The sequence below is a fragment of the Bactrocera dorsalis genome, chromosome 2 (genome assembly GCF_023373825.1).
Source record: "Bactrocera dorsalis isolate Fly_Bdor chromosome 2, ASM2337382v1, whole genome shotgun sequence".
NCBI classification, from domain to species: Eukaryota; Metazoa; Arthropoda; class Insecta; order Diptera; family Tephritidae; genus Bactrocera; species Bactrocera dorsalis.
Window position 1 is genome coordinate 22,967,020 of NC_064304.1, and position 108,432 is coordinate 23,075,451.

At 37.8% G+C, this 108,432-nt stretch overlaps 9 protein-coding genes across 12 annotated transcripts; 4 read left to right on the forward strand and 5 right to left on the reverse strand.

Moving 5' to 3' along the window:
- Positions 1-6,841: 6,841 nt before the first annotated feature.
- Positions 6,842-10,476, forward strand: LOC105230993 (probable ATP-dependent RNA helicase CG8611). The gene is made up of 8 exons (XM_011212057.4): positions 6,842-6,994; positions 7,057-7,870; positions 7,933-8,887; positions 8,947-9,031; positions 9,095-9,285; positions 9,344-9,495; positions 9,851-10,040; positions 10,126-10,476. The coding sequence occupies exons 1-8, from the start codon at positions 6,941-6,943 to the stop codon at positions 10,316-10,318; spliced, it is 2,634 nt and encodes an 877-aa protein (XP_011210359.2). The 5' UTR covers positions 6,842-6,940; the 3' UTR covers positions 10,319-10,476.
- Positions 10,477-41,595: 31,119 nt separating this feature from the next.
- Positions 41,596-43,182, reverse strand: LOC105230994 (THO complex subunit 3). Its single transcript, XM_011212059.4, has 5 exons — positions 42,839-43,182; positions 42,653-42,748; positions 42,296-42,580; positions 42,078-42,231; positions 41,596-42,015 (listed from the first exon to the last, which is right to left on the reverse strand). The coding sequence occupies exons 1-5, from the start codon at positions 42,926-42,928 to the stop codon at positions 41,675-41,677; spliced, it is 966 nt and encodes a 321-aa protein (XP_011210361.1). The 5' UTR covers positions 42,929-43,182; the 3' UTR covers positions 41,596-41,674.
- A 299-nt stretch (positions 43,183-43,481) lies between these two features.
- LOC105230996 (vesicle transport protein SEC20) lies at positions 43,482-44,965 on the reverse strand. The gene is made up of 2 exons (XM_011212063.4): positions 44,680-44,965; positions 43,482-44,624 (listed from the first exon to the last, which is right to left on the reverse strand). Exons 1-2 carry the CDS (start codon positions 44,758-44,760, stop codon positions 44,019-44,021), a joined length of 687 nt encoding a protein of 228 aa, XP_011210365.2. The 5' UTR covers positions 44,761-44,965; the 3' UTR covers positions 43,482-44,018.
- Positions 44,966-46,235: 1,270 nt separating this feature from the next.
- LOC105230995 (N-acetyl-D-glucosamine kinase) lies at positions 46,236-57,069 on the forward strand. Its single transcript, XM_011212060.4, has 5 exons — positions 46,236-46,416; positions 47,765-47,854; positions 54,653-54,863; positions 55,115-55,340; positions 56,251-57,069. Exons 2-5 carry the CDS (start codon positions 47,829-47,831, stop codon positions 56,868-56,870), a joined length of 1,083 nt encoding a protein of 360 aa, XP_011210362.2. The 5' UTR covers positions 46,236-46,416; positions 47,765-47,828; the 3' UTR covers positions 56,871-57,069.
- Positions 57,070-62,274: 5,205 nt separating this feature from the next.
- On the reverse strand, positions 62,275-68,631 carry LOC105230997 (cytoplasmic FMR1-interacting protein). Its single transcript, XM_011212064.4, has 13 exons — positions 68,552-68,631; positions 68,049-68,273; positions 67,797-67,976; positions 66,751-67,734; positions 66,014-66,681; positions 65,781-65,954; positions 65,607-65,725; positions 65,092-65,204; positions 64,812-65,011; positions 63,685-64,220; positions 63,525-63,619; positions 63,072-63,458; positions 62,275-63,000 (listed from the first exon to the last, which is right to left on the reverse strand). The coding sequence occupies exons 2-13, from the start codon at positions 68,253-68,255 to the stop codon at positions 62,791-62,793; spliced, it is 3,873 nt and encodes a 1,290-aa protein (XP_011210366.1). The 5' UTR covers positions 68,256-68,273; positions 68,552-68,631; the 3' UTR covers positions 62,275-62,790.
- A 345-nt stretch (positions 68,632-68,976) lies between these two features.
- Positions 68,977-71,599, forward strand: LOC105230998 (programmed cell death protein 2-like). Its single transcript, XM_011212065.4, has 3 exons — positions 68,977-69,324; positions 69,570-70,711; positions 70,770-71,599. The coding sequence occupies exons 1-3, from the start codon at positions 69,217-69,219 to the stop codon at positions 71,023-71,025; spliced, it is 1,506 nt and encodes a 501-aa protein (XP_011210367.2). The 5' UTR covers positions 68,977-69,216; the 3' UTR covers positions 71,026-71,599.
- A 963-nt stretch (positions 71,600-72,562) lies between these two features.
- LOC105230999 (ubiquitin-like domain-containing CTD phosphatase 1) lies at positions 72,563-74,502 on the reverse strand. The gene is made up of 2 exons (XM_011212066.4): positions 73,969-74,502; positions 72,563-73,884 (listed from the first exon to the last, which is right to left on the reverse strand). The coding sequence occupies exons 1-2, from the start codon at positions 74,270-74,272 to the stop codon at positions 73,082-73,084; spliced, it is 1,107 nt and encodes a 368-aa protein (XP_011210368.2). The 5' UTR covers positions 74,273-74,502; the 3' UTR covers positions 72,563-73,081.
- Positions 74,503-74,606: 104 nt separating this feature from the next.
- Positions 74,607-77,183, forward strand: LOC105231001 (F-box only protein 9). The gene is made up of 3 exons (XM_011212067.4): positions 74,607-75,479; positions 75,541-76,314; positions 76,370-77,183. The coding sequence occupies exons 2-3, from the start codon at positions 75,554-75,556 to the stop codon at positions 77,061-77,063; spliced, it is 1,455 nt and encodes a 484-aa protein (XP_011210369.2). The 5' UTR covers positions 74,607-75,479; positions 75,541-75,553; the 3' UTR covers positions 77,064-77,183.
- Positions 77,184-78,086: 903 nt separating this feature from the next.
- On the reverse strand, positions 78,087-97,281 carry LOC105231002 (uncharacterized). Of its 4 annotated transcripts, none has more exons than XM_049450633.1 (10): positions 97,151-97,281; positions 93,060-93,340; positions 88,299-88,697; positions 87,980-88,169; positions 83,266-83,554; positions 81,104-81,284; positions 80,818-81,031; positions 80,466-80,672; positions 78,455-79,254; positions 78,087-78,380 (listed from the first exon to the last, which is right to left on the reverse strand). In XM_049450633.1, exons 2-10 carry the CDS (start codon positions 93,265-93,267, stop codon positions 78,154-78,156), a joined length of 2,715 nt encoding a protein of 904 aa, XP_049306590.1. In that variant the 5' UTR covers positions 93,268-93,340; positions 97,151-97,281; the 3' UTR covers positions 78,087-78,153. The 4 variants fall into 4 exon arrangements, with proteins under 4 accessions (XP_049306590.1, XP_049306587.1, XP_049306589.1 ...); XM_049450630.1 differs by having other exon boundaries at positions 97,023-97,233; XM_049450632.1 differs by having other exon boundaries at positions 93,060-93,390; positions 97,023-97,233.
- Positions 97,282-108,432: the final 11,151 nt, after the last annotated feature.

Consider the following 108,432-nt stretch of genomic DNA (forward strand, 5'->3'; position numbering starts at 1 on the left):
AGGTTCTAACATTGATTCGGACCACTATCTTGTTGCAGTCAAGATAAGCACCCGCCTCTGTGCAGCAAAAAACGCACGTCAACAAACACAAGGAAGTTTCGACGTCGAGAAGCTGCAATCACAATAGACAGCCGAACGATTTTCTACTCGACACATGCGGGATGGGACAGATACCGAGAGTTGAAAAAGAAAGCGGGACGTAAGTATATGCAGACAGAAAAAAAGAGAGGCCGAAATGCGAGAGTATGAAGAGCTCAACAAGCTGGTTCACAGGAGTAATGCTCGAAAATTCTACAAAAAAATGCAACGACTAACAGAAGGTTTCAAGACCTATTGTAGAACCCCCAGAGGTGATCTAGCGACCGATGCCCTGAGCATACTAAAATTATAAAGGGAACACTTTTTCAATCTGCTGAATGGCAGTGAAAGCATAACGCCAGGAGAATGTGAACCCGATTCCTCTATCGATGACGATGGAGCAGTCGTTCCACTGTCCGACCAGGAAGAAGTTCAAATGGCAATTAGCCGTCTGAAGAACAACAAAGCCCTCGTCGGCCGATGGATTTCCGGCCGAGCTATTCAAACACGGCGACGAAGGACTGATAAGGAGCATGCATCAGCTTCTTTGTAAAATTTGAGTGTGCCCTGCCCAATCCACAAAATGGGAAACCCCACAATCTGCGCCAACGTGGTTCTAGCCTATTGTGTGAAAGATTAAAGCCTACCGTCAACAAACTGATTGGAACTTTTGGGTGTAGCTTTAGGCCTAGAATATAAACAACTGGCCAAATATTCACCATGCGCCAAATCTTGAAAATGTCTAAATTTGGAATCCCGCGAAACTAATACGGCTGTGTAAACTGACGTTGAGCAATTTCAAAAGCCCCGTCAGGATCGGGAAGGATGTATCCGAACCGTTCGATACTAAACGAGGTTTCAGACAAGATGACTCATTACCGTGCGACTTCTTCAATCCGCTATTGGAGAAAATAATTCGAGCTGCAGAACTTAATCGAGCAGGTACAATTTTCTACAGGAGTGTACAAATGTTTCAAATCCGCAATTTGCTGAATTTAAAATTCATTATTCTATCAAAAATTTATAAACCCAATAAATGTATTGAAAAGAGTTTGCTGCTTCGTAAGTCCACTCCGGCGCTACAATCTTTACAGATTTACATTTGCCAAGTTTCTAAATCAGTCCGACACATTACAAATCGTTCGCCCTTTTTAGGTTTATTTCAATTCAATTTAATTCTAGACAAATTGTCAAACAATTTACTTTGGCCCTTGTACATGACCCAAGCCCAGCGAACCCATACCACAGCGAGCCACAACTACTACTCGTTCTTCGTTAGCCAAAGCAATCAGTCCAATAATGACAACAGCTGGCTGCGGCACATTGCAAATAGCTTGCCCCAGCCGCTAAACACGAAAACATACAGACAGACACACACATAGCAACACATTTATTTACTTAAACTTTTTGCTTTGCGCTACGCCAACGGGATACTATTTGCTCAGCCATTTGCTGTGCAAACTTGCGTGCCTTGTGTTTTTGCGCCTTTTCGCTTCCGCTTGTATTCCTTAGCCAACAGCAACAACATCAACAAGCGCCTTTTAGCTGCAAACACAATGAGACCGTGTTGCGCGACTGGCGGCTGGCGGTAAGCGAAAGTATTTGTCATTGTCGCAGCCATTTTACTATTTCTGCTCAGGCATTCGGAGGTTCGCAAGTTCGAAGCTTAATTGAGGGCGGCCACGACGCACCGCTTTCATGCTGTGCCGTGCCAGCTGAGCTGCGCAGAACTTAAAAAGTGCAAGTAGAGGGAAATACAAAAAAAAAGTGCCAAATCATTGCGCCAATTTCAGCATTGTTTTATCTAACTTTTTGTTAACTTTGCTGAATGCCATGTTGACTGCCATAGAATGACCCTATCGGTTAAAGGCCGCAATAAAGACAAAACTAAAGTAATACCGCGAGCGCACAACAGTTGAAACATTCCGCAGACAAACAGACGAATCGCTTTATAAACAGACAGACCCACGGCCGCGAAACGAAAGCTAAGATGCAAATAAATTCTACGAATGCCGACGAAGTGTCTGACTGCAAAACCGACATAGCGACTGAAAAACTGTTGACGCGACTGCCCGTTCACCCGCCAGCTTGTCCAACTGTATGCTTGTCTGTTTGACGCGCGCCAAAAGGATTCGTGCCAAAATCTGTCAACTGCCACCACCCGCCACCTTGCCGGCCATAAGCCAAGGCATTAGACAAATACGTTGTCATTTTGGAGATTTCAGGCTTTTGATTTACGCAGTTCCACAACAAATGAGACAAATAAAAGGCGTTCCATGAATAAACAATGGTCACAGGAAAAAGCGCAACACAGTGGAATAGTGTTCGACATGATTCTGTACACCTGTTTTTAGTTAGTTGAGCTGCTGAATTTTAATGACTTTCAATGGTGACAAGCAGTTCACGACCAACGGTAGTCGAATTGGAAGTGTGTTTATATTTTAGGAACTGTTAATGGGAAGATTTTTTTTGGCCGACAATTCTGTGTTGAATTCCGGCTCTCTGGTTGACTTTTTGCACATCAACTCAGTATACGAGTATTACATTTAGTTGAGTTTCGGTTGAGTTTGCATTACATTTAAGGATGATTTTGGTGTAATTTTTGCTAACGCGAAGTAAAATATAACAACAAAACTAAGTGGGTTTATGACTTTCAATATAAGTCTAGAAGATTTGATTATACTTTATCCACGCTTTCGTTGAAAATGAATAAAGTTTTGTCAACACCTGAAGGTATTTCCCAGGGTTTGATTGTGGTAAGTTGCAAGAGTATAAAATATTCGGTTACATCCGACCCTAATCTTTTCTTACTTGTTTTATTACTGGCTTAAGGGTGATCCTTCGTTACCAGTTTTTTCTATTCTGGTTTAGAAAAGAGCAGACTGAAGAAATGTTCACTTTATAAACGGAGTTATGTCAAAGACAATGTCTCATCAGTAGCTCTTTTTCTCAGAGATCCTTTCCAGATCACAATGTAATCAAGTTTCAATCACTGATGGAAATTACAAGCTTAAGAGGATCATATTCAGGAACTGGACGAAGAAGGACAGACAGGATCTTAAGATTTTAGGTGCTACACTTGGCAGCTTGTGTTTCTTCACTCCCCACAAACAAGACCTGAATTCGCTAGTCGGCAGTACCTGGGGAAAGGTTTAAGAAAAGTTGCTGTGACAACATACAAGGCATTTGGCTGTCCAGTCATTAACTACGCTACACCCTATGGTCGCCTGGATGTAGTGAATTACAGACGAAGAAGACACAGACGTGTCAGCACACTGCGCTCCGAGCTATTACTCTTCTGTTTTCCTGTCCTCTGTTGAACTCGTACATAGTGAAGTCTACATGATTCGGGTTAAGAAACACAATCCGCTCCAAGCAATTTCTGCTGGAATGTTTTCGCAGGAACTTTGTTCTTTATACTGTAACAGGTTAAACTCTTACTTATCGAAAATTATATGAGGAATTAGGCTCCGCATGACTCAACCACTTCTTTGAATCCCATTCATCTAACAATCGTCTCTTTGAACAGGCTTGATCGAGCGGATTCCGCTCCCACATTCATAAAGAGCATTATAACTGCCAATGAGACATGGGTTTATGAGTTTGACAAGGCAACAATCATCAGATGGAGGGGAAAACACGAGTCGAAACTAAAAAAAAAGCAACGTTGTTTGGTGCACCATGAATTTGTTCCGGAGGAACAGACGGTACATAAGGAGTTCTATTTGGCCGTATTGAGGTGTTTGGTTGAGAACATCCATTGAAAACATCCGGAATTGTGGAAGAACTATTCAAGGATTTTACACCACGTTAATGCAGCATCACATCGAGCCACGATTGTGACCAAATTTGAAGTCAAAAACGTAAGGAATACCATCGATCAACAACCGAGTTCACCTGATTTGGCTCTATGTGATTTTTTCTTGCTCCCTAAACTGAAAATGCCGCTCCGTGGAACCCGTTTTCAGTAGATTCAAACAAAATTCGCTGAAGAAACTGAAGGTCATCCCAAAAAGTGATTATGAAAAGTATTTCGTAAACTGGAAAATTGTTGGTATAAGTCTATTACATCTGTAGGGTATTACTTTGAAGGCGACAAAATAAATATTGATGAATAGTTGAATATTTTGCGTTTTATTTGCAATTTCCGGGTACTTTTTATTGTCACAATGTATTTTAGTATTATTATTTTATATTTTAAGGACATTTTACCATTTTCGATTAATTGTTGGCCAGTTAATCAATGTAAATATTTGTTTTTTTTTTTTCATTCCCAGCCATTACATGACTTTTTAAATAATAAATAAGTTAATCCTTTTCGATCCTTCGCGCTCAAAGCGTTAAAATCAATCGGTTTCAATGTCGCATATTCAATTTGATTTACGTGCTCAAATGGTTTTTCGAAATATTTGCTTTAAGTGCAAATCGAAACCTTTGTCAGCGGAAAGCGGAAAACGGAAAGCAAATAAGAAGGTCATAAAATCACTTTCTGCTTCAACAGTACAAATACAGCAATAAAGCAGCGCCACATGCTCAAGTGCCAATAGCGCAACAAAAACAACAAAAAGCCAAAGAAGACAGAAATGTTATAAGCCATTTTAACTGGCATGACATTGCAACAAATGACTATTAACTGCACAAGCGCACACAATCAACTGACTTCCATTTGAATGACAAAAGCCATGAAACAATGAGAAAATATACATACATATTTCTCCTTTTTAGTTATATACAAGTATGTATGTACTATAGAAGGGATTATAAATTACAGAATGATTGATTTCAAACGGGTTGTAGTAATTGAATTGAATGGCATAATTATGTATGTGTGGCCACAGTATATACGGAAGTGATGCCCAACACAGTGACCGTAAGAAATGCTTACTTCTCAATTGTTCATATATGGTTATAATTGAATACGCTACAATATGTATTTTCTATAAAGATATCTAGCGTCAACCTTGCTTAAAGTTTGATTAGTCTTGGACTTATAAGATATCAAGGAAAAGAATGGACTCAAATGAAAATAGATCCGAATGTCCGAGTACCGGGTATTGCCAAAGCATAAAGCGTGGAAACATTCGCAGAAAGTGCTGTTAGTTTTATATTCTTGCAACATGTTGCTATACAGCATTATAACGGGTGATCCAAGTAGAGCAACTTTTTTTAATAGTCTTTTTTTGACAAATCATGCGTGAGTCGTATTATGTTGTTTATGTTTAGTATTACTTGTCATTTCACCATGGAAAGAAAGACTTACGCCAAAGCAATCTTTACAAATCGTTAACTACGAAAAATCACGTTCTGTAAATCTTAATCGGCCGACACCTCTCTTGAGACCCAGCATTCATTATTGGATAATATTCAACCGAATAGACTACTAAAGTTGCTCGACTTTTCCAAAGAGCTGTTGAAAAATTCCAAGAAGGTCCTACGTGTTCGACTCAATTTTGGTCAACGATGAGGTCCATTTCTGGCTCAATGGGTATGTAAACAAGCAGTGGGTATGTAACAAGCCGCATTTGGGACGAAAAGTAACTTGAAGAGATTCAAGAACTGCCAATTTATCCAGAAAAACAACGGTTTGTGGGCCGTTTCAATAATCGGTCCATCTTTAAAAATAATGCCAGTGATAACGTAACCGTCGTTTTGAACAAGACCAACACATCACTTCAATTAATGAATTTATTGAGAAAACACTTTGTTGAGCGATATGTCCTATTTGGGTCGGTCGATTGGCCACCAAGCCACCGTTTTACAGATTAAAAGAAATCACTATAGAAAAAGTTTTTAAAAAGCATAACAAAAAAATCTACGCAAAAACTTCAAAAGCCGGAAAAATGCTATTCCAAGGGAACCCACAGAAATTTTGGAGCTTTAAAAAGGCTTCAAGCAGAGACTTCAATACCAATACAGAAGACTTCGATGGTATATGAGTATACAAAAACAACATGGCGCCCGTTGCGTTACCTACGAAACCAATCAGGTATTAAGTGAAGAGGAGACCAGTTTTTTTTAAGATAACTTTTTCTATTATGAATTTAATACGAAAAAGATCAATTAAATATTGCAATATCGGCAAATAATAAATAGGCATGCACTGTACCTGATGAATAATGATGAAGAATACATACTTACTAACCTGCAAATATTGGCGTCATAATGCGCAGACATTTTGTGATAACGTTTTAGACTTTCATTGAACCACTGAAAAAGATCCATTACTTCTATTGTACATTGTATATACAAAGCTTCAAAAATGAAGTATTTTTGATGGATATAAATATGTTTCCTGTTTAACGCTTCCTTCCGCTGAAGAGTTAGCAAAATTTATCTTCCAGTCAATGTTTGTCGCGTTAACTTATTTCTTAACACATTTATTTTTATTTTTGCACTGAACCCGCTTAATTTCATCATTCGTTAATATAAATAATGTTAAAGAAACACAAAGTCCCGAAAGTATATTCTATAAAAGTACATATATTCTATTAAATAAAATTTTCAAAGCACAAATTAAAAAACCAATCCGCGATAATTGGATTGTTAAAATCAACTATTGTGAATGTTGTGACAGGGTTGCACTCATAACATTTTTTTACAATCTGGAATATGTATTTTTTTTGCATTCCACACATAGTTGTCGCCTTTTATATAAACCAAAATAATTTTTCAAATTTGTTATTATAAAATCTAATACTTTTACATTAAATTACATGCAATTCATAAAAACATAAGCGATGTTATCGACTTCTTTTATTCACCATTGTGAATGATTGAAGAATATGGCGAACAAAACAAAACAGCGTGAACACATGCTTGCAACAGGCCGTATTCAAGTAAGCTAATAATCCAACACGCTAGCATGGATATTTCATTAAATATAGCAACTGGACCACCTAATGCACGAAATAAATCTGTAAGTTACCACCGACTGATATTGAAATCGAAAATTAGTAATAATAAGCTTATATACCTAAGGTTCCTGCAAAAAAGAAGACCTCTGCAGGTGCGACATCACGCAGTGATGGTGGTTTTGCGTTTTCATTCGGCGGAGCTCAGCATAAAGTAAAAGCAATTGTAGCACGTAAGCGTCCAGTTAAAAAGCCTCCAACAACTGATGATGGCAAAAAAACTGCAGAAAGCCCTTTCGTACAACTTTCTGATAGTAAAAACTCGGAAAAGAAAAGTGTCACTACAAGCACAAATATTGTCGAATCGTCAAACACACAAAATGCATTAGGTAAAATTGAAAGCCCCAAGTCGTCCACCAATTCCATGGATAATGGGCTCATACTTAATATTGCCACGAATTCCGTACCGAGTGCGCGACCCAAACCAAAGCAAAAGCTTAGTCAAGCTGAGCGTTTGCGAAACATGGCCAAACAGAAAAGTGAACAGACAAAAAATAATCTTACAAAGAAACCATTTGATAAAAATGCAAAGAAATCTTTCAACCAACGCAACAATTTTAAGCAGAAAACTCCACAAAATGAGGAAAGTAGTGCCGATGCCGAAGAAAATAGTGTGAATTTAGCAGCACGTAAAGCAAATGCATTCCGTGTTGTTAGACCCGAGGACAAATCAGTTAAGAAAGTTGGTCTCTTTGCTAAAAGCCCTAATACACCTGTTATGGGCCAGCGTTTTGTTAAACCAATAGCGGAACGACTTTTTGATGGCACAAAAATTGATTCACTCGACATTCACCCACATGCGGTGAAGAATTTAGCAGACGTGCTGAGTATTGTTGAACTAACTACTGTGCAGAAGAAAACAATTCCCCTGGCTCTAGAAGGTAAATACTTATTAAATTAAAAATAATAATAATCAAATGATGATTATAATATTATATTATAGGCAAAGACTTGCTCGTACGTTCACAGACTGGCTCAGGTAAAACGTTAGCTTACGCTTTGCCCGTGGTCGAAAAGCTGCAGGCGGTGCGTCCAAAGATAACACGTGATTCAGGCGTATTGGCTGTAGTCATTGTGCCCACTCGCGAATTGGCCGTGCAAACGTATGAACTTTTTCAAAAGCTAGTCAAACCATTTACGTGGATCGTACCCGGTGTGCTCATGGGCGGCGAGCGTCGCAAGGCAGAGAAGGCGCGCATACGTAAAGGCATTAACATATTAGTTGGCACGCCTGGACGCGTGTTGGATCATTTGCTGCACACTGAGACTTTTAAAGTACACAAAACTAAATTTTTAGTGCTAGACGAAGCAGATCGCCTATTGGAAATGGGTTATGAACGTGATGTGAAACAAATTGTAGAAGCAATCGATACACAACGTTCCAAACCAGCTGAAGATGGTACTGTTACCGAAGAACGCCTACAACGTTTATTATTATCAGCTACGCTCACTGCCAATGTGCAACGACTGGCTGGTCTCACATTGAAAGAACCCGTTTTCGTTGACAACAGCGATGAAGACGCCTCGAGTATACCTAAAACTAATAGCTATACTAAGAGCGACATTGAAGCTCTAACAGCGGACGCACTGGATGACGAAGAAGAGAATGGAATAATGACCATACCAGATAATTTGAAATTGCATTTTACAGTTGTGCCACCAAAACTGCGCTTAGTTACTTTGTGTGCCATATTAGCGCATGAGTTCAGCGATAAACAGCGCTTAAAGGCCATTGTCTTTATGAGCACAATGGAAATGGTAAATTTCCATCATGATTTACTAAATGAATTGCTGACACAAAAAGTGCTCGACGAAGATGACGAGGAAGTAATTAAGGAGGAGGACGAAAGTGAAGATGATGATGAAACACCGTTACTTAAGGGCTTACGATTTTTTAAGTAAGTTTTAAATGGTGAACATTTTTGAAAAACATTTTATGATTTCATAAATTGATTAGGTTGCATGGCTCTATGACACAAACCGAACGTCAAGGTGTGTTCAATGGTTTTCGCGAGTGCAAATCTGGTGTGCTGCTCACAACGGTAAAATACATTCTCATATTTAACAGGATATATTTTTATTATTATGTCATGTTTCGATTGCAGGATGTGGCGGGTCGTGGCATTGATGTGCCTGAAGTTGATTTGGTTGTGCAGTATTCCCCACCGCAAAAGATTGCAGATTTCGTGCATCGAGTTGGACGCACAGCACGCGCCGGTCACAGCGGTAAAGCACTTTTGATGCTCACACCCTCCGAGGCACAGTTTGTACGTTTTCTGGAGGATAAGCGCATAAGGTTCGCCTTACGAATTTAATTACGAAATAACTTTTTCACTTACTCCACATTTATGCAGAATATCACAAGTTGATATGGATGATTATTTAAAGGCACTCACTGAGCATGACGATGAAGCGAACACAATGCAAGAAGCGGCGTCAAATCTGCAACACAAATGTCAAGAACTCATATCTGATGATAAAGAAATGCATAGCAAAGCGTGTAAAGGTAGGTGACAATAATTTATTGCTAGAAGCTGTCAGTGTTGTTTTTTTTTTTTGTTGGTGTGTTGATTAAGGCATTCCAATTGATAACGATATGAAAATTTAAAAAAAGTGTGTGCTGAAATAACGAAAAATTGTTATATTTATTCGAAAAATATTAATTTTGAATGTATCCAATGCATGACTAACCACAAGTTTTTATTGTGAGTATGTTTACTTTGATGAAATGTTGTATGCTGCTTAATATTTTTGTTGTGTGAGTTTTTATTTTGGTGTGTCGTGATTTGTGTTGTATGTGTTAAAAAGAAAACTTTCTAGAAAAAAATTCTACATAACACTTTAAATCCATCTGCCGTTAGCCTTCGTATCTTGGACGAAATTCTATGCCGCCTTTCCGAAAGAGCTTAAACCGATATTTAATATCAAAAACGCTCATATGGGTCACTTTGCAAAAAGTTTCGGTCTGAAGGATCAACCAAAAACATTTACGAAGAAGCATTCGGAACCAAAACCGGCGCCACCTACAAACCGCTTGACTTACACAGAAAGGTAAAGATACAAATAAATAATATTAATCTTAAGCCTGCACTTAATTAAACTTGCCTTTAATATAACATTCCTTTCTTATTTGTAGGGATCCCGAAAAAATTAAACAGGAAAAACGTGCCAAAAAGCGTATGTTCTCCACCACAGTGACCAACGAAGTACGCAATCCCAATCGGCAGCAAAGCAATAAGCTGGTGAAAATGTTGCCAGCCTCCCGAGCACTCACCACATCAGAGTTCGACAGTGGCTTGCCTTCGCTTAAAAAACGGAAAAAAGCTTAACATCACTGTTTAAGATTCTTAGATGTTGATAATTTTTTATGTTTGTTTTTTAATCCAAACTAATATGTGTAATTTTTGAATATTCGATATACTAAATGAAAATTTTGGTATTGAAATGACAAAAAATGTAAAATAAAAGATGTTTTATTATGTTTAATAATATCCGTACTTTTTTCAAAAGAACTTAGTCATCTTAGCGGCCTAGAACGATCCAATCCAAATTTTATGACCATTTTATGATGTCAACCGTGTTCCAGCGAGGTCGTTCTGCATCGACCGCAACAATTGGTAATGGTGGTCTGAGCTATAAAACAAGTGAGGCAAAACTTGCCTTGCAACATGAGGCCGAGCATTGTTATAATAAAAAAGTGGGATATTCGCTTATTTTCGGACTGGAATATAAGAATTTAATATTACCTACCAAATATGGTCGATATCGATTCTGAGATATAAATTTTCACCTAAAAGGGGCAGTGCAACGCCCATCGACAAATTTTGACACCAGCTCGCCGTACCATCTCTGGTGCAATGTCTCTTTTACATATTTATTAATCGCGTCTTTCGTAGTTTTTAACAAAGCCGTTATATGGGGAGTGGGAGGGGTTGTCATCCGATTTCATCCATTTTTACAGTGTCGGTACAGGTGCTTAAGGGATTTGTGCTGTGTGAATTTGGAATATTGGTCGAATGGACAGACAGACAGTCACCCGGAATTCAAATCGTCTCGTCTTCCTGAGCATTTATATATGTACATATCTATATATATAAAAATCAATGCCACTTTCTTTGTAATTTCATCACTCATAAACGGCTGAACCGATTTGGCTGATTTTTTTTTTGTTGTATTTGTTATTATTAGGAGAAGGTTCTTATGTAAGAAAAAATTACGAAAGTTGCCGGAAACCCCTAAAAACAGCCCTTTTCTTTTTCCCATACAAACGTTTTATTTTGTATATACATACATACATACATATGTATGTAAGTAAAAATGATTGTTCGTTTGTTAGTAACGCTAACGCTCGAGAACGGCGGAACCAATCTTCATGAAATCAGAAGTTGTTCGCTGTGGATCTGGAAAGGGTTATATATAAAAAAACCATATACTTTTCATAAGGAAAAGTCGAAAAATTGGAAATTTCCAAAAAATGACTTTTCATACACTTCTTTTTTGTTTTGTTTTTCAATATTCAAAATATTGAAAATATTGAAAATTTGTAAATTATTTGAATCGTTCAATTTCGGTCGCTTACTTTTTTATTCCGGAAAAATTATTGAAAATTATTCAGTGAAAACTTTATGTGTGTTTCAAACGAAGTGATCAATTACAGATTGAAATTTGTTACGAAGCAACGAAGACATCGCGCTAATATCGGTCGGCGTTCTTTTTGCCATCAACGTATGGCAGCTCAAGACACAAGAACTTCATGAGACTCCCACGATGCGATGACATATGTGTGGAATTATGGATCGCTGTCAATCAGCAAGCGATCATCACGATAATACAGCAAGACTTTTCAAACAACAGCTACGCTGTTTGATGAACTTTATCTTGAAGCAACGTATGTATATACAAGTATGGTGCAGTCAGATGCTGGATGTACTCTGTTGAGTTGCAAAAAAGAGGTTTGCCCCAGGCACACATTATTCTTTGAATGGTGGATGGTAGTTACACCAGATCAAATTGATGAAATCATTTCTGCCGAAATTCCTCATGCAGAGAAAGATCCATTATTCTACGAGGCGATGAAAACCAATATGGTGCATGGACCTTGCAGACATCCCACTTGCAATAAATGCACGAAACACTATCCACGTGCTTTTCTTTCGGAAACGCAAACTGGAAATGATGGATATCCACTCTATCGTCGTAGCTCATCAGACGACAATGGCAGGACATTTACCATACAACTTAGAGTAGTGAATATCGAAGTTGAGAACATATTGATCGTACTATATTCTCCACTGTTGTCTAATTCACATTCAAAACTCATATCAATGTTTAGTATTGCAGTTTGGTGTAATCTATAAAATACGTTTGTAAGTACGTCATCAAAGGAACCAATATGGCAGTTATTGGTCTTGAACGATACGGTCGATACGTGAACTGCAATAAGGCGCTTTGTAGGGTATTTACTTTTGCAATTCATGAACGTTTTTTGACTGTTGTGCGTCTCGCAGTTTATTTGAAGAATGGCTAAAGAGTGTTTTTCAACCCAGAGAATACAGTACAGCCAGCAGAAACACTTCCAATAACATTGACAATTTCCATAATACAATTGCTAAGTATTTGGAATAGAAGAAAAGAACTTCAACCAAATACGCCGTGAAATAGATTATAAATGGTTCAGTAATCAGTCGTTGAGTATGTATTATACCACGTGCATCCCTAAAGACTGATGTCACAACCTTTCCAGCCGCCTTTTTCGTTTTTCCACGCCTGAAAACCATCACCACCAACTTCATCATGTGCAGTCCACTAGAATGACTGTCGATTGGACTCCAGCGGGAAATGATGGAGCTATATTTCTTTATTTATTGCTATTAGAGAGTACTTAAACACTTCTCAGAATTAGTTGTTTTTGTTGGATTATGAACTTGCGAGCACCTACTTTGCAACTCAACGGTGGATTTCCCTGAGCCCAAATTCAACAGTATTTTTCACAAAAAAACAATGCTTTATTGACACATGAAATGCTTTATGATCGATTTTTTTAAACTAACACAAGTTGCTTCAGAAAAATGCTATATCTCATTAACTAATAGTTATAATCCAACTAATATAAATCATATAGATGGTAGTAGTAGTATTATCTATGTATCAGCCACAGTGAAGCGTGGACGGGTCCTCTAGTATGTATATATAAAACCCTATATCTATCTCGATAAGTTTGAGGTGATGAAACAACCGTTAGGTGAACAAAACTATTATACTCCGTAGCAAAATGTATATGAGTATAAAAATCAAAACCTGGTATGAACAACATATGCTCCTACTTAACTTCAAAAGCAGATTTCTAGCCACATATTCTTCAATTTGATTGGAATGGACTATATGAGTAGATACTCCACAAGTTTATTAAATTCCAGGCTTGAGTTTAGTCACCTTACAATATTTGCAATACTGATACCAACAAGCTCAAATATCTAATCCATCAACCAATATCAGTTTGAAGTTAAAAATCTCTGTTTAGTATTTAACCAACCGCTTCGCCTGCTGTCGTGTCGTAATCGTCCTTGTTGTGAGAAGTGTGCTAAAAATTACATGCTTACTTTGCGGTCAGATTCATTTACGGTCACCGACACAGTGATGAGTCCCCAAATGTCATATCGTTAGCTGGTCGGCAATTTTAAGGTGTCTGCGTTGTAAAAGCGTTTTGGTTTCTACTTGCTTGAGCACAATAACGACGTTTACCCATATATAACTAAGAACTGGTGGTGGCTGGTTGTACTTGTATATGTAAAGGACTCTGTAGAAAAATTTAATAACTACGTTCGAGGTTACTAACCTCAAGGAAAAAGACAATGATAATATTGTAAAATTAAATTTACTTTTTTTTTATTAAGTACAAAGGCTGCTCCAATGTTTAATGACCCAACTATCATAAATCAATTTCCATGAAATACGAAGTCCATTTACCCAAAATCTACTTATATTTTGTACGGCCTTCGTACTCTTATTATGCTCGTCGTGGGTTATTTGAGTCTTAGTTGATGCCTTATATCAGCTCTGTTTGAAAAAAGCGTCTCCCTTCTCTCTCGCATCAACAGCGCTTCAACAAAACCTATTTATGCTAAGAGAAACACTCAAAAGGATACGTCCGAGACCTTATAAGAGATATATAGAAATGATCATTGTGACGACCTGAGTTGATTTAATTTGCCGTCTGTCTGAATATGCGCCAAGTAGTCCCTTCGTTTTAGAGATATTGTTTTGAAATTTTTTAAACCAAAAAGCTGCTAATCGCAACCGGCGATATCAGACCACAATGGCTTAAATACAAATTAACTGATCTTCATTAAATTTAGCACAGATTGTTATCCAGATCTGACCACTATATTTATACTATACTTTTTTGGGATTTCTGAGGAAGCACTGAGTGCGTAAACGGAAGGGCATTACTTGAGCTCAGTATGTGGCTCTTGGAATGTTAAATATTAAAGACCTTTGCTCTTCACACAGAAATGCAGATAACTAGAAAATAAGGCTCTATGCGAATAATTTTTGCTTATATTATCTCGATCGGTCGAACAGGACTGTTATTTTTTCTAATAACTGTCGACCCTAAGCAAGAAATACTGGACCTTCTAGAGAAATTTCCTTTGTAGCATTACTATGAACAAAAAATATTGTAGTATAGGGTGGGCCATATAAAATTTTAAATTTCGAAGATAGGGCGTAAAAGATTGAGTGTAGCGTTTGCTGTATGGCACGTAGCGCCGTCCTGCTGAAACCAAATGTTGTCCAAGTCTTCCTTTTCACTTTGCTTGAAGAAAAAATCGGTTAACATTGCGAGATATCGCTCACCATTGATGGTTACGGCGGTTCCTTCTTCATTTTCGAAAAAAAATGGGCCGATGATTCACCAGACCAAAATCAGCACCATACAGTGATTCGTGCTGGGTGCATTGGCTTATCGACGATTACGTGCGGGTTTTCTGTGCCCCACATGCGACGTTTTCTGCTTGTTAACGTAACCATCGAGGTGGAAATGAGCCTCGTTCGAAAAGACGATTTTTCGGTAAAATTGACCATCCTCAGTCAAACGATCTCCTGCCCAATCTGCGAACTGTAGAATAGTTAATAGCGACCCATTTCGTATACTTTAGACTTTTTATTGAATATTTGTCACTTTCCGAATGGTATTTGACGTTTTCAATGTCGAAATATAGATAATTCAAATTTAAAACGTTAGATGGCCCACCCTTTACCATCCATAATCTATGTCGTCCCCCTCAAAGTAATCCCCTTGGCCCAATACACTTGTGTCAACGTTTACCCAATCCTCGAAAGAGTTCTTAAAATCAACTTCCGGAATAGCCTTCAATGCGTGTAGCGATTCACGCTTAATGGCTTCAATTGACTCAAAACGGTTTCCTGCTTGTTTGAGTTTGCTGAATAGTCAGAAGTCAGTCCTGGTGTAAAAATCAAGAGTTGTCGGTCCATAATTCCTGCCTTTTAACAACACTTGACACTAAAATATTATTTCTTTCTGACAGTTTGACCGGTCGGCTTCGGCTCACCTTTGCCACGATATTCGGATCAGTCGGAAAGCATTGTTTCACAGACTTTTTAAAATCATTTTGAACGTTTCGGCTCCAGAAATTTGATTCCACACAACAAATTTTATGGAACTTCTTTCTTGAATAATTTCACTCCTCGTAAAAATCGCCGAATTCACTCTATGTACTTCTGAAAAATGTGATATTTGACACAGAACCATGGCGCTAGTCAATCGCAATACCAGACAATGTTCCGCTTATAAAACTTTTGCTGGAGAGGAATAACCGGTAAGCAGATTTTGAAATTTTGAAATGATCTCTAAGCCAAACTGGTGGCTATACAGCATACAAAACTATAAAGTAGGACTTAATGTAATTCCTCTTAATCCCATACTGACTGCTTACGAATTTCGTCTGCCATTACACTAAAATGCTATTATTACCTACTGGAACGCCGAGTAGATTGCTTCGCAACAAAAACTAATTGGATTGCAAAGTCAACCTATGGCTAATTGTCACATGGCGATGAGCAACCCGACAGCCATAGACAATTATGGCGTATAAACGCTATCGCTGACAGCTCTTCCTCGAATCATTTGAAGGCAACTACGGCTATTCAAGGTCTCGTCAGTTTACGAGTGCGGCTTAGGCAACAATGCAAAGCCAAAAGAACACACACAGCAAAACAACAAAGGCTATCGCCACATTGGCTGCCTGTCGACTCGCTGCTGCTCAGTTCGCAAAGAGCTTACGCCTCACATTTGCTGAGATGAATGCTCCGGCTGGTTGTTCATAAACTTTTAACTTGTTTAGAAACTTATTAAGGAACTTTAGTGTTGCTACCAGCACAAGCACACTTGTAAGCTATGAAAGAAAGCAGCTATGAAATCCCCTCATTTCAACCGCATTTGGCGCGTGTTTGTTTTAAGAAGACCGTAATGAGACAATGAAAGCCTTGCAGACGCGGCAGGTGCATTCGACGTTACGTTCTTCATAAAAAAAGTGGTTTACAGCACTCAGCGCCAGAGTGATTTTCTTTCTGCAGTATCATCTTCTCCAATTTTGTGTGTGTGTAAGTAGTTGTAAGTGATAGAGTTTTCTCCTTAATATGTCGACTTGAAAGCCGCAGCCGTCAGCTGCATTACATTGCCTCCGAAACTAGGACAAATTTATAGTTTGCTCGGTTTGTTTCGTACTTGAAAATTTAGTAAGCTGTTTGTAGCATGTGCGGTGGCTATCACTACTGACAAGAATTCTCGTAAAAATCATGACAATATATCCTCTTTATTGGCGTAGACTTCGATTACGCGGTTATAGCCGAGTTAAGAACAGCATACAAGTCGTTTCTCCTTTTTGCCATGTGGCGCCAATTGGAGATTCCATACAAAACCAGGTTCTTCTCCAACCGGTCTTTTCTACGAAGTGTAGGTCTTCGTCTTGCTCTGCTTCCCCCGGCGGTTATTGCGTCGAATACTCTCAGAGCTAGAGTGTTTTCATCCATTCTTAGTACGTTTGCAGTGGTCGCCATCAAAAGGGGGATCTCTCATCCGAGGCTGTTTGCTTCCTTCCATTGGAGATGTTTTTTACGTGGCGGGTCCTAAACCCAGCGCACAACCCTTGGAAGGGATCTTTCGCCTTCTCACTTCAGATCGACTTCAATCGGGTGATTTTTGATTTCCCAGAGTAAACTTGGTCTAAGACCGGAAGTGGTGAGCTAGTTACTCATTTAGTAAAATGGTTGACGGCAAGTCTTTCGCTTACAATAGGTATAAATCTATGATTGGCCCGCAAATTTCTGAACATTGACCATAATATAAAGCAGGCCGATTTATTAGGAAGTCTGTTTGGTTTAATCGACCAGGGTTCCATGAACCTTTATTCCTAGAGCTGGGACTGTTCACAAATGGATTACATTTGGCACATTCACTTACAATAAAATTTGTGAATTTATAGGGAGAACTACTCGGTAATCGACATCTCGAAGGCGGAATCCACCTGCAACTCATTCGCCTCAACAACCACGCGGTAAGGTCTGCTTTCTCCGGACTGGATAAGGTACCGAATCAAATGGGTCTGGCAGAGAACGATGGCAAGAAGAAATATCTCCTATCAAAGTCGTAGATAATTTCGTCTAATTTCGTTCTGGAATCATATCATATTAGAATGATGAATACAATAATGAGATTAATGGTACTTTGGATGCCACTGCATTAGAAATTTTACATAATCAAGACTAACAGGCGTTTCAACAATAAGTACCGGCGTCAACTCCGCTGATAAAATTATTTCAGCACTTCCTTGTGAAATTTTTCTCTCTGCCTTTACAATATTATCTGGCAGCCCTATTTGGCTTGTTAGTCCCTTCCAAGCGCGAACGGGAATTGTGCTGCATGCTAAGGTATAAAAGAAATGTAAATAATGGTGATGCCAAACAATGCGAGCTTACAACCACAAGTGCATGCACACACACACATATCCACTTTTGGCCAAGTGACATGCGGGCGCACGCATTTTTGCGGTAGCAATGAAAAAATCTAAAAACTAGCTAACGAAGCGACAAAGCAGCCGCGACATAAGTAAATAGTACGAGCAAACATAAAGGACGAGAGGTGCTAAGTTAGAAGAAAGTCTGCTGGTGAAGAAGTGCGTAACAAATGCGAAAATGCAAATAATTTTACATGAAATACAAACGAGAGCTGCTGGATAAGTCAATGGCTTTTAAAATAACAAAATACGAAGAAAGGTTTGAACAATTTAAGGTGGTATGAACGAGACTAACTATTCCGTTTCACACTAGCCCAGAAGGATCTCGCAGTCGCATAGGAGTTAGTTGTCACCAACGCCCACTAAGCTCATACAAAGTCCACAACCGAATCTGGACAACCTAGACTCAACACTGTTCTCATTCCGATTTGAATGAGACAAAAGTGTCTTCTCATGTGATCTCACTGAGTTTCGACTCACCCGCGCCTCTTCTCCACCGTCTTCGCCACATTCACATATCCCACATTGGTAGGTAAGCAGAAAAAGCTATCAACCGTAGACTTGGCGCAGTAGTGATCTTAATTTTCAGGGATACAGTCGAAGAAGAAGTGAATTTCAGATGTCCCAGCGTGGACTCTTTCAAATTGAACGTCAATACGCAAGCAGTAGCTTGAGTCCAAATTGGGATGTCTCAATAAAATCTAATATATAACACTACAACCTTACTTTTTTCAGTTGTCGTAATCCAAAAAAATCACGGTCTTATCAAACTGCTGCCATTTTATATGTAAATACATACGCCACCACTTCTCGTCCCCGAAATGAAAGCGAAGACTTTCCTTCTTCCTTGCAACAGTTTTTTACTTAATTTGCAACTTCGCATACACATATGTAACATATTCCTTAAAGGATCTATTTTTGGAGGTATATTATTTGGTGGAACGAAAGCTGTCAAAGTAAACACAGATTAACACATAAACAATGATTAGAAATCGGGGAAATTTGAGTTGAGAGACTTTTTGACTTAAAAGAGTACGCAGACAAGTCAAAATACCGTATTTGGAGTCCGAACTATTTCGAATGGACTCTTTAAGTCCCTTTTGAGAAGCGTTATTGTCCCATATTATATTAAACTAATGATGGAGCCGACCTTACTGTCAATGATGAATGATACAGGTAAGTCATTTGAGCGTTTTTGATTCCTCGGGTCAATATCGATACTCGAAACTTTCAACCTAGTAAAACAAACTAATGAATAGACCAGCTAGGTCAAGCCATTGTTCCATGATGATAAGCAAGCATTTTCCATTTTAAACTAATGTTCGGTAAGTTACTGGCAAGATAGCCTATGTTGAAAACATTTTACAAAATTGGTTCGTCAAGATGATTTTCATAGTACGTATGTATAAAGACTTATTCGTGGACGTCATATGGTTGAAATTCGGTTAAATTCACGGCTAGGGAATCATTGGTATTTTGGGGAGTCTACTTATCACGAATACAATTATTTCAGTGGTAGAAAGCATTCGTAGAAGGTCGTGAAATCATCGAAAACTCGCCACATGCGAATCGTCCATCCACCTCTGTTAATGCTGATAACATCGAAAAAGTTATGGAAAAAGTGCTAGAAAATTGTCGCGTTTGCATCAGAGAAACAGCAAAGGAACTCAGCATCTCTTACGGATCGACTCAGCACATTTTGGTTAATGTTTTAGAAATGAAGCGTGTCAATCTGAGACTCGTAATAAAATATCTTAATGCGCCATTTTATTTTAGCACGATTTCAACTGACTTTTTGGCCAAACACGAAAACAGAGTCATTACTAAGCCACCACTTTCGTCTGATTTGGCTCCCTGTGACTTTTTTCCGTTTTTTGAAAGTGATCTTCGTCCCAAATGCTGCAAATTTGCACGTTTACATACCCATTGAGGCATAAGTCGGTCTCATCGCTGAACAAAATTTGGCTCGAAAGCGTTGGAACTTTTCAAGCGACCATAGAGTGAAGCGATGTCGTTTGGGAAGATCGAGCGGCTTAAGTTCTTGAACGGCGCTAAATCGTCTCTCCACGGTCTTCGAGTACACTCTCAGCTATGGCTGCTATAATTTCTTCACAGCGTGCTCGAATATTAGCACGTCATCTGTCAAAAAAAAGCTATTGAAAAAAGTACTTCTACTTGGATCACCCGTTATTATGCCTTGTAGCAACATTTTTCAAGGGTATAAAAATACGTTTACGAGTCATTATATAACAATCGTCAAACAAACTTTTGACCTACCAATCCGAAAATTTTTTATCGCGTCTGTTCGGACCAGTCCGATTCAATTTCGATTAGATAGCATATAAAAAAGAACGTGCTTAACAACTAAAAAATCACCTTGTATACATATACCGTTGGAATAAATTGTATATTAATTGTAGCACACCCCTCTCCCCATTCAATCCTATTTGTATATGAACAAAGAAACTTTACCCTGCTTGCTACACCCTTTCCAAACACAAACGAGTGAGAAAAAATTTAAATGAAACAAAGAGAAAAATTAACAAAAACGGTTTTGCCGCACAAAAAAATGCTCAAATGCAAAGTAAGCAAAGGAACAATGGGAGTATAAGGAGTTCAAAGTGAAGTGCGCACTTGTGTATGTGTGTGGGTGTGTGTGTGTGTCAAAGGGAAAAAGGTGTTAATGTGAAATGTCGCAAGGTACTCGCACTTGCAAATTACAATATTTAAAATGCATTCACATTTGCATACCAGCACGCTAGCCAAGTCGCTGGCAGCAACGACGGCAGGCCACCAAAGCGACTACTAAGCGACCCCACACACTTAACGGGAACATTGTAACAAAAGCGCCATCAACCAGATAAATTGTGTGCGCGTGTGTGTGTGTGGCGACTTGTATTACAAAATAGTTGCCGACAGCGGCGGCGTCGCATTTTAAAGGAATAAAGGAAAATGTGGCACACAAAGGTTGCAACAACGCTTACATAGTGGCACATTTTCAAAGAAAGTAGCAAAGTAAAACAAAATACATAAAAGCGAAAATTAACAACAATAAAAAGCATACTTTGATGACCGGCATATTTGTCAGATTAATTAAAGCGAAAAGAACTCGTGCTTGCTGCCCAGTTCGTTCGCTCGCTCGCTGGCTTGTTGACATGCAAACTTGCCAAGTAGCGCTGAGGCTATTGCCGTTAACATTTGCGCTATTAACGTTTAGGTTTCAGCAACTTGGCCAGTTGAGGCACATTTGTTTAAATCTATACTCAAGCGTTTAGTTCACACCAGTGTTTTTCAGCTTTACTCGATATCATGTTAACGAAAGATTACTCATGCGCCACGAAGCACCAATATTCAAATAGGCGCAAAATGCGCTAAAATATGTTCGCATTATTATGATGTATGGTGTTAGTGCGGTTTAGTAATCTGGATTAATTGTGAGTTTTTTTGGCTCAAAAATTTAGGTGTTAACTGGTGTGGTTCCATTCGCTGAGCATATTTTTGATATTAAAATATATTAATGTCTAGTTAAAAGGCTTAGTAAAAAGAAAGTATTATTTTTTTTTATTAAATTGAAGGTTTCATTTAGCATAGCTAGAGTGAACTGATTAGGTCAAATATTCACCGTTTTACTCGATAACTTTTTGCCATTTAGGCGGCAATTTTATAATGCCACACTCATGGGAACCTTTGTGCCTATTGGCAAAAAACCTTTACAGTCTTTCTTCACCAGCCAATTCATTGGCCATAACTAGGAACAGGTAGTCATACTTGGTACTAGGTCCGGACTATTAGGTGGATGCATAATAACTTCCCAATCAAGCTACCGGAACTTCCAGCGAGCCACTACCGATGTGTTCCTCTCCGATTGACCACAACTGGCCACTTCTGGATAATTGTTTCCTTCAGACGGTCTAATTTTTGACGGTACAGGATGCGAATTAAGAGTTCGACCGATGCGAGACAGCTCATAGTAAACGATTTCGTGCCTATCTCTCCAAATACTTAACATAACCTTCTTGACTCACAATCTTGGCTTGACCACCGTTTGCGCCGACTCACCGCGATTCAACCTAGACCATTTTCTTCAAAGCTGAATTAGGTTTCTATACTCGTCATAAAAAGTGGGGTCTTTCTTGCGAGGCTGTTGGTTAACGGGTCCCAAACTCAGGCGAGTAGTATAAAGTTGATGCAACTCTGATGAACAGACGCTGCAGTTAGACTTCAGCGAACCCTTAAACCGAACACAGCCGTCTTTTTATAATGTGCTTATACTTTCTCGGAATCATTGAGTTAGAACAATTATAACATATATCTCCCATACAATTGGTTATTCAGATTTTTGTGTGACGAGCTGAGCCCGTTTAGCCATGACTGTCTGTCTACGCGAACTAGGCCTTCAGTGTTTAAAATATCGCTATAAAATTTTGCAGTACATACCAAAATTGCTAAAAAGTATTCAGAATGAATATTTGCATCAATATAAGACACTCGACCTGCAAAATTTCTGTTATCTCAATTTCTCCGCTCATTATTGCCTTACACTTGAACGAATGACGTTTCCACGAATAAATTGACTTTTCCAAGCAACAATCAATTCCATAAAATTGCATGAACATTTCCGATTCAACAGGTTGACTGCAAAAAAATTATGCAAAATAAGTATGCGAAAGAGAGCCGGTCGAATTACGTTCGTGGCATTTGCAATTCACATTTGATTGGGCAAGTGAAAGTATCATTCGCACTCGTGATGTTGACATAAGTGTCATATTGAATTACAGACATCATCGGCTTGATCCGCCTCGTCATAATCAACGCCACGTCACAATCAGTGAGCTTTTCAACAGCGAAGGGAAGTAAATACTGCAAAGTGCACTCAAGCGGCGGTAAGTGGTTGAGTTCGTGTTGCAACAACAATGCGCGCTGCTTGATGAGACACAGCTAAATGATGTCATCATTAAAACTGATGTGTTATCCTCATCCTCAGCAGCTACGGTCAACAACCAAGTTGCCAAGCGGTTATAAGAAAAAACCAGAACGACTTTGTTGTGCTCATGTGAATAATCTGAGAGCTCATTGTGGTTTGTCGATGACAATGAAAGTGGTTAACATGTGTGCATGAGGCTGATGATGTAGCTGTCCATATGTATGGGCAACCCAATAAACAGTTTTAACTTCAAGTGAGGATCTTCCTGGGAATTTTCCTGTAGTCGATAATAACGACTCAGAATGGAAAACTTTCGCCTAATTTTGAGTATAATTTCATAACTAATAAGCTTGAAAAGCTGATTTAGAATGAGAGATTGTATTATAAAATCATTTAGCTGCCGATTCAGTAATCAGAAATTAACAAGGGTATCCGCCTTCGAAGCTTGACTACATAAACGAATAGTTCGCATTGTTTTTGGTGTTGATACTGGTTCCAAGATAGACGAAATTATCTACGACTTCAAAGTTATGACTGCCAACATCCACATTGCCAATTGGTACTGAAGATGCCTAGCATGAATGATTGAAGAAGTCGCACGATAAGGAGTCGCCTTGTCTGAAACCTTGTTTGGTATCGAACGGCTTCCCAATCCTAACGGACGTTTTGGTATTGCTCAACGTCAGTTAACACAGCCATATTAGTTTGCGGGGATACCAAATTCAGACATCGCGGCATAAAGGCAGCTCCTTTTCATGCTGTCAAAAGCAGCTTTGAAATCGACGAAGAGTTGGTGTGTCTCGATTCTCTTTTCACGGGTCTTTTTCAAGAGTTGGCGCATGGAGAATATCTGGTCAGTTGTTGATTTTCCAAGTCTAAAGCCCCATTGATAAGTTCCAATCGGCGCAGATTATGGGGTCTCCCTTTTTCTGGATTGAGCAGAGCACACTTAAATACTAATCGTTGGGCATACTTTCGTCCGATCATATTATACAAAGGAGCTGATGCATGCTCCTTATCAGTTCTTCGCCGCCGTATTTGAAAAGCTCGGCCGGCAATCCATCGGCCCCCGCCGGCTTGTTGTTCTTCAGACGGTTAATTGCTATTCGAACTTCTTCATGGTCGGGCAATGAAACATCTGCTCCATCGTCATCGATTGGGGAATCGGGTTCACCATCTCCTGGTGTTATGCTTTCACTGCCATTCAGCAGGCTGGAGAAGTGTTCCCTCCATAATTTTAGTATGCTCTGGGTATCAGTCACTAGATCACCTCTGGCGGTTCTATAAGTATGCTCTGGTATTGAAACCTTCTGTTAGTCGCCGCATTACGGCAACATCAACTGAAAATAGTCTAGCTGTCCCAAATGGAAGTCAGACCATGATTGGCGGTAGAGAATTGGAGGATTTTGCTATGTGCTTGGTGGGATTGGCAGCGAATCATCTACTATGAACTGCTGCTCTTCGGCCAAACTCTTAGTTCGGACCTGTACTGCCAACAATTGGATCGTCTGAAGGAAGTAATCGCCCAGAAGCGGGCAGAATATTTAAAACTACTATAAATTCCATAATAATGGCGGCCTCAACTTCTGATTGAATGCTAATTTTCAGTTGCGTTTTTCCAAATTTGAACCTGAATGAAACCTGTACCCTACCGAAGAAGGTCACTCTATCCTTCAAAGTAGTCCATATCATTACGGAAGCATTTCCCGCCAACACTTGTCTCTGTTGGTTCGGTGTTTGGGCATTCCTGCTTACTTAGCAGCTCACAGTATATCATGTGTGCATATATACAGTTATCCTTAAAAAATCCGACAACGCAATCAACCAGTTGCTATAACGGTAAATGCGTTAGTGTACATACTTATGAACATAGACGGACATTCAATCAATTGGCGTGTAAATGGCAACAGGTTATTTTTTTGTAGCTTTCGTTTTTATTTTTGTAGCTGACAGTGCGTTTGTGGCATGTGCATTGATATGCTGCATCAACTTTTCAGTATTTCTGTAGTCTCTACTGTATTTCTGTTTTAAAAATGTTCAATTTTTTTGCCTCGCAGTTTCCCATTTACCGGCTTTAATTTGCCAGTTATTTCTGCACTCAATACTCGACATTTCTTCTTCACTTATCTTTTTTCTGCGTTTCTCTCAATTGTCTCCTTATTCGTAGTGGAAATTGTGATTTCATTACGTTGCAGTGTTACGATGAATTTTGCAACTGCACTTAAAAGACAGACAGACAGACAGACCGACAGAGCTTTCAAGGCATCTCACATTTGCACATCTCTCGAGAATAGTTCCTATTTTTTCTTGTGCCTTCTCCATATTTTGTTTTTCGGCATGACGATATGAAAATTGGTTTTACTTTGCACTTTTTATTTCACCGTTTCTCTTCAACACTCTTTTTGGATCACTTTCTAAGAAAGTTTTAATTTCATGTAGTTTAAGTTCATGTAGACTTGAAAGATAGTTAGACACTACGGTTGTGTTATACTTAAATGAATTGAACTTTTTTATTTTTCATTTTTTCTATATTTCAAAATAGATCGCCGTTCCACTTTCTTCAAGGGCTATCTGCCTCTTGAAAGTTATTGTTGCTATTTTTTTTAACGACAGACGATCATTCTTCACGTTAGCCAAAAACTAACTGGGTATAAAGAAATCATAGTTAGTAGAGTTCTTCTACGAGCCTGAAACGGGAACTAAAACAAACCTCCGAGATAGTGTTGTGATTACTAGATTCAGAATTGTTTGAACACTGCGTCAAAGATAGCCACCAGCAAAGAGAAAATACGCCATATTTTACAGTTTTCCTTTGTTAATGGCAATTTTTGGTAGTCGGCCGTTTCCGTTCCGGTCTTTTTGAAGTTACGCTCTGGAAGAACAATTGTCCAAACTATCAGTGAGATAGTGGAAATCTTCGAGTCTGAAGTGATTACTACTTGATAAGCTTATGAAAATCGATTGTCCCAGTTTTTTGTTAATAATGACAAGGATTTCTATGAGAGTGACAACGGTGCACTCGAGCCGGATTGTTGTATGTGTTTGTTTGTTTGTGCTTTCGTTCATTACCGAGGTGCTTGCGTGAACCTCCTCTTTTGTTTTGTCCTATTTAATTTCGCCTAATTTGTCTCTCCAAGATACTTTTTGTTCTTCTGCTTTCTTCGACTTGTCATCAACTACCATTGGAAAATTTTTATACTAAAACTAGAGGACCCGCCCAAGTTTTACTGTGGCTGTTACATAGGTAGTACTACTAATACCATCTATATGATTTCTATTAGTTAGATTATAAATATTATTTAAGGAATAATCGCATTTTTGGTGAAGCAACTTGTGTTAGTTTACAAAAAAAATGAATCATAAAGAATTTCGTGCGTTGAGAAAGAATTGGTTTTTGGGGTAAAAATACTATTGAATTTGGGCTGTGCATCAGTGAAATCAATCGAGTCCAATCGATTGTCAGCCTAGTGGGCTGCATATTAAGAAACGGTTCTCAAGCGTGAAAAGACAAAAAAATCGGCTGGCAAGGTTATGGCATCAGTCTTTTGGGATGCCCGTGGTATATTATTCATCGAATGATAAATGAGCCAGTTTTAATTCATTGCATTGTGTGTTTGATTGCAGTTCTATTCTACCATTCCTAATATTTAGCAATTTTAATATTTTTATATTGCATTGCTCTGTGCAATGCTTCGAAAAGATTTCTGTATATCTCAAATTTTAATAGGCCTTTTTATCAACACTTCAGTTATGCCACTATTTTTTATGCCAGACCTTTTGAAATTGTAAATTGCCTGTCAAGATACCCCCTCCAATAGTTAGCAGGTATGAAAAAAATATTATAGTTACCCATAGATGTATTGAATGACCCAATTTATTACTTAAGAATGAACAACTCTGTCCACAATATGAAAACTTGATCTACAGATGTCGCCTCTTAACTTTGGCATCGTTGTGTTTAATGCACGTTTACGCCAATTTAAGGTTTGAATATTGAATACTGCGATGGTAGCGCCATCCATCGGTCAAACATTTAAAATTAGCAATTAATTACAAATGAAAAATTAATTTAAAAAAACATTTTCCAGTGGACCAAATTGGAAATCTAAACCATTATTGAATCTCCTTGAACATACACACAAAATTTCATCAAAATCGGTCTATCCATTTAGGAGCAGTTCAAATGCAAACACACGGTCAGAAGATTTATATATATAAAGATAAAGATAGAACTTTTTTCACATAAGTATCATGAAGTAAATCGTGGAGTGTATAAATAAATTTTTTCGGAAGTTTTTGATAACATCTGTCGAGGAAATGGCTGGGTGAATGAGATGCGTTTTTTCACGATTTCTCATGTTTGGATCATCTGAAACACAAAAACCCAATTTATTCTTAAAAAGTACGTGAATGGTTATCGTCCCTACTAGAATCATGAAAAAATGTTGATAAATAAAAAGTAATTAATTTTTTTTTTTTAATTTTTCCCCATATTTTTTTTACATAAATTTTTTCATAACATTGTCTGTAAATTATATATCTAATAAGGACGACAGGTTGAGTGTGTTTTGAGAAAATCGCGTTTAAAGTTTGAGGTGTGCACACCGAGCGCTCCGAACATCGAGTGGTATTATTATTTTTGCGCCTTTTTCGAAACCTTCCAATGGTAAAGTGGGTTTCCACATTAATGCTAAGGGTATAAAGGAACAGAAAATGCAAAAAAAAAATTGAAAAAAGATTACCCTGCTGACCCCTTAAATTAAATTACAATGAAACAATTTATTTTAAGAAATACGTAATTGATACTTTTCTTTAAAACACATAATCTAAAGACTGTCTTGATGTCTTTAAATTATTATTTACACCAGCGCCTTTAAGCTCAGGCATCCAGTAGCTAACCGCAACAGCTCTATAAACTTTCCTCTCTCCTCTGGCATTACCAATATTTTGCAAAATCTCATCGTCACCACTATAACGACCTGCCCTCCACACACACACACACAAACAGTCTAATGCTGTCAAAAAATTCTCATTGTTTACATTGTCACAATTAATGGTTTCGCCTCTATGAATTCAAAGTCACAAGAAAAGAAAGCAAAGCTAAAATGTAATGAAATGAAATTGTATGCAGGACTAAGGAGGGGGTTAGGGTGAAAGAAATGAAATGGAATAGTTAAACAAAGAGGCACTTTTTGTGACTACCGCAATAAAAACAACAGCAACAGTAACAGGAAAAAAGTTTCAGCCGAAAAATGGCGAATTTATTTGGCAACCGTATAAAAGGCCAAGCAACTTCTATAGCGTTTGTTGTGGTTGTTGTTGTAATTGTTATACGAATGAAAACGGTTTGTTGCTATTCGATGTGATGCAGCTGCTTTGAATACACTTCTGCTCAAGAGAACTTTTCCAACTTTTATATCCTCTTTGCATTTGTTCCTACTTTGCCTATTCACTTGATTTAATTCTGAGACAAGCAAAATCCTAAAGTGGTTGCTGGTGGAAGAAGAAGAAGAAGACGAAGAAGGAGAGGAAGCATAAAAGTAATGGCAGTGAATTCCGTCGCATATGCAAATTTTAGATTTGTTGCATATCTTCCGCCCACCCCTGCTCGTTCCTCGATATTGAATGCAATTTAAAATATGTCGAAGATGCGTCTTTAATTTGAGGAATTGAGTGGTGTGCAAAGTAAACAGGATTAAAGATAGGCAGGAATCTTTCAGTGCTTAGCAGTGCAGTTTGACGTTGTTTTGAGAAATTGTCTTGCCTCAGCTACAATCTGCAGGTTTATTAATTAATTTTTGAGGTTGCCCTATTTAAACGAATTCATAATGGACCTTCGGATTTGTGTAGAATCTAAATTCGAAATCTCAATTTTGTTAAGTAAATATTTCACAGTAATCCCTTCGAAAACACTACTCATAAAGATACAGGGAGGAGTCCTCTCTTGTATATTTTGAACATCCTGCAACCACCAGAGGAAATTTCATCACCTCATTCGCAGATTTTATTGACACAGGTAATGGATTTGATGCCAAGTGTTCGAAGGTAAATAGCTATATCACCGATCTTCTCTGCTAGTAGCCTGACACTTTCTCCTCTGAATCCACAGTACCATATTCACGAACTGAATGAAGAGTACAGACTGGATCTGAATATCACCGCGATTATTGTCAACGTACAGCAACAAAATCCTCAAGTCGCTGGCCGGCAATTTGTGGAGAAAGGGCAAAGAAAAGTTGTTGGAGACATACAAAACTATCGGGCTGCAGGTCATTAACTATGCTGCAAAGATATGGCCCTTGGATGAAGTGAAACACAGACGTGGGAACTTTTGACTTATCAGCGTACTGCACTCCGGACTATTAAGGGTTGCCTCTTGATATCTGCCATTGAGCACCTACAAGTGAAGCCTGCATGGTTCCAGTTAAGGTACACAATCTACTCCTCTCCAAGGAGTTTTTGCTGGGATGTTTCCGCAGAAGCATGTAAGTATTTCCCTTATTGCGATGATGATATTGAACAGTACTTAGGTCAGATTACGAATGCAACAATCTTTAGATCGCCATACACAGTGGAGTCATTAAAATCTTCACCGAGTTCTTCCCAGCGAATGTCGTGCTTGGAGTTAAGCCAACACCTATGTAAAGTATCCAGCAAATTTTCATCAACAGATGTTTCATCATCGTCTCTACTTCAGAATAAAGCAGGGACAATCATACATTACGGCCAATAAAAGTAGGTATACCCCAAGGGAATGTCTTGGGACCACTCATACATTTTGTTTACTAGTGATATGCCTACGCTAAACCGCACAATCGCCACATTTTCAGATGATACCTGCACCATTACGACCGGCAAAAATGAAGCAGAGTCGTCGAAGAGAATGTAGTCTTCAATCAAGCAAATTGTAGAATGGACACAGAAATGGAAGTCACAGAGTTGAAGTCTATCCATATAAACTTCACTAACAAAAGTATATCTGCTTACATATTGGAAATGAAGTAATTCCGTACTCCTCTTCTTCTTTACTTGCTAGACACCGCTTACGCGGTTATGGCCACGTTTACAACAGCGCGCAAGTCGTTCTTCCTTTTCGCTGTTTGGCACCAATTGGAGATTCCAAGTTTAGCTAGGTCCTTTTCAACCTGATCTTTCCAACGGAGGAGAAGTTTTCCTTTTCCTCTGTTTCCATTCGAAAGATATGATCTAACCAGCGTAGCCGCTGTCACTTAATTCGCTGAACTATGTCAATGTCGTCATATAACTCGTACAAGTCATCGTTCCATCAAATGGGATATTCGCCGTTACCAATGCGCAGAGAACCAGAAATCTTCCACAGAACATTTCTCTTGAAAACTCGTTACGTCGACTCTTCAGATGTTGTCATATTACATGCCTCTGCTCCATATAGCAAAACGGAAATAATAAGTGACTTATAGAGTTTGATATTTGTTCCTCTAGAGAGAACTTTACTTCTCATTTGCCTACTCAGTCCAAAGAAGCACCTGGATTTCGAAACGAAACACACTAAATACGTTCAGATTTCCGCTAGAGATAAAAGAAGGACTGAAGTATTGTGCAGCAGACATAGTTTTGGTTAGAGCGGTTGGAAGAGCAGGAAGCATTTATACCAACAAAGGTGTCTTCACAATCAGAAGAGCAAGAAGTTGTACACCACTACAAGTGTCTTCACAGTTGGAAGAGCAGAAAACGTGTATACGAGTGCAAGAGTCTTTACAATCAGAGGAATAAGAAGCATGTCTACTAGTACAAGAGTCCTCAGAGTCGATGGAGCAAAATAAATGAAGTGGTTGAGCCTTTGCAAGAAGTTCCAGATTTGCAAGGTGTAATGCGTGAAATGGAGGTGAGCAAATTTTCTGAGTTAATTGCAGCTAAAGGGTGTCGGCCGATAAGGGTCTTAATGATGCGTTTGATGAATGAGGAGTCATGGCCAGATGAACCAGTACAATTCGGTTACGCTGTTTAAGTGGATTGGCGTGAGGATAGATGGTTCATTTTACACCAATAAATTAGGAAAGAGACATGTTGTGGTAGTCAAGGAACATTACAGCGAATTGCCACAAGTGTACCCAATTCCTAATCAACAGGCTGAGCCAGTAGTGGAAATATTCATCAACAAATGGGTGACGAGATATGGTGTACCAATGAAATTACGCTGTGACCAAAATAGGAGTGTTGAAACAGCGTTAATTCAGGAGATATTTGCTGGGTATCCGGAAAACGGATAGAATTATCTCCAATAAGAAAAGAACGGCTAAGGAAGTTAACAGCATGCTCGAAAACGAGATGAGAGACATAAATGTTTTATGCAAAGTGTTTCGTACTGCAAATACGTCTAATCGGGATGATCAGACTTAGGTGGAAGGCAGTGTGACGAAAACCGATGCGAGAAAAAAATAGATTCGACGATAAATTGACAGTATTGACTAGGCAGCGATATTCCTAGTTGCCAGAATGTTTGAGTGGCAAAGTTTTGTTAATGATCTACTAACTATATAAGGGCTCCCGGATTGTGCAGCAGACATAGTTCTAGTGAGAGTGCTACTGTGACGAGAGCAAATAAGATATAAGTAAGAAGTTGATAATCCGGTTAATAAGTAGTGAAACTTAAAGTTTTTGGAATTAGAAATAAAGATAGCTGTATAGTCATTAAATTGTAAAAATGAATTAATGCATTCTTCGTAGTTAAGGTAGTTTAAATCAAATATTAACATTCGAAGAACCCACACCTCATAACACAAAGAAAAACAAAACAAAATTATTAAAAGTGCCAGCGAATTAAAAAGAAAACGTGATTGAATTCAATGAAGTAATTCAATTACTAGTTTCCCCCACCTTTGTACGCAATAATTTATAATTAACAGCGAATTCTCACTAAAAAAAATGGGTCAACACTGCATGGGAAGCGCATAAGCAAAAAACGCATAATAATCAGACAAACTGCTCAAACCGATTGGCTGCTTTCTTTCTTCTTATAAATATTCATTAAATTACGGCTATATGAAGCAGTAAAAAGGTGCAGACGCCCACATATCGCATGCGGTAAAAATATAAACTATCAAGAATCAAACATGAGCCTCTGCTATATTTTCTACGCACTACACAGAGTCCTTTTTGTCCAGCTTTTCTTTATTCTCAGTGCGCGCTCTCAGTTTACTCACTAATTTTCTAGATGCGCTGAATTTGTTTACTGCTCCCTTTCGTGCAGCTCTCACTGCTATACTGTTTGTTTGCAGCGCAAGTGTTTATCTCAACATAGATTGAGGTAGTTCCAGGACTGTTGACTGTTATTTTGGTTTTTTGCAGAATTCTTTGGGAGACAACATTTAGGGACATAGCAAAGTCTGCATGTGCGTACGCTCCTGTTTACATTCATGTGGTCATACACACATGGTATGAAGATATGTATGTCTATATGTTCTTCCCAAGTGTTGTTGGTTTTTGAACTTGGATGAGCGGATAGTACATCCGTATCCTTTTTACACTATAATTTACTTTGGTACTTTCGCTGCCATCACGTATTACAGTAGAAAAACATTTCTTTTACGGATTAAACAGAAATGTAGTTGGTTACCTAAGCTAATCCTTTTGTTTGATGTTTTCTTAATTAACTTAAATACTCGTAGATATAAAAAGATAATATGTGCACACATCATGACCTTCTTCGAACCGACGCATATGCGGGTATATTTTAAAACCAAGAGTTTGAGCAGCCAGTGACATAAATAGTATCTGCTCAGCTCAAAAAGTTCAGTCTAGTTGTCCTAATTTTGTTATTTTTGGCCTATAGTAATTTTCTGGAAGTTTCTAAAAATACAGTTGTTTGTCTGCCTTCGTAGGATTCATTCATGTTTTGGTTACTGAATTGTCGGGAAAGGATGCGTACGTCATACTTTTGGCATATAACGTTTGGTTGTAACGCCACAAAATATTTAATCCTCAAGTTAATTGCATTACGGTTTGAGCTTAAAAATGTTTGTCATTTGATGAGTTCACTCCACAAACTAAAATCTCTTTCCTTATTTTAGAGCACTAACCTAACGTAGAATACTGTCATGACAAAGCATCCAAACATTCTCAAGTTATTGGTATCTCTGAACGGTAACTCTGAAGCTTCACACAATTGAACTGATACCGAAATGTTAGACCGCCGTTTGAACAAATATGTATATATTTTAACCGTTTAACCCAGCGAATGAAAAATGAAAAGACAGCGGCTATGCCGGCTTGTTCTTGACTCCTCAAAATAGACTCCTCACAGTTTCTCGTCGCCCATTTTTTCTTTGATAAAAATCTTGAGACAAAGCTGTCGAACACGCTGTTGTCATATTTAAACTACTTTAACTACTTTTGTCCGAACTATCCAATCGTGAGTTGAGTCTGCGATGAGACTATTTTCGAAGAAGTCTTTCTACAAGCTACCGGTTGCTTATGGTTGATAGGAATTTCAGCAGAAGTTTCATTGATTTATAGAAAAACTTGAACAAGGGTTTAAGCTCATATTACAGCATTGAAGACCCCTTATTGGAAATCCATTTCTTATATTATGAGACGAACTCCTCTATGAGAAGCATTGATCGAAATCGGTCAGTCGGGTTCCGAGATATGTACACATGTGATTTCAACAGTGCTACGCCCATCGTCAAATTTCCACACCGGCTCCTATGAAGCCCTCTCATACCATATTGCTGGTAAAATTTAGTGCGTGTGGCCTCCTAATATTTTTTGGACAAAGAAAGCAGCTTGAAAAATTAATTGTTACTTACATTTTAACTTTGACAGGAATTGCATCGCGTGATATTTTTGTAAACAGCGAAGGTTGCTTTATCTTGCCGATACTAGTCCATGTTCTGAAACGGAACCCGATGGCAATGAAAGATGGTCAATGCGGTCATCTTTACGACATAAATGAATAGAACATAAACAAATGTAAATAAATAATAAATAAACAAATTAAAATAAACATCTTTTGTTATAAATAAATATAAAATTCAAAATAAATTCATTAAAAGACGAAACTGCAAAATTTAGCTGCGAACATATGAACTCCGGAATAGAGAGAAAATCTACATAATTGGCCACAACCGCAATGCAACTACAACGAGAAGCAATAACAAGGCAACATGACAACAACCATTTAAGCTTTCAAACACAAACCACAATGCAGCAATTACAACAATGCAACACAACATTATGTATAACAACAACAAAAACAAGGGATACAACTTTACCGCAAGACAGACATTGTGCTAATTGACTGCAAAATATTCCTAGAGTAACCGAATGATACTAACAAGAGAGAGGGAGAGTTTCTTTGTGTACATGGATGTCGGAGCAGTTTGTGCATGGAGTTCGTTTGAGCAAAATGATATCATCGATATGTAATTGTATTATTCTCATGTCCTTGCTAATATCATATAATAGATTTTGTTGTTTCTTAATCATACTGTCAACATTTTCGAAATGTCATTTTAACAATTTTAGTATATAACTGTTACTTACAATACACTTATAGAAAAAGTTCCAATACTTTTCATTGTGGATTGCGACTAATACCACAGTTTCTTCCTATTCCCTAACAATCCTCGAAATAAAAATTCTCCTTTTTCTTTCCAACGGGGTGGAGGCCTTCTTGTACATCTGCTTGCCCCGACTGGTACTGGAATGCTCTCTTCCATCCGGACACCATGACCTAGCCAGCATAGCCATTGTCTCTTGATTCGTTGAACCATGTAAATGTCGCCGTATATTTCGTATCGTAGGAAGTCTACTTATCTAAAACATCGCTTGTTATCGAACGGCTCGGGAAGGTCCTTCCCGATCCTGTCGGAGCTTATACAGCCGTATTAACTTTGCGAGGATACCTTAACGCATTGTGAATATCTGGTCAGTTGTTGATTTTCCAGACCTAAAGCTCTGAATAATTGGCGCAGATTGTGGAGTCCCCCTTTTTGTAGGTTGGTCAGAACACACTTAAATTCGAATTGTCAGATATACTTTAATCCAACCATATCTTACAAAGAAGCTAACGCTTGTACCTTATCAGTTCTTCGCCGCCGAATTTGAATAGCTCCGCCGGTAATCCATCGGCTCTTGCCACTTTGTTGTTCTGCTGGCGGGTAATTGCTATTCGAACTTCATCATAGTCGGGCAACGGAATAATTATTCCATCGTCAGCGATAAACTTATATACGTAGAAAAAATTTGTAGAAGTTGAACGCTTACATTCGAATATTTAGTAGACAGTGAACGGTTAACAACTTACGACTATCCGGATACTGCTAACCGAATATTAGTATTCGAAAAATGCCCTATGCGGTTAGTTGAATACAAAGAGCTCAACTTAAAAGGCTTTCAGACGCTTTTGAATAATCGTCTTCGAGGTATGTCTCGATTGCCCGGCTCTTGATCAGAAACTTTTAGGCGAAAAGTCTAACTATTACTTTACATTGTTCATTCACATTTTAGAAACTCTTGCTGAATTTATAATCTTTATACCAAATAAGTCCATCCCGGTCACATAATTCCTTAAAATTAATTTTTTTGTCTCCAGCCATTAAATATTCAGCTCGGTTTCCGCTATTTGCTTTTGAGGAATTACATAAATTGAATTGAAATCGGAAAAACTTTGTTACAGTAAAGTGGCAGATACATAGTTACATATATGATTATATATTCTAAAAGCTCTACTAAAGATGACATTATTGACAAACAAGATTCTGATGTAATAAGGAACTTCTGTATATTTATTAAATCTCAATTCACAGATGTAACGAGTGGTTTCCACAAGCGAAAAAATACCTTTTAGGAAGAAAATTATAAAAACGTTCTTCCACATTTAAACTTTGCATGAAAGTTCAACTTTTAGTGCCACAAGGCATAATTTGCAGGCTTGTACTAACTGTAAAATTTTTGTAGCGATTTTCGTCGTTTTGAGTTTTGGCTCCTAATACTTCAATTGCAACAAGAATATGTAAAGGATAGCACAAAAATGTGAGACATAAAAAATGAAGTATGATCACGAGCACGAAACTTTTGTAGAAAACATTTTACAATTCGCCGTTTACTTACAGTTTATGCAAGGGTAGTTAAATAAGTTGGTAAGTTAAATAAAACATTAAATACAATTTTGTCGCCAAATCAATTTGCTTCTTGCAGTATAATCTATGACAGAGAATGTATACACAGTCATCTTGATATCAACTCGACTCGTCACCCTGATCATTTATACATATATGTATTTTTTTTTTTCATAGGGGTGATCTTCAAAGATACCGACATTTTTCCGGACGATATGTACAATTCGTATTGGTCGCTAAAGATACAACACCTTTGGGACGCCCAAGAGTGACTTGCGGCACAGTAGGCCTACGTACTAAACCCTGACCTCCGTCGTAATTGCTTGTATTCGACCCACGAAACTGCCGTTAAACATTGTATGTGACCTGGTCTACGAAAAGGGAGCTAACGTGCGAAAACAAGTTTTCTGGAAACGGCTGTTAAAAAAAAAGCATCTCATCTTCCATCCGAATCAACTAAAAAGTGAAAATTGATTTTTGACACCTAAGCCCCCTTTCCGTAGACCAGGTCACATATGGTGGGGCCAAGCTTAGTCATTCTGCTCTTCAGCCACGCATTTTCGCCCTAAGTTCGGTTAGTCCTTCTGTTTTTGCTGCGTTGCTACTCTTTTCTCCTTAGCTCTTACATAGCTATAGCTGCCTAAACTCTCACTCTGTCTCAGACCACCTTTGGTTGGATCACGATATTTTCCGGCGTCACTTGACCCCTGATTAGGTCGCTCAACTAATGAGCGACTTTCTTCTTCTTCTTAATTGGCGTAGACACCGCTTATGCGATTATAGCCGAGTTAATAACCGCGCGCCAGTCGTTTCTTCTTTTCGCAACGTGGCGCCAATTGGATATTCCAAGCGAGGCCAGGTCCTTCTCCACTTGGTCCTTCCAACGGAGTGGAGGTCTTCCTCTTCCTCTGCTTCCCGCGGCGGGTACTGCGTCGAATACTTTCAGAGCTGGAGTGTTTTCGTCCATCCGGACAACATGACCTAGCCAGCGTAGCCGCTGTCTTTTAATTCGCTGAACTATGTCAATGTCGTCGTATATCTCGTACAGCTCATCGTTCCATCGTATGCGATATTCGCCGTGGCCAACGCGCAAAGGACCATAAATCTTTCGCAGAACTTTTCTCTCGAAAACTCGCAACGTCGACTCATCTGTTGTTGACATCGTCCAGGCCTCTGCACCATAAAGCAGGACGGGAATTATGAGTGACTTATAGAGTTTGGTTTTTGTGCGACTTTATGAGGAGAAAAGGACGAGTGTGAAATTTTCGTGTATATACAGATCTAGCCCGTCACACTGATAATATACATATGTATATATATTTTATTTTTAATAGACTCTTCAATGTGCCTTGCACCAAAAGTCGCAGACTTCTCAAGTAGTCCTCGTATTTTTGTTGAACGGTGTACAAGTTCTATGCAAGCCACCAAATTTATGCCTTCTGCTCACTTCACTTTCTCGTTTGTTATCTCTTTTTTTTGCCTCTTTTATTGTATTTATGCACGTTGCAAAACGAAACCAAATGGATGCATCAACTTGAATCTGAGCACACAAAGTAAAAGATATTCTACGAAGACACACATACACGCTTACAAGCATGAATCAAACTTGACAATAACAGCCACGGTGTACTCAACCAACGCAACAAACGGCGCGTGCAACACATCCCCGCGCCTGGCTAACAATGACACTAAGGCAATGGGCACCACTAGATGCCATGCAATTTCAACAACTTTCTGCAACTTTTTTCATGTTTTGCTTGTTGCTACATTCCAGCAGTGCTATCTTTGTGCCGGTGAATGACAAGGCGCCCGCCACACCCACAAATACTTTCGCTGCACGCTGGATGACGGCGACATGCAACCTCGCGTTCGCGTCATTGTACCGAGCATAGTTGGCTCACTCGCAGCCGGTGTATGGACTGACTGGCTGTATGCCTCAGAGGCTGCATGTTTGTCTCGCTGACAGGCCCAGTGCTCCGCACTTGTCCCGTTGGTTTTGCTTTTGCTGTTGCTGTTGTGTTTTTGGTAAGCTGGCATGCTTGCAGGCTGTCCATTCGGCTGGCTGATAGTGGTAGCTACTTTAAGGAGATAGTGTCTGCGTGGCGTGGTCTTTCGCCTAAAAGCGCGCCTCGCCTGTCAAAAACCTCCCTCAACTGGGCGCACGCCACAAGACATTAAAGGAACAGCGACAGGGCTCGTGCAAGTTTGGCAATGGCGAAATAAACAAGTCTTCGCACAAATACACGACGTAATGTTTAAGCTGCAACAACATCAATGACAGTAAATTTTGTATAGTGGAACTTTTGCTGCCACAACTTAACAACTTTTATCATATTTATTGCCAATGTAAAGAGTTCGACTCTCTCTAGTGCTTTGGTAATCTTGTGCGGGTGTGTGAACTTGCAAGTCCTTACATTACGAGCAGCTAAGTATGCCGCCATTTTTCTCTGAAATTAGTCTCGTTTTTCCGGAAATTTCACTCAGTTTGTAAATCAAAGGGAAATTTATTTCTAAAGTTAGAAGTTCTGTGGCTTTACATATTATGAAGGTTCATAGATTTGATTTGGGTGGGGAGGAATGGTGATTTGGGCTTCGTAAGGGAGGGATGGGTTTGGCTGTTATATTAACTGTGTTGTGAACTAATTCTGGTCAGGCACACTGAATAAAATGCTTATTATTATTATTTTTTTGCAGTTGGGCCGTAACGACCAAGAAAAATTCGGCGGATTTTTTCTGGATTCGACCGCATAGCTCTCGCTTAAGTCGAAAACCCAGCCGAAGATCTTGACATTTATAGTCGGTGGTATAAGGCGTTTTTCATTATTTATCTTTCCTAATGCTCTCCTTTTCCTTATTTATTGCTTCTTAGTGTCATTAATAGCGGGATTCTGTAACCAGTCTCTAGTCTCTATTTGAGACATTTTGAGGCAAAGTCTCAATTTGAGACTAGTTACTATTCACTAAACAGTCTCTAGCGTTAGTCTCAAAATATTGAGACCTGGTAGTCACAAAACTACAAAGAGCTCTTGTCTGCCATTTTGAATATACTGAATAGAGATCATCATAGATATTAATCGATTGTCGTATTTTTATATTTTGTAAGCAACTCAAACACAAATACGATGTTATAGAAAATTTAATATTTGTTATCGACATATTTATTTCCATTCAAGTGTAAAAACATCTCTGAATGATGAAATGTAATAGATTTTGTTACTGTCACTTACAGAATAGCAAAATCGGCTCAAGTCTCAAAAATTGTCTCTAACTCAAAATCTCAAATTTAGAGACTTGAGACTGTCTCACGTTACAGAATCGCACGGTAAACGAAGGCAAAGAAAGGTGTAAGTACACGAGTATTACTATAAAACATTTTAAAGTTTAGAGTATAAACGATCATAACCTATTGGGTCTATAACAACATTCGAGAAGTTTGTCAAGAGATGGTGTAACTTAATTATCGTTCCATTGTTCTAATATTCCGAAAATATCTTGGAAAGTTCCTGTCCTTGTGAGTCTTTCCTCTCGACGAACAAAGACCAAACTCTACAAGTCACTCATCATCCCCACCCTGCTATATGGTACAGAGGCATGGACGATGACAACGTCTGATGTTGTCTACGCCAATAAAGAAGAAGAAGACAAGAGTTTCTATTTCATTACCTTTGCTGGTCAACAAACCTTCACATTAACCTAAATTATTAAATCCCACAGCCTCTTAATCTTACCAGAAATCGCATCAAAATACGAGTATGAACAAGAACCGTTGAGGAAATCAGAACATTACACATTACTTCACAATTTAGATTGCGCTGCCAACCGCAAGCAATATATTTTTAATGAACCAGAAAAAAACTGAGTTTTGAAAATGTGGCCAAGTAGCTTTAATATACAAGCATTCATGTTCTTGTCCATCGTTTAACATGCCATCATGTCTTCTTACTTAAACTTTCCACTTAGCAATAGTGAGCTTGTCAACACGAATTTCGCTACTAACCAACAACAAAAACAACCATGCAGTACTCAAAACTTAAAAAAGTTGCGCAAAGCAATTTCAAAGCGTTGTCATCTAGAGTTGTACAAACATAAAATAACTAACCTGAACATTGATACTGATGGCAGCAGCCAACCACTTCAGTGGAACAGTCGCAATGCAGACTCGGCGCTGCAGTCGAAGTTCTCTATGCGAATGCGATCGATGTTGGTTGGCAGAGCGGTAAGCAGGTGGGAATTACATATGTATATACATATGTACATAGCAATGTTCCCGGGGAAGTTTGTATGTTATGTATAAGCCATAAGAATGCATATGCAAACATATACAGACCAACTAAAAAAAACTATTATTTTCCAATACCACTTCCAATTTAAGTTTCACTCTGGCCAACGAACAATTGAAAGTTTGACAATCTGATATGTGGAATGGACACAAAAAGTTGTAATAGAAAAGTTAAAATAGTCTATAACTAAAGAGTCTAAACAATTTGAAAATCATGTAATTTCACTGGGAAGTACACATACATATCCATGCACACATACATATGTACGTATCCATATAACCAGAAAAGATAAAATGGGTAAATATTTGAAATTGAAACTAGCATATTTTCCACTTTTCACCCTAAATCAGATAGAAGGTGTACTAGTTACAGTTCAATTACTGCAAGTTTTTACAATTAAACTTCCTTAAATATGTTTTAAAACTTAAAACCAAAAAATCACGTTACAACTGCTTTGATTTTCGCTGCACCAACATGTATTCGAATATACTTATGTATGTACATTTAGTTCTTTATATTTATATACATATGTATGTATATTCATAAGGGTGACAGTTATTTCACAAATTATCTTTTTTGGCAAACGATCCTTGAAGTTGTAGTTTTAGCACTAAACATAAGTATCCGACGTAAACAAGCTCTTTATTTTCAATTTAAAACGTGTCTAATCATGGCATTTCTTGATCTTTCGCGTTAAATTTTTTATCTCCAAAGCAAATAAAACTACAACTTTGATATTCTATTACAAAAATTTGCGCTCTAGAAAAAATGTCTTAATGATTTTTTAATAATAATATTATATTTAATATTTTAGTTATATTATAATGCGTTTAAAATTATGAATCAAATGTACTATTCGTAAAGTACACCATGGCGTATGAGCAACACAGAATGTAAACAAAACGTTTCTGAATGTGCAGGTCATTTCATGTATAAATTTTGGGACACAATCTGAAACTTCAGCAGCATTTGCAAAAAAAACAATTAACTTAAAAATAATAATACACCCTAATGTACACACACACGTCGCACATAACCTCATTACCAACAATTGAACACAAATTGCTTGTTTGCGTGTTAAACGCTCGTAATGAGACGATTGAGTTTTAACTTCGACTCCGCCTATTTAAAGTGGGCGTAAATTGAGCGCAAGCACTGATATTTGCCAACTGAAATGAAAGTGTGCCTTTAATTATAACGGGTTTAATACAAGCCGATTTTTAATTGAAAGCGGCGAATTTCAATTAAACGGTTAAGTCGACAATGTAATTTAATTTGTAACTGTAAACTGTATTTATTTGCTAATTCACAAATTAGTATTTATTCCATTGCATTTTCATAACTTCAATTACTCCGAAAACCCAAAAACTTTGAGGTTACCCGCTTCACGCCTTCGGTCGTTACCGTCTTTATCATCGCACGCATATGCGAGTAAATATTGCTTGGGATGCCATGCTACAGTGAAAGTTGCTGCATCGACTGTGACATCAGCCACTTTCTCGCCTGTCTCCGTATGCGCTATATCGATGAGCAAATCCTCGCTAGCCGATGCCAATAGTTTACCGTCGTGACTAAAGGAAATCGTGCGTACCGGCCAATCTAGGCGTGATAGCACGCGCAAACAGGCTAATTCGTTTGCATCCCAAAGTGAAACGAGCGCATCTGCTGAACCGGTAGCGAAGTATTTACCTGTCACAAAAGGAAGAAATGTATTGCATTTGTAAGCTTAGTTTTTTAAATTGCAATATTACCAGTGGGATCAAATTCAATGCAAATGCAAGTAGCAGGATGTGCCTTCAGCACGTGCTGCAATTCTAGACTCGGATAGCTTAAGATGTGCACACAACCCATACCGTTTGTCAAGAAAAACAAATCACTTGTATTATTCCATGCAATTTCATTCACCTGCAAGCGCAATGCGTTAATTACTAAACAAACCAGAAATAACAAAGTAATTGCCGCGTCGTACCTCAAAGTTAAACTGTTCCTCAGCGCGTATTTTATTTGTGCGCGTATCAATGAATGTCACCAGGTCTTCTTTATTACCAACTGCTATAGTTTTGCCATCAGGTGACCATGTGATATTTATATTTTCACCTTTTGTATTCGTGACGGTGGAGCATTTGCCAGCGCGTATGTCCCAAATACGCACAGTTTTATCACCACTGGCCGTGCTGAGCAAATCTGCATTTGTTGCATGCCAGCAAAGCTGATCCACAGAACCGGTATGACCACGGTAGGTATTCTCTTTACTCTACATAAAAATATAAAGTATGATAAATTCTAACATACATATTATGTACAGTATAATTAAGTACACACATACCACACGATCGCGTTCAAGCGTATATACTGCTACTGTTTTGTCAAAGGAACCAGAAGCCAAACGTCTGCCATCACAACTCCAGCCTACAGAATGTACCTTATTGGAAAAAAACAATTATGAGAGTTAGCATATTGATAAATTATAAGGCGTCCTAAAATTTTTTAAAGATGTTCCTCTTTGCATTACCTTCGATGTGTGCGCCTTTTGCTCCCGAATTTTTCCATGTGTCTTGAAGTACGCTTTCAAATCCTCTAAAGACATATTGGATTGTCCCATTTTTTTGCCTATTTGTGTCACTTTTTCACAAAAAATTCGGATGTAGCTAATTATATCAAAATAGTGCTGTTTTTAGTTGTTTCTAAAATGCCGCATTAGATGTAAACAAAACAGAATTTGACAGTATGCTTCTTCTTACTATGACTAGTAAACATTCACAATCATATGCGAAAATTTAATTCATCAGCCATGATTGTGAAAAAGTGCGTAAGTTTAATTGAGATATTATTGAAATATTATAGAAGAACCTGAGGCACTCGTTATGGGAACCTAATTGCTTGCTTACACGCAGTTCGGTCAATGCGGTTGTTGCGACAGAATTCTGCCGAGTTGAAAGTCCTTGGACGGTTAAAAATCCGGAACAGTTCACTCGCCTGTCCGTGTCCCGACTGTCGTGCAGTCATTTGTCCGTGGTGAGAAAATCTACTTAAGTCCTGTAATTAAGGAACTGAAACTGACCAGAATTTGCATCATTCTAATCAATACAGATAGTATCATAATTTATGAATCTGTAGTTATTAATAAAACTATCAAACACAGTAAGTTTAGCGTGTACATTACAGATTAACAAGATCTTTTATTTTTTTAAATTATTTGTTTGGATATATGCGGACTATTTTTTATAATCATACTTTTAGTTGTCTCATTTTATTACTGAATTGTGTTTTGCTTTTTATGTGCATTTGTTTTTTGTATAAATCTATTGGCATTTTGTAATATTTTACATATTAAATTTTCACAAAATTTTTAAACAAATAGTGACAAAAGAATAATAAAAAATCGCGTAAGTTTTAAATATGGCTACAGTAAGAACTAGTTAAAATTAGCTAAATTAAGCGTAAATGTGTACATCTGCTGCGTACGTCATATTCTGCATTTGTTTAATATAGTTACATATATATGTGTAAAGAAAGAGTATATAAATTATATTAAATTACTAAGTTATATTCTCATCCCTTTAGAATACCTTCCTCCTGTTAAATTACGAGTATAACCTTTACTATACATTGCCTTAAATGTAATTTCCCTAAACAAATAGTTCGCATGCATTTTGCCAATTGCCATCGGGGCTACCAATCATTTCTCACGTCTAAAACAAACGTTTTTGCACAATATAAAGGACACAAGCTAGAAAAAATGCAAACGCGAAGAAAAGCAACATCTTATCCGTACACTCACGACGTCCATATTTCTTTAAAAGCTTTCCAGACTGCGAAATCGAACCGGCTGTGTTTTGTAGTTCATCACGTGTCGCTTCTACATTTTGCGATGACGCCACCAAGTTTTCCAATGTAATAGCGCTCTTTTGGGTTGTTTCAGACAGGTGTCGTGATATGGCTAGCATTTTCTCTGTTACATTGTTCTCCTGTGATACTAAGCTACCACGATTATGACGTGAACCCGCACCAGTTGTTCTTTGCCGTAAATCACTTTCACCCGTTATAGCCATTAGCTCCTCTCGATTAGCCTTTTCGATTTCTATGCGTGTCGAAATATTCGCTTTACGAAATGCTTGCAATGTCTTGGAAAATTGATCTCTGTGCGAGTCCACCTCCTTGCACAACTCGGCATCGCCAGTATCTTTCGCCCAGTCATCGAGGTGTTGTATACTTTTACGCAAGGCCGCCAATTTAGCACGGCCAGCTTCATTTAGCGCTTCCAATTCGTGAATACTGCCACGATAAGTTAATATATCCTTAAAAACATACTTGTTAACAAATTCAATAGCGGCGTACTTTGACCAAACATACCTGTATTATTGCTTTGACCTGCAGATTGTTATCAATCAAATCTTGTCGTATTGACTGCAATGTATACTTTTGAATATCCATTTCAATTAAACTGTGTGTGCTTGTTGATTTATTTTACTATCTAAATTACTATTATTTGACGCAGACAATAAATAATAAAACGTAAGAACTTTTGCTATTTCTTCTTCTTCTTGGAAATTAGTGTGGCATTCAGAATAGTTACAGTGTTGTGCCACAGCGGGAATTTGTACTGGCCAAAATACTGGTTTTCGTTTTTGATATTTTATTTGATTAACGTAATATATTATTTTAGCAAGTTTAATAATTTATGTCTAAGTGAATTTTAAAATGTACTATATATGTAAATATATAGTTATTTTCACATTGAAATTTTCTACTTTCGAAACTACATACATATGTATGTATATATAAACTCTAGCATGATTTTAGGGTTATTTAATGACAACAAAATGTCTCATTTCCGTCAAGGCAATTACTGTAACGATTTTTCAGATCAGTTTCGGCTTAGCATCAGTAGAAATGCAAAGTTTAATCCAAATGCGGTCTATCTTTTCTAATATTGTCTATGCGAGTAAACCGTTTATATTATACCAATACATATCGGTGTATGCATATACATAATGATGTATTAAGACATGTGTTGTATACTAACATAGACAGGAAACATACATGCATGTGCAGCCTTCATAAAAGAAGCAAAAACTAAACTTGCAGAAGGTATAATCAAAACAAAAGTGATTACTCGGCATACCAGAGATACAAATAAAATCTAAATACCAACGCTCGCATGCATGTATTTACCTTTTATACATTCTCTCTCACCGCACAAAAAGCTTTTTGGCGCTTGTTGAGTTCCCCGTTCGTAATTTAGTTTCATTTTACCTATGTATGTATGTATATACTCGTACTGAAAAGTAAACATTTATAACGACTAAACTGAGCGCTACACCTGTAAGTAGACATTCTGTGGATATTTTTGACATATTTAATTTAAACTTTTTATTAAGTTTCATATATGAAATCAATAGTAATAGCTTTTATGTATTTGTGAGATCAATGTAAACCTGTGTGTATGAAATTTGTTCAGTTATTGGAGCTTTCCGATTATGAGCTGTTATAAACATCATGGAAAACTGAATATACCCTATACAGGGTATAAAAATTAGGTAATTACAATCAGTACACTTTCTATTATTTATTATCTACTTTGAATTTTAGTAAAACTACAACAACAGGCAAACAAATTATAAGTGACACTAACTGCGCCATTCACTTTCTAATCTTCCATCGCACCTGCCATTTCTTATTAGGTATCTTATCAAACGTGCACGCTTATCAGCAGCGCTAATATAGCCGTCAGTAACGATGGTAGCACAAACCACGATAACCACGATACCGCCGGGATTATTGCGAGCGGTCGCATAATTTTTGCAATTCGTATTTGTTTTGTGAGCGCTTAGCTTTTTACTTCGCCGAATATCACTGAGCGCTGTTTTGCTCTTTATGCTTTCTTGTTAATTCTGTACATGCATGCATCGACCGATTTTCAGCATTCGAATCGGACTCCATCATTTCGTGCATTCACTTCAACGCGTACGGAAGGGTGGTGTTGGCGCACTTGTCAAGTCGAAATTAAACAAATTTTTGCTGAGCAGCTGTTCGCTTTGACGTTGACGGCACATATCTACATAACCAAAGGGGGCATACCTGCACTAGGTATTGAAAATATTTTCTACATTCTTTGCCTATTCTACTTGTGTTTTCACGCTTGTTGTTGTATGCATATACTTGTAAAGTGCAATGCTGTTAAGATACTTTGTAGAAGTGACTAAAAACGTTTTTTTATGAATTAAAAGTTGTACGCTTATTTATATATAAACAACAAAATAAAAGTGCAATAACTAATTGACGTGGCAATGTGCAATGCAAAGACCCAACAAAGCTGTGTTACAGACAATTTACCAAATGTTGGTAGCACCTACTCGTTGCGCGAAAGATGTAACAAAACAAAAGGAAATAGAACAGCAACGACTAAAAGTGTAAAATATTTGTCGGTTTTATTTTTGAAACAACGAAGTTGCAGTGAAAAATCAAAAATTCAACGACTTTTTTAACCAATTACTTAAAATCACTAGAAATATAAGTATTTAAAAATAAAGTTGGTCAAAAATGCCTGCTTTATACATATGGTATAAAAGATAAACAAATAAAGGTTTAGATTTAAAAGTGTTGAACCTTCAGCATGTCAAAGCTTCAGGAAATCAATTGCGCTTAGATTGCAATGAATTGCCAACTCGTTAACCGCCATTTTTCCGCAGCCAATCGGCTTGTTCGCATGGTCCAAAGCAAGAGGTGAATGGCAGTGGCACATTGAAATGGCACTAGTGCACGTACGTACATATGTAAACTATTACGAATGTATGTATATGTGGTATGTACGCACAGTTCGCTGACCTTCGCTTTTCAATTAAGAGCGAAAGTTCAAGTCGCCAATAGGAAAAAACATGATTACTTATACAAAAAGATTGCAAAATTTGTTGAAAGTGAAGGAGACATAAGTGTTTTTACTAGGTCAATAATACAAAAGTGTTATTTCGTAAGAGTATGTACACGAGTTTTATAAGTGTAATGGCATATTTTTTGTAATAAACAAATTTTTTAATAAACAAAAAATGCCCACAAATTTTTCCGCGTAAGTTGGTTTGAATATTTGGGAGTATTTGGTTGCAACCACCAGTTGATCGCATGCACAGTGCAAATCATACACTTTTTTTTTTGTTTTTACATATTTTAAAAGGTGTTTTTTATTTGTTAGTGACTAATGTAATGCCATTCTTGCAAAAGCGATACTTTTAACTGCTTAAATTACAAGAACGAACATGAATAAAGAATAAAATAAATGTATGGTTTGTATTTTGTTATTGTCTTTTGTGAAACCCAATAATTTCAACACATTTATACCAACGTCAATAACATGGAAACAACAACTAAATATTTTTATTGGGATCTGTATGAAATTACTGCAATTTTATTACTAAAAAGTATTTTTTCGTTTCTTCGGTAGTTGTTGAACGTGGAGTCTTGATATTCGGAAATTTGTGAATTACTAATTAATTTTTTGGAGAAAAATGAAATATTTCGGTGGAGTTGAAGGGTGAGTATAAACGATTTGAAATAAAGTATTTATGTATTTATAAATTGAGTATTAAGTAGTGTTTTTTCAATGACTGATTAGCAGCCCGCTGTCAGTTAAGTTCTGGTTAACATAACCGAAACTCCCATCTTGATATTGATCGTTCAGTTTGTATTGCAATACTAATGTGATCCGATTTGAAATTTTTGTTCAGTGAGTTTGTCGTTGCCTTGTAAGAAAAATGTTGCTAGGGTATAAAAATATACAAGCGATAAGTAGAAAATTCCCCGAAAATTATTATGAAAGTATAAAAATAATAACAAAATATGTATGTATGTACATATACATACATACGTATGTAAGTACCATATATAAGCAGTAGAAGTAGTTACACCTACCTAACAGATTTTTCACTCAAAATTCTTTTTGCAGACGATACAAACATTTCTCTTGTACGCTTGTGTATGTATGTAAATATTTGCGAATATCGCGTATGAAATCCTAGCGATCGATTTATGTTGTATTTGTCACTTTATTATAATAATTATTTCAGACAATAATTGACAGCAATAACAGCAATTATTCATGTTGGTATTTTATCGAAACAAGTGGTTCGTATGAAAACAGCCATCAGTTGACTAGATAACAAAAACATGTAGGAAAATAATATTATGTGTGACCATATGTACTTATTACATCAGCTACATATCGTCACATAAAATAAAGAACAACGAGAGTTTTTTATTGACTATGATTTACTATATCATTTTATACAATATGTGTATACTTTGTACGGGGTCGGACCATAGGGAAAGGGGTGTCAGATGTGTAGAGTTAGCCGGGAATGCAAAGTGGTGGTTAGAGTCATGCGGAGACTCGTTGCATGCTGGACATATGGTTAATATGTCGGTGTCGATTCTGCAAAAGTACAGTTTAATCTGCTACAATATCCAGAACGAAGCTTCACAAGGGTCTGAAGTTAGTTGCGTCCGTAGTTTGGTCGGCGTATTGTCAGAAGGACCTCTTGATGTTCCTAAGAATGGGTTCCGCAGCAAGCAGGTGACTGCAGGAATAATTTCTACTAAAACACCACAGAAGAAACTGCTTGGAGAGGAGTTCAGAGTTTTTAAAGGGGACCATTAGGGTCTCACTGTGCAAATGTTCGATAAGAGACATCAAGAGGTATCCCGTTATAGTCCGTAGTGCAGTGTTCTGACATGCCTGAAGCTTCTTCGTCTGCGTTCCTCTGCATCCAGGCGACCACATTAGTGCGGCGTAGTTAAGGACCGATTGCCTTGTATGTTGCCAACAACGCTTCTTTTCCGCATGTGCTGTCGTCTAGCGACGTGAGGATTTTTTTGCGGCTCCGTACTTTGGCAGGTGGTCGAGTGTCGCACCTAAAATCTTAGAGTTATTGACAGTCGAAATTTTGACGCCATAAAATACAATATTAAAGTCGCTATGAATTTAGTGGTATTCGACAGTTTTTTCTAGCTTGTTTTCACACTTTCGACACCTACTGTATCTCACAGCAATGTCAGTTACTATCTCTTATCACTAACTGTACTACAACTTTGAACTATGGTTGAACTTGTTGTTGTTTATTGCATTTACCTTCTATTGTATATACTAAGTGAGTCGTCGCAATCGAAATAAATAATAATAGATTACAACAAAAATGCACTTAAATTATATATGTATGTAGCTGTGAGCTTAAATGGGTTCTGAGTGGGATTTCAATTTAAGGCAAGTGGGCATTTGAACGCTATTGCCACAAAACATAGCTCTGGCAAATGCGTCATACAGTTTTTATTTCTGCAAAAATAGAAAATAAAGCGCAATAACATAAGATAAGGAAATAAAAAAATGGCAGGGAAATACAATATATCGCTCATTTGCTGCAAGACCGGCATAAGTCAAAAAAATCGATTCGCCAGAAAACGCGTTTAAAGTTTTCAACTGACTACAACCTTACACGGCGACTCCAACCTTACACTTCTTCTCAAGCGAAGCATATAAGAGGCATTCATATGAATTTTTCACTCAACATGAAGTATGATATAACGAACAATTCTGCATCATTAACTCAAAAATCACGTTTTTTGATTTATGCCGGTCTTGCAGCAAATGAGCGATATGTATGTGATATAAATTTCATAAAAGGGGTTAAGTTTAATGTATTGGGTATGTGAGAAAAAACCACAGAATCGTAAATCAATATGTTAGCGATATGGTCCATTTTATTCATATTCAGCGATAAAGTCACATTATATTTAAGGAAACAGGTTTAGCTAATTTCTTATAAAGGGTGGGCCATCTAACGTTTTAAATTTGAATTATCTATATTTCGACATTGGAAACGTCAAATACCATTCGGAAAGTGACAGATATTCAGTAAAAAGTCTAAAAATAACGAAATGGGTCGCTATTTACTAGAAGAAAACTGGAAAATATTGAAAACTTTTTTCAATTTTACCGAAAAATCATCTTTTCGGACGAGGCTCATTTCCACCTCGATGGTTACGCTAACAAGCAGAATTGTCGCATTTGGAGCACAGAAAATCCGCACGTAATCGTCGAGAAGCCAATGTACCCAACACGAATCACTGTATGGTGCGGATTTTGGTCTGGTGGAATCATCGGCCCATTTTTCTTCGAAAATAAAGAAGGAACCGCCGTAACCATCTATGGTGAGCGATATCGCGCTATGTTAACCGACTTTTTCTTCAAGAAAATTGAAGAGGAAGACTTGGACAACATTTGGTTCCAGCAGGACGGCGCTACGTGCCATACAGCAAACGCTACACTCAATCTTTTACGCCCTATCTTCGAAAATCGCATAATCAGCAAAAGAGGTGATGTGAATTGGCCTCCCAGAAGCTGCGATTTAACTCCGTTGGACTATTTTCTGTGGGGAGCTGTTAAAGATAAATGTTACGCCAACCATCCAGAAACAATTCAAGATCTAAAGTACGAGATTCAAGCTGCTGTAGCTGCCATAAGGCCTGAAACCATCGAGAAAGTACTCCAAAATTGGGTGAATCGGATAAGCTACTGTAAACTCAGCCGTGGTGGTCATTTGTCCGAAATTGTTTTCCACAAATAAATTTCATAAAACAACCTTTTAAATAAATGTTAGACCTTTGAAAAATATCAAGCCGTTTTTTTTATTGACTTTTTAAATTTAAAATTTTATATGGCCCACCCGTTATTTATAATAAAGATAACTTCTTGGCCATAACATTAAATTATGTTTTACTTCTTCTTGAAAACCACATATCTAAAAAAAATCCTTAACACATACAGTGTAGTGTCAGGTGGAAAGTTGGAAATCTCATCTTTGCTACGATATCTTATAGATTGTTCAAAATTCTTATATTAGGTATATTATAGATAGGGTTGACCCGATTTCAACCATTTTTGGCGTCTCGACATATTACCAAAACGATGTTTTCTGATTTTTTGTTAAGACGTCAGTCCGAGTTGCAGCTACGGCTTTTTCACTGCGTGCTATTCGATCGAACAACAGCCAACAATGAATGCTGGGTCTCGAGATGAGTGATGGTCTTGTGAATAGTATGGCCGATTATGAACGTGAATTTTCGTAAATAAAGTGGAACGATTTGTAGACTTTGTTCGGATTCTAAAGAAAAATATCATGACAGCTTAACATGACTCACGCCTAATCTTTCAAAAAAAAATTAAAAAGTACTTTCACTTTGATCACCCGTTATAAAGTGAAAACCTTTATATTTGAAAATGGGGGCTAATGGAATTATTGGCCAGATTTGACTAATTTTTGATATAAAGACATATTATTATCGGGAAAACATTATTTTTGTATTTAGACACATATCACAGATTAAACGATATTTTCTGTTAAAAGTCAGTCATAACTAACGAGAGTATAAGAAAATATTGGTAATAACACATTTGTGGTGTATATTAAAAAAAATTAATTTTTCGTTTTATTTAATTTTCACTAAATTTCAACACAATTTTTAAAACTCAAATTTAAATTTATGGTAAAAAAAAATTATAAAAAACAACAAAGCAACTGTATTTAAGTGAGTGAAATTATACGCGTTAACCTTTTTTGGTTGCTCAATTAAAGCATTTGCCGCGTACGTCACAATTAATGTTGATTGATACGGAATTCTCTCAATTAAAAAGGCGACCAATAACTACATGTGTTTTAATACATATCTACAGCATTTATATATGTATGTATGTGCTCTTGTACACTTGTACTTTCATTGGAGGACATATTCATCTATAATACTTCATCAATTCAATTAACCGCACGAGTTACACGCTCATTCACAAGCACTCCAGCATCTACATATGTATGTACATGCATAGACATACATATGTGCATACTGATACACTTATTTAGATGCATTGTTCTTTTTATAGACACTCACAACACTAGACACTTACAATAATTGACAATTACAAACATTTGCATAAAAATAGACTTACAAGCATTTAATAAATATATATAACCATAAATTCACATATAGTTAGACTTACATGCGCCCACATATACACATATTTATATACATACATACATGAAAGAAGCCATTAGCCGCTTGACCGGCCTCTTAATTGGCAAAGGCAAAGATTTTACTCGGCAACAGCACAGCTCGCCTATTTTTTTCAATTAGAGTTCAATTGAAATGTTTGGGCAGGCCCCTCATGTGAATAAGATAATTATCAAAAAGCAACTAGTTACTTACATATGTACATAACAGTAGCTACCGCAATACAGTGCCCATATTGTTGATAGTATATTACAACAAGTGAGGAAAGACTAAATTCGGGTGTAACCGTTCATTTTATACTTCTGCAACTTGCAAGAATCATAGTCGGCTAAATAGCTTTTGGTGTTGGCAATGTAACGAAAAAGTTCCACTTCATTGTTCAACGAAATCTTGAACATACATACAATTTTCCCTGGGTTTCATTAAGGTACTTAACATACCATCACCAATCTATTTGGAGTAAAGTCAGCCCGATTTTCGAACACCTTGATATTAGTTATATGGAGGCTGGGTCATGTTTTCGCTCAATTTTATTCATTTTAGGCACAAATATAGACTGTTATAAATAACACACGCTTTATTTTCGATCTAAAGCCAACTATAGGTACTGGTTTACATATTCGGTACGTAGGAGCTTGAACCGTTTCGGTTCGATTTGGAAAAGTTATGGTCATAAGATTTCACACTTCGAAGGCATTATTCATTCAAAGACTTATCCCTTTATTTTAATTGGTGCTTTATTTGTGTCCGGGAATGTGAAAGAATCAGATACACATAGAATTTTATATTGTGTTCTGCGGGAAGTATACGTGTTTGTAATCAGATTTCCCCCATTTTTGTACTGTAACATAAAAATTTCAGAAGACTGTTAGGTAGCAAATTTGGTCAAAATCGGTCGAGCAGGTCCCGAGATATGCGATTTTACCTCAATGTGGGTGGTGCCACGGCCATTGTTAAATTTTGACACCGACGCCTATAAAGCCTTCTCGTACTAACTGAAGTTTAAAATTTAATGTCTCTGATGCATTTATTTATTGACCTATCGCACTTTTAGTTGTTTTTAAGAAAACCGCTATATGGAGAGTAGGCAGAGTTACCATCTGATTGCGCTGATTTTCATACTGTCGTAAGAAAGGTTGACAAAATTTGTCCTGTAAATATTTGGGCGCTATAGCTTTATTGGTTTGGAAGATATATACATACATTAAAGTTATTGGGGGGCGGGGCTCACTTTTTAAAAATTTTTCAAACCGAAGGTGCCTCCCTTTAATGTGATTTGTCGTGCCAAATTTTAGTTCTTTGTAGTTATGGCACTTTATATGTTTTCGATAAATGGCGTTTTGTGGGCCTGGCAGTGGTTCGATTACGCCCCATTTCTATTTCGATTAGTTTTATGTGATTCATACAACCGTTAGTTGAACAAAACTATTATACTTTGTGTCAACATGTTGCTAGAGTATAAAGATATTCATAAATGGAATGTTTAAGGACACAAATGAATGGAGGGTTTCAAGATAACTGCCAGACATGATAAGCTAAGAGGTTTTATCTGTCTGAAAAGTGGAATATTTTTACTTTAATTCAGCTTAACAAACACGTTTTTAACGAGTAGCAAAGCTGGCACTCATGTAAACGTGACGTTACAGACGTGACTGCATGACGAGATAGTGGTCTAAAGTGGTGAATTAGCTGTACACAGTATTTAAACCAATAATTCCTCGATACAATTTATCGGACCTTAAAAAACTATATCAAAATATATGAGACTTTACTGAAGGTTGCAAAACTGTTGCGAACAAATGTAGAATAGAAGATGTTTTACTGTCTCCTCTTCTTCTAAGTGTTGTCAAGTCCCGCCAATTAGACAACGATCTATTTGCATCCCCGAATAGAATTCTTACACCATTCCTTTTGAGTTTTAATAGTCGGTATGTGCGACCCTTGTTTTATTCATGCCACATTTGCCTACTTGTTGCGCAAGTCAGGGATGGACCTTACCGAGACTCAGCTAAATTTATAATACTAGTATGTTCGGCTATTGAATAGTGACCAGAGGCATGTAGACACCCTCTTTTTCGAGATCTAAGTATTTGTAGGTTGGTGCGTGTTCAGGTTAGTTCATCTGCTTCACAGTTTTTAAAAAATGGTTGAATGGCAGGCCGTAAAGTGTCAATAAAAAATAAATTCAGTAAATATCCATTAGTAGTTTAATTTTATAAATTTTATTTTGAGTTTCAGCACATTTTCCAACAATTTTATGCTCATTTCATTACAGTGGTGCCACACATTCGCGTTTGGTTATCTGCGATGAGAGTGGGAAATCGCTTGCGCTAACCTCCGGTCTCGGCACGAACCATTGGATGGTTGGAATACCGGAAGTAGCGCGCAGAATAGCCGATATGGTGGAGCGCGCCAAAGAAGAAGCTTGCATTGCGCCCGAGGTGCGCCTAACCAGTTTGGGTTTGAGTCTCAGCGGCTGCGAACAGGTGAGCGGCATAAAATACAGTTATGAATAAATTAGCATTTCTGATTTGGCGATCCGCTTAATCTCGTTTGTTTGCATTTAATACCGTGTGATTAGCAAAAAAAAAGCGAATATATTCAATTCATCGTTTTCAAGGTTACCGCAAGCGTGCGTCGTCAGCTTAGTTGCTCATTTGTAATACAGAGTTTATGAATGAAATAATGCTTGACCTTGATCACAGTTAAATTTAAAATTTTTTCTTTTGTCCAACAGGAAGCCACAAATGAAGACCTTAAAAAGGAGATGTTCAAGACTTTCCCTGGTATTGCTGAGAGTTACGTGGTTTGTAGCGACACCATGGGCAGTGTTTTCACCGCTTCACCGATTGGTGGTATGGTCGTGATTAGTGGGACGGGTTCGAATGCTCTGTTACGGAATCCAGATGGCAGCACATATACTTGCGGTGGTTGGGGACACTTTATGGGCGATGAGGGCAGTGGTGAGTATAGAATGTTATTCTAAGTGCCTTAAAACTTTTGGATAAATCTTGTAAACTTCCTAAGACTTTCAAGACTTTATGCCCAGTCTAAGCCATCGACTAAATGAACAAGGCTCTTATAAAATGTGTCGATAATAAGATTTTTATTGGGATCAAGTTATTCTTATTAGAGAATAGTTTGGGAGGGCAACTCATAGCTCAGGTTCCATGAGACATGCGCTGTCTTCAATTATTGGTTCAGTTCCTTCGGATCGAATTAGATTTGTAGGGATTCTTTAATAAGAATAACTTGATGAGGGTTGCCCCTCCAAACTCATAGCTCAGGTTCCTCCTAATCAACAACTGTCAATGATATCTAGTATTAGCATAAAGTAATATTACTTCGACTTTAAAGAAATTCCTGATATTAGAATGCTGTTAGATTTTCATAGCCAGTTAAAAGACAGCAGGTCTGACATACATAATTTTTTCTCAAATATCTCGGATCAAAAAAGGTCTTTGACGTCCTTATAAAATCGAGAGAAACGTTATAAGGCTTATAAAACCATACAATTATCGAATAACATCCCTTCAAGTTGGACCTAAATCGCACAAGGCTTTGGTTGACATCGGAGAAACATCACTTTGACAAAAAACTTTACATTCGGGCCTTCAGCCAAAGTGTATCGGGCTCGTTTATAACAATAAATGATCAATTCTTTTTCTTTTAGTCAGACAGATGTAGGGGTTACCAATAACATTTTCACAGTATATAAATCCAGATCTGTTTCGATTACAGAAATCTAATTTTCTACGGAATGGTTTCACACTTTTAATCACGTCTATCTCTGTCACATCATTCATTACTTGAAGCCTGCTTTCTCTATTCCATCCTTAAATAATAATTTCCTCCATTTTCCTCCTTTGCTAGCCTTCTACATCGCACATCGAGCCATGAAAATTGTTTTCGACGACATGGACAATCTGAGAAAGTCACCTTACCCCATCGAACGCCTCTGGGAAGTTATCAAGCAACACTTCAATGTCGACACACGCTTCGACCTACTGCCACACTGTTATGCCAACTTTGATAAGCCATTCTTTGCGAGCCTCTGCAAGAAGATCGCACACGCAGCCGATCAAGATGACGAGCTCGCCAAATCCATATTCAACGATTCTGGCGCGTGTGTAGCGCGCAGCATAGCGGCATTGACGCCCAAAGTACAAGATGAACTAGTCAAAACTGGTGACCTGAGCGTGGTGTGTGTGGGCTCCGTATGGCATAGTTGGCATTTGTTGAAGGACGGTTTCGAGCATGAAATGAGCAAACATGACGTGCCGTTCAACCTGAAATTGGTCACCATAACGAAGAGTATGGCATATGGCGCCTGTTATTTGGCCGCTGACGCTATCAACTATCGACTGCCGCGCAATTATCTGGACAACTTCGATGTCATGTATCACTATCGCACGAAGCAAAAGACAACAAATGGACACAGTAATGGCGGACAGTGTGTTCCATCGACGGAAAGTGTTTCGGTGCATGCCTAGAGTCGAGTCTGGAACACAGTACAGTAGTATCAATGCTATAAGTTAAGAATACCGAGTAATTTCGAGTCGCTTCAAATTCCATAGGTTAGTCCGTACACATACATACCATATACTTACATGCTTGTATAGGCAGTTACAAAATTTACTACGTGTAGTTGTAGTCTTAGTTTAATAAATAAACAAATATACAAATCGTTAATCGCTTTTTATCAAAATCAATTTTATTCGTGTCAATCAACGTCACTTCGTCAGCTGTTCGAGTTTTCACGCGGCGACGCCACACTTAACACTGAATTTGTAAAAGTCAAGGTTAGTACGTCATGCCTCCGGCTGCTATATTTTTCTGATAAGCAGCACTAAACTCCACAACAACAATGCATTAATATGAGCTCATAAGCAGTCTGATAACGCTCGCTGGTCGCGGAAGTGCACTTGTAGTATTTACGAGTATTTACATTAGCGATGCACAGTGTGAAATTTATGTTATGTTTTGATTGAATTTATCATGCTATTTGTCATAATACCAAAAGTTTGTACGAATTCTGTTGGATTTTGGGTTTTTATAGTAAGAACTGTCTAGGGACAAATGATATTAAACTTTCTGATCTGGCTACGAACTCTTGAAGTACTACGCTAAGGCAGCGGTTAATGTAAATTATTAACCTCAGTTGGTAAGTGTTATAAAGGACGAAGCTTCTCATTTTCAACTAAAGAGGTTACTAAATCTAGTAGATGTGTGAGGTAATCTACTCAACAGCCTGCGGTTAACTGCCGGTTGGAACATTGTATAATATTAAGCGTTTTGTTATTTTGTACCACTTCTCCAATCTGCTGAATGGCAGTGAAAGCATTACACAATAGGAGATGGTGAACCCGATTCCCCAATTGATGACGATGGAGCGGACTTTCCATTGCCCGACCATGAAGATCTTCGAATAGCAATTACCCATCTGAAGAATAACAAAGCGGTGGAGGCCTATCAAATACGGCGGCGAAGAACTGATAAAGAGCATGCATCAGCTTCTTTGTAGAATATGGTCGGACGAAAGCATGTCCGACGATTGAAATTTAAGTGTGCTCTGGCCAATCCACAAAAAGGGACTCTTCACAATATGCGCCAACTATCGTGGGATAGGCCTCTTCAACAGCACATATAAGGTTCTATCGAGTGTTCTTTGTGAAAGAAGTAAAGTCTTCTCTCGATGAACAAAGACCAAATTCTACAGGTCCTTCATCATTCCCGTCCTTCTTTATGGTACGGAGGCATGGAGGATGACAACAGCTAATGAGTCAGCGTTACGAATTTTCGAAAAAAAAGTTCTGCGGAAGATTTATGTTCCTTTGCTCATTGGCAACGTCGAATACCTCAGAAGATGGAACAATGTGACGTACGACCTTGACATAGTTCAGCGAATTAAGGAGACAGGGGGGGACAGAGAACGCTGGCCAGGTCATGTCGCCCGATAGGTGAAAACACTCCAGCTCTAAAAGTATTCGACACAGCACCACCAGAGAGAGGGCCCCACTTCGTTGGAAAGACCAGGTGAAGAAGGACCTGGCTATACTTGGAATCTTCAACTGGCGCCAAACAGCAAAAAGGAAGACGAGTGACGCGCTGTTGTAAACTCGACTATACTTACGTAATTAATAAAGAAGAATATATGTAGATCACCGCGATTCGCTAGGACCCAACAGAATATTTCACTTTATCGTTGTGCCTGTGCTAGGTGAGTCTTTGTGATTTAGGAGAGGGCAGAATAGACCTAAGGTCGCGGTGCATTCCTCGTTATTAATCATTCATTCATGGATAGATTTCGAACAAATATTCTCGATTTTGCGGTTTCATTGATTTGGAAATTAGCACCATCTATTAGCAACGCAATGTATTGTATCGAGTCAGTAAGTGTGCTCGTCTTCACAGACAAATTTGTTTTCGATACGGTTGCAATGATTTCAAGGTAGTTTGCTTCGATTGAGTCGGTGAGTTTTTCGACCAAAACGGATTCAATCATTAGACCCATCATTCCAAAATATCTCTTCGCCTTGCATACAATAACCAGTCAATATTCTACAAATTTGTTGTATTTACATGGGTTCGTGTTTTATTTATTAAGTTTTATTTTATTAAGTTGACAAAGTTTATTAAAAACAAAGTACGATATTTTATTTTAACAAATGTTTGCTATATAATCTCCTCAGTGCTCATCCGCGTGTTGACTGATTCTTTTTTTAATACCATTCATATCCAAAAATTTTAATTTTTAGCTGTAAAAATTCACATTTTTCCCATTTAATACGCACACCGTTTCGTGAAGCTACTTCTAAAACTTGTCTCAATTTCATTATCCCTTCATCGATGTCTTTGGTTGGAATAATGATGTCGGTCATATGTATACCAATCGTTTCATCTTTTATAAGGCCTCCGAAAACATGATTTAAAAATCTAGAAAAAACTTCTCGTGAGTTACGTATACCGAATGGTACGTATTTAAATTCGTAATGTCCATCTTGAGTAACGAATGCTGTATATTTTCTCGAATCTTCAGCTATAGGCACATGACATTCTCCATCTTCCAAAACCAATTTTGTAAAAATTTTTGCTTTGTTCAACATGTCGAAACTGTCCCACATAGTGATCAAGGGAAAGTCATCCTGAACGATTTTCTTGTTTAACAACCTGTAGTCGCAACATAACCGTTTCGTAACCGATCGTTTTACTATAACAACTGGTGATGCATAATTTGAAGAACTTGGCTGTATAATGTCAGCTTCTAGCCAATTTTCCACTTGTTGGTTTACGAAATTTTTGTCTTCTAAAGACAGTGTTCGTGGACTTTGGCATACCGGTACTTCATCGCTTAAAACGATCTTCATTTCATATGGAAATTTTTCAATATATTGTGGTTTATAGCTATTTATTAATTCTTTAATAACTGCGTTATCGGTATTTTCCCCTGCCCTCGAACATATCTCCTGAAACTCATTTAGTAGCTCGATTTCTCTTTCTTCCGCCTCGTGTTGAACATTATTCATTTTTGCGAATTCAAGCCCTTCTGGTTCCACATTCATATTGACTTTATCTAATACAGTTGTGCGTCTGAATACTGAATATGAAATTTTTACAGCAGTTTTACAACACCAGCGAAGCTTGTCTATCCGTTTTCGCAATGCACTGTTACAATTCAAAATATTCACTTATAAATATGAATGTATCTTTAACAATAATTATGGACTATTCAAAAAGTTTTACAGTAACAAAAAATAGTTCGAAACAAACTAGTAGAAATGTCAAAAGTAATTAATAAAATAAATATGTCGATCTTATATTATGGTTTTCTGCTTTCCGCGTTCAACGTATACAATTTTCTTTGGTTTCAAATTGACGGTCGGTGTAAATTATTGGTTTCTATTGTTCTTACTTCACTTCGCTGCTTTACTAGTATGTAATTACTTCTTCGCTTCACTCGCACTTTACTTCTTTCGTTTACCGCACTCGTTTAGCAATTGGGGTTTCACCTCCACATGATCAACTTTTATTCCCGTATTTTGTGCTTGCTACTACTTGCTAACACCTCATTGTTGGATTTTTATTTCACAAGAATTAATGCTTTCTGGCCGTTAATTTCAAAATGTTGATTCGTTAACTACGCCCGAGCGTTTGATGACGCTTGTCGAGCTTTCCAGGGTTGTATTTGAAAATTATGAAATTCGAAGAGCTTTTAGAGACGCTTTCTATATATATTTTGGAATAAGATAATTTTGTTCACTAGCGTTTATCGACGTTCGCAAATGTTTTCATATTTTGGCGTTCGAAGACGTTTGTAATTTGCTTGTTGTTAGCAACGCTATTTATCACTTATCGTCACTCGAAATTTGTTTGTGTATTGAACTGTGTTTGTCGGCGATGACTAATACAGCGTACGATTAAATGTTGTAAAAAACTTGAAACACCATTTAAAATTTTATTCACAATTTCTCCGGTCGAGTCCACAATTTATGAGTTTGTTTTTTATTTATTAAGTTTTATTTTATTAAGTGGAAAGTTTATTTTAAAAAACTTCGTTATTATATTTAATAAAAGTTTGATATTTCACCTGTTCAGTGCTCGTTAGCGTGTCGGCTGACTATGTTTTTTTCCACAGTCTTCCGTATGCGTCATTCTTTATCGCTACTCGTTGTCTTTTTAAAGTCAGTGTTGTCACTGTCCATACGTACGTTCGTGCCCATGTGTGTATGAGAAATTTCAAATTCAAATGATTTAATACTAGAAATAGACTAATGCAGAAGCCTTTGAAAATGACAGGAAAAGGAAGGAGGATGAAGCCCAACGGAAACGAAAGTCAAACTAGCAAAAGGGAAAAAATAATTTACGGCGAACTGTCGTCGGGAAAAGGAAGGGAAGGGGCGAAAATTTTTAAGCGTTAAGGTTAGCTGATCCGATTTCCACAAACTGTGTTCCTGTGGTTCTTTGAGCTCCTATAAAAGTTTTGCCATTGTCGCTCATGAGTTTTGACGGAAAACTGCGTTGTCCGACGTAGCTAGCAAATGCCGGAAGGAATGTACGGCTTTTGATATAAAACAGACAAAGACAGCCACACAGCCTTTCATGATGGTGGGAGACCTTAACATGGACGCCTTTATCTGAAAATTCTTACCTAAATCCACCTGTGATAGTGTAAAGCAAAGCGAAGTTACAGCGTTCCGTTGGAAATGGAAGCACTGCCGTAATCTGCGTTTGCAGCTTCTGCTTAGTAATAGTGCGTGAACATAGTAGAGATATAAGGTGGCAAGTTGCGATTTCTCTGGTAAAATTATGGGATGACGTTCATTATAGGTAAGGCTCCAATTGGCAAGCCGACCATTCGCACGAAGTAGAAGTTCCGTATCTATGAATGGATTTAGTACTAAGAGTGAGCTCCTTCTATAAATTGGCTTCGATTCCCTTAGTAATAATATCTAAGGCTTGAGCTCGGAACCACCAACTCAACTTGCCCGTTGTAAATAACCATGAAACCCTATATTGACCGGTTTGTTTTTATTAGAAGACCCCCTGTTAAATACAAAACCCGCCTATTCGCACATAAAACACCTTCGTTTCGTTAGAAAATGTGTAAAACGTTTATTTATCAGCATTTTTTAAATATTTGGAATAATGTTTTGCCTACTCTGTCATTTATTAATTTGACGTAAATGCAATTGTTATGCGCACGCGTACTTTCCTTGCTTAACATTATGTTATTTAATTATCATTTTGCTCGCAGACTGCGTTTTAAACAATTCCATACAAACGAAATTACTGAAAAACATTTTTGAACTTTTTTGTTGATGATATTTTTTTTTGCACCATAACGGTACTACATAATAATGTGTGTGTAAATAATTGATTATTATTGTAATGGTAATTATTGTTGTAAACATGGTTTGCTATTTAAAGCCAAATATATTTTCATTTTGTTTGCCCGTTTTGTTTTTTTTTTGTGTAATCTTTGGCCTACTTATCAACTCACGCCCCGCCACTTCGCCTAGCATACAATAGCCAATCAATCGTATATAAATTTGTTATATTTATATGATAAATTGCAAATTCAAATGCTTTAATACTAGCGTACTGTTTGTATAAATAAATATTTTGTTTGAATTTGAGAGAATTTTTCATTGTTTGTGTATTCCAAGTATTCGTTTCTTGCATATTGTATATTATATTGAACTTTGTGTGTATGCATGTATGTTTTTGTGAACGAAATGCCTACTGCTTAACTAATACATACGAAATATTTTATAAATTCATTAAAGTTTATGCTTATATATGTATGTGTACCTAGCATACCGTTACAATAGTTTATAATATTAGCAATAATAATAATGTTAATAATTAATAATAGTTATAGATAGAGGTTAATAATTAGAGTGGTGTATTCGCTCAATTGTTCGTCATGCTCTGACGCAGTTTGTTCGGATCTTGGTAGTGCGATGAAATCATCGTCGGATGCTGTGGCGGCGGAAAACAGCGCACGTGCTCCACGTTGGAGCCTTCGCCGTCGCCACCCTTCAGATATTTATTGAGTATAGCAAATATTTGTGAGTTTAATACTTGGAAGCGGCGAATGCGATCCACCATACGTTTCAGTTTCTACAAAAGCAAATTTTATAATTTTAATTTAAATTTAATAAAAACAAAATTAAATTTCACTTCGCACTTACAATGCCCTTGACGTCTTCGTCCTTGCCGTCGACGCGTTGTACGCGCAGAATGTGATAGCAAAAATCTAAAGCCTCAAAACGTCGCTGTTGACCCAGCAATACGATCATGGCGCAGCCGGCCCAGTTTAAGCCCTCGCCGAAGAGTTCCTCGATGGTGTACTCAGTGCCGCGTACCGGTATGCAGTAAACAAATTGCAATGCCGACCATAAACGATGGAATTCCGAGCATTCGTCAACGTGTATGATGCCGTTAGCCGGCGGTGGCCCGCTCCAAACGGGATCGTCCAAATAGCTTTTGATGCGGTTCAGTATTACCTCGAAAATGCTCAGGCCACAGCAAAGGCGCTCGCGTGTTAATAAATCGCCTTCACGCGCGATCATCGCTTGCTGGAGGTGTGGAATAATAATAAATAGAAAATTTAAAAAAAATAATAATATTAAACAAACACTCACTTTTGCATTGCCAATTTTTTCCACATTCGACACGATCTGCAGGTTTGCGAATTGCGCCTCGAAACGTTTCTGCTTGGCCTCGGGCTTTTCATTTTCTGCGCGGAGTATTTAATAAAATTGAAAACGCACAAAAAAAGTTGAAGCTTTAAGCAATAAATACCTTTGCAGAACGGACGCGGGAATATATTCTGGAAGAGTGCCGCATGCAGCAGATCACACACTTCTTCCTGCGAGAGCGCCTGCTCGATGAGCAAGCAGAATATAATGCAATTGCCCAGCTCGCGGAAGGACTGGAAAAGATCGGTTTTAGTTTCGGGATACTGCACGATATCGGTCAGATGCGCCTGGTAGTAGCTGAGTACGCCCGGCGAGCCATACTCGCAGCGCGGCAATTTACACGACTTCGGCATAGCGCCCATTAGGGTTTTGGTGAATTGCAGCAGCGTGCCCTGTATTTGCAGCTTCACGATATCTTTTAGTATGATGTCAATAACGACGGCGATGCCCTGGTAGCCGAGCAGCCGACACATGGCGTGGAAGTGTGGCGCACCGATGAAGCCGGTGTACTGGCCGTATTGCGTCGAATAGGCGGCATTTAACTGCTTGGAGCCCCACAGGTAGAAGTGTGCCATTTGCGGCGGCTTCTCGCGTTGTATGGGCTGTGAGGAGGCCAAGTTGACTTTGCTACGTACGAAGCTGGATACAGAGGGCAAATATTATTAGTAAATATTGGAAAATAAATTGAAAAAAAAATAATTAATAATAATAGAAGAACATAAAAAAACAATAAAAAAAAAAATAACTGGAAAAAAATTATTTAAAAAATAATAATTAAAAAATAAATAAAAAAATAATAATTAAAAAAAAAATAAAAAAATAATAATTAAAAAAATAATTAAAAAAAAATAATTAAAAAAAAAAAAATAAATAAAAAAAATTAAAAAAAAAATTAAAAAAAAAATTAAAAAAAAAAATTAAAAAAAAAAAATAAAAAAAAATTAAAAAAAAAAATTAAAAAAAAATAACTAAAAAAAATAATAAAAAATTAACAAAAAAAAAAATTAAAAAAATGACCAATTAAAAAATAATAATTAAAGAAAAAACATTTAACAAAATTTAAAAAATAAAAAAAAAAAATAAATAGATTATGTAAATATGTAAATAAATATTAAAAAAATTATTAAAAAGTGAAAAGGAGAAAAACAAGTACTAAGTAATAGCACTTTAAATTATAATTAAATAAAAATTTAATATTTAGAAGTAAAATTCCTTTAGTAGACACCCTACCGATTGGTGGCCGCATTGTAACAGTAGTTAACCAAAAAGTCATAATTCAATTCCACGAACACATGCAAAGTGATACGCCCATAAGGTGCCAAGACGTTGTGGTTTGCCTCCTTCACCATAGCATCGAAATTATCCAGCGCCAAGTGCTTGCTTAGCAATTTGTGGCAAATGCGGTTAGCCTCCAAAAGGCCCTCAAGTTCCTATGAAAGTAGTAATTTATAATTATCATTTATTTTATTATAATAAATTTCGCTAAGGTATGACGTGTAAAATTACTCACCACAATTCCCGTTATATCATTGCCTTCAAATCGACAGATCGCCAATTCAACACTTTTGTGCATATTTGCATTGATGCGCTGATTTATGAGCTTATTCAAGTCAATGGAACGACCTAGAGGGGACAATCAATAAATTGATATATATTTAATAATTTATTAAAAAAATAAATAAAACAAAAGAAATAATTAAAAAAATTAATTTTTACTAAAAAAAAAAAAATTATTAAAGAAAAATAATTAAATAATTAATTAAAGAAAAATAATTTTTACTAAAAAAAAATATTAAACAAATTTAATCTCTTAAAAATTAAAAATCTTATTTTTTAATATGAAATTATTAATTCTAAAATTATTTTTTTATCTTCATCAATCTAGTAAGTGGAATTAAAATTTTTGTTTTTTTTTAATCTCCATTAACCATACGAAAAATTCGTGGTAACCTATAAGTTCACCATAACTTTAGCTGCTGATAACCTTTATCTGACCACTATTGTATCTATACTGCGTCTACTAACCTAATAATTGCACATGCCGTTGCTTCAGCAGCGTTTCATAGCGATTATTTCGCGGATACGAATGGAAATTAAAGCCGAGCACCTCGCACTCCAAGCGAAAACGTTTGTCCAGAAAGATACTAGAATTAAAAAAGTGACAATAATATTTTTACTTTCTTTACGTTGTGCACATACCTGCCCGCCAATTGCTTATAGTGTGCGAAAATCTGTTCGCTCAACTTATAAACGAATTGATCAAAGCATAAATTGACCTCGGCCTCTACTTCGTCATACAGAAATTGCTTGCGAAACACGGTTAAGGCATAATGTGCCGAATCGTTGTACAAATCCAATGGGTATAGAACGAATCTGCAAATAAATTGTATTATAATAAATATACTATCTGTTTTTACCACAACAACACTCACTCCATCATCGATGGCTCCTTCGTTTGCAATATGTGATCGGTTAATATCCATGGCATAGACATCTCAATCGGGAATTGTATACGCTTCTCCATAGTGATTAGATCTTTGCATTCCTCATTGTGTTGATGCTTCACCATGCACTTGTTCACTTTACGACCCATGGTCATTTCCAAGTAGAACTCACGATACCACAATTGTGAAAGATCGCAGCATTTTTGTAGCGTGTCGCTGAAGTTAAGCAGATAGGTCCAATAGAATGAGGTTTTGTGAAACGTATCGATTTGCATGAGGCAATTGCCATCAATATCTTTGCGCAATGTACGTTTGCCACCGCTTTTATCGGCGATTAGAGACTCCAACATAGTACGCACCATATACAGTTGCGTCGATGATGGACCGACATTCAAGCGTGGCACTTGCACGCGAAAACCACCATCCGGATCCTTCTTACCCTTCGCAGCCGGGTCGTCCGAGGGCTCATGGCCTTTCTGCCAATCGGCAGCGGTCTCACGCACTGACATTATAATACTGCGTATCAAATCCTTTTTGTTCTTCACCGATTTACGCAGTGGTTCACGAAGCGTGAGCTGCACAAAGTCCTGCAGCTCCGCGTATATATTGCGACGTATCGCCTCGCACAGCACCGTCTCGATGCGTGCCATCAGAACCTGAAATATTTGCAAAAATTATGATAGCTAGTATATCAATTGGGGGTTAAGAATACTATATGCGACTACCTGCAAGCCTTTGATCATTGCAATTACTTCGATGAGCGCAAATTTTTCTTCCGAAGTATAATTGTAGCGTGTTGCACGTTCATATTCCTCAGCCTCTACGGGGCATTCTTTATTTTGATGATGATCTGTTGGATGCAAGAGTTTCCACGAGTACAATTCCGTTACAACACTGGTCCACTCGGAGAGCAATTGCAGTCCACGCAGCGCCAAATCAGATGTGGCACGATTTTCAGCATCTGTGGGATTTTCTTTCACTGTCGTAGTGACTTCGTTCGTGTAGCGTGCCAATTCAGAGATGTATTTAACGTGATCTTCACGTATTTGCGGCAAGTGCACCATTAAATCGGCTTGTGGACTAATTGCATTCGAACTGGACAAGGGCCATTTGCTCGAATCGTAATGTTTGCTACGTTTGATGTAATTAAAGGGTGCAATTTGCATATCACCAAATAATGGTACAACTTCCAAATTTTTGAAAATTCGATCTATGCGGTCCAAGCGTATTTTTTTCTTTTGATCCAATTTATTTATATTACAACCATCGCTGTCCATGAGAAAGAGTCCGAAGCCCATTACTTTTACGAGCATATGTTTTTCTTCGGGCGTCAAATACATTTTGGTTTCAAACATGTGCACACAAATGTTTACCACATCCGAGAGCAGATCTTCGTAGCCAATAATTTTTTCGAGTGTATCTTTAACGGTATCTCGTATTTTGTTTTGCGTGGCAAGAAACATGGACAAATTTTGTGACTCCTGCAGCGTGTGTGAATCGGACATCACTTTGAGAAATTGTGCCGCACGTCGATATGTACTGTAGTCATTTTTCACACTCGATTTCATATTTTTCAATTCGTCCAAGACAGCAAACATGTTGATAAATTTGCCCAATGTTAAGAGATAAGCTTCTGATACGAAATCCTTACGCTTTTCTGTATGACACAGACGTTTCACCTCGCCTGAAAATGCTTCTATAGCTTTGCGCTGTGAAATATTAAGGAATTATTTATTACTGTGAGATGTACTTTGTTTATTTATTTACTCACTTGGAAGTACATGAAATTAAGTAATTTGTTTACTTCCGGTGCCAGTACTTCGACCGTCTTTTCATAAATTTCCACACGATTGGGTTGCTCATTGGATTTCGGTTGAGGTATGGCACGCGAGCAGCAGCGCCAAGTATAAAGCATAACAGCATGTTTCTGTCCCTCCTCAAGCAGAACGTTCTGTAAATAAATAAGTTAAAATGTTTTTTGATTACAATTATATGTGCATATGTATGTATATATGTTACTCACAAGATTAGCATGAGTTGTCGCTTCTTCAATATATTTTGCTATACCCGTTACAAATCCATTGCGATCTTCAAAGTTTGTGTCAAAATTGGCTTTATAGATGATTGAACAAGGTTGCGCCTCAATACAGGGCTGCTCATCGGGCAGCGACAGCTCGTCGAGTACTTCCACATTGGATAGCGCATCGGCCAATGTGATCTTTTCCGTCATTTTGCAAAGTAATTTACACTGCAACGAATTTAGAATGCAAATGAAAATATTAATGCGATGATGCAAGCATTGATGCTGTGCTCATTGTATGCAACAACTGCAAGTGCAAAAATCATCGATTGGAAACTGGGCGGGTCTCGCGTCGGCCAGCGAGACAAGTGTTTATATTACTGTTGCACGCTTTGATCTGCCTTATTTTTGCTTATGCTTTTAACGTGGCGCACATGGTACAATGGGAAACTGAACTTCAATGGTTAACACACACTTTTCATTATGTTTTGTTAACTTTTACTCACATTAAATTTTCTAAATTGTTATTTATTTACGCGACTGCCATTTGATGTGTAAGCACAAACTGATAATTTTTTGACGTGCACAACACACACACTTACAATAAGAAAATTGTCAAATTGGAAATGTCATTTATCAGACAATGCCTGTGTTCATTGCACACTACATTACACTGAGAGTAACGGGTGATTGTCATTCCACTTAGTGTAATTTGAAATGAAAAATAATTTGGAAATCCTTCCTAATTTAGAAGGAAAATTAAAAAATCTTATTGTTTAAAAAACTAATAATTCTCATTATTGCAAATAAAGCTATTAATAAGTAAATAAATTACTGTTGTTTAATAATTAAAATAATGTTAATCGATTACTAAGGGTGAATAATCACAACGTGCAGTGAGTACTGCCAGTTTACGCACTTACATATCGAATATACTACTGAATACTGGCATACTTTTAGGATCACATTGTCGATTTATTCACTCGTGTTTTTCTCGCCTGCATTTGCTGCAAAAACTGAAAACAAGCAACTCAATCTCATTAATCCTACCAATTAAACACGTATCCTTTACCCCCAAACATCCAGAGACTTAATGCAATATCATTTACAAGGCTCAGTTATAAATTTAAGTGAAGTATAATATCGCAAGATACTAGAGATAAGTGAAAAGATGGCGAAAAACAAAAGTACTGTCTACCTTGGCTTTGAGGATGAGGAAATTACCAGCAAACATGGATCCATATTAAATAGCACAGTGAATAAAATCGGTGGAACACCTGTGAGTATTAAACTAATATGGTAAACTTAGCACCTATTATATTAAAAAGTTTGTTAAAGTAATACAAAACATCAGCATAAAGTGACAGATTTTTATCACTTGCAATGCCACTTCCGTTCTGTCGCCGCAGGCTCCGCTGTAATGCGACATGATGCGCAATGCTGACGCATCTATTGAAGAGTTAATTAAAATTGATTTTTCTTTATTACCAATATACTTATATACTTTTCATCTCATTCATAAAGGATTGGCCCACTGGTGAGATAAAAGTGCCTTCGTGTCCGCTCTGTGGCACAGCACGTCCATTGATCGTACAACTTTATGCCCCCTTGGAGCAGTCCAAATTTCACCGTACTCTGTATGTATTTGCATGTTTGAATCCGGCTTGTTCCCAAGATTGTAAGAGTTGGCTGTGCATTCGTACGCAGCATTTGGACACACCAAGTGAGGCAGAATTAATAAATGCAGTGCCTCCACCTCTGACAGCCGGTGGAGGTGGTGGAAAGAAAAAGAAAAATTATAAACAGGCGGCAAACGCAATGCAACCGCAAAAAATTGCTTGGTGCAGCGGTGCAGATGACTGGGGTGAGACTGTGGAGGAGAGTTGCACAGTGGCCGACAGTGGCGTAGAGCGTATGGATACAGGTGCTGATGAATTACAACATCAGAATGAAGAAAACGGCAATGTGGTTGGCAAAAATGATAACTCACCCACGCGTGCTGTGCATTTACCACGTGCAACCGACTCGGGTAATAGTGATGCTGATGAGGATGAGGATGACGATGAGAGCAATTCAATGGATAACGAACTGGTTTATGGCTTTGGCCAGCTAGATATGCATTCACCACAAAATGCTGCTGAGGATCCCAATGCTAATTGTGCGGCTGGCAATGCGGCAGCCGCAGCTGCTGTGGAAGGCGGTGCGATGATGGGATTTGGCGGCGCTACCGCTACCATCTGCGCCGAAATCGAGGGCGCTGAAACGGATGTGGTGCTGGTGGAGACACCTGTAAAGCCTGAACGTGACTTGATTGCACTTTTGAAACATACTGCAACACCTGCGGCGCTTGGTCCACTCGCCAAAATTTCCGATGTCACTATAAAACCATTCTTTATCGCAGTGGATATGGAGCAGCGCCATAAACGTGGTGAATATGAAAACTATTGTGGCGCGCTATCAGCGGATCATATACGTGAACTATACCAGGAGTATAAGCGGCAGGACGAGGCGGCACATTCTCCGAATGGTGCTGGCGCAATTGGTGGTGGTGTTGCTGCTGCCGGTGATGATCAGGAGGCCTATGAGAAAGCTTTACCAGCACATGGTGATATAATTTTCCATCAATTCGTTAGTGTCATACAGGAAAACCCAGGACAAATCATTAGGTATTCAACTTATTAGTGTTGAATTAACATTTTCTTTAATATTTTGTATATATTTAAGGTATTCACGTGATACACTACCCCTCTTGATGGGTCCACTATCCGAACCAATACCAAAGTGCGTCAACTGCAATGGCGAAACCATATGTGAGATCCAAATTCTGTCTACACTCATACCAAAGTTGCGTTTGGCGCAAAACAGCGAACCGGCACCCATAGAATATGGCAACGTTTTGGTATTTACATGCCTAAAATGCTGTTGGGATACACCAGACAAAATGCGCTACGAGCGTGTTATCGTACAAGCCGAACAATAAGTTGGCGTCGAAGTAAACTCGTGAAGATTCTTGAATAGCTCATTGTGGATCCTAATAACTAGCGGAATGCTTGATTTTATTTGTGAATTCCTTAGGTTTAGCTTACAATTAAACTAACTAAAGTACCCGTATTTAGGTCGGACGACATATTACAATGAAACTATTGAAACGTTAAATTACGAAAGTATGTACCTAGATGCGTTTACAAAGTGAAACTACTTCAATTAAAAATCTTATAAACACCCTCTACATGCATACATTTAGTGTAGTATATATATAAATACTATGTATATTAGTCCACGTTGCTACAACGAACGCAGGACCTTTTAAAATAGCAAAAGAAAAAATATGAGCAAACAAAAAGCTTATTTACCAGTTGAAAGTTTTAAATTATAACCAGCAGCAATTTCAGTAAAGATCATTGTAGCATAAAATTTAAGAATAATGTAAAAATAATTTCAGAAATGATTAGATAATAGGTTTCTCTCAGCGAGTTAGTTTTAGGAACAAAGCGAAGCTTGTCAATTTTAATAATCTATTTCAAATCAAATAAAACTAACGACTTTCGAATTAATATTTTTTATGTCTCCTACTCTCTACACATTTAAAGCCGTTTCTTTTTATTAAAAAGTGTTTGTACACACAAAGCAATTTCGGGAAGTAAATCCAAACTTTAAAGCAATGTATTTAAGAGTATTTCATTTATAAGGTACATAAATTGTATACTATTTATGCATTTATTTATTGTTGTATAGTTAATTTATGAATTTACATAGTTTTATTATTTATAGTTGTTGTTTTTTAAGACAATCTTATTATATTAGTTTTAAAGCAAAAAGTTATAATAATTTTCAAAAAGCTAAACTAATAAATAAATTTAGAACGTAATGCACGAAGACTATGAAATGAAGTGGTAATAAAAGACGAGAAACTGAAAACGAATGGATTTTTTGTACAGTGGCGCTAAGGAATAGTGCGTAAGACTACCGAGGCAGTGTTGGAGAGAGTGGAAGATCGGGTATAATTCTTCCGGCCCCCTAGTTCTCCGGGCGTCAAAAAAAAAAAAAATTCCATGCAAGAACTTGAGTTGGGTCGTTTAGTTCGTAAGGTAGTTTTATTTAACTCAAAAATACCTGCTAGTTGACTGCATAACAGTCTGCAGACGGAGGACCAAGGCCCTTGGATCCACGTTTCCAAATAAGGATCACATCGCCTCACTACTTAGCAGTATATTTGAATTTATCGACATGCTGTGGCTAGGTGGGTCGTTGTCACTTAGGAGACGGCTCAGTAGATCTTAGGTCGCGAAACAATCCTCATCTATTTATCTTATCTTTTCTTAGGGCAGCTATATGCTAGAATGGTCCGATATCGGGGATTTCAATCAAGATTTCAAAAACTTAAGGTCTAATTCGCATAGATACAAAGAGAGAACAAGTCTAAAGCGACTCAGGTCATCGTGCTGATTATTTATATATGTATGTATATATATTTCTTATATTATAGCAAATTTAATATACCACAAACACAAAACAACTTATTATTTATGAAACATTGACTTTATTTTATAATTATATTTCCATTAGCAACTAAAAAAGCTTTTCATATTTGTGTTAGCTGTTTTAAATTTGTATTTCTCATTTCTTTTTATATTATTACTATATTAAAATTTTACAACCGTTTGCACAAAAAAACTGACGTTTACATATACTTACATACATATATTACGTTTACCATATACATATACATATTTTATAAATTTATTTAATAACTAGCAGTTTGTAGTTTACCGAGCTCATTAAGAAAATCACAAAAGGAATTTAAATGCATTATGCCAGTTATATCTTAATTAATTAAAATTAGCTGTGTGTAAATGAAAAGTAAAAACTTCGTTGCTAAGCAGATGTGTAAAAACGCCGGAAATTTTATTTCAAATAATGCTTAGCTGTGCTGAGCGAAAGAGCTTAGCATCAATCAAACATCCATTTTATGTAGTAACCTACATTAGGGTTTTAAAAAACTGCTGCAATTAATTTTATTCTTGTTTTGCCTTTTATTATCGGTGTCTACGATGATCGTAATGTTGCCATTTGCGATGATTCAGTTTAGTAAAGTCGTCGCAATCATTTGCAATATCGCGCAGGTACTTCGAAAGCTTGACAAGTTCTTTGTCAGTATGTCGACTTATATGTGCCTGGCGGAAGGGTCGTACACGTAAACCTGAACGAGGATTCATTAGAAAGTTACGTTGTATATCATCGAACATGATGGTATTTTTGGCACTATATTGCGGATATTGGCCCCAAATTAGACCGAGCGGTTTCACATCTACGACACCACGTTCAATCGTATATACTGAAATCATGGCAGTAGAGTCCAAGTAGAACATTATTTTGTAATTGGGATTGTTGCTGACACCCAGCAATTTCATTTTTTCCTCAATCCAACGCATACCAGTTGCCGACCATATAACAATATCATAATTTTCGTAACTAGATTCCAGAAATTCATGTAAATATGGTCGCATTAGCTCCGAGGCATTTTCGGCGGGAGATCGATGATCGAATAAGGTGTAATCAATATCAAGTACAAGCAAACGCTTCCCTTCCCTTGGCGGGTTAAGCTCAGTTATTTTATATTCTCTAACGCGCCGTTGTACTTTCGCCAAGTAAACGGGCGATTTCTCTACCAAATCCTCTTCTTCGGCTACATCAAAATCATCTATCACCTCGGCAATATCATCGGGCAGTTGACATGCAATCTCTATAGCAGCCTCAGTCGAGCCTACCATCATTAGTTTGAAGTTGGGTTTCAACTCCAAGTCACAAATTTTGGTATCATCAGGCGCCACTTTGTTTTCTGCATATAATAATTACAAACCGTTATATGTTTGTCATATTTTTGGTGCATAATGCATAACGGACATGACGGTGTTTAACCTACCTTTATACTTGAGATTTATCAATTTTTGCCGCTCCGGTCTCACCTGTGTGAGTTTGAAGATTTCATGGCGCAGCACAGCCACAGTATCCTGATCGGTTAAATCTGTAATTGGATATTCTTTGCCAGCCCATTTTACAATGATCGAAGCTTGGAGTATTTCACTAACTTTTTTGGAAGTTGACGGTTCTGGCTCGGTTGCCATTGCGAAGTGCAATTTTATGCGAATTCGGAGCGCCGGGTAGAAATACAAATCCACAACAGAGGAACAAAAGAAACAAATAGGGTTACCGTGATTTGCACACATTGAGAGCCGTACCAATAGGACATTCTCCTAAGTATATTTAGCTTCATTTAAAACAAATCTGTTTGTTTAATTGAATTGTGTTCTAAACTTCATTAGGATCTTTTATTTTTTAAATTTTATTTTAAATTTAAAATAAAGCTTATTCGAATTATTATATTATTATGTATATGAGGAGAGTTTTAAATTTGAACGAAATGTTAAGACATTTTTTAAATTCCCTGAAAGTGTAGTCACTGTCGGCTTTTCGCGCAACAATCGGGGCTGTCAGCTGTTAGCAAAGTTGTCGACGTCAATATATTTGTTGTTTTGTTTTGATCACACCGTAAATAGCCATTTTGATGTAATCGAATTCCGGAAAAGAGTGTAAAGAAATTTTATGCGATGGATTCAACCATAACCGGAGAACAATTTACCGCTTATAAAACACAAGTGCAACAATTGTAAAGTGTGGGAATCCTGAAGGAGTCAAGGACACAAGAAGCCGAGTACATAGATGCATGTACTTATACGTACTTAATAGTGAAAATTGCAAATGCGCATTTGAAAAGCGCAGGTGAAAAGAACCGAACTTTTGACAAAATTTATTTAAATATTAAAATATTCCTTAATATAATATATAAACGTGTTTTAAACATTTAAGAAACTACAGTGCATTGTTCTCTATAAAGCCAACAAAAATTTTGGTGCTCAAAAAAATATTAAAGAATTTATCTTTGAATAAAGTCGGCTATTTTTGCAAGTGAAGTGTTCTGTATCTTTTAACCTTGACATTGATTGCCCGAAGCCTATAATGGCCAATTGCTTTGTGATTACGCCTAAAGTGTCGCCGGTTCTATATCTCTTCACCGCCAAGTTCTCCAACGTGTCAGCTATCGTAGCCGCCGCTGCGTGCGATATTTTACAATTTAAGTTGAAGTGCCGCCGCCTCCTGGTGTCCGCAGTGTGCCAACAATATTCGCGACCTTTCATCATACGATACAGCGACCGTGAACTAGCCGAACACGCCTAAATTGCAAGCGCAACTTGTGTTCAAGCAGTTCGAACGCCATAATTTCATATTTAACCAAAATAAAAGTATTAAGAAAAATATTAATACAAAACAGTGTGCAAAAAAACAAATAAATTTATATTGGTACCCGCATAATTTCACAACCTAATCAGCGGTGCGTAAGCCGATAGTCTCTTCTTCTTAGCGCGCACAGATAAGGTATGTAAAACATAGACAATACACATGTTATTTATTTTCAATGAGTCTTTTTGCTTATTAGTGTACAAATAATCATGTCGAAACCGGTACCAATACTTGGTGGAGAAGAGGATAATGTGAGCCGACAACCGTCAATTGTATCGCAACCGTCAGCAGAAATGAATGACATGGATTCGCCATTACATACATTTTCTACCGACATACGCGTGGAGCTGGAAGAGTTTCGTGACAATTGGCAACGTGAGCTGAAGGGTCAGAGTGAAACTGTAACATCTAAAAGAACCGTAGAGCAAAAGCAACAGCTGGCCAATAATGTCACCGATGTTGATCAGCATAAGCTGGCAGAAAATCTATTCCGCAGTGCCGTGGAGCTAGAACAGCGAGGCAAGGTTTATGATGCTGTGCCACTATACCGAAAAGCTGTGCAAATCGTGCCGGACATTGAATTCAAATATTATGAATTACAGAAGAAAAAGTCTACAGCCGCTTCAAGCGGTAATAACGCTGACGGTATTCGTTTGTTAGAATCTGTGCAAGCAAAAGAAAATGCAGATGAAATAGCAGATAATGAAGAGATCATTGAAGATTTATATGAGAAGTTTCAATTGGACTTGGCAGGTGCCGGTGGACGTTTACTACAGAGCAGCCGTGATCCGAGTGTAATTAGCACGGAAACACATATTTCTGAATTACCGCCGGAAATATTGTTGTACATCTTACGTTGGGTTGTATCGGCGCAGTTGGATATGCATTCGCTGGAGCAATGCGCTACTGTCTGCAAGGGACTGTATTTGTGTGCGCGCGATGAGGAGCTGTGGCGCTTAGCGTGTGCCAAGTAAGCCATGAAATTAAAAATGTATATCACAATAGTAACCTCATATTTTTAACAGAGTGTGGGGTGTAAATCTTGGCTCATTGGGTGAACCCATTAGCCGGTCAGCCGAACATCTAACAGAGACTACAGACACAACACCCATTGTGTACACATCGTGGCGTCAAATGTTCATCATGCGCGAGCGTGTTATTTTTAATGGTTGCTACATAAGCAAGACAACCTATTTGCGCATGGGCGAGAACAGCTTCCAAGATCAATACTATCGTCCCGTGCAGCTGGTTGAATATTATCGCTATGTACGATTTTTAGGGGATGGACGTGTGCTCATGATGACCAGTGCCGATGAGCCAGCACAGGGTGTGAATAAGCTGAAGAATGTGCATCAATTGCGCCCGGAAGTGCTCTGTGGCCATTATCGACTCTACGGTGACACTATAACTATTATGCTAAAGAAACAACAACAACAACAGTCACATGGTAACCAGCATCAATATGCGCGTCATCGTCGCGGTAGCATGGCTATATTCAACGATGAGCCAAATTGTACAAAATATTGTATTGAATTTCGTATAACAAATACGACAAAGCGCAAATATGCACGTCTGCTATGGGTACACTATTCCGTAGTGCAAACGCGTAATAAAGTGGAGACTTCGTCACAGTTTGAGTTGACGCAGTCAAAGTATCCACCGCTGTGGTTCTCGCCGGTTCGCAGCTACCATTTGGATACCGATGCACCGCTCGCTTAAAAGCGCAACTTAAAAACAGTTGTGTATCCAGAATAATTAAGTACTTAAAGATTTTCTGCGTACAAACATACACAGTCGTAATATATACTTATAATACAAAATATTATTTAATTAAAATTAGTACTGCTTAAATTACAAAAAAAAACTAAGAAGGAGAATATGCAGGCGCTGAACGGTTGCTATATATGGTATACTAAGTATATAATACTATATTTACTAATACATACAAACTTTTTTGTAGAGGCTAGTCCTTTAAGCTTGAATACATGGAATTTTCTAATTTTAAATATGGCGCTCTTAAGTCTGGATTTTAGTTTCCTATTGGCTGTTAATACAAAATATTCAAATAATAAAATTATCACATAACCTAAAATTGCTGGGCTCGAACAATTTTTGTGTTGCAGAAAAAGAGCAAAGAGGTAAATATTTGTAAAAAACAAACCACAAAAATGTTAACTGCAGTTGATTGAAGTTATAATATCCTTCACAACAACAACAACAACATAATAATAGCTATCCATGCCAAATTTCGTGAAGACATCTTGTCAAATAAAAAGTTCCATGCAAGCACATAATTTTTTATGGTTATATAGTGATACGATATTGACGGTTTCTACAAATGAACAGCTTCTTGGGGAGAAAGACGTGCGCAAAATTTCAGATGGATATCTAAAAGAGCTGAACGGGCGGATGGTTATGACTAAATCGGCTCAGTTCCTGAATCTGATCGTTTGTATACCATATATATTTTATAGGACGGCGTTTAGTCTAATATTACCGATCCAAATGAGTTTAGATCTCTGAAATTACAGCCCTTGGCCGATGAAATCCGTATCAATTACGGTAACGTAGAACCGGCTGCTGTGGGAAGAGACCTCCGTCGGGTGTTACAGACTTTTTTGCAAAGTTAATATACCCTGTTAAAGGTATAACTAAGTGTCCTTCGGTAACTTTAATTAATAATTTGTATGATATAAAATTGTATCTAATTTTTTTGCCATTACAGAAAGTTAAGCTTTGGACTTAAACATTACAATTAAAGTTTATTTACAACCAAATACAAAATACGTTAATTTAAGTTTATTCGCAATCAAAGTGTGTAACCGCCTTGATCCGCCCAGTGCACGCGCCGACTTTCAAGGTAGTCTAGACTCTCCTTGATCTTGCGGTGTTCCTCGTCCATCATCGCCAAACGTTTGTACTTCTGTATGACATAGCAACAGCTGAACATTAGCGCGACTTGGAAGATTAACCAGAATATCAATAGAGCTATAAGAAGGCTCTGATTCAAGCAAAAATTATCCAATTGCATGTGATCTGAATGAAATTAAAAGAAAATCAAACAAAATTTAACTACAAAATGCGGTAAATTAATTTTAGTGCGTACACACCAATGCCCGCAATCAGCAAGATGCCGCGCTCGCCGTAAATGAAGCTGTTGCTGTTGACCTGATCGGGACCACGCACGTGCAAATTAAAGTTCAATGGCAGTACGCCCAAATCTTGCATGGACATGTTTTTCGCATTTAAATCACGCGTTAAATTCATCTGCTCAAGCTGATCCTCAGCCACATCCATTACCGTCGAGACGTAGACGGGATTTTGTACTTTGAAGCGTGTGGAGAGTGGCGGCAGTGGTTCCTGTGTTTGTGACGGCGCTCGCGCTTGCACCTGGCGACGACGACGTCTCACACGATTATTCGATGCGTTGCTAGAATTTTCACTCTCAACGGTGCTGCCGTAGCGATAGCAATTATCTTCCGGACAACGTTGCATACAAAAGCGTATTTGAACGTCGAAATTCACCAGTGAGGAGCCGGCAAACTTGAAAGCATGAAAGCGTGCTCGCAGCTTATTTTGTGTGGTGGTGCGTACACGCTCTAGCGCCGGAAATACTGTTACATCGACGGCGCAACCGCGTTCATCGATCAGTTTTACGACATTTTGATTATCCTGCGTTTTGGCGATCAACGAAGTTGCGCGAAAATCGGGTAATGGCGGCAGTGCATAGTTGACCAACTGTTGCTGGTGTGGTGAGTATTCAGCAACGATTTGTAGTTCTAGATTTTGCCCGATTTGCACGTCGTTCGTTTCGTGTTGATGTGAGAGATCGACAATTTGTAGCGTTACCTTGGGCAGCAGTGGCACGTCGGTGCTATTGAAGAGCAGTGAACCCTCATTTGGCAGCGTGCTGTGATGGTAAAAAAAGTCAAACTCAGTTTAAGGGTTAAAAATTTGTATGTACAGATGACTATAACCACCTCTTTGTATGTCTAGCGAACCCTAATCATCTAACACTCCTTTCTCTGTGATCCAATGCCGTCGAAACACCACGTTTTCTTTGCCTACCGTTAGATAATTTCGATGACAACCAACTGGAACCTTACCACCCCAACGGAAACTGAATCAACCGTTCCAACGACAGAAACTCCGAATCTTTCTTTACATTTAACTTTTCTGAAATCTTTTTGTTGCTAAAACCCTCTCGTGTGAACCTACGAGTCGATAAGCCCCAAATGCTTTAAGATATTTCCTATTTCATACCAATTCATCCGTTCCTTTCTATGCCCCGGTGTCAGGGAACTCAAATATAGGGAAAAGTGTAAAATGTATAGATACTTGACTTTCAGAAACTGTACATTTTTTGGGTACATTTATTTCCTACTCCAACTCTTCTGGACGGTTATTCCAATTTCTTGTCGAAGTATACGGAGATCGTTGAAAAGCCCCAACCGTAAGCACACTATGAAAATGCCGGAGGGGTCTGAAATTCGACAGTGCGGACTCTTTTTAACTTAATTTTCTAGAATAGGTCGATGTGAGGATCGAGTGAGTTTTGTGTAAACCTTGTAGCCCTGTCCACATTTTGCCCAAGTGGGTAGTACTGCAATTTTTTATGCCGTTATGTTTCAATTAGGTGTCGTTGTAAAACTTATACGACCGAGAACGATCTGTATTAACAACGAAACTACATCAGCCTTAATAAGATGCCAAGTTACAGTTAAAAAGGTGGTACTTTGGACTAAGTGGTCAATTGGGAAGTAAAATGAAGTTTAAATCTTTTTTAATGTACTGGGTCAACATTTACGGATTTTTTTAGACTTTGAAAGAAAGACAGTGTAGTGTAGACACTGCTTATCTTATCTCTTTGGACATTGATAATCTTTCTGAACCTGTTTAAGCTATACCTCCCGGAAATAATTTCGCTTCGCATAAGACCAACGTAAGTAGTCGGTCTAATGTACAAATAGCGTCCGCGCTGGCTAGAGTCCGTCGTGAGAATAGATGTAAATTTTCTGATTCTCGAAGTTTGATTTGGTACTGTTCACTGGTATCAAACTTATAGGAAAAATTCTTCGACGAATTTGGAGCTAAGCTTCAATCTACCCAATTTCCACTTACTGTTGTGAAAACTCCAACGATGATTCCAACGCTATGGCATTCGGTACATCTTCGCCTTCAACCTCATTCTCATCATTGCCATCGTCATTGGTACCTTCTTGCCGCATCGTCGAATTGCTCATTATGCAACCGACTTTAATGAGACGGTCGCCTTGTGTTTGCACGTTCGGATTATTTTGAATTACCACCAGAGCGGATATAAAGATTCTGCAATATACAGTAAGTAGCCAAGTGTAATTGGTAGTAATTGGTTATTTGGAAAGAAAGAATAACAGACGATGCGAAATATGACAAATTATTACTTTGCTTCGATGATTGCGAATGAAGCGAATATGGGTACACGCTTATTTACCTCTGATATGCTTTGGTGACTTCGTAGGCACGCAATATGCCGCAGCGATTCTCTTTGACCTCGGTACCGATCGGCAGGCGTAACACGGTACTTCTAGTGCCGTTGCCCTGTGCCATGCAGTGCTCCGAATGCATACTTACATACATTTTGCCGTGAAACCAATCTTTCGGGGTATACTTGATGGCCATTTCGTCTTGTGTGCACAGCACCTGCACTGTGTGGGGGGAAAAGGGAATCGGTTGGGATGGTTAGTTATTACAGACAAATATATGTATCTATGAGTTACCATCCAAGCATTTGACGCGACGCATATAAACAGATTTCTCACGCAACTTCAAACTGCGCGGTCCCATGGAGATTATGTCCTCGGAGTGCAGCAGACATTCCGAATTGGTTAGATCGTGTTCAAAGTAGAATGACACACCCTGGCAGTAGAATTTCGTCTCATGCGAACAGTATGCTTGACACTTAAATGAAAAATAACAAAAGTTTGTATTTTTTCAAAAGTGGTTAAACAAATTAATACGAGGTTATTTAAGGAATTTTAAAGAGTTTTAATTTTTTGGTTTACATTTTTTTGGTCATAACTTTCAGTAAAGGGAAGGAATTATACAGGAATGGTTACAAAGCTATTTCACTTTGAATTTAGGTAGGACAACGTTGATCGCTGGACGGATTTCATTCCACATATGAATTCGAGACAGTAGAAATATAAAACCAGTACCCTTTAGAATTTCCTAGTTTATAATAATTATTAGAAAGCTTATAATAAAGCTTATGAAAAAGACTATTTTTATAAGTCAACCTGACCATGTCTATATACAGTTAATGCATAAAGTACCATCAGGCGAAGAAATTGTATATTTCTACCAGAATGCTTCGCTAGAATTCCATATGTTTGCAGTTAAATCTAACCTGCAAAACTTACATATATACAGTTAACATTAGTGGGCCTTGGCATTTCGAAGAAAAATGATAAAAAGACAATTCTTCTGTTAAGTTCCTTGATGACCTATATTTGATCACCGGAAATGAAGTTGTTCAAGGTAGCTCTGAAGATATAGGAGGTTTGACAATTAAGTAATGAGACTGATTTTATTGCCGCGCTTGAAATTCCCTTTCTCTTTTTCCGGCATCCCTCCCCTCTCCATTGATATACGAGTATGTACCATCGCTCCAGCTTGTTTAGTTCGCCTGCTGCGTCAAGTTGAGTAGACGTGTGTTTGTAGTGCTCGTCACGAAAATGGAAAAACGAAATCAAGAGCAACGCGTCGCGATAAAATTTTGCGCCAGATTGGGCGAAATAGCTTCGGAAACGTACGCTAAAATTGTAAGAGTGTATGGTGATAGTGCTCTTAGTCGTGCCCAGGTGTTTCGATGGCAAAAACAGTTTAAGGAGGGCCGTGAAAGCGTGGAAGACGAGGCGCGGAGTGGGAGACCAGTCGACGATGATGCCTGTTTAGATAGCCGTGGAATCGTCCACAAAGAATTCGTTCCACCGGGGAAAACTGTGAATAAAGTCTACTATTGCCAAGTACTGGAAAGATTGCGAAAACGAGTCAACAGGCTGCGCCCAGACATCGCTCGTAACTGGATCCTTCATCACGACAACGCGCCGTGCCACACCACCCTCAGCGTGTCCCAGTATTTGGCCTCTAAAGGGATCGCCGTGTTGCAACAGCCGCCTTATTCGCCCGACATGTCACCCTGTGACTTTTTTTGTTTCCTAAAATAAAATCGGTGGTCAAAGGAACCCATTTTGAGTCGATTACGGACATCCAGGCGGCCGTGACGAGGGTACTCGCGAACATCCCAGTCGAAGCGTTCCAGAAATGTTACGAAGCATGGAAAACGCGCTGGAATCGCTGTATAGCTGCCCAAGGGGACTACTTTGAAGGGGATGGCAGAGTTGTAGAATAATTTTCAAATATACGGTTTTTATGGAATCAGTCTCATTACTTAATTGTCATACCTCGTATAAGGGTCGTATTCGGACATACCGTTCATAAATATTTCGGCATGTGAAAACTCTACGCAATTCTGGTGTTGTCCGCGCAAAAATCAATTAAAGTGATCCCAAAGCCATTTTCCCATTACTTTTTTGTTATTAGAGTTCAAAAGAGAGAGATATTTGATTTTAGTAACCATACCCATCCATATTAATTATCAAGCATAGTAGAAATATTTTTCAAATATTTTATATCAATTTAGTGCATCTAACGAGAACATCACGTTATAACATGATATACCTGTACATATACGAACATACATATGTAAGTATATATGTACAAATTAATTTACACTGACTTTCCAATCAATTTCCAATCGATTGCATCACACACGAATCGCTGCACGAGTTTCTCCACTTTTTACAACTAATTTCCAATGTTTTTTTGTCTGATTTTTTTCGAAATCAATTAATTCCCCGCTTAACAAAATAACACACACCTCTTTTTGGGTTAAACCCAAATACTTTGCTTCCGCATAGATGAAGCTACTGTTCGCATACAATTCGTATGAACAGTTATCGTTCTCGATCGGTCGTTCGTAACATTGATTTTCCATGTATTCTTCATCGTAGGGCGCAGCCCGGAAAGCATCGGGTTGTATCATTTTATCTTTATCGCTCAGTATGCAACGGCCCAATGTATTCTGTTGCGTTTGTTGTTGGTGCTGCTGTTGTTGTAGTTGTTGATTGTTACTCGCATGTTGCTCGGATGGCACATGTTGGCTGAATCTGTTTAAATAAAAAAATTAGAAACATAAAAACAGTAATTGCGGTTAACATGATTTGTGGCATCTGTGCAATAAAAAGTATAGAAATGTTTGAGTGTAGGTATGTATGTGTGCACCAGTGTTGGGATTATGTTGTTTAACAAATAGTTTTGTGTTTTTTTTTAATGCTAAGCCTTATTTATGCTTACATTTTTGGTGTGAGTTGTGCTATGGTTCCTAGAGCTGGTCTTATGGATTGTAAGTTATTAAAAAAAGGATCCCTTAAAAGCGAGAAAGGTGGTAATAACTTTCAATTTCATAATTTCGATCTAATCCATGTCACACATTTTTATTAAAATATGATAACTAGCTTTATTTGTTCAATATCGCCAGTGGCAGGAGATCTACTGTAATAAACGCTCTCAATAAGATTTATCTTGCCGCAATTGTAGGCATGCTCACTGGCGTACATGCGGTAAGGCTGAAAATTTGTCGGAACGTAACTATTAAAGTCGTATGGAGGAAGCTGAGATGAAAATATCCAGGTGCTTTCTCTTCGTGTCGAATTTTAGCATGACTGAGCTTGAAACACTTCGGCAGTTAAATCTTCGGTGAACTTGACCGAACTGATATCAGTCGCCTCAACAAATTTGTGGCAGGTTCAAGCGCTTTGTCAATTGTTGGGGGCCTTTCGATCAATACTTAAGAGTAGTTAAGTTAAGTATACCAATGGTACGTCATTGTTCAAGTGGGTTCCGTTTTTGGATCAAACTTTAAAGCTAACTTATATCGCCAGAACTCTATTAGAAACTAGTGACTTATAGAGTTTTGTCTTTGTTCGTCGAGAGAGGACTTTACTGCTTAATAATACATAATTTATAGTTTATATAATTTTGTACTTGCAACTCAAAGTCCTTTTCTTCGCGGAGTGTAACTTAAGATGGAAATAATGTACTGTATAGCTTTTAGGTTTTTGAGGGGAGCTCTCAAATATTGAGATTGGTAAATTATTAGAATAAGTAGCAAAATCTTAATAAAATTTCCAGTGTTTTCCTTAAGTCTAATACCTCCGTATCATAATCCTATATTGACAAATGAATCATGTTTCTCTACTTTTTCTCTCTCTCAAGCTTGAAATAAGTATGATTATACTAAGGCTTTCGTCAATCGTTGTATGTGCTCTAAAACAGGAAGTAGTAGACATTGCTTCAGTTTAGTAAATGTCTTTAGAATGCTTTCCTGATACATTGGAAGCCTCTGTTGGCCATCTATTTACCCAAATTTGAGGCTCAAAATTCTAATTGACAGCAGAAGTAAAATAGGAAACATAATAGACCTACTAAGTAATAATTAAAGCAGATTAGAGTCTACTCGTAGCATGCTAAAACATAATAACAATTAATGGAGTTAAACAAATAATTAGCGCTCTTCACAAATGTTGAATTTTAATTACGGCTTGTGTAAATAGAGGCCTAAAATAATGTAACGGCGTTGGCTTGCCTTAAAACTCTTGATTTCAACTTTAATGCAATCTTAGCTTTAAGCTGGTATGTAGTGTTCATGACTTCGATGACTGATACTTTAAATTAAGATAAAGAAATTATTTTGAAATTAATTAATCAAATTATCTTCCGATAAAGAAGTCTTATCATTTGATTGGTGGAAAACTCATTACTTCGATTTGTTCTTATAATGGAAGTACAGAGTATGGTTACGACCAATAGTTAAATAGCAGTAAAATACCATACATTCTGAGAATCATCACCGTCTTAATGAAAAAATCTTGGACTAAAGTTTGAAATTAGTCAAAATTTTACTTTCTTGAGATTGCTTAAAGTTTTACAGCCAAATGGTTTGATATGGCTTCGACTTCCGAGTGAAAACCATATTGTGGGTTAACATTTCTATTCATCAGTTATAAATAGTTTTGGTAGTTCATACTATGCCGGATATACCACACCATAATTTGTAGAATTTAAAATGTGTATTCGAACATTGATTCGGAACGGATCCGGATTTTATTCCGCCAAATACGGCCAGTTCGAAAGCATTTCTCAGCATCATTTCATTACACTAGTTTACAGTCATTCTTCGACTGTGATGTTAGGGACTCTTTTTTGCCAATTTTGGGTTGCTAAAATCGAAACCGAATTGAGTTGTAGTCTAGGGGTGTAGGGGTTATACCATCACCAATTACTAAAATGACAAATAAAGCTGTACGTGATGGAAAGTGTTGAACTCAAGTTCGTAATCCTCATCTTCTTTTTGAGACACGGTTTCGAAGGTTTTATTTTGAGCAATTCCTCGTATAAGTATGGATTTATGGTCTGGTTCTTAATAAGATAAGAATTTGAACCCCAATAATAAAATAAATATAATGTGTGTCCGAACTTTTGACAAAATCAGAAACAAAGTTATCCATCAGCAATCCACTTTGAAGTACTCTGGCAGACTAAGCCTTTGCAGTGTACATACAAGCTAAATTGTAAGCGGTTGATGTCCAGAACGTGAGCAGCGCTGTGAAGTAACCCACCAGATTTGTATCCATCGCTTATACTTTACTTTGATTGTTAATTCGCTGATTCCACTGAAAAGGGAAACAAGCTAGTACTACTACATTCCATAAAAATGACGTTGTAAAAACTAAAATATTTTATCGGCGAGCTATCACTTGACTGCTCGCGTAAAAAGGTTTTCGTGAATCTGTGTGGGCGTTGGGAGGTGGTCGAACGAAAAAAAAAGTGGCCGTGGCAATTCGTAAAACGTGCGATTTCGTCAAATTAGCATACGTAAATCAAATAGATATTTACAAATGTATATTGTATATACATTAGGGTGTGTCAAAAAAACGTTTTTTTGCTTGGTACTCCGAAAAATATATACGTTTTAACGGGAAGGTCTTTCGGCTTACAGTTTTCTATTTTTTTTATAGAGAATTGGAAGCGAGATTTACACTATTTGAAAAAATATTTCGTTTCATTGATTTTTTAGCTTATTGAATTATCTACAAAATGATCTTTTACAATTTTTCGATTAAATTAAACGCTTACGAGATATATGTACATCGATATAGAAAACAGTAAGGCGGAAGCCGTTACAGTTAAGAACTCATACTTGGTGCGATTTTCGTGGAGGAGTCTGTGAACCCATTTAAGACTACCAAACGAAAAAGAAATAATTATTTTTGTCCCACCCTAATATACATACATATCTGCCAAGTACATAAATAGCCTCGACCTTGCCTATAATAAAATAATTTATCAATTTACAAACAGTAAAATGCAAATCACATTTGAATTGAAGATGAGCAAATATTCGCAAATAATTATTATTGAAATAAAATCAGTGAAGCCTAGCAAAGCATATGCGAGCAGGGAAATGGCGGGCTGAAATGAGTTACTGCATCGAATTCACATCGCATATATGTACAAATGCTAGCAGTATTAAATAACCGCTAAAAACAGCTAACTAATTACGATTGCAATGAGCTCATAGCTGACAAACAACAACAATGCGGCGCATCATTTTCCATTTTCAGCGTCGACAATATAGCCGATAAAGCCATAGAACTCCCATTTGGAATTTCTTTCCGTATTGTGGCGGTTTCGCTGGAATTTAACACACCCCCACCACCCTTGAATGTATGTGCTTAGTAAAATTTAAAAGATATATAAACATAAAAGGGCTGTGGTTGATGAATCATAGAATTATTGAAGAGCTTATGCTTGTTCTACAGAAGATATTCATTTTAATGGAAAATATGTACTTGTATTTTGAGTAATTTCGAGTTCGATTCGATTCGAGAATTTACTCGATTTATGAACTTTGATTTCTGGTTTGGTTTTAGTGGCGCCAGTAGAAGAAGTATCAGCGAATAACACCCATAACATCGAGAGAATGTTCGTGGAGTTTAAGAGCACGATAGTTGGTGTCAATGCTCCTGTTGTTATAATAGCATAAAACACTTTGGATTGAATCACACCTCAAGTAAACCGATAAATCTGAAAAAATACCTGTCGGAGGCACAGATTTCCATAATCGAATATAACGGAAATCGAAAGGTTTTCACTGGGTTCAACTTTTAAACGAATTTGAGTCACATTGACAGATTCTTTCAGAGTAAATGAGTACTAAAACTATCAAAGCGGGTATTCTCTCTTGAAGATATGTTGACGTATTCAAGTTACACTCCTTGGATTTCAAAATAGATTAGATTTTTCAGAAATAAAATTTCAATCAACAAAATAAAATTAGGAATACATTTTTTGAGCTAAATACTCGATTTGTATGAAGAGATCTCCATTGAAACTAATATACGATGGCAAATACAATCTTGCCCGAAGAAGTGGAATTTATTTTGTAATTTTATTCAAAATTTCCGATTTATAAAACTACCCACGTACTCCATCCGAACAAAGGCACACATATCACCCTCACAATGACTCACCTCTCACGATTATTACGGTAGGATGGCGCAAATGATGTGGACAAACACTTGAATTCGCTTTCAAAGAGACATCTTTCGGCGCATTCACGTCGCGTGACCAGCGTTGCTATTGTCTTCTTTCCCTGAAACACCAGACTCGTACCGGGAATTTTTGTCAGCGTCCATTTGCGTTGTTTGCACACCTCGGGCACTGCACGAGACAAAGGAAACGGCAAGCACAAACACAGCCAAGCACATGCAAATGGCGGTTCAACAATTTCCAAGTTAATAATGAAATTAACTTCAATTCGTTTTTTTTGTTCTGTAATTTGTCACTCACCCTTCAAACAGGTTTTCTCATAGAAAATCGCTTCAGCATCCGCCACCAAAGGCAGTTCATTGGCAATCGCCTGGTAGCGTGGCTGACGGTCAAAGTACGTATAGCCATAGCATTCATTCGTATCCAGCAGATGGACATAGGCAATACAATCGCTGTCCTCATTACATAAACGCCAACAAATGGCGCTCGCGGTTTCGCAGGCTATCGCCAGTTCGTGACTTTGACCATCTGTCGCACCTACAACGCTGTAACTTTCGCGTCTGTGGCGATTGCGATCCTTGAAATTATATGTCGGCGCGTAGATGAGGTTTTGTTCGGTTAGATATTCCAGTGGCGGCCGGAAGCCAACAATTTTCTGTAGGCGCATTTGATAAAGTGGACACTTGAGTAGTAGGGCATCTGAAAAGAGACGTCGGAAGTGTTGTTAAAGCGAATTTCGTTGTAACAATAACAGTTAATAAATGGTTAAATAAAAGTTTGAGTTTATTGCAAAAAAATAGCAAAGAAGTTGACAAATAATATTATTAGAGTAGTCATTAGGCCTTTTTTGACAGATCACGTGTGAGTTGAGTCAAACTGTCATGTTGTTTTTGTTTAGTATTGTTTGGCATTTTCGAAAGACTTACTTTATTACGAAAACTCACGTTCTCTACAGAAGTCTACATAATCGGCCTACTGAATACAACTTGTGCATGAGCGTCTCTTTGATGCCTGAAAATGAAGTTTCCGATCTCGTCGTCATTTGTTTTCAAAAAGACGGCGAGAACACTTCGGTGAACAGATACTTTCACGTTATGGGCCGGTCGATTGCCACCAAGGTTAGGCATCAGGCCTTGGAGCAAAACATCAGCCGTATCATTCACAGGTTACCAGTCGAAATGCTCGACCGAGTCATCGAAAATTAGACTCAATGGATGGACTGTCTGAGACGTAGCCGCGGCCAACACCTGAAAGAGATAATCTTCAAAATATTAATGCCAAAGAATGTTCTTTCCAATGATAATAAACATTCTCCATTAAATTTGAAGTAGAGAACGTCAAAATAGATTACCCTTTAGTAGTAAACACATTGATAGTGGGAATAAAAGATGGGTGATTACTCACGAAAAAGTTTATGCTATGACCAACGCACATTCATTTCCACTAAAAGTAGTTTAGTTCATATTTGCCGAACCGAAGTTCGCTTAATAACACCTTTAAGCTCGAAGGAATATGTTTTTTTTTTGTTTATTAGCTGTCAACCATTCGACATTCCTCGCAGAACAACTCTTGTCAACAGGTGCTATTTTGCACTGAGTAGGCAATTGAGAAGAAAAGTCCTCTCACGACGTGCAAAGACCAAACTCATCATCCCTGTCCTGCTATATGGTGCAGAGACATGGACGATGATCATATCTGATGAGTCAGCGTTACGATTTTTCGAGAGAAAGTTTCTGCGGCAGATTTGTGGTCAGAAAACAGGGTAGTCCGTACGGGTAATTTTAAAAAGAAGTTAATTGAAAGTGTCAACAAAGAAATGGAAAACACAAAATTGAAAAAAAAATGTATTTGAATCGGTCATTCTTTTGCTATAGTGCGACTTTTATTGAGAGCGTGATGGAATGTATATTTTCCGCCTTTGTTGCCTTAAGAAATTTGACTTCCTTATCGTTTCGTTTTTCTTTAAACATTTCAGAAGAATTTCACTTCAATTTTAAAAATTATAGTAGACAAAATTTTTAATTTGTAATTATTCTCATACCCTCTAACTGTGCTCTATATGCATACATACAAGTGTATATATATAGTACAATATACAATATATGCGGTGCAGGAATTTAGATCACTCATACGCACGGTATTTCTCTTCTCAGCTTTAATAATTTCAATTAGTCAACTTTAAACTCTAAAAAACGGAATATTTTCTCTTTATAGCATGCCATTAAATCTTTCATCATTTCGAGTACTGTTTCGAGTCACTTTTTATCTAAAATCATTTTATATTTCTCTGGCCTTGCATTGAAGTCACAGCTTACATATAAAATGCTCCGTGCTTACTCATGGAATATCAGTACAAAGTTTAAAATTTTTGCTGTTAAAATAAAGCAATTTTATTATGGAAGTTTGCATGCTAATAAATTAGTTAGAGAGAATTAGATAAGAGCAAGAGAATATCTAAATGAAGATATGTTTTTTGTGCTTACAAATTCTATTTGTAGCACTATGTAATCGTACGTCGAGTGTATTGTAGATCTAACATCTACTAAGTATGTAGTTAAAAATACATTTCGCTTTAATTAGTAGCAAGTGTAGTTTATATGTATCTATGTGTGTGTGCTCGAGTTCCATTTAAACTTTAGACAGAAAATAAAAAAATGATTGATGCCAAGTCTTGTGCCTTGAACTCTCATTGAATCATTTTATGAAGTAATAATGTTTTACTATAAACTATGAAAAATTATAGAAAGTTAATTCGTTTCCACTAAATTTTTCTAAGTTATTAATGAAGCTTACTGAATAAAATAACTTTATATTTAGTTCTGAAAATTTTCTAACGAGATTTTTGGTAGAATAGAATATTAGCTACAAAGGAGGCCGTAATACAATAACACAAAACAAGAGCAAGCGATAACATCTATTGCATCGAAGCTGTAATAGCCTTCACAAATACAAAATATTCATTACAAGAACTTTAATCGGCCAGTCCTTACAGCATATGTTATATTGACTCGATCTGGACAATTTTTGCAGAGATTCCACCATTACCTTGAACATAAGATTTTACTTCAAAAAATTTTCATAAAAGCACTTCCATCTCACCGCTCAGTTTGTGTGGCACCTAAATGCTTTGACGTTTGGTACATTTCACAAGTAGTCTTACTATTCATCCCGGGAAAAACACAGAGACTTCTAATATATAATCATTTTTATTATCACACGAAAGAACATTCCTTCGCACTTATTTTTTGAAGATCATCTCTTTCAAATATTGGCCGCGCCTACATCTCAGACGGTCCATCCGTTGAGTCTAATTTTCAATGACTCATTCGAGTATTTCAACTGATAACTGGCGGATGATACCCGTGATGTTTTGCTTGGCTTGAATCGAGGCGGTATTGTCCGCAAAGACTTTAGACTTTACATATCCCCACAGGAAAAAAATGTAACGGTGTGATATTACATGACCGGGCCAAAATGGGAAATCATCTGCTCACTGAAGTTTTCTCTCAATAAATCCATTGATTGATGTGGGAAGTGACGCCGTGTTGTTGAAACCAAATGTTGCCGAGATCACGAGCTGCAATTTCAGCCATCAAATAGTCGGTTATCATGGCGCTATAACGGTCGCCATTGACGGTAACGTTATCATCGGGTATAATTTTTGAAGAAACCACCATTTTTCTGAATGAAATGAATATCTTCAGATTGCTCTTCGTCCCAAATGCAGTTATTTCACTTGTTTACATACCCATTGAGCCACAAATGATCCTCTTCGCTTAACAAAATTTGGCTCCAAAACGTCGGATCTTCTTGGAACTATTCAAGAGCTCATAGAACAAAGCGATGTTGCTTGGGAAGGTCGAGAGACTTCAGTTCGTGCACAAGCTGTATTTTGTATGCTTTCAATTAAATATCTAGACGTAAAATGCGCCAAGTCGTTCCATGCGCCAGTCCGAGTTGCTTCGAACGGTGCCGAATCGACTCTCCACGGAGCGACATCTTCGTGTACACTCTCAGCTACGATTGTTATATTTTCTTGCAGCTATCTGAACGTGATCTATTTGGTCGAATATTGTCCAATAATTAATGCTGGGTCTCAAGATGGGTGATGATGTTGCGAATAGTAAGCTCAGTAGGCCGCTTATTATCAGCGTTAAAATATGTTGCTTTTGAGCCAATTTGCATGCTTTTGTTATAAGCCTCGGTTATGTGAATTTTGTTTTTTCGGTTTCGTCCTTTTTGGCAACGTCGTTTGTTGGATTATTGAACAGTTTCGACATAATCTAATGAAGCGTGTGATAAATACAATAGGGTCCTCAGCTACGTGGTTAAGCATCTCTTTGGCGAGCTCTACTCGAAGGGTAGGTACGAGTCTAGAATTGACATGTTTCATACACAAAACATTAATCATTATACAAAAGTTACACCCGAAAAGGCTGCTGCAACAATTTCAACTATTTTGTAGTCGTGCTTACAATGGAAAAACAGAATTTGAGCAAATTCGTTGTTAATCTTTTTCCATGGTAAAAATCGTCAGAAAAACTTTTCGCGTCGTTAACAAGTAGTTGGCAAACACACACTGATTGACATATGGAGATCAAATTTCACATGAACTTAAAAAATAGGAAATAGGGGAATTTATCGTCGTCGATTCGCAGTTTCATTGGAGACCGAGTCCAATTTTGTTTAAATGCTATTTTTTAACTTCTGTTGAACCTGCTGATGTTAAAATGGATACCTTCGATAATAAATATTAAGTTTTAGCATAGGGTAAGATGTTGTCAAAAATAGTATTGTCGGTCAACAATATTTCTAATAACGATCACTGAACCTCGACGACAAATTTCAACACCAAACTAAGTGTTTTATACTTCTCTCGAGCACATATGTATTTATGTAGCAATGTCATTAGTAAGTTTGGTTGTCATTTTATTATAAAAAATTTTGTGCTCGGTTGCAAATGCCAGTCTGTATTTGACTGATAACACAACATTATTTGATTAAATGGTCAACCAAAAGCATAATTACCGAAATTTTCGTCTAAAATCAAATAAAACTTACGGCAGTTGATGTGCAACAATTGCAGGCAGCAAAGCAGCAACACTGTGGCGAGTAGGCGTTTGAAAGGCTGTCGCTGTGACAATGTGGACAGACGCAGTTGAGCTGCTGGTGGCGTCGATGACTTTGGCATTTCGGTGCTTACGGTCGTTTGTGCAGCACAAATACTATGTTGCATTGTGGCTTTGTATGTATATGTGTGCGCGTGCATGAATTTCTGCTTTCAATTTGAATACTGAACACTTATTGATTAACTGTTGCACCGATGTAGGCGGCATTCAAAACTAAACGATGATAGCAATAATGATTTGCAAACACAGAGCACAATAACTGCCTACACACACATATATATACTTATATATAAATATATATAAGTGAGTGTGTGGAAATTCACAATTTGATTAAAACTACACACACACACACACGTTTGCAATAATTTCAGTTTGACAATAGGATTTATGGTAACAATTGTATTTGCAAAATGGCGCACAAACAACATTTAGTGGGTTAAATGTTTATATTTATATGTTTTCTTGTAAATATGTATATATATGTAGATTTGTATTTGCGAATTCGGCACAATTAGCACTTTTGATTCGTAAAGTGGCAGTCACGTGTGTAAATATGTAACATTGTAGATTAATTTTACTCAATATATACTATATTATTATATTCATACACATTTGTATACATATTCAAATATGTATGTTTGTTTACATGTGTGTCGATGTTGCATGCAACCGAATTTTGATGCCACATTTAGTGAGTTTTTGTTATTGTTGTTGTCATATAAACTACAAATATTCTATTTGCAACAATACATCTACATATATACCTTCATATGCATATATTATATATAACAACTTATATATGTATGTATGTATATCTAAATGTTTACACTTCTGTGTGCCTCATAAAATTTTGTAGGTGTTTGCGGCAATTCGAATTTACCGTGATTTCACAAGCACTTTAAATAAATTCAACAAGCAATTAGCTTTTAGCTAAAATCCTGTGATTATATACCCTTGAGAATTGAGTAAATATGCCGTTATTGAATTATGTATGCATGTACATTTATTGTAATCGAGATTACACTGTTATTTTCACTGATATTTCAAATTCTGATTGACCTATGAAGAGAAAAAATATATAAGATTGAAAAAAATTATGGAAATGCATATTCTGCATATAAATTTTGAAGAAATTTATTTCAATTTAATATAAAATTTTATTCTTTTATATAATTTATTCATTTCAGATACATTGCAGAGCAATAGAGAATTACTAAATTAAATTTTAATTATCACAGAGTCAAACATATAAATTTTATTTATGAATTTTCAAAAGTAGTGAAAGGCAAGGGGACTCCCATTCATATTTTTTTTTTTTTTTTTTGGACGAAATCTACCAAGAGAAAACAAAGGTAGAGCGGAAGTGTATAGCGGCATCGACAGCGCTAATAAAGGAACCTCTGCTAAGTTCATGGGGGTCTCCAGCGAACTCTAAAGGCCTTGTAAGGAAACGTGTGACCGTAGCTAAAAAGCTGTGTAGAAACTTTTTCACCGATGGATCGAAGCTAGGAGGGAAAGTTGAAGAGGAATTTTCTATAGGGAACGTTCCGTTACTATTAGCTTCAGGCTATCGGAACACTGTAGCCTTTATCAAGCAAAGGCGGTAGACGTATTGCTATAATGTACAGCCTGTTTCAGGGAGACGAGCATTCACTCCGATAGCAGAGGGGAAATATTTGTGCGTTCAAGGCGAGTGAATCAGAGTTGTTTGGGTGTCTGGTCACAATGGCAACTGTTGGCAACTGCAAAGGCGAAGACCTAGCCGGAGATACACGCTTGCCCTGCTCACATCGGAATGGGACCGTGTTGGATCACCATTGGTGTTATGCGTTTTAGCACAAGACCGATGGGCCATGCGTGCGCTTAGCAGTCGCTTATCAATAACAAGTTAATGTGCGATTGCGAGATATTTTTTACCTAAAGTAGAACGCAAGAGATTTACTAAACTACTATTCCTGAGCAAAGTTCCTACACTGATTTTTAATATCGAAAGGGCTCTTGAATATAAGGAATTCGGAATCTATTCTGAACAGTATCCAGTCAGTAGGTGTTGGTCCTGCTATAAAACGTTGGACCATAAGCCTTTTGGCCTTTAGACGGATAAGAGCAGAACGGAATGACGCTAAAATTATCAAGGAAGTCTGTAGAGGTATCCCCCAAGGTGCAGTGCTATCTCCGCTTTTATGACCATTAGTCCTGAATAAACTGCAAAAGAACATGAAAGGCAGGGCCCCTAAGATAGTAGCATATGCAGACGACAATGCCATCTTAAGAACGAGAACGTGTCTACAGAAGATTAACAGTACTAAGACCACCATTCTCAATACAGTACAGAACTGGGTATCGCTAGCGAGTCGGGGATTGAACCCGGAGAAAACAGATCTGCTGGTGTTGAAAAGAAAGCACGAAATTCCTCTATGAAGGTTCCCGTCTATAAATGGGATGCAACTCTCTCTTAAAGATCGCACCAAATATCTTCGGGTAGTCTTGAACAGCAAACTATTGTGGAAGACAGAGAGAGAAAAGCCAGCAATGCTTTACTTGCTTTTCCCTTTCAGATGCCTCGGATGCCAATGGAAAAGGTTCAGAGGTTAACTTCGCTGTGTATAACGGGAGCTTTAAAACAACTCTAAGGGCGGCTCTTGAACTAGCACTAAAGCTGCCAGCTATAGACCTCTTAGGCTACATGAGAAGTTACAGATAGAACCTTCGAGCATACATAGGTCGGTAATGACGTTTGGGCAAACACCGACTACATGACCCCATTTTTCAACTGGGAAAGAATGTTAAAAAAATATAAAAAGATGGCTGGCGCAAAAGTATATTATACGTAACACTCTGAATATCTATACTGATGGCTCGAAAATGGACAAAATGGTCATGTGCAAAACGGTAGAACGGAAGGACACAGAGTTCCTATTGGCACTCGATAGAAGAGTCTCTAGGAACATGATGAGAATTTAACTGGTCATTGTGGTAATGACACACTTTCGCAAGGTGAGGCTGACACATCGAAAAGTCTGCAGGAAGTGCCTAGAACAGGAAGGGAATCAATGGAGCACCTCTTATGCATTTGTCCGGCGTTGACAAGACTACGCTGTAAGCAACTGGGGTCCTCACAGTATGATACACTGGAGGAGGAATCGACAGTGAGGACAGGCGCAAATATCCTAAACGATGACTACTCCTCTTGGACTTAGCAAGTGAACTCCATCTGGTATCGCAAAGGACCAAACTGGTCTATTGGCTTATTGGCCTACCAGATTAACTTAACCTAACCTAAACTTCATCTTGCCGCAATTGTAGGAGTTCTTACAGCAGACTGTCCAATAAGCATTTATGCGGCAAGAAACATCTCGATAATCTTGCCCTCGGCGAACCAGAAGGCATAGCAGAAACTGATATTTTGCCAAGATGTTTGAAAAACCCGAAAGGAAACGTCAGAGTTCCTATGAAAAAAGTATATATAAGAGTGTTTTCTTTTAACTATTAATTTTTTTCAATCCCATTATGAAATTTCCTGGAAAATACTCTAAAAAAATTCCCTGAAAATTTGAGCTCTTAAGGCCATTTAAAGTTGACCCATCTGGCAACGCTGTAACCATTAACATTAAGGACTGGAAATTTTCCGTTGAAAATACACGATAATCGTGATTTTTTATCTTTAAATACACAATTTAATCAAATAATAATTATTGCACTGTACTTTCATACTGAAATTAAATGCAGCGATTTTCTATGAAATAACTTTTATTTGTGTATTATTTGTATCAAAATATTTAACATTTTTGTTTTGTCTCAATATCTTCTTTATATCTCAGCAGTTTTATAACTTTTCGCAAACTTTTAACACAATTCTTGGCCGTTGCGCGCACACTTTTCTTAATTAACTCACTTCGGCACCAATTAAATATTGATAATTATGCAATAGTAATTAGTTATCATTTCGCTTTTAGCTATCGCATTTGCATTCTTTGGATTTCATAAAAACTTTGCAGCTAAACTTTCAGAATTTTCAATTACATAAACTTCATCGCGTTGAACGCGCGCCGCGCCAGCTAAGCTTGTTAAACGTTGCGCTTTTGACTCGCAAATAAAATTGTAAATACAAAAACACAATTTTTCAAGTTGACAATTCAATTCAAATCAAATACTCGCGCCCAACACTCAGCTTAGCCAGCAAACAGCCACACGCACATGCTTGGAGCCAAACGCTCAGCGCGCACTCACTTTCGTTGGCCGCAAATCGCGCTCACTTTTAACGGCGCTAACAATATTTAAACAAAAGCATGTGCATGTGTGTGTGTGTATATGTGTGTATGTGGGTATTTGCGTTAAAAGTAAATTTATTTTGTTTACCTATCTGTGAGGGGTGTGGGTGGGCAAGCCTTTGAGTGGCATACGGCGGGCACCGGCTTGATCATGCGGCCTCGCTGCGCGTGCTCTCTGGCGTATGAGTACACACTCCTCTCCAATGGGGAAATGGAACTTAGATGTGCAAATTCTGATTGTTATGGGATACTCGAGCCCTGCTAACTAGCTGAGCTCAGCATCCAGTTGTGTCAATTAACTCGCTCATCAAATGATTAGAGTCTAAGGTATATGAGTGCAGGTAGTTTAAGCTAAATACATTTTTAACATATTTGCAACTAAAGACACACACACAGAAACATATATTTTTTACTTCTCATGTTGCCTTGCGAATTTCACACTCATGCCAAGTCGCTTAATGCTAGCGTGGAAGGGTACGGCGGGGGTAGTAAAAGGGAAGTACTAGCTTCTAGCGATTCTAAAGGGCATTACATGAGCTATTCGCATTTATATGCGCTTTTTAATTGATTACCTGAGAATTGCATGCGAGTTAGCGTACAGTGGTGTGAAGTAAAATTGTTGAGGGAGATCAGCTATTACCTTCGGTCTGAATAGAACGGTAGGTTAGGTTGAAGAAAAATTACACCAGAGGGAAGATACTACAAAATAGGCAGTTACTTGTTAGCCTTTTTAAATGTACAGTCATAGAAAACACCAATTTACTGTTAGAAATCAATTAAAAACTAATTCGTTAAAGAATTATTTGTTTTGCACTCACCTCAGAGTCATTAAACTGAGGTACAAATTATATGATATGTAAAATATAATATTAGAGGGTGGAGGCATGTGTAGAAGTTCACGCAAGTGAGAAAAGTTCTCGGAGCGCCATTTACTTGGGAGTGGTCAGACACGATTATTTTACATATGGCTCAAGCAGCTTACGATTTCTGGTCTTAGATCAAGTATCCTCTGGGTAGCCTAAGAACATCCGTTTGAAGGCGATCTATACTGAGAAGGCGAAATATACCCTACTTAGGGTTGTGCGCTGGGTTTGGGACCCGCCACGTAAAAAAACACCCCCAATGAAAACCAACAATCAGCCTCGGATGAGAGACCCCCCTTTTGATGACGACCATGGCAAACGAAATAAGGACTACGAATTGAGGGCATGCACCTGGAATGTCCGGTCCCTTAATTGGGAAGGTGCCACTGCCCAGCTGGATGATGTCCTCGTGAAAATAAAGGCTGACATCATCGCCGTCCAAGAAATGCGATGGACGGGACAAGGACAGAGACGAGTAGGACCTTGTGACATTTACTACAGTGGCCATATAAAGGAGCGCAAGTTTGGTGTTGGATTCGTGGTGGGAGAGAGACTCCGTCGCCGAGTACTATCATTCACTCCGGAGAATGAACGTCTAGCCACAATCTGCATCAAAGCGAGGTTCTTCAACATATCGCTGATTTGCGCCCACGCCCCGACGGAGGAGAAGGACGATGTGACCAAAGATGCCTTTTATGAGTGCTTGGAGCGCACTTATGAGTGATGCCCCCGCCACGATGTCAAAATCGTGCTTGGCGACTTCAACGCCAGGGTGGGCAAAGAAGGTATCTTTGGCACTACTGTCGGTAAATTCAGCCTCCACGAGGAAACATCCCCAAATGTGTTGAGGCTGACCGACTTCGCCGCGGCCCGAAATATGGTTATCTGTAGTACTAGATTCTAAAGGGTGATTTTTTAAGAGCTTGATAACTTTTTTTAAAAAAAAAACGCATAAAATTTGCAAAATCTCATCGGTTCTTTATTTGAAACGTTAGATTGGTTCATGACATTTACTTTTTGAAGATAATTTCATTTAAATGTTGACCGCGGCTGCGTCTTAGGTGGTCCATTCGGAAAGTCCAATTTTGGGCAACTTTTTCGAGCATTTCGGCCGGAATAGCCCGAATTTCTTCGGAAATGTTGTCTTCCAAAGCTGGAATAGTTGCTGGCTTATTTCTGTAGACTTTAGACTTGACGTAGCCCCACAAGAAATAGTCTAAAGGCGTTAAATCGCATGATCTTGGTGGCCAACTTACGGGTCCATTTCTTGAGATGAATTGTTGTCCGAAGTTTTCCCTCAAAATGGCCATAGAATCACGAGCTGTGTGGCATGTAGCGCCATCTTGTTGAAACCACATGTCAACCAAGTTCAGTTCTTCCATTTTTGGCAACAAAAAGTTTGTTAGCATCGAACGATAGCGATCGCCATTCACCGTAACGTTGCGTCCAACAGCATCTTTGAAAAAATACGGTCCAATGATTCCACCAGCGTACAAACCACACCAAACAGTGCATTTTTCGGGATGCATGGGCAGTTCTTGAACGGCTTCTGGTTGCTCTTCACCCCAAATGCGGCAATTTTGCTTATTTACGTAGCCATTCAACCAGAAATGAGCCTCATCGCTGAACAAAATTTGTCGATAAAAAATTTTCGAACCGAACACTGATTTTGGTAATAAAATTCAATGATTTGCAAGCGTTGCTCGTTAGTAAGTCTATTCATGATGAAATGTCAAAGCATACTGAGCATCTTTCTCTTTGACACCATGTCTGAAATCCCACGTGATCTGTCAAATACTAATGCATGAAAATCCTAACCTCAAAAAAATCACCCGTTAGCATAGAAAAATTTACCAAACTACCTGGCTGTCTCCGGATCGTAAAGACACCAACCAGATCGGTCATGTTGTGATAAACGGAAGTTACGTCTTCAGCGCTTATACGGAAAAAAGGAAAACAAGAGCTGGTACGATGAGGAGTGCCGTGTAGCAGTGGAAAGAAAACAGGCTGCCTAAATCTCAACGTTACAATCGACAACTACACGTGCAGGATGGGATAGATACCGTGAGTTAAAAAGGGAAGCGAGACGCATTTGCCGACAAAAAAGAGAGAGCGTTAGTACGAAGAGCTTGACAAGCTGGCCGACAGGGGTAATACTTGAAAATTCTATGAAAAGATACGGCGACTAACAGAAGTTTTCAAGCTCGGAGCATACACTTGCAGAAGCCCCAGAGGTGATCTAATGTTTGATGCTCCGAGTATACTAAAATTATGGAGGCAACACTTCTCCAGGCTACTAAATAACAATGAAAGCATGACACAAGAGAACCCAATTCCTCTATTGATGACGATGGAGCAGATGTCCGAAGAACAACAAAGCGGCGTGGCGGAAAAAGAACAGGTGGAAAAGGACTTGGATACACTTGGCACCTCCAATTGCCGGTAAACAGCGAAAAGAAAGAACGACTAGCGCGCTGTTGCAAACTCAGCTATTAAGAAGAGAATTTCAATACTACGTTAGATTTTCCACAAAATTAACTTATGAGAAGTCAAATTTATGTTCATTTGGGTTGCACAACATCGAGGAGAAACAAGATCGTACATATCCTAGATTTTTGATTTCTTTTTGAACGCCCTTAGGGGTATTGTTCGAAAATGAAATGAGTTCATGAAAATCTTTCTATGCGAATATATTTGGGCATGCGCCTCTCAACTCTTTTTCCCATCAAAATAAGAATGATAGATTAGATAGAGTTCATTTCATCTAACCTAGAAAGGGTTATCAAGAGCATGACTGATTTCGGCTTACCCAATGGTTTCATATGCTATGTGCATAAATATTTTGCAATTTGTTGATTTTTTGTTCGGAAGTTTCGGTCTCTATTTTATTACTACTGCTATGTGGTACCACCGGAAAGTGGCATGCGACAAATGCGGTAGCGATCGTTGTCAACGCTGCATTGTGGGTATTTATTCAATTGCGACGACGTCGCTCATAGCGTCTATGTTTTCATATACATACATACGTATATAACTGTATTAACAAGCGTACTACTCAGACCGTTTGATCGCATTTACAAAAACAAAACCATATTTGTAGGTGCACAAAGCATTAGTATCGTCGTTACTTGCCACATGTTTTGTTTGCTGTTCAATGATGTTGATATGTGATGACACATTTGCTGATAATAATCAAGGGGGTGCGACAACATGTGTTGTTACGTTTATAAATACATACATACGTACAAGTATTACGCGGTTCAGTGATTTAATCACATTAAAAAGAAAATTCAAGGAAAATTACATGTATGTCTTTTGTAATATACATACATACATTTGTATGTACAAATTTGCAGAACCTTATGCAGTGTTATTTGTAAGTACATTTCTTGGTTTTGAGGTCGAAACTCATCTTATATGATGAACATGTTATAGCTCAGTAAACGTCCCTCAAGGGGCTTGCACTATTTAAAAGTGATGATTTTGGCTTGGACGAAGGCGAAGAACGGTCAAAAAAAAATTGCGGATAAGGGGCTGGAAGAAGTTTATAAACAGAAAAAGCTTCCAAGATTTTCGAGATGTAGAGTGGCATGGGAATTGAAGCCAGTACACGTTGAAAGATTATTACTTTTCAATTGCCTGCTCAGACCAAAGGAGCACCCGTTGGCAAGAAGAAGATGGAAGAAATTATCTACGACTTCAAAGTTATGACCGTCCACAGTGACGTGCGAGCCAAGTCGCGAATCCTATGACTGTTTGTTTGATAACAGGAGATATTTCGGTAAGTACTCGTTCACAACCAGACCCATAAGCTTCGCTTCCTTATCCTGTCTGGAGAAAGCAGAACTAACGTCGCGGTTGTTGAGTCTAATGATATCAATATCATCGGCGTACGTCAGCTTGTAGCAGCAAGATTGTACCTTCTCTATTTAGCTCTGTAGCTCCTATTATATTCTCTAACAATAGGATACGGAACTCACACGATAAGGAACCCCGTGTTTGAAACCTCGTTTGGTATCGAAAGGCTTAGAGAGGTTCTTCCGGATCCTGACGAGCTTTTGGTTTTTTTGCTCAACGTCAGCCTCTATAGCATGCATAGCTTTGCGAGAATACCAAGACGCAGAAGCAGTTCCTTTTCGTGCTGTCAAAAGCGGCTTTGAAATCGGCAAAGAGATGGTATGTGTCGATCTTCCTTTCACAGATCATTTTCAAGACTTGGCGCATGGTAAAAATCTAGTCGATAGTAGATTTTCCAAGCCTAAAGCAACACTGATAAGCCACAATCAGTTTGTTGACAGTGGTCTTCAGTCAGCCTCTATAGCATGCATAGCTTTGCGAGAATACCAAGACGCAGAAGCAGTTCCTTTTCGTGCTATCAAAAGCGGCTTTGAAATCGACGAAGAGATGGTATGTTCTGGTATCTTCCTTTCACAGGTCATTTTCAAGACTTGGCGCATGGTGAAAATCTAGTCGATAGTAGATTTTCCATGTCTAAAGCAACACTGATAAGGTACAATCAGTTTGTTGAGAGTGGGCTTCAGTCTTTTCACACTACGCTCGATAAGACCTTATACGTGATATCCCACTGTAACTATGGCAGGTTGTGGGGTTGCCCCTTTTGTGAATTGGGTAGTGCACACTTTGGTTCCAATCGTCGGGCTGGCTTTCATACGACCATATCTTGCAAAGAAGCTGATGCATGCACCTGGTCAGTACTTCCACGTCGTATTTGAATAGCTCGGACGAAAATTGGTTCCTGCCGCTTTGCTGTTATTCATCTCTATATTTTAAGCTTTCCCCCCATAACTTTAGTATGCTCTGAACATTAGCCACTAGGACACCACTTTGGGTCCTACAAGAGTATGCGGCAGTCTTGAAACCTTCCGTTAGTCGCCGCATCTTTTCATAGAATTTTTGAACATTGCCCCTGTGGTCCCGCTTCTCAAACGGTTCACACTCACACATTTCTGTCTCTCCCTATTTTTGTCCGGATATGCATTTCCCTCCTTTCCAACACAATATGGTATGACACAATGTGATTGGCAGCACTGGAGATACACATACCACTTCAGCGACATCAATGAACGAAATACGAAAAATCTTTTTCGACTACCTAATGTAATACTTTTACTTTCTATCGTAGGTACGTTCAAAGTTCGAGGAATCCACATTTGGCTTTCATATCGATTTTATTCTTCTACCACCTGGTCCGTTGTTCTATAATTGCCAATATGTCAGTTTTCATGGGCATGTCATGATAAGCTCTACCGCCGTCTATCATTTGGTGTTTACTATTTTATAAATATATATGTATTTACATTGTGCAAAAATATGCACATATGTATGTATGTATGTACGTATATAAAAATATGCACGCCCAGCTAACTCGAATTGTAACCGATACGACGCACAGCATGTATATTACATGTGTATGTATGTACATATGTGCTCATTCATACATAAATTTGTAAATGCTTGCAACATGAATAATTTATTATGTACATACATATGTATGCATGCATGTTAATGCTTATGTATATGTATTCATATAAATATTATATATGAAGATTCAAAAATACTATTTTAACGCTTTTGTTTTTGTTTTTATTTGTTCACATACTTTTCACGCCCGCTTTGCACTTGATTCCCATTTACATATTTACATACTTGCCAATAAGTTTGTGTGTATATTTCACCGTGTTTATTTATTGATTTTGTTATCATTCAAATTCGACATTTCTCGCACCATTGCCGCTCAATTGCAATTTTATGGATTGTGCATTACTCAAATACGCATCACATTCCGACAGCACAGCAACACACACACACATACATGCAGGCATAGTTGGATTTATACACATCTACATAAGTGTTTAGTTATTCCATTGACTTGGCTTTAATATATGCAACAGCTATGCATATATTACGGTAAATATAACATATGCACTGCGCATAGCAAAGCATAACATAACATAACACAACATGGCATGGCCCAGGCGCTAGGCGCTCGGCGTTGGGCGCGTAATTTGTTTAGGCATTTCGTGTGCATTTTTTGCACAAGGTTAAACATTTCCAACTTAACGGCTTGCATTACAAATAACAATGCGCCGCCCGAAAAATTGTTTACACCTTACGAAATGCACGCGACGCACGTACACACACACACACTCCTAAAAACAATAAAAACACTCATTCATGCATATGAGCGCTCGCTGTTTGGCAAATTAAAGTGATGACCTCAAATGTAAAACTAATTTGGCTTCGGTTTGTAATGCAAAAACATCACGAAATTCGAAAATCAGGCACTTGAAACAAATATTATTGGTAAAATAATTTGTGGTTTGTGACTTTACGCTTATTTGCTACTATCGTTAAGCTAAACATTTATTATTAGTAGTTATGTTTTAGTAGGCACTACCATATTTAAACAAGTAAGGAAGTGCTAATTTCGTGTGCAACCAAACATTTTGTACTTTTGCAAATTGACAGAATCAAAGCCTGGGAAATTCCTTCAGGTGTTGGCAAATTTTATTATAAAATTTGGCGCCAGATTTGGCGAAACAGCTTCGGAAACTTACGCTAAAATTGTAAGAGTGTATGATGATAGTGCTCTTAGTCGTGCCCAGGTGTTTCGATGGCACAAACAGTTTAAGGAGGGGCGTGAAAGCGTGGAAGACGAGGCGCGGAGTGGGAGACCAGTTGACGATGATTATTGCCTTTTTTGATAGCCGTAGAATCGTCCACAAAGAATTCGTTAATTCGTTCCACCGGGGAAAACTGTGAATCAAGTCTACTATTGCCAAGTACTCGAAAGATTGCGGAAACGAGTCAACAGGGTGCGCCCAGATATCGCTCGTAACAGGATCCTTCATCACGACAACGCGCCGTGCCACACCGCCCTCAGCGTGTCTCAGTATTTGGCCTCTAAAGGGATCGCCGTGTTGCAACAGCCGCCTTATTCGCCCGACATGTCACCCTGTGACTTTGTTTTTGTTTCCTAAAACAAAATCGGTGGTCAAAGGAACCCATTTTGAGTCGATTACGGACATCCAGGCGGCCGTGACGGGGGTACTCGCGGACATCCCAGTCGAAGCGTTCCAGAAATGTTACGAAGCATGGAAAACGCGCTGGAATCGCTGTATAGTTGCCCAAGGGGATTACTTTGAAGAGGATGGCAGATTTGTAGAATAATATTCAAATATACGGTTTTTATGGAATCAGTCTCATTACTTAATTGTCATACCTCGTATACATTTTTTTTAAGTTTTTCGCCCACATGGGCCCCTTCCTACTGCAATTCTTAATGCCAAATTACAGTTATGTATTTTAATTTTGCGCTTAATTATGGCCCTTAATCGGTTTACCTTTAATGGCGTTTTGTAGGCGTGGCTGTGTACCGATTACGCTCATCAACTAACTTGTCCTTTCTTCTTTCCCAGAAATCCGCGTACTAAGTTTTATTAAGATAGCTCAATTATTACTTAAGTTGCAGCTTGCACGGACGGACGGACTGACAGACAGTCACTCAGATTTCAACTCGCCTCTTAATTCTGATAATTTATATATATGTACATATGTAACCCGATATCTAACACGATAAGTTTTAGGTGATACAAACAACCGCGAGGTAAACAAAACTATTTTACTCTGTAGCAACATGTTGCAAGAGTATAAAAGTAAAAAATGATTTATAAGGTTTTTCCCGGAACAAAATATTTTGTGATAAAAAATAATATGGGTACCAAAATAGTGTTCGACAATGAAATTCTTAAGTCTAACCTTGTTAATGAATACTTTTCGAATAGTGTCAATAAATTATCTAGTTTACTATTTATTATATTATGTGTTTAATAATTCAGAAATAAAAGTATATTACTCGTAGGTTAGCTTCGTTAGCATCATATATAGCTAACACACCCTTAACTAATAAAATATATTCTATAGCAGTTACCAAACTTTCACAAGATAGTCAGTTCTACGTAGATAGGGATTTTTATCCGGCTATGGACTATCAACCCAGCCTTGGTGCATTTTACGTCGAGATCTTAAATTGAAACCTTACAAAGCACAGCTTGTGCAAGAACTTAAGCTGTTCGACTTTTACAAGCGACATCGCTTCGCTCTGTGGGCTCTTGAAAACTTCCAAGAAGATTCGACTTTTCGAGCCAAAGTTTATTCAGCGATGAGGCTGATTTCTGGCTCAATGGATATGTAAATAACGATAATTGGGACATTTGGGACGAGGAGTAGTCTGAAGTGATTCAAGGGCTGCCATTTCATCCAGAAAAAACAACAATTTAGTGTGATTTGTAGGCCGGTGAAGCCGGTGAGAACATAGCCGTCAACGGCGACTGTTATCGCGCCATAATAACCGACTATACTATATTATGCCTGAAAGTGAAGCTCGTGATCTCGGCGGTGCTTTGTTTCAACAAGACGGAGCCACTTCGCACACATCGCATCAGTCATCTATACTTATGTATATATAATAGCATCTATATTTTCTATTACAACTTTAAAGTCAGTGAGTTCATTGGTAAGAGAATAGTTACCACAAGAATACTAATATTTATAATAGCAGCTTTTTACGACTTATATATCATATGGTGATTACAGGGATGAAACCAATATTCGAATGCTATGTAATATAAATAATCGCTTTCAAGGTTATTCACGGGTATTGTCCGAGTAAATTCAAGTTCAAATCATGATTTAATATTTTTTATAATAACAATTATGATGACCTCTACCTTTTTCGTAGAGAACCTAACTATTTCCAAAAATTATGATTAATTAGCTGAAATTAATCACTTTCCTGAATTTACACATGAATCGGCTCCAATTCATTTAAATATGACACAACAATACATATGAACCGAAAATCTATGTGCGAAAAAAAAACAGCAACAATTTATGCTAAATTTTATTCACTGTAAGTTCATAAAATAGGAGATCCATCCAGCCATGCTTTGTTAGAACTTAATACTCGAAGTTGGTGACGACTGAAATATGAAACAAAAAGGGTCCAAATGACGTAATTACTTTTAGCGTGATTGTCAAAGTACGGATGTACATACAACAACAATAATCCAACTATGTTGTAATAACAAATATTAAAGTACAACGTTAAAACAAAGCTGCCACAATAATAATAATAACAATAACAATAACTGAAGTTCACTTGAAATGTGCGAACGAGTCACTGCGAACGCACATACAAATAAACGATTAGTTATTGCCGAATGGAGCACCGAAACAAATTGGTTTATATGGAAACTGCCAAGCAAAAGCAAAAGTATATTGGGCGAAATGAAAAGTACTCGGAACCAAAAGAAAAAAACAGAAAAAGCGTTAACTTCGGTTGTAGCAAAGCTATAATACCCTCCACAAGTGCGTTTATAGCATAGGAGGTTTGAATGACAGCTGTACATATGTCTCGTCAAGTGATAAATATATCCATGCAAGCACTTGACTCCGGTCAGCTGAATGCTTCAGTGGTCCGATCTCGTCTCGGCGGTTAGAGTCGAGTTTACAACCGCGTGCCAGTCATTTATCTCGCTGTTTGGTGCCAATTGGAGATTCCAAGTGTAGCCAGGTCCTTCTCCACCTGGTTTTTCCAACAGAGTGAAGGTTTTCTTCTTCCTCTGCTTCCTCCGACGGGTACTGAGTCGAATACTCTCAGAGCTGGATTGTTTTCATCCATTCGGACGACATGACCTCGTCATTTATCTCCAATACGCAAAGAACCATAAATCTTTCGTAGAATCTTTCTTTCTAAAACTCGTAACGCCGACTCATGAGATGTTGTCATCGTCTATGTCTCCCCACTATATAGCATAATTTGGCTTATAAGTGACTTGAAGAATTTTGGCTTTGTTCGTCGATAGAGGACTTTAGTTCTCAATTGCCTGCTCAGTCCGAAGTAGCACCTGTTGGCAAAAGTTATTCTGCATTGAATTTCGAGGCTGACGTTGTTGTTGGTGTTAATGCAGGTAGATAGATGAAATTATCTACGACTTATGACTGTCAACAGTGATGTGGAAGCCAAGTCGCGAATGCGAGGACTGTTTGTTTGATGACAAGAGATATCAAGGTCTTGCTCTTATTCACTAATAGACCCATTTGCTTCGCTCCTTATTCCGGGCTTTTAGCTTCTTTATTCAGTTTTGCA

Excerpts from the sequence above, each read along its gene's own strand:
- LOC105230993 (XM_011212057.4), top strand. The coding sequence starts at position 6,941 with ATGGATATTTCATTAAATATAGCAACTGGACCACCTAATGCACGAAAT. Across the intron at positions 7,871-7,932 it reads AATTCCCCTGGCTCTAGAAG|GCAAAGACTTGCTCGTACGT; the intron begins GTAAATACTTAT and ends ATTATATTATAG. Across the intron at positions 9,496-9,850 it reads GCATAGCAAAGCGTGTAAAG|CCTTCGTATCTTGGACGAAA; the intron begins GTAGGTGACAAT and ends ATCTGCCGTTAG.
- LOC105230994 (XM_011212059.4), bottom strand. The coding sequence starts at position 42,928 with ATGGGACAATCCAATATGTCTTTAGAGGATTTGAAAGCGTACTTCAAG. Across the intron at positions 42,749-42,838 it reads AAAAGGCGCACACATCGAAG|GTACATTCTGTAGGCTGGAG; the intron begins GTAATGCAAAGA and ends TTTTCCAATAAG. Across the intron at positions 42,016-42,077 it reads CATTGAATTTGATCCCACTG|GTAAATACTTCGCTACCGGT; the intron begins GTAATATTGCAA and ends CTTTTGTGACAG.
- LOC105230996 (XM_011212063.4), bottom strand. The coding sequence starts at position 44,760 with ATGGATATTCAAAAGTATACATTGCAGTCAATACGACAAGATTTGATT. Across the intron at positions 44,625-44,679 it reads AGGTCAAAGCAATAATACAG|GATATATTAACTTATCGTGG; the intron begins GTATGTTTGGTC and ends TATGTTTTTAAG.
- LOC105230995 (XM_011212060.4), top strand. The coding sequence starts at position 47,829 with ATGAAATATTTCGGTGGAGTTGAAGG. Across the intron at positions 47,855-54,652 it reads TATTTCGGTGGAGTTGAAGG|TGGTGCCACACATTCGCGTT; the intron begins GTGAGTATAAAC and ends ATTTCATTACAG. Across the intron at positions 54,864-55,114 it reads GTCTCAGCGGCTGCGAACAG|GAAGCCACAAATGAAGACCT; the intron begins GTGAGCGGCATA and ends TTTGTCCAACAG.
- LOC105230997 (XM_011212064.4), bottom strand. The coding sequence starts at position 68,255 with ATGACGGAAAAGATCACATTGGCCGATGCGCTATCCAATGTGGAAGTA. Across the intron at positions 67,735-67,796 it reads TTAATTTCATGTACTTCCAA|CGCAAAGCTATAGAAGCATT; the intron begins GTGAGTAAATAA and ends AATATTTCACAG. Across the intron at positions 65,012-65,091 it reads ATGATATAACGGGAATTGTG|GAACTTGAGGGCCTTTTGGA; the intron begins GTGAGTAATTTT and ends CTACTTTCATAG.
- LOC105230998 (XM_011212065.4), top strand. The coding sequence starts at position 69,217 with ATGGCGAAAAACAAAAGTACTGTCTACCTTGGCTTTGAGGATGAGGAA. Across the intron at positions 69,325-69,569 it reads ATAAAATCGGTGGAACACCT|GATTGGCCCACTGGTGAGAT; the intron begins GTGAGTATTAAA and ends TCATTCATAAAG. Across the intron at positions 70,712-70,769 it reads AACCCAGGACAAATCATTAG|GTATTCACGTGATACACTAC; the intron begins GTATTCAACTTA and ends TATATATTTAAG.
- LOC105230999 (XM_011212066.4), bottom strand. The coding sequence starts at position 74,272 with ATGTGTGCAAATCACGGTAACCCTATTTGTTTCTTTTGTTCCTCTGTT. Across the intron at positions 73,885-73,968 it reads GATAAATCTCAAGTATAAAG|AAAACAAAGTGGCGCCTGAT; the intron begins GTAGGTTAAACA and ends TATTATATGCAG.
- LOC105231001 (XM_011212067.4), top strand. The coding sequence starts at position 75,554 with ATGTCGAAACCGGTACCAATACTTGGTGGAGAAGAGGATAATGTGAGC. Across the intron at positions 76,315-76,369 it reads TGGCGCTTAGCGTGTGCCAA|AGTGTGGGGTGTAAATCTTG; the intron begins GTAAGCCATGAA and ends TATTTTTAACAG.
- LOC105231002 (XM_049450633.1), bottom strand. The coding sequence starts at position 93,267 with ATGCACGCGCACACATATACATACAAAGCCACAATGCAACATAGTATT. Across the intron at positions 88,170-88,298 it reads TGAGAAAACCTGTTTGAAGG|TGCCCGAGGTGTGCAAACAA; the intron begins GTGAGTGACAAA and ends TGTCTCGTGCAG. Across the intron at positions 81,032-81,103 it reads TCGCGTCAAATGCTTGGATG|TGCAGGTGCTGTGCACACAA; the intron begins GTAACTCATAGA and ends CCCCCCACACAG.